Below are 139,249 nucleotides of genomic sequence, written 5' to 3'. Positions count from 1 at the left end.
CTTGCAATATGAGACCCCTGGGTCACTGTCGGCACCACCAAATGGACTTTGGACTTCCCAGCCTCAGAAACTGTAAGCAATAATGTTGTTTTTCTTTATAAATCACCCAGTTTCAGGTATTTTGTTATAAGCAACATAAATAAACTAATACAATGAGTAAAAATAAAAAATAAAAGCTTTGTAAACCAAGAAGTTCAGAAAAAGTTCATAAGAGCAAATTATCCCTTTTGTTAAAGAAATACTCTGTTATCTTGTGGTCTCTGGTGGGGAACGAACACAGGATTTGGTATCCAGGCATAGGGCTCTTGACATGTAGGTTTTACCATTTTCTTACTGGGTCTTGGTTTTTTCTTCTGGAAAATAAGGGGAGTTAGAGTTTGGTCAGGATTATTCTAAGGTTTCTTTCAGCCTCAAAAATTCTGCTTCTTTGTTAAATAAAGATAATAGACATCAAGAATAAACACCTTAGCTCTATTGCCAAGTGCAAACAATTTCTAAATTCTCTGCTAATCCTCTAACAACAGTTAGTATCTTATTCAATGTCAGAGTCTAGATTTGACCAAACATCCATTGGTAGAAGCTACATTTCAGACAAACAAATGCACCTAGCTCCAGAATGTAAGCTATGAAGTCATGTGTCATCTTGGTTTCCATGGCAGCATATTTCCCCTGGCAGCCCTGGAGGAAGGAAGGGCAGACACCAAGAGCTGCCTATGTAATCAGAGTTGAAAGAGATTAAGTATGGCACAAAAGCGGACAGAAGACCATGTGGAGAAAGTGACGGGTTGTTGCTTTGTGAGTTTATATAGAAGACTATGATTTCCATCTTGCTGGCAAACTCTTTTGTCTTCTTAGCTTGAATGATTCAATGAACCAAGCTGCTTTGTTGAAGAGGCCCACCTGGCAAGAATTTGAGAGCAGTCTTCAACCATAAGCCAGCAAGGAACTAAGGCCCTCTGTCCAGCAGCCCCCAAGGAACAAAACCTTGCCAACAACCACCTGAGCTTGGAAGTGACCCCTTCTCCAGCTGAACCTGAAGATGACAATAGCGGAGCTGATGTGATTGCAGCCTGTTAGAGGCCCTAAGTAGAGGACCCAGCTAAACCATGCCTGGATTCCTGACTGACTCACAGAAACTGTGAGATAATAAACGTGTGGTATTTGAAGCTGCTAAATTTTGGGCTAATTTATTTCACTAATATACTTGGTATCAAGAACTCATATATAGTTTATTATCTGCCACTACAGAACCTAAGCACCAGTGACTGGTTTTTGTTCTTACCTCTTGGTATTTACTTTATCACTTACAACTCCATCTGGTCACCTTGCACCCAGATCTTTGTGTCTGAATACCATTCTCCATTAAAACAAACTATGGCTCTTGGGGAAATAGCTGATTCCAGGACTGGGGCAGAAAAAACAATAGCAGAACCTGAAACATTTTGTGGTGCCAGAAAGTAAGGAAGTACTCCCCCAAATGATGAGGAGCCCCCAATGGTCAAATCTGGAGCAATTTGAGTAAGAAGATAAATAATGATACTAATGGATTATAACCTATAGAATAAAATTAATAATTACGAATCCCTACTGATATAAATAAATAACTGAATAAATAAATAAGTGTGGGAGAAGGGACAGCAGAATTTAATTCATACACATAGAAAGAATGACACAAACAGAAAATGGCAGAAAAATTCCACAGTAATCGTTGTTGCATGATGAAAGACCTTGTATGTGCATGATCTCAAAATACCTTCTTAGAAGCTATTTATTAATTATAAAGGGAAAAGTATTTTTTAAAACTTTTTAAAGTGGAGAAACCTGTAAGACACCACCTTCACAAAGTGATGAAATTTAACATATATCAACATTAAGTAACCCCTGATACCGTGCACTAAGTAGGGCATGGTGTTACTTTGGTAGTGTTCTTGCAAAAATGCTTAACTTTAATCTATTTATGAAAAAAAAAATCAGACAGATGTACATTGACAGTTTTACTATTTTCTTACTGCATGGTATTCTCTGGGTCTTGGTTTCTTTATCTGAGAAATAAGGAGGTTGGACTGGCCAGTATTCTTCAAAAGTGTCAAAGTCATGAAAGACAAAGACTAAGGACTGCACAGACTATGGAGACAAGACCACTAAATGTGACATGGGATCAGAAAAGGGACATTAGAGGGAAAACTGGTAAAATGCAAATAAGACCTCTAGATGAGTTAATATTGTATCAATGTCAGTTTCCAGTTTTGGTAATTATGCTATGGTTCTGTGAAATATTAACAAAAGGGAAGCTGGGGCAAAGAGTATACAAGAAGTCTCTCTGCTCTTTTTCATAACTTTTTTGCAAGTCCAAAGTTATTTCAGAATAAAAGGTTTAAAAATAAAAATCATCTGGTATTTTAACACTGGAATCCTGATGGCCTTTCAGCTTCAGACCACAAGCTAAGACCTTTGATGTAAGCTACAAGAGCCTCTCCTTAGTTGATATTTAGCAGCCCATATCAAAGGACAACCTGCTTTTGAACACTAGGTGGAATGTGCATTTCTGCTGTAGTGACTATTTTTATTTAGACTTCTATAAGACATTAGCTCAGTTTTAATTAATCCCTTCTAACTTTATAGAGTCAGGAGTCTAGGTTTTAGTCTCTGTCCTTCACATAATTAATGATAGAAGAAATTGCTCATCCAAATCATTAGCACAGGAAAAAAATGCATGTCGAGGGCCTTTATACACTGCTCTTTTGTCACTTTTTAGATGTTTTCACATGACTTACATAGACAAACCTCAGTATCTGTAAATATGTCCAGAACATACATATCATGCTATATTTCATGATGATATTAGGGAAAAAGTGATTACTACTAATCATTATGTATTATGTTGGTGATAGAAACTATCATTGTTCTAATTTATCTGTTGTAATAACTAAATATCTTATTCTACTATGTATCAGGCACTAAGGAGACCACTTCAATGAATTATTCCCTTTATTCCTTCAATAGCCCTCTGAATCAGGCACAGATGAGGCAGTGAACATACATTTGCTAGTAATTTCCACCTTCAGAGGACGATCTGGGTGGGTTTCACTGGGCCCCAGGGAAGGTCTGTGCTGGAGAAGTGACCGAGTTGTCACAGCAACATCCACCATTTGATGTATTCCATTCTATTTCTGTATTTTACATCAGTTTACTCTGTTGGCATTGGGGGGAAAGATGTAGGACTGGAGAGAAGAAGGAGAGAAGGAAGGAAGAAAGAAGAAAGGAAAGAAATATCTCAAATTGTATGAAGAATCACAATGTTGTCACAAAAATGAAACTTTCAGTTTGATGTGCTTTACATTAGAGAAGTTTCAAATTGGAGGAGCAAGACTCAGAAGGAACAGGAAAGACCCTTTTTAAATGTGAAGGGTTCTTTTGGGAAAGGGGGATTGGAATTGTGTGTGGCCTGAGAAAGAAGAATCGGGACTCTGGGTGGAAGTTTACAGAGACACATTTCAGTTCATTGTAAAGAAATACTTTCTAACCAGGTCGTCCAATTATGGAAGAGGCTGCCTGAGGACTAGGTGAAAGCCTGGTCCTGTGAGTGCTGCAGGAGGCTGGATGACCAACTCTCAAAGACAAAAGATAAAAACAGAGGATTCGTACTTAAATTAGATGACCTTGAAAGTCCACTCTAGACAGCAGGAATTCTGAGCTTCTGCTCTGCCACTGGGTCAGACTCTTCTGAGAGATGACGGTTTCCAAGCCCTCATGCGCTTGTGTCATGGCTCTAGGCTACTTATTTGTTGAGCATAGAGAAGCAAACAGAAAGGGCGTTTGGAAATAAGTGGCTCACTCGGACAACACGTGAATTCCTGTCAAAGATTTTCAGAGCTGAGAGAGTCCTACATGAGGTCTAAACTCTGGAAGACTCTTAGCTTAATGAACTTGTCTCCCTGACGGTACTGGTCAGCCCTTACCTCTAAGTGGGTAGCTGATAGAGTTTGGGTACGTTGTCTCCCCAAAGCTTATGCTGAAATCTGGTCCCCGACATGGCAGTGTTGGGAGCTGTTTGGGTCATGGGGGATGGATCCCTCATGAATACATTAATGCCCTCTTTGTGAGGGAGGGTAGTGAGTGAGTTCCCATGAGAGCTGGTTATTTAAAAGGAGCCTGGCACCTCCCCTCCCTCTCTCTCTCTCACTTCCTCACTCACCATGTGATCTCCTGGCACACACCATGTTCCTCACCGCTTCTGCCATGAGTAGAAGCAGCCTGAGGCCCGCACCAGATGCAGCTGTCCCAGAATCATAAGCCAAATAAACCTCTTTCCTTTATAATTGACCCATTCTCAGGTATTCTGTTATAGCAAGATAAAAACAGATTAATAAAGAGGCCATGCAGTGTGGTGGGTGGGATATTAACTGTGGAGTTAGCCTGTCTGGGCACAAATCCGGGCTCCCTAGCTCCTGGCTGTGGCGGTCACTGGAGCTGTTCACACAAACAGTGCTGGATAATTTCTCCCACATGTTAGGATTAGACAACCTTCTCCCTCCACCCCAGCCCCCAACATGGGTGTGGCCACGTGACTCACTCTGGCCAGTGAAATGAAAGAAGTAAAGCCAGTGTGTGTTTGTGGTCTGGTCTCAAAGTGAGGACAGTGCAGAGCAGAGTCCCCCACCAATACTGATGGACTCACAGCATGAGGGAGAAATAAATCTTTGTTGCTTAAAGCCACTTGAATTTTGGGAGTGTTGTCTCAGCATAACTTAACCTACCTTGACTGCTGCCTGGGCGCTGGGCTAGTTACCTAGTTACAACACCTCTGAACCTCAGATGTCTCACCCATAACCTAGAAGTGCTGTGAGAATCAAGTGACAGAGTTAATGCACACAACGTATTTATCGTGGTGCCTGGCCTGTGTGTTAGTGCTCAAACGTGCCACCCACTAATATCATCATATCATATGCTCCACTGCACCAGGTACTATGTGCCCAGCACACAGCAAGCACCCAATAGCAATCTGTTGGAAAAGGAAATTAAGTTGTTCTCGACAAGAAGCTCAGTGAGGCCTTCCATGCTGGCGTTAATCCAGTGAACAATATTCAGTTGTAACCGTACTTGTGCTAGCTTCTTCCCTGAAACTCCCCCTTTGCTTTCTAAGATACCGCTCTTGACTGGTTTCCTCCTAGTTCTCTAGCCTCTCCTTAATCTTTTTTCCAGTTCCTCTTTCTACCCCCTTACTATCAAGAGTGTTCTCCAGAGTTACATCTTTGGCCCTCTTCACGTATCAGAATCACTGGGTGGCTTTAAAAAGTCCTAATGCCTGGGTCCCACCCCCAGGTATCCTGATGTCACTGGACTATGGTGTATCCTGGGCATCAGGATATTGAAAACTCCCCAGGTGATCACCGTGCATCACCGAGGTAGAGAGCAATGGCTGTGCACCTGCACTGTCCAACACACTGACCACATGTAGCCATTAAGCATTTGAATTGTGGCAAGTACAGGTTGAGATGTGAGCAGGTTTAAAGTACATGCCAGATTTCAGAGATTAGCATGAAGAAAAGCATGTGAAGTAACTCATGCATAATTTTTATATTGAGCACATGTTGAAACAATGATACTATGGATGTATTGAGTTAAATAAAATATATTATTAAAGTTAATTTTACCTGATTCTGTTTACTTTTTAATACCGTTTGTTAAAAAATTTTGTTACATGTGTGGCTTGTGTTATATTCCTACAAGACAGAGCTGATCCAGATGTTCCCGTGGAGTGACGCCATCCTTTTTCATGGCTTTTACCACCTGCACATTACAACCCACAAATATGTTTCTCCAGCGCCTACTTCTTTTTTGCACTCCAGGCTCACGTATCTAACCAAACACAACATCCTCCTCCCAGAATCGCCTCTCCCTCCTCCTGCTGCTGCCTGTGTAGGATCAACATCTGCTTGTTCACTAGACACAAGCCTGCGATTCCCTCCTCTCCTGCACAGCTGCCCCAGACCATATGGCCCACCTCCTGTCCATTCTGCTTCCTAAATATCTCTCAAAACTCCCCGTTGCTCTCCATTTCCATTATTTCTGTCCTCATTGGCTTATAATGTCTCCCTATCTCCCCTCTAATCTATTGCAGACATCTAACAACAGATGGATCGTTTAAGAATGCAAATCTCCCTTGCTTAAAAAATCCTTTCCTGGCCCCAATGGCCTGGAGCATAAAATCTGAAGTCCTAAAGATGTCTATGAGGCCCTTCATGATAAGGCTGTTCATGACAAGGCCTTTCTTACCTATCTCTCCCCAGTTCCCACCTGAGAACTGGGTGCCACCCCTCTGGCTATGTTGAACTGCCAATTCCATGAAAGCACCATGTTCTCACAGGACTCTGGAGCTTTGCACAAACTGTGCTGTCCTCCCAGAACACCCTTCTCATTCCCCAGCATCTACATTACTTTAGTTATTCAGGGCTACCAAGTTCCTCCCTGAGAAGTCTTCCCCAGCCAACCTAGCCCTCGGTCTGGAAGAGGAAGCTCCCCGTCTCTCCCCCATGCTCTCAAAGACCCCCTGCAATGACCTCATAGCCCCCCGCCCCCGGTATGTCCTGTGGAAGGACATACCTCTCAATGCCCACATTGTCATTGTCTTTGTACTTCGTCTACTTCTCCCATTAAACAATGAGCTCCCTAAAGGCAGTAGCCATCCCTAGCATGTCTTTGTAGCCCCAGGGCTTCACTCAGTGTAAGATACATAAAAATACTAATAACAACAATAGCAATGTTTATAATAACATCAGGATTGAGCAGTTTCTGCAGGTCAGAAACTGTGCTCTCTGCTTCACACATATTGCTTCTTTTAATAAGCACTTTATAAATATTTATGGAAATAATAAAATTTAAGCACATGCCCAGGACTGTGCCAAACACTGAGGAGCACATTCTCTAATCTAAAGAAACTGGAAATATTATCATGTAACACTAATAGTGCACAATTCTTCCAAACAAAACTACCTCCCAAAGAAAGATATCATTCAAATTACTTCTCATTTATTAAAGGAAGAGTTGTTCTAGGTATCTAAAAATAAAAATATATCAATAGGAACTCTACTTATTATGAACAGCTGAGGAACCAGAAGTGAGAAATGCATACCAATTATTTAGTGAAACCAAAACCTTACACATAATACGGGTTTGTTCACCAAAACATTGACTAAGCATGGGATGTTTCCACCCAATCTTAAATAATCCATGTTAGTTTATCAACTCAACAAATCGTTGTGATATTCATAGTACAACATGCCAATAAATATTATATTTCCCTATATATACCTAGAAACATACACATATACACACATCTATGTGTATATATGTGAAAATAAGCATGAACTAGAAAAGAAACACACGAAACATTTAAGACAACAAAACCAAACTAAACCCATTAGAACTTCAGGATAGGAAGAGATTAGCGTGGGTCATCGTAACCAGGGGAGCTTTCATGCAAGTAATAAGATTTGAAGAGGAAAATGTGGGAGACTGTGCCAAAGATAGAAGAAAGCACTTTCCAGGTAGAGGAAACAGTGTGAACAAAAGCTTGGATGAGGCCGTGAACGTGTTCTGTTCAGTCAAATTCTTGCCCATGTTTTTGAAAACTATAAAGGGCTGGTTTCCTCATTTCTTCTGATTCATGTCTGTGTTTCTGTGCCACTTGTGATGCTGGGTGAAAGAGTGTGCCTTTCTGATGAGTGCTGGTCATTCCCAAGGCTACAGCAGTGTCAGGGATGTAAACAAACAAGTCTTCTTCCCTGTCTCCTTTGAGATGCTAACAGGCTACTCCCCAGTTCACATTCTGGTCTACAGTTGGTTAGTGGATTTGTGTACTGATTTCACCTGGGCATATAAATTACTCTTTCCACTCAAAGTGCTTTGCAGATTGCCAGAATTTATCGTGTGGTCTGTTGCAGTTTTACTGGCATATGTGGGACAATGCTGAGCTTAGTGTATGTTTTAGCACACCTTACAATTTATATAACAACCTCCAATCATCTATTTTTCAGAAATAATATAGAAAATAATGGGTAGTGTTTGTTAAGAAAATAGAATTAAAAGACAATACGAATCTTTCTATGAATTTTTGAAGAACCCTCCTATCTCTGAGATTGTTAGTGGTGTCCTGTCGTAGGGAGACAAAACCAGCAGGGAGCAGCCAAGGCCTGACCCTAGACCCACGACTGGGACTAGACAGGCCCTAAAGACTTGACCCAGTTCCCAGAGAGTCAGGGTGGAGGAAAAAGCAAGACAGCCTTGAGTTGTACCTATCTCTCCTCTTGATGCAAATTTAAAAAGTCAAAGATAGGGGGTGGGACAGCCAGAGCACTGAGATGGTGGGCTGGGCATTTGGGGCCAGAGATGGGAAGGGAAAGCCACTGACACTTACCTCTGAGTGCCAACCTCAAGGGCAAACCCCCAGCTGCCTACTGTGACATACACCTTCACCACTTCCACCCGATGAAATATGGGAAGAAAGTAATAGTTTGAGGGTTCTCTGACCAAGGAAGGGGAGGTGGCAAAATATGAATTTTGTGACAAACTTCTGGTGCCCAGGCCAAACCACCAAAAGGCACTCACTTCATTCGATGGGGTTCACTACATTCGAATTCAAGCTGACTTTCTGAACCACATCCTCGTTTCTCCTCTTGCTCTCAGAAGCTGTACTGACCATGCAGAGTCTAAGGGAAGTAAGCAAAGTTAGTGGCTAGTTCCCTGGAGGCTGCTTGCTGGGCCGCCTTGGCTGGGTTGAGTCGCTGGAAGGTTCTGTGTGTTCTGGGGCTCCAGCAGCACAGGATGAGGCGTATGACCCAGACTTCAGGGCAGCGTCAGGGGAGGCTGCGCTTCCATGCAAAGGATAAATAGGAATTAACCAGGCAGAGCATGAAGGGAGGCAGGGAGATGAGAAGTGCTGGTGCTTTCAGGACCCTCAAGGTGGCTGCAGTGCAGGGTATGAGGGGCAAAGGTAAAAATGGAGAATATGACAGATGGCTTCATATGGCAAGCAAAGGAATCCGGCAGTTACACTGAAGACAATGAGGAGCTTGTAGGATTTTAGGATAGGATGTGGCATAATCTGAGCTGTATTTTATTTCCTTAATATTTACAAATTTCAATATTTTTTTAAAATATTTACTTGTACATATTTGTGGGGCATAGTGTGTTGTTTCAATACATACATATGCTGCCCAATGATTCACTTAGGGTAGATAGCACAGTTTTGTACCTGTTAATCCACCACTTTTCCTCCTCCTCACCTCCCCCACCCACACCGTCATCCTCTATTCACCATTATTCTACTTTCTAATGCTTCTATGAGTAACACTTTTTTTTTTTAGATTCCACACATGGGTGAGATTTTGCAGTATGTGTCTTTCTGTGCCTGGCTTAGTTCACTTAACACGATGGTTTCCAGTTCCATCCATGTTGCTGCAAATGATAGCCTATTGTTCACAATAGCCAAGAGATAGAATCAACCTAAATATCCATCAGCACATGAATGGATAAAGTGGCATATATATACAATGGAATGCCATTCAGTTATTTTTAAAAAATGATATCATTTTGGAGTTATATTTTAGAAAGATTAATCGATTGACAGTGGGGGGAAAATGACTGGGTTTGTTATGACTGAATGTTTGTGCCTCCCCTGCCCTCCCAAATTCATATGTTGAAATTCTAAACCCCAATGTGGTGGTATTAGGAGGTGAAGGCTTTGGGAAGTAATTAGGTCATGAGGGTGGGGCCCTCATGAAAGAGATTAGTGCCCTTATAAAAGAGACCCCAGGGAGATCCCTAGCCCTCTTTCTGCCATGTGAGGACACAGAAAGAAGATCTGTGAACCAGGAAGTAGGGACTCACCAGAATCCAACCATGCTGGTGCTCTGGTCTCAGACTTTCAACCTCTAGAACTGTGAGAAATAAATGTCTGTTGTTAACAAGCCACCTGGACTATGGCACTCTGTTGTAGCAGCCCAAATTGACTAAGACCAGGCTCAAGGGGATACAGAAGGCAGAAAAATCAGTCAGGAGGTGTTGCAATAATGTGATTACTAAATAAATAAGATTCTAAAATTGGTAACTGAGGAATGAAGAGGATGGGACAGATTCAAACCATAATAAGGTGGTACAAAAGAATAACAGAATTTGGAAACCAGTTGGATGTGGAAGGCGAGGTGACAGGCAAAGTAAGGATGGCCCATGTTTAAAAAGGAGTGGCTAACAGGAGAGCTGGTAATGCACTTACCAAGTACTGAATCACTACTTGTTGGTACTGGGAAGGAAACAGACACTGCTCCATGTATTCCAAGCATGGTGGGTTGTAATACAAGGAAGTAGAGGCTTACAAAACCTCAAAAAGGGCTATGAGTGGTTCTTAGAAGCTCTACAGCTACTGCCCAGAAGAGAAGCTACTTTGAATGCTAAGAACTTCCCAAAAGCTTGCACCTCACCTGCAGCACTCTCCAAGAAGCAAGCAATCTCCAAGAAGGTGCTGGCAGCTGTGAGAGCTCAGCTGGAGAATGGAAAGCTGAGCTGGGGTATGCTGAGTGGTCTCCAAGTTGGACATTTGATACATGCATCCAGACCACAAGAAACACTTCTGAACTAGAAGGAGAGATTTGATTGTAGTGGGGCTCAAAAATGAATGAGGTCATGCAGAGAGACCATAGGGAGAAAAATGAGAAACAACAGTATCCACACTAGGCCAAAATATAAAGCATCTTGATGCTGCCCACAGAGAGGATGAGGGAGCCAGATTCAGTTGACCAGAGCAAGCTCCCAGCCTCATCTTCTCTAATACACTGTTGACCAGGTCTGTATATGGAAAAGGATCCATATTTGAAAGTGCCTGGCAGCTATTGTGAGCCGGGATTAGCCCAAAGTAGGAAGAGATGTTGGTCAAGTGTGGGTGAGTAGAGAGGAAAATTTGTGGCAGAATTAGGGCTTGAGGTACAAACCGGGTAAGCTGTTTTTTACATTCAATGTAAACCGTTGCTATAGTTGCCACAAACAAGAGCTGTCTGGTGAAAATCACATGGTTCGAACTAAATGAACTAAGCAATTCTTCTTTGTGCTAAAGATTTCGTGGTTTGTCTCATTTGCAATGGGGAGAAAACTTTTTAAAAGAATAAATCTTTAAGAGGCAATCCATGTTTGCCGACCAAGTAATTTACAAGACCCTCCAATGAAAGGCAAAATAAACTGATTTCAAAAGTGTGTTCTCAAAAATAAAGCTGGTACAAAGATACACCATTGTAATAATGTTCCTAAAGGCATACAAATTACGTAGCTAAAATTTTCCCCCAAATATGATCATTTGCTAAATCACAAGACGGTAAGTGAAGTAGGGGACTGAGGAGACTGGTATAGGTTGGAAATAGCCTCCAGAGAATTTCTATTACACCCTTTTTGTTATTTTATTTTACCTAACAACACCACCCCACCCCCTCCTTTTTTTTTTTTTTTCCTGTCCTCTTCTAATCTGATCACTTTTTCTCATCCCCTGAAAACTTTGACAATTGACCACTGTAATTTCTGCCATTGTCCAATGTGGCTTCAGGGTTGACATTCACCAAATATCAGGGACTATCAGGTCGTTGACCTCATCTCTAGTGAATTCTCCTTTCCTCTCCCTTAGATACCACTCTCATGGTCCCATTCTTCACTATCATCACCTGAAACTGTCACTTCCAAAAGTGACACTTTCAAAATTTACAAATGTAAATATCCAACTCTGTGACCACACCCTCCCATGCTTCCAGTTTTCTTGCTCAAGTACTCTGTAGTAGGCTGAATAATGATCCCCAAAGATACCAGGTCCTAAGCCCCAGAACCTGTAAATGTTGCAAAGACTTTGCAGATTTGATTAAATTCAGGATCTTGAGATGGAAGAGTATCCTGGTTTATCCAGGTGGGCCCTAAATGAATTCACAAGTGTCCTTATATGAGATATGCAGAGAGAGATTTACTACAGAGAGAAGAAGGGAAGTCAATGTAAAAGCAGAAGTAGACACTGGAGTGACGCAACCACAAGCCAAAGAATGCTGGCAGCCACCAGAAGTCGGAAGAAGCGAGGAATGAATTCTCCCCTCTAGAGCCTCCAGGGGGAGTACAGTCATGCTGACACCTTGATTTCAGCCCAGTGAAAATGATTTCAGACTTCTGACCTCCAGAACTATGAGAGAATAAAATTTCTCTTGTTTTGAGTCCCCAAGTTTGTGGTAATTTTTTACAGCAGCCACAGGAAACTAACACATCCTCTCACCACAACTATTACTACGTCTTGTAGGACTACCAGCCCCATGGTTCCTCTCCTTTCTCCCTGCCTTCTCCAGCTTCTCCTTTGTCTTCACTTCCGTCTCTATTCATCCTAAATTCCATTGTCCATCATTACATTATTGTAAATACTCTATTCCCTGGCCCCTCCCTCTTCCCATAGCCAGCTGACTTACTCATCACCCTCAATGAATCCAACCACTGGGCATCTCTGTGCCAGCGCCTGGGCAACTAAGTGTTGTTGCAGGAAAATTATGCAACCAGGCAGACTGATACCACCCAAATTGTTGCCAAAATGTGGCACTTCAGCTTGCCTCATCGCTTGCCCTCAGCCACATTCCAAACCATGTATGTAGAACTGTGAATTCAACTCTACTCAACACACACTTTAAGTGCAATGTGTCCAAAACTGATCTCGTGATCTCAGTCTCCAAACCTACTTCGCAATGCTGCACAGCTCAGGAAATGGCACTAATGCTGTCCAGTTATTCATGCTGGAATCCTTGACACTTTTCTTCTCTTATCCCCTTGGTTGATCCATCACCAAATTCTGTGGATTTTTGCATCTAACATTTCTCAAAACTGTCCACATTTCTCCACTTTTTACCAATGCCACATTCAACTCACGGTTGTGCCTGACCTGGGACAACAGCCTCTGCACAGATCTCTGCACCCACTCTTGCTTCACTCCTGTTGGTTTATTTCCCATGACCAGTGTTATTCTTTAAAATGCAAGTTTGACCAATTTAGGTCTCTGCTTAAAACTGAATATCTGAATAGATTCCAGCTCCTCGTAGGATAAAGTCCCAAATTCTTAGCATGCTCTCGAGTCTCCCCATGATTTGGTCTCTTCTTCTGCCTGCAGTCTCACCTTGATTTGTGCTTCTCCTTTTTTAGTATATGTGCTGCCGAAGCGAGCACGATTTGTGCTTCTCCTTAATCTCTCTGAGCTTTCATCTTGCTGGTCTCACCTCAATTCTTAGATTGCACCGAATTTTTTCCAGCTTCAGGGCCTTTGCCCACACTCTTATATTTGAAGGAAATGTTTTTTCTCCCTTGCCCCATGGTCATCCCCTTCCCCAGCCTGGTTATTTCTTATTTATCTTTTAAGTTCCAGCATAAATGTCATCTTCTCAGGGAAACCTTCCATGACCTCCCTGTCTAGGTCAGATCTGATAATGATACATTCTGACCCCCTAGCTTTCACTTCACAGCACATACCCAGGTGAAAACTATTAATTACTTGTGTAGTTATTTGTTTAATGTATGTCACCCCACTAGTTTATACTTTCTATAAGGTCTGGAGCCTTGTCTGTCTCATTTCTGGTGAATCTCCAGCAGCGATAACAGTTCCTGGGCCCTAATAGGTGCTTATTCAATTTTGGATGGAAGAAAAAAAAATTAGGAACTTGGGGTTGAATTGGACCCCAAAAGGTAAATTTCTTACCACCACCACCACCCCCTCATTTTAACTTTACAGCTAAAATGTGCTTGCTTGTGAGGGACACCTAAGAATATGTTAAGGGTTAACAGTTAACTGTATCTCTAGCTTCTGTGACTCTGTGGTTACAGTCTGTCAGCTTGGCCTGTGTGTGTGAGACACTGGCAGGCTTGGCTTGCAGAAGGCCCCTTAACCACATTTCCTGCTTCTGTGGCCCAGTTTAATGAAGCCCCTTACCCACATTATGAAGCCCCCAATTGAGTAACTCTGTCTAGATACAGACAAAGCCAATAAGGAAGCTTGCATGCTTGCTCAAGAAAGGTATATAACCCCAGTTTTCCCTGCACTTGGGGCCAGGAATTTGGAATGGAATTTCACCTGGAACTGCTAGCATAATAAATCATCTGACTTCTCCAACTCTTTCAGTGTCTGCATTTCCTTGGTTACTTTTTCCATAACAGGGTGATATGAAAGATGAGCAAGGCCTGGTTTTGCACCCAAGGAGCTTATATTTGGACTCTTGTTCAAATCTCACCTCACCCAACCTCATCTCAGGAAGAAGAAATGATTTTATATCAAGAAGCAAATTGAAGGGAACTGGCCAGTTAGCTCACTTGGTTAGAACAGTACTGACAACACCAAACAAAAAAGACATATATTGAGACATGTTCCTAAGCAATTGAAGATGAAAAGGACTGTTTGAGTCATGGCTACTGTCCACTATTGTGTGGGTTTTGCACTGCACAAGGGAGCATTGCCAGGAGGCAGGTAGGAGTGAACCCCAACTACACTCAGCTTTCCTAGCAATGTGTCTATGGGGACTACATCTGCTGAAGATGTCTTTTTTCTAACTTGTGAAAAGATATGGTAAAGACTAGTGGTTGCCCCGATTCACATCCCAAACACATGGGTTTTGGGTGATTTCAGTGATGCCCCCCAAACTACAATGGCCGTAAAGTCAACCAGATAGTATAAGAACCAAGAAAAGGCCCAAGGCTTGAGGCAGGTCCATTCATCTACTATGGAGTGACTCAAACAGTTAACTGTGAGGGAGAACAGAAGAGAAGATCTAAATACGTATTGAGTTCTGAGATGGCAATTAAGGACATCTAATAGAATCTTTAAGTGGTCTCTATCTGACTTTAAGATGTCTCTCAGAGGTCAAGAAGGGTCAGAAGGGGACTCAAAACACAAATCTTGCTATTTAACATTCTCAATAATCTCAATGTTTTTCAGATACTGTACCATTTGCTACAAAATTAAAATTAGAATCAATACAATGAATACTCAATATGCAAAACAATCCAAGGCTGTATTTCAGCATGAAGTTTCATTTAGCCGTAGGAATAAAAAGAAAAGACAACCCTTTGTTCTCTTCCTTTCACAATCCTGCAAATGGCCTCTTAGCCAAAATAGCTCCTCTAATCTTTAAGTTTTAATTAGCTGCCCACAATTCATAAAATATCAGGAATTAAAATGCTGATACCTCATTCTCCTGAGAAATGGCACACAATTAACCTCTTTTTTCTGGTCAAAGGCAGAAATTGAGAAAGGGTAATGACAAAATTAATCTCTTCTGGTGGCAAGGCCTGCCATAGGGCTGGAAAACGGCATCTGACCCCACATCAAAGGGGAGAGCAATCTCCAGCGTGTCGAGAAACTGCAGATTGGTTGTGCCTTTTGTATGCAGGACAAGTTATATCGCAAAATATTGGGACCTAAATATCTTACAAAAATGTTAAATGATCCTCCAGAGTTAATCAACATAACCCACCTTCTTTCTGCCTCTAAAAACAGGTATATACATAGGCTTTAAATAGTGTCAGAAGCTCTGGCTTGGTAGTGAGGTGGGTAGACAAAGAAAAGGCTGAGAAACCCACATCTTTCTGGCATGATCTCCAGATCAAAACATGCGCCTGGCAGTAAAGTCACTGAGTTTATGCCTTTCTGTAATAATCATTTCCAAAGAAAGATAGATTCTGCTTTTTTTTTTTTTCTAATGGTAAATTACGTGGTATTTATATTTAAATAGAATTAGCCATATCCATCTAAAATTAATTGAACGCTCATAGAATAGAATAGAGTCCCATACTTGTAAAGATATTTCAACATAGGCTCTCAGAGAAGGCACAAGGCAGTCCTGGGTAGTGGTTAGGATAGATGCAGTGGAGTCCATCTGCTTGATTTCAGACATCAGCTTGGTAACTCACTAGCTGTGTGAGCAAAGGCATCCTTAACCTCTCTGAGTAAAACAAGGACAAAACCTGTGTTGTGAGGATGAAACAGACAATGTTTTTACCCTGTTTAACTCAGTACCTGGCATTTTATGGGAGCTTGCTGAGGTTAGCTGCTATTATTGTTGGTAGAGGAACCCAAATATCTTCAGTGAGTTCAAAGAGACAGAGGTACTGTTTCATATTAAGAATGCTTTGGCAATTCCAATTGCTGCTTTGTTGTTGTGTGTTAAGAGCTTTATTGAGACATAACTCACATACCATCCAATTCACTCATGTGTACAGTTCAGTGATACGTTCACAGAGTCATGAAACTGTCACCACAATCAATTTTTGAACATTTTCACTACCGTAAAAAGAACCCCCTTACATATTAGCTAACGTTTCCAAAACCCTCCTTTACTCCTAGCCATAAACAACAATTAATCTATTTTCTGTCTCTATACCTTTACCTATTCCGGACATTTCATATAAATGGAACCGTATAATATGTGATCTTTGGTGACTGACCTCTTTCACTTAACATAATGTTTTCAGAGTTCTTCCATGTTGTAGCTTGTATCAGGACTTCATTTCTTTTTAGGGAGGAATAATATTCTACTGCATGGATACACTACATTTTGCTGATTCATTGCCATTCTTTTTTGACAGAGTAATTGCAAATTCAATGCCAAACAATAAAAGAATAATAACACACAGTGCCCACTTTCATCTGTACGGAGCTGCTTTCTAGCCTACGGGGTATGTTGACATGTGTGATCTCATTTGAGCATGAGCAATTTCACTGCAGCTTACAACAAACCTGCGTGGCAGGTGTTGCTCTACACTTTACAGATGAGCCCAGAGAAGTTCAGAGCCTTAGCAAAGGTTACACAGCCATGCAGTCACTGGCAGAGCTGAGACTCAGACCTTCTGAGTTGAGTCCACGTTTCTCCTGATACAGTTGAGCTGCAATGAACATCCACTGTCCACACAGCAGTGAGTGTGTGAAGGTCCACAACGCTGAGATACGCTTTTGTGTCTGGGAGGAAGCTGAGAGTAGATGAAAGCTACCTCCCGCGACTATGCAGCTAGTGGAAGACGACCTTGTGTCTCTGACCTCAAAGCGAGTGCATCGCAGTCTCTACAGGGAGTAATCCAGTCCTTCGGGAAGCAGAACAATTGTTCCATTATTAAATTTTCCATTTTCATATCCCCCTGGCTAAATCTCTTTTAGAGATTTTACAGCTCTGCCATTTCTAAGCAGTGCCACTGTGATCAGAGACACTCTTACCCCAGCCTAATGGGTGAGAAATCAGTTCCTTCTCCTGCACGTAAACCCCCAGTTGAGCCCCTAATGCTCTGCTGCAAATGTGTACCATAATGTGCTTCTTTCTATTACTTAAATTTCCCTGCTTCCTGGGGCTGGGAAGAAATGACCCAAAATAATTTTACTTTTCAGAAGATGTTCTGAGGACTTCTTTTTTGACCATTTTACATTCCCCCAAGCCCAAATCCAACTAATTTGCAAGAGTAACCATTCAGGTACTCAACTCTCATGCATATGAATGAATATACAAAATCTAGAAACCACTTTGGGAGAAGGAGAAAAGAGAAAAAAAGGGATTTGAAGTTCATCTGTGGACTTAAATTAGGTAAAATGAGCTAATACCCCCCCCTTTATATACAAACCCAGCTGTGACTGGGGCACCTGGAAGGAACAGTTATTGATGCTCTGCTTCTCTCTGAAGCTGTGGTCAACCCAGCACAAGCTCCTCAGGCATGGAGAAGCTCAGTGGGCTGTTGCACCTTCAGAATGGCTGAATAATTACAAGCAGCACTGTGCAAAGCAGGGCAAGGATGCCAGGGAGCCGGCCGTGTATACTGCCTTCTGTCTGCTCTGGATGGAGAGGTTACGTGGCTGCAGAGAATCCTGTGCCCAGAGCCACAGGTCTGCCTGCTCTTAGCGGTACAGGGTCAGGCTGGCACCACTGAGCCACTGGCCTTGGGACCCTTCAGACAGGTGGAGGTGGTGTCCTTTGCGAGAAGGCAGGGGCGTGCAGGCAGAGGCCCTGTTAAGGTGCTGGCTGCTCTGTGACTGTCCTTCAGTGAAAAGGGGATTTTGTTGCATTCTGAGCTCATCTGAAGTGTCACTGATTTTCTCCCCCTGCCCAGAAATAATAGGATCTTCTCTTGGTTTAGCCTCAGGGGTTGTTTCTGGAGAACCTCAGTACGGCTTTGTTACAGATTGAATTGTGTCCCCCCAAAATCCATAGCCCAGAACCTAAGAATGAGACCTTACTTCGAAATAGGGTTGCTGCCAGTGTAATTAGCCAAGATGAGGTCATTCTGGAATAGGATGGGCCCAAATCCAATATAAGCAGCATCCTTATTTTAAAAAAGGAAATTTGGATACAGACACGCACACAGGGTCAATACCACATGAAAATGAAAGCGGAAATCAGAATGATGTTTCTAAATACCAAGGAACACCAAAGATTGCCAGTAAACCACCAGAAGCTAGGGGAGAGGCATGGGACAGATTCTTTCTCCTATCCCTGAAAAAGAACTAGCCCTGCTGATACCTTGATCTTGGACTTTGAGCCTCCAGCACCGTAAGACAATAGATTTCTGTTGCTTAGGCCATTCGGTGTGTGGTACTTTGTTATGGCAGCCTTAGCAGACGAATCAGGCTCCTTCCTTCAGCATTAGGAATTACTTCCCATCTTTTTCATGTCCTTCCTTCATGTCAAGGGAGACCCTGCCTCTTTCATTCTAGTCTCACTGCAGGGGGAGGGGTGCTCCCTGTGCCTTTGCAGGAGTTGGTGCCACAGGAGATTGTGTTATGTTAAATACAACTCAGCTGGAGTTGGTCAGCAGGTCAGGTCATTGAAAAAGTTGGCTAAAGCAGGGACTCATGAAGAAAAGGCATAAGAACCTTAAATAATTTATTTTACTTTAAAACGCGTAACCGCTTGTTCTTTTATAAATCTTTTGATGTATGAGGGTACTTCAAAAAGTTCGGAAAGATTTGTATTATCTTTCAATTCTATTTTTCCATGAACTTTTTGAAGTACCGTTGCATGTATACTTTCACTGAGTATAGACTGGCTGATTAACGTTCTTACGTTAACTACACCTGTGATGCATCCTCCATAACTTCCAGTGGAGCAAGATCATAATGATCCAATTCCTATGAAACAAGTTGAATGCAATCTCTTTCTAAACTCACAATTTCCCCCCAACCTCTTAATGTATCTTTCTTCATCAGCCACCCCATCATGTTCAGTTCTCTGGGGGGGTTTTGTTTTGGTTTTTTTTGGTGGCTTGTACAGGGATCAAACCCTGGACCTTGATGTTATCAGCACCATGCTAACTACCTGGGTTAACTGGCCAGCCCTTTCTCTCTCTTACTTTTACAAAGTGAAACGAATCAAGTAAGTTTCCCTTGAAATCAAACACTGATGTCTGCTCAAAGGAAGAACTATGATGTTTTCAGGTCAAGTTGAATGGATAGTACAACAGGTCAGGGGGCTGAGCCCCTGTAACAGGTATACGGTATGTTTCAGCTGGTGACGTCATTTTATTAAGTCTTTCCAAGGCAGTCAATTTTCCTAAAAACACCAATTATTTCTTTGCCTTTTGCTTTTTACCCTCCTACAATAATAAGTACAACTGGCAAAAATAGGTATGGGAATAAGAGCAGCAATAGAATGTCTCTTGGCAAGTATTCAACTCAACCTCCAGGAACAGAAGTGTGCTGGGGTACTGGAGAACAGCTGTGAGCTTGCAGTGGACTCTTACCATCAGTCATTGTGTTTGAAAGAAGTAATGAAAAGCACAGGCCAATCAGTTAAGTAGAGGTCTGTCAGGACATTTTCTACTATTCTGCAATAAGCTGCTCTGGTTAGGGGAGTGAGATCTTCAAAGAACATTCTTAAGCAACATCTGAAAGTTGCTAAAGTACCTTCTAGGGAGGGTGGGTCTAGTTAATTTAAACTCTTGTTTGAGTGAGGTAGGAAAATTCTAAGGCAGAAGTTAATTTCTCAAACATCAGGACTGAGAGTTCACATTAGCTGTCACATCCTCATCCCTCCCTGTCAGGCTGGGTCACAGACCCTTCAAACCCATTCAGACTGGGTCACAGACCCCTCATATGCAGGTTGTGAGCTAGGTAATTGGAAAAGATCCTGGGAGCCCATTGGCAAGGTTGACATGCTTTATTTGGACATGAGCTCAGCCCCCAGCCTCTGCAGCAGCAGCAACAGCAGCCAGCAGCAGTGGTCCCCTGGAGGCCTCCCAGCAGCAGTGGTCCCGGGGGCCCTGTGGATCAGAGCTGTTCATCTTTATATTTGTCAGATAACCCAGGGACATCTGGACATGCATGCACAATTACATCAGACAATAGCCAAGGAATGCCTAGGCACACGTGCGCAGTTAACATATTTACATCAAACTGGCTAGGTCATGCTCGGCATGATTCCGAACAGCTGAGGGAGCCTGACAATTTTTCATCTTCCTTACACTCCCCCATACCATCCAAATAAGTGTTGAATAAATATTCTACAAACATATGAAGAGACTGCAGCATGCCCACATTATTAGGCTGCCTGGAATATACAACTATCTGACTCTACTTGAGGAATTTGGTTTCAGTCAATATATACAATTTAGGACATATTCTACATCCCTTGTTTCATGCAGACAATTTTATATGTCCACAAGTCCTCAGTTGAATATGTCACTGAGGTTCAGGGTGTATCGCATGTTTGATTAAATGGTGGAATATATCCAAGACAAGTAACTTGCATGAGTTGAATTGCAAAGGAACTTTAGGTTTTTGGTTAAATAAGGAGGAAGCACTGTTGCTATGAGTACCAAGGAAATAAATGGAGAAATAACGTGAAAATGGTTTCTGTCCCTCCACCCAGCCCAATAGAAAGATGCTCTGTGTCAGGCTAGGGCTCAGACCCTTCAAACCCATTGTACAGACTGGGTCACCAGACCCCTCATGTATGTGAGGGGTCTGGTGACCCAGCTGGCACAAGTCACAAGCTAGGTAATTGGAAAAAGATCCCAGGAGCTGTTGGCAGAGTTGACATGCTTCATTCTGATATGAGCTCAGTCCTCAGCAGTGGTAGCGGCTCACAGCAGCCTCCAGCAGATCCAAGAGCAGCAGTGGCCTCCCAGGACATCCCGGAGGCCCTGGCAGCAACAGCCTCCAGCAACAGTGGCAGCCCCCTCGTGCCCCATCCCAGGGCATTCTGGGGGTGGGGGTGGTCACTGTGGATCAGAGCCATTTGTCCTTTATACTTAAGTCTGATAACCCAGGAACACCTGAGTGCCCACGTGCATCTACATCAGACAATAGCTAAGGAACACCTGGTTTCAAGCTAACTGACTACACCAGTTGTCAGGTTGAGGCAATAGCTATGCTAATTGTATGGCTAGGTGTGATGACAGGGCTAAGGCCTGGAATCCTCATAGCACCAATTGTCTAGCTCTTAATCCTGTTCGTGGAACCAATTGTAAATCTAGGCGACCACACCAGTTGCCGGGCTCTTTTACCTGCCTGTAATCCTGCACCGGCTGGGTCTGGAGCCCACAGACCCCTCAAGCCCGTTTACAGACTGGGTCACAAACCCTTCACATGCCAGGCTGGGTCCCTAGTCCCCACACACACTAGGCTGGGTCACCAGACCTCTTCACGCAGGTCTATGAGCTAGGTAACAAACCAAAAGGTCCTTGGAAGCCATAGGTTTGAAAAAGCATGGCCGCGCTGATGGTGGCTGCCCCAGGCAGTAAACACCAGCCAAAGTGGAGGTGCTGTGCAGGCGCACTAACTCCACCCCCCCCCCCCCACACACACACAATGTTTACTGAACCACCCCCAACAGGCCCTGAGGCGAGGGGAGCCTGATTAAATTATTCTATTTCTTCAAAACTAGGCATTTCATAACTAAAGCCAAAATGTTTCATTATTTTAGGTATACTAAGTTTCCATTTATATTGTCAGGGCTAGGGCTCAGACCTTTCAAACCCATTGTACAGACTGGGTCACCAGACCCCTCACATGCCAGACCAGGCTAGGGTATTGGGAAAGATCCTGGGAGCTGTTGGCAGATGACACAAGCTCAGCCCTTAGCAGCAGCAGCAGCAGCTGTGGTGGCCTCTCGGGGCATCCCCAGGGCACTGGCAGCAACGGTCCCCAGCAGCAGTAGTGGCTTCCCCATGCCCCCACCCCCCAGGGGCAGGCCCTGTGGATCAGACCCACTCATCCTTTACGCTTAAGTCCATAACCCAGGACACCTGGGTGCACATGCGCATTACATAACCAAGGAACACCTGGGCACATGTGCCTATTTACATCAAATGCTTGGCAAGATTCTGAACATCTGAGGGGCCCTGACCATTTTCCTATATTTTCCCAACACCTGGGCACACATGCACAATTATATTTATATCATATGTTCAGCAAAATTCTGAATCCCCCTAGGGAGACTGACCATTTACCTTCACTTTCTCTTCACTCTGCTGGAAGCTGAAGAAGCTGTCCTCATTCAGGTCTGTCAGTCAAGGGTCCTTCAAGGGCCACCAGCAGCTCTCCTGTGCAGAACACAGCACTCAGCACCCTGAAGGCACTGGTCTGTCTATGACAGTGCCCAGAACTGTGGCGGGGCTCAGGAGGCCAAACAGGAGACGAGGGAAGCCTGGTGGACTAGAAGTCCAATTGTGGTGCTGACAATTTGAGATTTGTTTGTGAAAACACATGAAACACCTGCAGGCTACAAGTGGGATTCTTTCCAGTTCCCAAAGTCCTCAGTAAATAGTTGGGGAAAAAGCCAGAAAACCTTGAGTTATTCCCAATACTGTGACCCTGTCTATACACTCAGATTGGCAGGGCATGATTAATTGTAAACAAGGACTTATAATATATTGGTACTTTTAAATGGCATAGCTCAGCCTAGGTTGCCCTCTTAAAGGGAAAGCACTTCCTGCCACCCCACAGAGGCTTTGTGGTTAACAAAAATCAATCCTGCTCCTCATCAAGCATCCCAAAGAGGTGTTAGCTAGAAATAGCCTAACCCTCAGCTCAACAGAAAAGTTTGGCTGTGCTTCCAAAATGGTCTCAATTACCAGCTTAGAAGCTAGTAAGTAACACGAAACCTTTCCAGACCTAGAAAATTTGAGCCCTTTATTTAGGGCCCAGTGAAAAAAGGATATGCTCAGAAATATGCAGCAATCTAGGTACAGTCTAGGATCCAGAGTTGACAGGTCCAACCCTCAAGGTTGCCGTGTGCAAAACAGTCTGGATCTGATGATTTAACATTGAATTTGGACGGAATAATGTCCTGGGAGCTGCCAGGGCCTGTGATGTCCAGCAGCTGCTCGTCAAAGGGGACCTCCCAGGTATACCTACTGAAGACCAACACCTGCGTAACCTGGTAACCCCACAAGGATAATTGAACTGATAATTGGTGGATTAAATATAATGTTTCCATTATTAAGGCATGTTTCTATTTGTGTTGGACCAATTGGTTTCTTTATATCTGTCTGAACATAAAACCTTTATTTAGATCTCTCAGTTACATCTAGGAGGTTTTCTAAACCCTGTCTAACTAGAAAGTTCTTTAAACCTTACATTTAAAAATCACAGTCAGAACATTTTAAGTAATTTGGAAGATGGAGAGAATGCTAGTGTTGCTGTTAGAACATTTTTTGAACTTCAACCATGTAACATCTGATTACGGTCTTTGTTCATGGGTTTACAACCTAAATTAACCTGGGTTAGTGCTCTCTGGCAGACTGTGGTCCCCAAAATGCCTCAACTTGTCTCTGTTAGACTAAGACAATGCCATAATCTTTTGGAGCACTAACAAAAGTGTTCCAGCTTCCTGTTCTCCTGTTCTGCTGTTGAAGAAGACGCAGGGTCTTTATTCCCCTCTGGTTTTTTTTTTAGATTATGCAAATGAGAAAAAAATTTAAATACAGATAATAAAGAAAACACTGAAAATCATTCATAATCTTAAGTTAACCACAGAACCTTTTTAGTCCTTCTGAAAAAGTTGCTTATTGCCAAATCAGTAGACATCAACAAGCAATTCTTGAGAACCCAAAGTGTTTCCAGCACAGGGCAAGGTGATATAAGACATCAAAGAGGAACAGGAGCCTCAGTCTAGACTCTGGGGAGGGTAATTCTCCTGTTAGGGAATATAATAAAAACAAGTACAGCCAAGGACTATGATGTGGTGGTGAGCCACCACTGGGAGGATGAAAAAGGAGCAGATGTACTATTTTTTATTCAACGAATACGCATTGAGCACCTACTGTGTGTTTTCTGCTATCCACATTGATCTTGACCTTGAGATAATAGCAGCTGGTCCAAAAAACAGACCAAGAAAATATAATAGAATAAGATCTAAATGATTATATAGATAGGTATGGGGAACACAGAATGGAAGGAACACCTGATTTTTTCTGGAGACTTGAGAGGAGCTGATGCTTAAATAAAGTATTGCAGGAAGAAAGGAGCTTGCAGAGAGTCCTCAACAAGCACGAAGTACTGCCTGGTGCTGCATGCTAAGTACTTTGTGTGGATTGTCTCATTTAGTTCTCACACTATCCCTGTACGTAAGTATTTTTATTTTTTTTCATTTTACAGATGGGGAGATTGAAACCAAGAAGGGTTGCAGAACTTATGGACATTACACAGCCAATAGGTGGAGCCCAAGCTTAGCCCCAGGCAGCTTGCCTGTACTCAGGGGCTGTGCTCTTGGCCACTCTATGCCATATGTGCTCTATACATACGGCCACAGCGCCTTGGCTTCAGCCCTCTCCTCCTCTGCCTCCTGCTGGACCACATTTCTCCCTCTTCACCTGCTGTAGTGAAAAAAGCAAATAGCTAGAGGAGAGGCTTTTGAATGTTTTCACCGTAAAGAAATAATAAACGCATGAAGTGACTGATACATTATCTATCCTGATCCCTTTATTATACAACCTATATATGTATTAAAACATCAGACTATACTCCATAAGGACATACAATTACAATGTATGTAAATTAAGATAAAAATTGGGGGGGAAAGCAAATTATTTTGGTGCATCCTCTGTTTTTATTACAATGGAAGAGTACAGGGGTACAAACCAACCACAGACCGTTGCGTTGAGCCCTCAACTTGGATTCTTCTGCCAGGTTGGCTGAGGGTTACAGGCTCTCGAATGCCCACGACAAATGCAATTGAAAACTCATACTGAAGGCAACAAAGTTGCATTCAGACTCCTTTGTTGCATTTTCTATGGCTGGGACAAAGACCCGTTTCTGAGGCTTTCCCACCTTAGCATGCTAGATCCATCCACCAACTTCAGTCGTGCTAGATCCATCCACCAACTTCAGTGGTGCAAGCTGCCAACTACGTCTCCAAACCCAGCCCCACCAGCTTAGGGGAGAAGATGGACTGCTCCTCCTCCTGCCTGCCCAGTTCGGTTCTCCCTGTTGTCTGTGCCTTTCTCCTTTTGCTCTGAGGGCCCAACACTACTCCACCCTCTAAAGGGAATCAGTCCACAGCTCTCCAAAGACTTCATGTCACATATCTATTTCAGTTCCCACCACCACCAGATGGCACATTAAAACCTGCATTTTCAAAGAACTTCAGTAGGCTTTTATGACCTTTTACAAAATTCCCGAGCCCCCATGTACCTGGAACATGGAAACTCTGAAGTATCTCTTTCTAAAGTCAAAGCCACCTTCCTGGGGGAGGTAGCATTTTGCCATGTGGAAGCGAGCACACATTCAAAACAGAGAAGGAACGATGGGACAGGATCCATGCCCAGTGCATAACAGACAGCAAGCTTTCTGGGAGGTCAAAATGCGGAGAGCTCAATATCAGCTTAAACTATTGAGAAAAGGTTTCATGAAGAGGCAAAACCTGAGACAATTTGAAGAACAGGTATGAATTGAGGATACCCTAAAGAAAGAAGATGTGGAATAAACAAGCATCTGATTATATTTTCTTTGAGCTATTTATCAACTTGATAAGAAAATCCTTAAAAGGGAAATGTTTCTATGCTACCACATACCTGTATTTCATTCCTGCATACTCAATAGCCGAGCCTATGCACCAAATCAGCCCTTCCTTTTGTGAAAGAAATAAAACAGAATTTTTCTGGAATAATTGATCCTACACTAAGAGAGTAGACCATTCAAATTTATTTTTCATTGTACACCTCCCTTTCTAATTAAATTTCTCACCATATACTTCAATGACCAATTCTAAAAAAGAAATTAAACAATTTAAAACATTTTACTAAGTTTCCAGCTCTTAAATGTGAGAATAGACTCTGAGTTGGAAGAGAGGGATTGAAACAGAAGCCAGGATGGGAAGGAAGAAAGGAAGGAGAAATTGTAGAATGGATGGTCTGCTCTGGAAATGAAGGGCTGCAGAAAGAGAATAAACCTCTGTCCACATTGTCCAAGTGCTCGAAAGACATTCTCCTGGGACTGGGTTCCCTATTTAAGAGACCACCTGAGAAGTCGCCAACAACTATATGGACTTTGTGACTATGAGAAAGACTACAGGAAGTTTAAAATTTTGAAGAGAACCACATAGGTGTGGAGAGAAAGGGCTCTGTCCTGTCTCCACATGGAGGCCATTGCCCTGGAAGAGACTCCAGAGGCAGGATTCTGAAGTTTAGGAAATCACCTGCCCCGTCATTTGCTGTCATACAGGTAAGTTTATATACCTATAGTGATACCCATTTCCTAGGTAATTTAATGGAGTATTCTTTGCCTATCAAATTTCTCTCCAGGTTATCACAGAACTCCGACATGAAACAGACTGGCAGCATGCATGTGCCCCCTTTATCAGGATACGTCATTTTAGAGTTTACATTCCTGTGGTAGCACCTTAAACATAGACAGGTCTCCACACCTAACAACAATTCTCAGGCATTCCATCTTTAAATGCGTATTCCCTTCATTCAAAGCCACCAAAGATGGGATGGTAATTTTCTTTTCTGAATTCTCATGGCACACTGCTTTTTGCTTTGTACATTCAACTCTCCCACTGTCGATTCACCTGAAACTCTGCTGAAGTCCCCGGATTTTTATTTTTCTAACACTGAATCCATCTTTAAATAGATATTTTACACTGGAACCAGCTCTGAGAAAAGCATTCAGAAAAACAAAAAGTAATTGACTTGCATGGAAGTTTAACAAGGGAGGCCAAGCTTTCAAAAGACGAAATGAAAACAAACAGGAAACCCTGAAATAGACCCAAAAAATCAAAACACACCCACATCTACACACAACATGAGCAATGTTACCTAGTTCACAGTTAGTCTGTTCATGGTGGGAAAACAGCAATTATGTCATAGTATTTTATCTACAGAGCTCACCAGATATCTTCAGACATCAACATTAACTAGTCATGGATAAAATTATTTGATACAGAACCAATAACTTTCAGGAAAGTCTCTTGATTTCTGCTTTGGTTTGAATTTGTCCTCCAAAGTTCATTTGTTGGAAACTTTCTCTTATTCAGTTACAGTAGCATAAAATGGACTAAGACAGCTTCATTTAGTGTGGGAACACTAACAAGTCAGGAGGATCCTGTGGGAGGTTTTCTTTTGGTTTATCTCAGGCTGAAAGGTGTTTTTTTGTGTGTGCCTGTCTGACAAGGATACGTAACTGTGATGTGCACCCTAACTCATCATAGTGGCAGGAAAAGATGCCAGTTTCGCTTCTGAACATACGCTATGTTAAGAGATAGTGAGAAAAGAGGATTCATCTCTGTGAAGCTGCCATGCTTTTTGCCATCTCTGCCTGCACTGGTACACTTCATGCTACCCCATCCCCTTCTTTGCTGAATTACTAGCAGCTGCAACTACAAAGAAACCACAAAAGAAGAAGATTTTTCATAAGTGCCAAAAGTTAGCTAGCAGTCCTCTTACACACAGACAGATCTATTCAACAGCGACACGGTAGCTTACCCAGTCTCAGACAGACACTTTCCTGTCACAAAACTAAGTCAAATCTCTATCACCTCTGCCAAACAGTTGTCTTTATCTAACAGAAATCTCTCCTGCTTTCACCTAAGCCCATTTTTTTCTTCTGGAATCTCCATGAATATTACATACTCCTGAAAAACAATAATTTAAATGCAATAATCAATTTGCCCTTAGCTTCTTTTTTCTTGGCAAATCTACTTCATATTCATGTATTGTTTTTTAAAATTAATCTTCTCTTTCTTAATAATGTTTTTATCCTTTGTTAACCCTTTCTTTTAAAGTTGAGTTCATCAAAACTGAACAAAATGCTCTAACATGGATATTGCTAATGCAATGTATAAAAGAAGAACCACTACTGTATTTTTATGGCTCAGGTTCCATTTTAATACGTTTCAGAATTAGCTGGCTTTTCACAGCAGCACTTCAATGTTGCACGTATTTTTTTCATTTATTTATATTCAACTACGCCTCCTACCTAAAAGGGTTATTGACAAGCTTAATGGGATTATGTGTGACGAGTGCTTGTCAGATGCCTGGTACATAGACAGCACTCCATAAATGATGACTGTCTTTATTACTGATACTTTGATCTAGGGAGTCAGTGAATTACATGGGAGAAGAAGATTTGCTCAAAATGCATTGTAGAATATATTTAGGTAATGAATAGTAAAAATTTGCGCTCCCTGCTTTAAGACAACTCATGACTGGAATTCTGGTAAGCCACAAAAAAAAGGAATTTACAAAATTAATATGTGACTTGAGCATCTGGGATAAAGGAGAGTTTTGCCCTTAGTCTGTCCTGCTTGTTTTCAGCCTATTTTCTTGTCTTCTAAACATTAGACTCCAATAGCCAGGGACTGCAAACAGTCCTCCAAGATGATATTAGAAAAATGAGCTAAATGAAGTAATCCATTTTGGCACCACATATTAAAGATGATTGTGCAGAATCCACATATTCCTGAAATCCGAAGCAAACCCAAACAGGAGTTGTATTTCTGGCCAAGGACTCAACATCAAATTAATCTGAGATATGACAAATACTATAACATGAAAGTAAACAACCATAAACCACCATATTTTTAAAAGAGTAGAAATATGATCCAAGACTAATAAAATGGGCATTAATGTATGTACACATTGATTACACAAAGGGCCTCAATGAATTATTAAATGCTCATCTGGTTTTATTGTGTATAACAATCATGACAGCTTCACTATGTTATAGTTCTGGCCTAAAAGGAATATAGTACCCAGAACAATTAAGAAATAAACAGTTACTCCACAACATGTATGCATGTCACCTTAGAAATTCCACGGACAGCCAGATGTCCAAGATTCCTGTCTAAAAAGCTTTCCAAGAAACTTTCAGAAAATGCCTTCTCCTCCTACCCTGGATAAACTGCCCAAAGCAAGGGTAAACATTCACAACCTTTCTGCTGACAAAAGAGCTGGGCTGAGCATTAGCTTTCATAAATGTTTAATGATGATGGTGTTCTTTTCCTTTGAAAGCATTTCTTTTCTAAAGTAGGGGCTGACTCCACACTTCTACCCTTCACCCTTCACAGCCTCCTTAGTTATAAAGCCCTGTCATGGAGCTGCTTGGCATCCGTGGGATTCCTAGGAGACACCTGGTGTCCGGTCTTTCTCAGTCCTCCCTCCTGGGAAGCCACAGTGTCTGACATCTAGCAGAGCACATCACACTTCAGTGAAAGACAGTAAAAAAATGATCAGATTACATTTTTAAACTTTACTTCTTAAGGTAAAATATATATTGAGAGACTAAATACACAAATGGCCAGGGATCAGTCCATATGTAAAAATGGAACTCTGACCTACAACCTGCAGCAGCCCACCCAGGAAACCAAACTCCTGTCTACAATAAACAGCCCAGGAAGCCAGCCTGCTGTATAAGTCAGTGTAGGGAAAGTAAAGATAAATGGTCAGGATCCCTCAAGGGGTTCGGAATCTGGCTGAGCACTTGATATAAATATGCACATGTGTCCAGGTGTTCCTTGGCTATTGTCTTTGGATGCCTGTGTGTACCCAGGTGTCCTGGGTTACGGACTTAAGTATGAAGGACGAACAGCTCTGCTCCACGGTACCTCCTGCCCCCCCGCCCTGGACACCCCCAGGGGGACCACGGGGAGGCTGCTACCTCTGCTGCTGCTGGATCTACTATAAGCCACTGCTGCCACAGCTGCCGAGGAAGCTGAGGACTGAGCTCGTGTCATCTGCCGATGGCTCCCAGGACCTTTCCCAATTATGTAGCGTGGACCTGTGTGTGAGGGGTCTGGTGACCAGTCTATACAATGGGTTTGAAAGGTCTGAGCCCTAGCCCTGACAATACAAATGGAAACTTAGTATAACTAAAATAATGAAATGTTTTGGCTTTAGTTATGAATTGCCTAACCAGTCAATTAGTGTAGCTATTGCACTCACCCAGCTGGTGTAGTCGTGTAGCTTTGCAATGTCCAATTAGTGAATGAATAACTGCGAGCACACAGTATTTCATGAATACGAGTTGCCTTTCCCTCTCAAAATAATAGAACCAGAAAACAAGTGAGACCTAACGCATAAATCAATCCCACAAGTGACTGTTTTCAGCTGCTGACCTGCAACTCACCACCTCACCAAACTGACCATTCCATTTTCTAGTGACACTAGTAGCTTGCAATTTCTTCTTCCTTCCTTTAATTTCTGCAACTTCTATCCTTGGGTCCTGGCTCGGTTCCCAGGAGTCATACTGTATAGAGCATATAAAATGGAAGCACTTAAGCTAAGAAACAAAATGGAGTCAGTCATGCTAAGGAAACTGAAACTAGTAGTAAACAACCTCCTTGCAAGACATTGACCTTCCCAGCGAAACCAGACATCCTATGGAACCAACTGACCTCTGTACACATCAGCTGGTTCGTTAACTCACACTCTTGCTTTCTTTCTCTGTACCCTCACTTAATTGTATTGTTATTAGTATTTTGAATAATAAGTGAATGCAGGGTGAGCAGCTTGAGCCTGTGTGCTTGCAGCTGTGACTACCTACCAAGTGAACTGGTTAGTACCTAGGTAATTGCTCCCTACAGGAACAATTCGTATGGTGGTGGTGGGGGGGGGGGGTGGGGGGGGGGGTGGTGGTGGTGGTGGTGGTGGGTGGTGGTGGTGGTGGTGGTGGTGGTGGTGGTGGTGGTGGTGGTGGTGGTGGTGGTGGTGGTGGTGGTGGTGGCAGCCCATGGCTGATATTTATGATCCTTGCATTAATAAAAGGCTGACATTGTGGAAAGACACAAATGTGTTCGGCCTTGGTTCCTTATGACCTCCGTCCACTCACAACATATTCAATATAAATTCAGGCGCCCAGGCCTTCATTTTCTTTACTCCACACCACCTAGTTCGGCCTTAGGGTGAGCTCCACAGGCAGCTGGAGAAGTTAATGACCTTGTGTCTGGCTACAACAAGGTCTACTGTGAGGCTAAGGCTAAGGCCTGGAATCCTTCTCACAGCGCCAATTGTCTAACTCTTAATCCTGTTCATGACGCCAATTGTAAAGCTAGGCGACCACACTAGTTGTCGGGCTCTTTTACCTGCTGGTAATCCTGCACTGACTAGGCTAATGGTTGAGCTAGGGCTGGGTCTGGAGCTCCCAGACCCCTCAAGCCCATTCACAGACTGGGTCACAAACCCTTCACATGCCAGGCTGGGTCACCAGACCCCTTCGTGCAGGTCTATGAGCTAGGTAACAGGCCACACGGTTCTTGGAAGCTGCAGGTCTGCAGAAACATGGCCACACAGGGCAAGCGCCCAAGTCAGTAAAACACCAGCCAAAGCTGAGCCACCCCGCAGGCGCACCTACTCCACCCCCACGCACAATGTTTACCAAACTACCCTGAACCGCTCCCAGGGGAGGGGAGCCTGACCAAATTGTTCCATTTTCCCAACACCTTGGTACCCTCCTCCCAACCCCCATCCAATGCAAAAGCAAAAATCCTCAGAAAAATTAATTTTGAGTATGTGTCAAAGTTTTATTTCACGCCATAAGTCAGCAAAAGGGGGGAAAATGGCTCAGATACACAGTCTTAGGAAAGGGCTCTTTTAGAAAAAAGAATATCTAGATCGGTGGATCTCAAACGTGAGCTGCATCAGGGAATCACGTGGAGGGCTTGTTTGAACACCCAGTGCTGGGCCCCACACAGAAACCCAGATACAGTAGGTCTGGAGTGGGGCTGAGAATCTGCATTTCTAGTTCCCAGGTGATGCTGACGCTGCTGGTCCAGGGACCACACTTTGAGAACCCATGGTCCAGCCCCTGATTAAAGTTGTTTAACTTGAAACCTTACGGAGCTGCAAAGCTGCCATGCCCTCACCACTGGGCAAGTTCCTGGGGCGCCACCCCAGACCCGCCCCGCCAGCACCTCTAACCTTAAATACCCGTATTCCGCGCACCGTCCTGCGTTCAAGGGCAGTGCCAGAAGGGGGCCATTTGACTAAGCAGCAGGATTTTGCTTTTTGCCCCCGGTTCCGATACTTATGCCGAATGGAATAATATTACTCGTGCCCTGGACAGACCAACCGCACCAGCTCCCCCTGCAGCCTCCTTTCCCACACCTGCCCACAAAGCGGCACGGAGGGCCATCAGCGAGCCGCGGTCTTGCCTCCCCAGGCGTGAGCGGGGCCTGGCGCGCGCCAGGCTCCGCACTGCGCACGCGCGGCAGCGCCGGAGCAGCCCGGAAGCGGCTGTGCAGAGCCGTTCTTTTTTCAGTATCGCTGGGAAAAGCGGGGACGGCTGTTTCTATTTCTGGGTCATTCCTGAAGTCCCACCTTTCATTTGGGCGGTAATGAATGAAGCAAGGTATTATGGACAGAGGTCTTCCGAAATTTGAGACCCTTCAAGTTAAAATGAAAAAGCAACTGCCGAAACCCGGGATCGAACCAGGGACCTTTAGATCTTCAGTCTAACGCTCTCCCAACTGAGCTATTTCGGCGCGGCTCTCTGCTCCCTTTTAAGTTAAGCATGACTGAGCTCTCTTCGTCCACCTGTTCCGCTTCGGTTGACCTTGTGATCACTTAACAGCATTTTTTCTTTGTCCCATGAAAAGGTAACCGCCCCACTCTTTTCAAGCCGTGATTAGCTGAATTCGTCCCTCACTCTCCTCAGGACAGTCTCAGCGCCGGGCCGAGAACAGAGGTCGCGGCAGCCCGGGGAGCCGGGCCTGTTCCCCCGTGGGCCCCGCGGCTCCTCTGCTCCTGCGGATGCCGGTTCCTCCTCCAAGGGCTGGACAGCGAGACCCTGAGCTGGTAACGGGGTCTCCTTGGCGAGCCCCTCGCCTACGCGGGGGAGCCCCTTCCCGCCGACCCGCCGCACACACTGGTCACCGTGCTCCCCGAAAAGTTCCAGAGCCCAGCTGACGAGCAGTGTCGGCACAATACGATCGGATGGAGGATTGCACAGGGCATGGAGGCAGAAACATCGGGCCGGCTTCTGGCCAGGAGTTTGCAGCCTCCATGTGCTCCTGGGTCCTGGAGATGCCCACCTTAATCCCCACCTGTTTGCATGGATTCTCCCTGGCAAGTGGTTGGTGAGCTCTCTAACGAGGATTACATTGCTACTTCTTACACTTGCCAGGCACAGACATTCTTCAAATCCCAAACATCCTTTATTTTTTTATTTTTTGCTCTAATTAAATTGTAATTCTCTCGAGGCAGTGACTTTTACTTTACCGCCCTTTTAGCCCGCCCTTCAGAGCTTTGCATTTAATTCAAGCTTCACAGCCAATTTGGATAGATTCAAATGTGAAAGAAAATTTTTAAAAGATAGAAAATTAGAAATGTTTGCAATCTCGATCGTCACCTCCTAAGGAAAGTCTCTTTCTGTGTTCCCTTATTGTGCCAAATCCAAAGTAACAGAAGAGTTTGAGATTTAAAATAAAATAAAAGCCAGTGGCTGAGAGGAAAGAAACTGAAGAGAGCTTGGGGCTGGACAGAGTTTGGAGAAGGGTTGGGGGACTCGGAGTTGAAGAAGGAGAAATGTGAGGCAGCTGCCCTGTGAGGATCACACATTAAAAAAGATGGGAAAAGAGGACTTTCACTGGCTTTCTTGTGTTTTGAATGAACCTTTCAAGGTCTCTTCAAAACACTGCAGAGAAGACGAATTATTTTCAATGACTTTGGGCTGCCAGTCAGCTGGATTACTATAACGCCTACCTGGATTGAATGATGAGATAGTTCAACTTCTTAAATTTTAACAGAAGTTGTGTCTTTAGGTCAAAATTGAATCTAAGAAATCTCTCCCAAAATATAAGAGGGTGACCGGATAACCTAATGGGGTCTGGGACTCAGTGTTGGTGTTAGTGTCCCTCTTCCTTGGTCTTCTATCACACCTGCAAACAAGTGTCATCATGTGTTGTCACCTAGGAAATCAATCCTGGGTGACTAGGAAAGTGGCAGGTAAGTTTTGATGAGATTTGTCGTGGGGATTGGGGGGAAAGAAAATGTCCAGGGTCTGAGGTCAAATGGAGGGGAGAGGGGAGAAGGCGGAATTCAGCCAATAAACATCTCATTTCACAATGTCATGTGATAAGGTCCATTGGCAAATTGCGAAATAATAGAAACTACACTGTAATGGTGATCGTCTCTTGAGTAAAGGTTGATTTCGGAACATAAGTGTTGTAATGTATGTCATGGATGAGCTGGGTGGCTTCATGTGCCAGTTTGCCCAGGACAGTACTTGTTTATACTAGTGTATGTTATCCCAAAATCCCACATGATAGGACCCCTTTCACTTTTAAAAGTTAAAACTGTTCTGGAATGACTGGAAAATAAATGATGTAATCACCCAATTTATCAACTTCGTGAAACAGAGCCTCAGCTTGGACTCTACTGGTTTCACTATCAATGAAGAGATTGTTAACATCGACCCAGTATTTGTTGTGGCTGTTTTACCAAGGAGACTGAGTTTCTGGGACTTATTTCAGAATATTTTACATTTTTGAGAGCAACTGATATTTGACATTTATGGACATCACACAAACTACAAATAGTTCATAGTTTCAGAAATAGATCACTACATTTCTTTCACTGATGTCATCTCTTTGTGAAGCTAGGTTTTCAGCAATTGTGATGACAAGTGCCCATGAAAATCAATGGAGAATAAGAAATTAGAGTGCAAGTGTTCAACGTGCTTCCTAGGCTTGAGAACTGGTGCACTGCCCAACAGGTGCGCACATCCCATGGGTAAGTAATTATGGTTGTTCAAGAATGAAACAAAAATAAAATTTTTCTTTCAATTTATATGTATAATTTTTTTTCCAAGAGGCTACAAAGTTGTTGGACATAAATACTTATTAAGTTTTCAGGCCTGAGTACTTAATAAAAGGAACTGTTCGGTATTTTGGCCTGCGGGCATTCAAAAATTTACTGAGACACTAAGAGCATTGTAAACAGAAAGTGAGTGAAATTGTTGTTGAGTATGGGATAAAATCTTGCTTTACTCGGTAAGATTGCAAAGGCAAGGATAACCATCATAGCATTCCTGGAGACCAATTACTATGGGCTAAAGTAAAAATGTGTGCACACACATCAGAGTAGGAAGAGACAAATGATGAAGAACTTGGCATTCAAAATCATGATAAAGATATTGAGGAGCACTCCATGTTGAAAAGAAATTTTCATTGGCTGCAATCCTATCTTTTAAAGTAACTCTAGGAGTTTGGCCAACTCCAGTCTAATTACCTATGATAACTATAAACACACATTATGAGAACTAACAAGCAGATCTAAGTAATAAAACTAGAGAGCATATGTTGTATATAGGTACAACATCTAACAAATTTTTGAACTGCTGTCAATTGGTAATCAGTCCTTAACACTGTTCCTGGGACTCCACAGCACACACAAAAAAATAGCACTTATTTTTATTTGCTTCTGATTTTAATCAGTATTGCTTAAAAGTGTTAAAAAACGATAAGGGAATATCACAAGGACATAGGAGTCAGTTTGAAGGGGCTTCTACTGGACAAAACTGGGACAATGTGAGCATCAAAATAAATAATGAGAGTAATGAATTATTTACCCTTTGAGTAAAATAAAAACCCATGAATACAATGATTGGGCATGGGGGTGGGGGGATGGCGGCAATGAGGGCTCTTGCTTATAATTGAATGAAAAATAACAACTATACAGGGGAGAAACTGGGAAATGCTTTGATCTGGTCATCAAAATCAATACCAGCAATGAAAGGCATTCAGCTGCCTCCATATGTCTGCATCATATGCCTCCTGATATGAAACCCTAAAAAGGATACAACACACTTATATAGTGCTCTACCCAGGGATGGACAACCTGAAGTCAATCATGGGCAACGTTAAACAAACCCAAAATAAAGGTCATTCTAGTAAATAACTGGCTTGTATTCTTCAAAACTGTTAATGGCACAAAAGCAAAGAAAAGCTGAGGAACTGTTCCAGATGCAAAAAGGCTGAAGAAACATGACAATTCGATGGAATGTGTGATCCTCGTCTGGCTCCTATTCTGGTGGGAGAAATACTTTATAGTATGTTATTGAGACAATTGATGAGATTGGAACATGGACTGTAGATTAGATGAAAATGTTAAGTCAATGTTAAATTTCCTGAAGTTGGCAGCCATAGTCAACTCAACTCATAGTTCATACTCAAGTAAGAAAATATCCTTGTTTTAGAAAATACACACTCAGGTATTAAACAATAAAGGATAATCCACTCTCAAGTGGATTCTGAGAATAAATAATATACACACATTATGTAAATATATACACACGCACACATATATATAGAGAGAGAAAGAATGTGAAAAAGTAAATGCAGAAAAATGCTAAAAGTTGGTGAATCTGAGTAAAAGGTATATGGACTTTCTTTATATCATCTTGTAACTTTTCTGAAAGTTTGATATTCAGATTTTTAAAAAATGGTGGTGCTCTCTTTTTAAGCCAAAACAATTTCAGTTAGAATCAAAGTAACGCTAGAGCTGGAAGAGAACTTGGGGTTTATTTAGCCTGACCCACAAATCTTACAGGCTCAGAGACAGTTTAGCTAACTTGATTAAGATTACTGTATTAGCCTTAGAGTGCTGCTGCCACCACCACCACTGTCACCACCCAGGCCCAGAGCATTGCTGCCACCACCACCCATCTACTCTCACAGCAGTCCATCCCACTCCTCACCATTGCCCAGCCCAGGTGCCACCAGCTCCACCTTGCCCAGATCCAGGTGAGATACAAGAAGACTCAGACAACATTAAGTAAGAAAGACAATCCAGGACATGAAGGAAGAAACTTACAGAGATAAATAGTACAAAAACTGAGCAGAATTTGTGGAAGTGAAAAACACATGCAATGAAATAAAAACTACAACTGAGAGCATAAGCAGCAGGCTAGAGCAAGCAGAAGAAAGAATTTCTGATCTTGAAGGCAGTCTTTGTGAAATAATCCAAGCAGGAAAAAAAGATCTAAGAGAGCTAGCAGACCTCCTTAAGCACACATACATCCGAATCATGAGTGTTCTGGAAAGGGAGGAGAAAGGAAAAGACATTGAAAACATACTCAGTGAAATAATAGTAGAAAACTTCCCAGGTATTAGTAGAGATATGGACTTCCAGATCCAAAAGGCTCAAATATCCCCAAATAGATTCAATCCAGAAAGGCCCTCTCTGAGACATACTGTAGTCAAACTGTCAAAAGTCAAAGACAAAGAGAGAACCCTAAAAACAGCAAAAGTGTCAAGTCACCTATAAGGGAGTCCCCATCAGACTAACGGCAGACTTCTCAGCAGAAACTCTCGAGACCAGAAGAGACTGGGATGATACATCAAAATACAAAAAGAAAAAACCTGCGAACTATTCTTCAGAAATGAAGAAAAGATAGTGTATTTCCCAGACAAACAAAAGCTTTGGGAGTTCAGCCACATGACCAACTCTAAAAAAAATTCTTAAGGGAGTCCTGCACCTGGAACCCCCCCCAAAAATAGTCACCATCATAAATACACAAAAAGAACAAACACCACTGGTAGAACAAAAATGCAAGGGAAAGAGAGAAAGAAAAGACATTTAAATCAACCATACAAAAAGCAATTAAATGTCAGGAGTAAAACAATACCTTTCAATAACAACCCTTAATGAAAATGGATTAAATTCTACTCTCAAAAGACACAGACTGATTAGATTAAAAAGTTAAACCCAACTATATGCTGTCTACTAGAGACTCACCTCACCTATAAAGACTACACACAGACTAAAAGTGAAGGGATGGAAAAAGATATGCCACAAAAATGGAAATCAAAAATGAGCAGGACTAGCTATTCTTTTATTTGATAAAATAGACTTTAAACCAAAAACCATAAAAAGAGGCAAAGAAGGACACTATATAATGATAAAGTGATCTGTCCAGCAAGAGACATAGCAATCATAAATATATATGCACCCAACATTGGACCACCCAGATATATAAAGCAAATACTCTTAGACCTAGAGAAAGAGATAGATCCCGATAGGTAACAGTTGGGGACCTGAACACACCTTTCTCAACACTTGACAGATCAGCTAGGCAACAAATCAACAGAGAAACACAGGATTTAAACTGCACTTTAAGGGCTGGCCTGTGGCTCACTTGGGAGAGTGCGGTGCTGATAACACCAAGGCCACGCATTCAGATCCCTGTATAGGGATGGCCGGTTAGCTCACTTGGGAGAGCATGGTGCTAACAAAACCAAGTCAAGGGTTAAGATCCCCTTACTGGTCATCTTTAAAACAAAAAAAAAAAAAAAAAACTGTGTTGGGTCTGCTGCCAGCCGACCCATACAGCCCTAGCCTCGTTCCTTTTGGTGGGCGAGCAAACGGCCCAGGATTCCTCTTTCCCTCCTGTCCCCTTTGGAAGGAGATGGGGGAAGAGAGCCGTGAAGAGAGGTGAGCACACCCGCCGGCCCCCCAAAAACAGCCAGGTTAAAGGACACTCAGACGCGACGGTGGGTTCTGTCGAGCAGTTCCGTTTATTAGCACACAAGCACTTGTTTTTAAAGTTTAGTGTTCACAAGTGCGGCCAATTAAGGGCTAAGGTAAGGTTCCCGCAGACATTCCCACCCTACTTCCTCCTGGTGCCGTCTTAGGCTGCCACATTGATACACCCTTGTGGGCCCATAATTGCGCCGCTTGTAATGTCACTTAAGGTGGCGTTAGTTTTTAAAGCCCGACATCTCCCCCTTTTTGTTTTAATAAGGCAGCTGGAGGCGGCTAACCTTCCCAGCCTCACCTCCATTCCCTCTGGTGGCTGTGCCTGTCTTAGGTTGTTTCCCTCTGGAAATCTTACCCGTCATTGACTATCCAGCCAAGCGGGGTCAGGGCGGAGCCTTAGAGATTGGCGTTGATTTCTTGAAGGGCCATATTGACCCAAGGGCTGTCAGGGCTTTCATTATGGGCCACCTCTACCACCTGGGTGAGCATTACGAGAGTGTTGCACCTTATAGGGGACACAACTTGGCGAATGGCGTAAGGCCCCAAGATGCTAGGGGGCCTGCCAGGGAGAACAGCAGGGTGGTGAGCCACAGGGAACTTGAAAGCCAGCTTTGGAACCAATTACTATTGGCTTCTCGCTCTTTTTTTGCGCTTTTCTAGCCCTTCTCTAAGCTTAGCTAGGGAATCCTTGATCACTCCAGAGTGGCCGGCATAGAAGCAGCACTCTTCTTTGAGGGCAGCGCATAATCCTCCTTACTATAAGAACAACAGGTCTAGTCCACATCGATTCTGTAAAACAGCTTCAAAAAGTGATGTTAGTGATTTTTTTAAATGTGATACAGACCCCTCCAAGCGGCTTGTATGACCTCCCAGGTTTGGTTGGCTGGCTCCTGGGGACCTTCCCCAGTGGCAGAGGCCCTTGTCCTTGTTGCCACTTGGAGTATCCACAAAGGGTTCATAATGCAGTCTGAAACATACAAACAATAATCTCCTCAGGGTCCTCAGTACCCTGGGTGTCTGGCAAGAACTTAAGTTTTTTGGCTGGGACCCATATAGGGGTTGACTCACTGAGGGGGAAGACACAACCAAACCCTCAACCCATAGTTATGAGGGCTGGTGACTCCCCCTTTTTGTTTTAATAATTAATTTTTTAGGCATTTGTGATGCCGTTCAACAATGGCTTGTCTTTGAAGGCGGAAACCCATTTATTGTTGCCATAGTGGCTAAGGACTGTTCGATCTGTCCCCGTGTCAACAAGGCATCGAAGCTCTTTGCCTTGAATTTTAAGATTCATTTTTGGTCTTAAACCAGGAACTATAGGTATAGTCCAATGAGCCTGGGGTACTGGCCGCCTGGTAGGGCATGGAGGCACTGGCTTTGTATCCCCTTGGACTGACGGGGCTGTGGATTGCCCCCCCTCTAGTTTAGACCGGCACTCACGCTTCAAATGAAGCCCCTTACCACACCTAGGGCATGGCTTAGAGGGAAGGTTTTTATTTTTCCAGTTGGGACAGTCCCTTTTGAAATGACCTTGTTCCCCACAGCCATAACATTGACCCCTATGGGAGGGTTGGCTGGGGCTCTCCTTAGAGATCCTGACACTAAGAGCCTGGGTCATAGCACCTGCAAGGGTTTCCGCTTGAGCTTGTAGAGCGGAAGTTAAGGCCCTGGTTTGTTGTTGGTAGCTTCCAACGTCTCTACTGGTAATTGAAAGGATGCGTGGACACCAGTTGAGGATCCACCGGAGAGAGCTCGTTTATTAGGCAGCACACACACATATATATAGGGCTTTAAGGGAAGGCTGATTGGCTTAAAATACAATCCCTACTTAGCATACCGCATGGGGCTTGGGGTGGGTGTGGCTGAGAAGGATCAGGGTGTGATCCCTTGGGGCATTTGGGTTCTTACAGTAATGACCCACTTTTCCATAGAACGATCTTTGAGCCCGGCACAGGTAAGCTTGTGGTCGGCAGTCATGCTGTCCCACACTAGCATTTTTACAAACTGGTCCCGGAGAGGACCTGGGGGAGACTTTCCCTGTATGCTCTGTTGCACCCGAACTATGAAAGAGGGCAGGTCCTCGGAGGGTCGCTGGGTGACCCCGGCCATTGCGGGCTCACTGGGCCCTTCAGCTAACTTTTTCCATGCGGCTAACGCTGTTGCCCTAACCTGGTCCTGGTAGGGGGCTGGGATAGCAGCCTGTTGGATTCCAGCACTAAATTGATCTGCTGTTCCAGACAGCATGCCGAAGCTGATAGGGATGGGTGGGTTGGCTGCTTGGTTTATCTCTGCCTGCACATGGCACTCTTCCTTAAAAAGGCGCAGAACTTGATAAACAAGTTTGGGGGGAGGACAGCCTTACAGAGCATTTTCCAATCTTGGGTCGTGCAGGGTTGGTGCGCTAAGCCCTGGAGGATGGTTTCTGCCCATGGGGAATTGGGCCCATCCTCTGTGACAGCCTTTTTCAGCTCTTTAAGGTCATGAGCTTCCCAAGGGTACCAAGCGGCTGGCCTATTTCCACCGAGAGCTTTGTCAAATTTGGACCTACAGTCCTTTTTCCAATGTAATCCCTTTTTACATCGGGAGCAAGGTGTGGTAGGGGGTTTTTTGCCTTTAGCCTTGGGACATTGGCTTTTAAAATGACCTTGTCTTCCGCAACCGAAACATTGTCCCTTGAAGGGTGGGGAAGTATTGTTTCCTGAGGGGATCAGGGCGGTAAACGCCTTGAAGGCTTCAGTTAAGTTTTGTGTCTGAACAGCCTTTTTTAGTTCTTTTACAACGTTGATCTGATAGGCCTGAGTGGCCGCTTCCCCCCACGGGCTGCGGACGGCTGGGGGTTCCCAGGGAGGCATGACAGGAAAAGCCTGAGGCTCTGCCCGGGATGTTTTTAAAGGTGGGCTAGCCTCCTCCACTTCTTCAGGTGCGCTTTCTCTCCTTCGGCTAGGCTCTGGCGGGATGAGTATGCCGGGAGAGGAGGGTACAGGGTAGGGGCACAGGTATCACTCAATGGCTCAGGGCCTTGCATTGGCAGCTTTGTTTCCTTTTTTCTCTCCTCATCGAACTGCGCCCAATCCCTTTCTGCCCCTTCCTGATGCTTGGGACGGAAGCAAAGCTTTAGGGCAGAGATGGTTAAGTAGAACCCTAAGGGGTGGTCTAGCCCATGACTAATCTCATTCTTTCTGGCCAGGGTCTGACCCCAGTCCTAAGTCTCATATGAGAACAAGTTGGATGAATGTGCCCAAGGGGCCACCTTCACCACATGATGCCAGGCATTGGTGGCTGTGGAGTCAGATATTTCCAGGCCTCTGCTTTTTAACATGTACTTTAGAGCCTTGCAGGCTGTCTCGTCACTCTTTCCACACACACCTCCCACGTTGCCCCGTGGGGAAGGGACAAAGGGAGCAACAGGGCAGAGAAGTGCAGGGACTTCCCCCTGCTATGGTACTCACCCTGACACGCAGGCGGATTACTTCACGGCGACTACCGTGGTTGCGGGGGCCACTCCGCTGGTTGATCACCCTTCTTCGACCTTCTTTCAGGACCGAGCAGCCAGGGGCCTCACTCACTCGCCTTTCACCCACGAGTTTTAAAAACGCCTCACACAGGGCACCACTCTGTCGGGTCCACCGCCAGCCGACCCGAACAGCCCTAGCCTCGTTGCTTTCGGTGGGCGAGCAAATGGCCCGGGATTCCTCTTTCCCTCCTGTCTCCTTTGGAAGGAGACGGGGGAAGAGAGCCGTGAAGAGAGGTGAGCACACCGCCGGCCCCCCAAAAACAGCCCGGTTAAAGGACACTCAGATGCGGTGGGGGTTCTGTCGAGCAGTTCCGTTTATTATCACACAAGCACTTGCTTTTAAAGGTCAGTGTTCACAAGTGTGGCCAATTAAGGGCTAAGGCAAGTTTCCTGCAGACATTCCCACCCTACTTCCTCCCGGTGCCGTCTTAGGCTGCCACGTTGATATGCCCTTGTGGGCCCATAATGGCACCGCTTGTAATGTCACTTAAGGTGGCGTTAGTTTTTAAAGCCCGACAAAACTACACTTTAGAGCAATTGGATTTGGCAGATATCTACAGAACTGTTCATCCAACAAATACAGAGTATACATTCTTCTCATCAGCACATGGAATGTTCTCCAGGATAGACCATATATTAGGTCACAAATCAAGTCTCAACAAATTTAAAAAATTTAAATCATTCCAAGTATGTTTTCAGACCACAACAGAATAAAACTAGCAATTAATAACAAGTGAAATTTTGTAAACTATACAAATACATGGAAATTAAACAACATGCTCCTGAATGACTTATGGAACAAAGAAGAAATTAAGCAGGAAATCAGAAAATTTCTTGAAACCAATGAAAATAAAAGCACATCATACCAAAATGTACAGGATACTGCAAAAGTAGTACTAAGAGGAAAGTTATTGCAATAAATGCCTACATCAAAATAATAGAAAGATTTCAAAAAAACAACCTAATGTTACACCTCAAAGAGCTAGAAGAACAAGAACAACCCAAACCCAAAATTAGTAGATGGAAGGAAATAATAAAGATTAGAGCAGAACTGATGAAATAGAGACAAAAAAAATTATACAAAAGATCAATGAATCAAAAAGTTGGTTTTTTGAGAAGATAAACAGAATAGACAAAACATTAGCTAGACTAACTACAAAGAGAGAAGGCCCATGTGTATATACCCAAAGGAATGGAAATCATCATGTGGAAGGGACACCTGCACTCCCGTGTTCATTGCAGCTCTGTTTACAATAGCCAAGATATGGAACCAACCAAAATGTCCATCAACAGATGACTGGATAAGGAAATTGTGATATATATATATATATACAATGGAATACTACTCAGTCATAAAAACAAATGAAATTCTGCCATTCACAGCAGCACGGATAAGCTTGGAAAAACTTATGTTAAGTGAAATAATCCAGGCACAGAGAGAGAAATAACTGCATGTCCTCACTCATAAGTTGGAGAGAAAAAGGAAGGAAGGAAGGAAGAGAAAGAAAGAATAATCATAATAATACACTAAACTCTCAGAAAGAGAGAACAAAACTATGGTTTCTAGAGCCAGGAAAGAGGGAGGAAAGGGGGGATACCAAGAAATGGGTTAAAGGACACAAAACAGAGAGTTAGGAAAAATAAATTCTATGGATGTGCAGTCGAGCTAGGTACCTATAATTAACAATAATTAACTGCATGTTATCAAATGACCAGAAGAGAGGAAATCAAATGTCCTTAACACAAAGAAATGATTATATTTTATGATGATGAATATGCTAATTATCCTGACTGGATCATCACACATTGTACATGGGGTCCTTAATATACGATACAAGAGAAAAGAGTTTGTGGGGTCAAGCTTACTACCTGCCTGCCTGGTTTTCTGTACACAGGTGCACATCAGCCAGGGACCCCAGATTGAGGGAGACTCGTTGGTGAATAGCCTCAGGCTTCGTGTCCAGTTTGGCCTGAGTGCCCAAGGTCGCCAAGCCTCCCACCTGCTCAATGATGAAGGTCACAGGATTGCAGACATAGAGGAGCTGAAGCTGTGGAGAAAGTCAGGTGGATAAGCTTTGCAAGTGGGCAAACATCCCAGGCCATGCCCCTAAAGCTCAAGGAGGAATTTGAAGTGCTGATCTTCTGCTTGTCTTATTAGCCTCATGAGAGTGGGCTGCCTGAGCTCTAGACCCTACAGCAGGCTGGATAACTCAGCTGGTGTTCATCACACATACCTTTGGGGTCACCTCTGGCCTGGTTGCTGAGACATGCATCCACCTGTCTTGTGACTTTTGTACTCATGAGGCCTGACTCTTGACTTGGACATACAAGAATTAGGTACCATTTCTTGTTGGTTCAGCAATGAGGCAAATTGATTCTGAACCCTTTTTAGGTGAGGCTATGGCCAGTAAGGAATCAAGCTTGGATGAGATTGTAAGGCTGCCATGAGAGTGATAGGTGGTCTCTCTGGGGTTAACCACAGTGGCTAGGATCATTGGAGGAATTCCACATCTCATGTGGTGATGCGGCTAGTTTGCTGGCATCTAAATGGTGTTTTCTTCTGGTCCCTTAGACTAAGTTAAATCTTGTTGATACATTCCCATAGCATCCTGTACTTCCCCTTTCTTAAGTCAGCCCACTGAGGCTGGTTTAACATCTTGCTCCCTTTAGGACAGGGACGGTGGCTGTCACGGCTGGTCATTATGGTATCTCCAATCCCAGCAGTGCCTGATATAAGGAAAGTGTCCAAACAGGGCCACTATGCATCTTGCACAAGGGCTCCCAGCTGAGGGCAGCAATGGGTTAAAATTAGCCTACACTTGGCTTGCCAAGCTCTGTGCAAGGACCCAGGGCTCAGCCTAAGAGGAAAGAAGGCCTTTTCTTATGTGCCCCAAGGCACCATGAGAACTAGCCTGGTGTCCTATAAGTACTCGGTGAATTGAATTGAATGGGATTGGGCTAACATCCTTTTGGGTGTATTTCTATGATTATGTTTTGACTTCCCCCATCCTCCACCAGACACACACATAACCCATCACATTAGATCAGGGTGACATTCTAGCTGGATGCACTGCTGCTATGCCCTGACTCAATTTCATAATATCTTCTCTTTCTTTCTCCCCATTGGTGCAAAATTTGTAATTTACCCAAAAAAAAGCTCATTTTCTGTAATCAGCTTACAAAGTGGTTGACCCAGTTCTGTGCACCCTTTTCCTTTTCATTCTTCAAATCCATTTCGAAGATGTGTTTAAACTACTTTGAGAAACATTTAGAAAAAAAAAAAAAAAGGAGCTGGAGTTACCATAATAAAATGCCATAGAATGGGTGGCTTAAACAACATAAATTTTTTTTTTCACTGCTTGGAAGCTGGGAAATCCGAGATCAAGGTGCCAGTGGATTGGGTTATCGGTGAGGGCTCTCTTTGGGGCTTGCCATCGGCCATCTTCTCTATATGGGTTCACACAGCTGTTCTTCTGTGCGTGCATGTGCAGAGAGACAGCTTCCACTTATAAGTCCAACAGTCCTATCAGATTAGGACCCCACATTTATGAGCTCTTTAACTTTAATTACCTCCTAAACCCTATCTCCAATTACAGTCACCTTGGGGTTAGGGCTTCAACATATAAATTTGGGAGGGACACATTTTTCAGCACATAGCAGTAACACAGTTTGGTGCAGAACTGCTGATCCACAGAGCATATTCTTTACCTTGCACTAAATACTCTTAATATATATATTTTTAAAGACGCTATTTCAATTAAAAATTGTCATGTCATGAGAGCCTAAAACCAGACTGGAATCTGGGGTTAGGGCCCAGGTTTTCCTTATAGATGCTTTTTTTATGTTCATGTGTATGCTTTTCAAAGTTCCTCAATGAATATAGTGATTTCTCCAAAGGTATATATTAAAGTTGTAGCTTAAGGGAGAAGTATAAAAAAAGTTAATAGGTTGCAAATATCATCAGTGTGCTGAATCAATCTAAAAAAAGTTAATTTATTTAAAGCCATTAAGCTACAAGTCGATGAAGACCTTTTGTTTTTGTTGAATCATATACATCAATGTAAATAAAGCCTCTGGGTATATTTATCAGGCCAGAAGCAATTAAGTAAATTATACTCAAGAACAACTTACCCAGCTTTTCATATTTTCTAATCCAATCCTCCCACATTCATCAGACAAACACCTAAGTAGCCATGTGGATTTTGCACAATGCCCTACAGGCCAGAAAACTTGGATTCCAGAACCTGAATTTCAGAGGCTCGGGCACTCTTTAAATACTTCTTAGCTTAATTGCTTGTCTCTCTCCCTTTTGATGAAGTGGGCCAGACTCCCAATTGTATCCTTGTCCCCACCTCCACATGTCCCCATCTCCCCATCTCCCCACCCCACCCCTATCCAGCAATTAATGATAAGGCCTGATTATTCACCCAAAGAAATCAGATGAAATAACACAGCAGTTTTCTGAATTCCTTGATAATTCAAAACAAAAAGAAACCATAAATTAATGTCTCTTCCTTTGCCCCAGTGAAGGTACATAGATGGTGTTCAATGACCAGAGGCTCAGAAAAGGAGGCAGGACACAGAAATACCTGTGCACTTTTGCCCCATTGCCATTTCAACCTACCAGGTGCTTGCTCCACATTCTTGACTTTGGCAGGGGCTCACAACCCAGCTGAATGGAATAGAGACCACTTTAAACTGAGGACATTTGAGATACAGCAGAGGCAGAAAGAAACATTGCCCGAGCTTCCTTTATCTGACTTAATGCACTGCCTTCCCAGAAGGAAGCTGCCATAAATCCCGTCTCTGTGGAAGCTTCCAGCCAGGAAGGAGACTGACTTTTAGCACTAGAGTAAGAAATTGCATAAACAAACATTATCACAAACTGTCATACCTTCCATTTGTTCCCCTAAAAGCCATTTGTCTCTCTTAAAAGCCCATTTGTCTGCTACAGAAGCCCTATCTCTCTGCCTTTTTCCCTATTAAGGAGGTCTATAAACCCTTATCCCTAGATGCCCAGCAAGCCTCTCCATTTGAATGCTCTCACATTCATGTGCATTTAGTTTTTCTCCCATTAATCTGTCTATTGTCAGTTAATTCGCAGCCCTCCACCACTGGATCCTTAATTGATAGGGGGAAAGTTTTCCTTCCAAAACTTTCCACTGCTTTTATCCACCTCTTTAGTGCTTTTTTTTTTTTTTTTTGTATTTCTACACCCCCAGCTCCATATCCTGCCATTGGCCAATTCCTGTCTCCTCTCACACTTTTACTCAGGAGTGTACGTAGTAATTATTATAAAAGCTTTGGAGACAAGCCAGCTCTTCTCCAACCTCCTCCCTATGTTCCTTGCACCTGCAGGCCAGAGTTTTTCTAGGAGACTTTAGTGAGTGGGTGGGATGGGGTGAGAGGAGGGGAGAGTGGAGCTTTGCTACTTTCTGTGGTCAGGACTCAGACAGGACTCTGAACTGTGAGGCAGAAGCCTCATGGGACCCACTCTCCCCAGCCCTTCTACAGTTGGAGTGGTCAGGGAACATTTCCAGCCTCTCCTAGATTAGGACGGTAGAAAACAGGGCTCTAAACCCAGATCCAACCTCTCAGTCTCCAGGCCATTCTCATCACTAGCAACTGGAAAAGTTGACTCAGATTTTCCCAACCACGTTAAGGCTACATCCAATTCAGGAGGGAATAAAGTTGCAGCCCAACCCATCATTCTACGTGTTTTTCCCATCAATGATCCAACGTCTGATTCTTCCCAGCAGGAAGGAGGAAATCTATCACCCCACAGAGGCACCCTATCCAGACTGCACATATTGCCCTCATGAAAATCATTGTCTAAATAATTGGATAAGGAGCAATGCTTCAATCTGGGAATGACCGAGACTTCCCTGCTTGCCCCATGGGGTATGCAAGAAGTGAAATCAAAGTGCTGTTTTTTAAGAAATGTACACTGACATTCAATCACATTGGTGCTTGCATAATATTTACAAAATGTAAGGGACATAGAATCAGCTGGGAAAATGCCTCTACCCCATATGTGAATTAACAAAAGCCTAGAGAGGCTAATGATTCCCAAAGTCACACAGTTAGTTAGTGACAGAGATGGGACTAGAACTTAGGTCTCAGGTCCCAGGTCATGTTGCACTGCACCATGCCTGTCCCTGTATCAGAACAGCCTTACCAGAATACAGAAGTTTGCTTAAATCTGTGATCACCTTTGGGGATATTAGGTTTTGAGGCAAATGGTCTTCATGACCTTACTCAGTGCTGAATCTTGCTACTTACACTAAACTGGCATATTTCTCGCACACATAAAGGACCTTTATTCCAGCTTTGTTCTGAGAATCTTGAGGCCCATTTACTTTCAAACAAAAATCTGAGCCCAGAGAAGACCTGCTAGGAACCATATATACTTCGATGTAAATAGAAGTTCTTCAACCTGACTTTATATGTTGTAATATAACATCATCTGTGAAGGGTTTTTGTTAAAAATGTTTGACCTGAAACTATTCAAGCCTCTAGGTAGACCTAACTTCCAGTTTATACAAAATTCAGGGAATGGAGAAACAAGTTAGATGATACCATGAAGAAATGACCAGATACATCCAGAATAGGAGACATTCTCTAAGACATCTGGCCTGCTGTCTGCAAAATATCAATATTGTGGAAAAAATAAAAACATCAAAAAGATGGAGAGACAGCTGTATGTTTAACAGACTAAAAAGACATGACCAAAAGTAATGAGTGGATCCTGATATGAAAAGAAAAGCTATGAATAAGAGACTTTGGAAGGGGGAATATGGGGAAATTTTAAGATGTGTGTTAGATATAAGGAAATGGTTTTCTCAAGTATGAAAATGATATTGTCATTATGAAGGAGAATACTATTGTTTTTAGGAGATTTATGCTGAACTATTTAGTGGTGAAGTGTCATGATGTCCACAACTTTCAAATGTCTCAAACACACACACAAATAAGATCTATATAACAAAATATTAACAATTGTATTCAGGTGGAGAGATATATCTTTCGTTTTTTCTGTCTGTTAAGTTTTTCATAATAAAAATTGAAAAAGATAAATAGTACTCTTATCTTACAGACCCTAGAAATTTGTGGATTTTAATCCTATTTTTCACTAGCGACTGAATATATTAATGAGATTTAGGCATGGGAAGGTGATTAGAGATACGTTTCATGAGAATAGAGAGGCCCTTCCCAAAGTGAACAACCAGTCAGCCTCTTCATCCATCTATTCCTAAGACCTGTCCTGTGCATACCAGGACCATATTTCTGGAGTCTTCAAATCAGGATATGTGATTGACAAAGAATTTTTTCTTGCTTCTGCTTTCACTCATATGAAAGTCTTACAAAGGCATAAAAATTAAAATGTAGATATATTTTTGTTTAATATACAATAAATTACCTTTATTGAAAAATAACACAATTAAATGAAATTATACTATTTCAAGAAGGTTTGGAATACACAGTTTCCTTACCTTGTAATCAACTCCAATGTGATTTATAGCAAAACCTTTCTTTAACTTTATAAGGTCACCTTAATAATCTATCATGACATTTGTTGGGGATAAAAATGTCTTTCTTGTCTTTTATTCTTAACTTTTAATTCCCTTTTTGAATCAGGCTTTCAGTTTTGACCTTCACAATCACTAAGGAAAATCAGATTGCAGTAATTAGAATATTGCAGTAACATCATCCAAAACTATGGTTTGATTAGTCCATTAACTTAAGCAACCACAATTTCAACTCCTGAGAATTTTAGACTGGTTTAATTTTAGCTGTGTGGTACACTATTCTTTTTTTATAATAGCTGAAATATTTGCACAGTAAGTCAGATGTAGCATACTTATTTAAAATGTTGCAAGGGCAAAAGGAAAACCTGCAGAGCAGCAGATTAATTTAAAGAAAATGTGCATTTTCTAAATATTAACACTTGTAATTTTCATTTGATATGTAACACTCAAATATACCTAAAATGAACATTTTGCTTTTTTTCCCAGCAAAGAAAAATTGCTTCATATTTTCACCTAACTTTATCCTATTTTTAAAAATGTAAAGGGCAGAACTCCAGAGTCATTAATTAAAGTTTAAAAATTTTCTGGAAATAGAAAGATGTTTCTCAAGGGCTTATTTGGCTATTTTATTTAAGATTTCACATCTCTATAATTTTTATTGGGCATTTGAACCTGGAAAGGTGCTTTCCCTTCTCTGCTACCCCTCTAGTTAACTCTCACAACTATCTCCACTAAGACAGCAACGTTTTCATTCCAAGTCCATAGATGAGGGTCTGGGCAAAGTATAGAACTGTTATGAAATGTTTAATTGGAGGGTAATTTAGAGCCATGGGAAAGAAACTAAGAATTAGAATTGCTTCTTCTGTTCCTCAAAATGGAATTCCTTAAGTCAGTGTATTACTCTGTTCTGTGCTGCTATAACAGAATACCTGAGACTGGGTAATTTATAAAGAACAGAGGTTTATTTGGCTCATGATTCTGGGACAGCTGCATCTGGTGCAGGCCTCAAGCTGCTTCTGCTCATGGCAAAAGGTGGTGGGCAGCTGGTAGGTACAAGCAGATCACATGATGAGAGGAAGCGAGAAAGAGAGAGGGGGGGGAAGTGCCAGGGTCCTTTAAACAACCAGATCTCTTAGGAACTAATAAAATGAGAACTCACTCACTACCCCCACCCACCAGGGAGAGCATTAATCCATTCATGAGGGATCTGCTCCCATGACTCAAACAGCTCCCAGCACTGCCACATTGGGGATCAGATTTCCACATCAGTTCTGGAAGGAAAACACATCCAAACTCCATCAGTCAGGATGATGAAAGGGGGCTTCACACTTTCTAAACTTAGGAAAGAAAGGTTATATTTGAAAGGAAGAGTCGACACCAGTTGACGATCCACCGGAGAGAGCCCGTTTATTAGGCAGCACACACACACATATATAGGGCTTTAAGGGGAAAGCTGATTGGCTTAAAATACAATCCCTACTTAGCATACCGCATGGGGTTTGGGGGGAGCTGATTGGTGTGTAATTCACATCGGCGGGAAGGAGAATACGGAAGAGAAGGGCAACCAGCGCCATGCTGGGGTGTGGCCGAGAAGGGCTTATGTGATCGGGGTGTGATCCCTTGGGGCATTTGGGTCCCTAAAATATTGGTAAAAGAGAATATTTTCCATCTTTAGGTAACACTCTTTTTAAGAGTGTGTCACTAGAGCATAGCAAGTGTCGTGGATTGAATTATGTCCCCCCAAAACTCACGGAAGCTTGAATTGTGTCAGCCAAGTTTTAGGACGTTGAACATGGAGTCAAGTTACAAGATTCAACAGCTTTGGGATTTCATGCCTGCCCTGCTGGGTTTTGGACTTGTTTGGGACCTGTTACACCTTTCTTTCAGCCTGTTTCTCCCTTTTGGAATGGGAATATGTACCCTATGTTTGTCCCACCATTGTATCTTGGAAGTAGATAACTTGTATTAATTTCACAGATGGGACTTTGAACTTAGGACTCTTGAGCTGAAACAAATTAAGACTCTGGGGATGAAACGAATGTATTTGCATGTGAGAAGGACATGATTTGGGGGGATCAGGGGTGGAATGTCCTGGATTGAATTATGTCCCCCCAAAACTCACGGAAGCTTGAATTGTGTCCCCCAAGTTTTATGTATTAGAAACTTAGCCCCCACTGTGACTGTTAACAAGGTGGGAACTCCTATTATGGTAATTGAAAGGTGGAGCCTTTAAGAAGTGATAGGATTGTAGAACCATGCAGTAGTGAATGGATTCAAATGGTGGTCAGGGGTGTGGTTCTGAGGGCTTTAAAAGAAGAAGAGAATGTGTCTCTCTCTGCTCTCTCTGCTTCCACCATCTTGCAATATGAGACCTCTGGGACACTGTTGCCACCACCAGATGGACTTTGGACTTCCCAGCCCCAGACTTCCCAGACTCAGAAACTGTAAGTTGATGTGGTTTTTCTTTATAAATCACCTAGTCTCAGGTATTTTGTTATAAGTAACAAAAATGGATTAATACAGCAAGTTTAGCTATAAACACAACAGCATTAGAAATACTGACTGCTAAAGCTAAGAAAGGATCAAAGAACAATTACTCAAAGACAGAAGTTTCTACAAAGAAGCACTGAAGTGAGGATTAAAGATCAGTCATTCTAAACAGTAACAATAAGAAGACATAAGTGAAATCAGAAGCCAGCATGGGTCTTGTAAAACTGGTTTACCTCTCTCTTCAAGTGTGACGTTCAGGGAAGAAAGTGAGCTTGATGTAGTCAAACAGTGGAGTGTGAAAAGTGAGGGGTCTGCCTGGGTGGGGATGGAAAGGCACGTGAGTGAGGAAAGGAAGTGGGGGAGAGGCAGAGAGAAGCTGAGAGAGACAGAGACAGAGACAAAGACCTGCTCCTTTAAATCCCTACAGAAGAATAGAGATGCTGAGTCCAGGTCTGGGGATACAGAGATGATTACACTCCCAGGAGCTCCATGTCTGCTGGGCAAACAAACCCATAAATAGATAAGTTATGTGACTAGGGTGTGATAGTAATACAGAGGGCAGAACCTCAACATCTGTGAGTAAGGCCACCTTTGGTGAGGAGGTGACATTTAAGTGGGGTTTTGAAGGCTGATCAGGAGTTCTTCACACAAAGAAGAGGAAGATACATTCCTGGCAGGACAGACAGCTGTGCAGAGGCACAGGGCCTTCAAAGGGCCTGGTAGGGCTGGGTGTCCCAAGAAGGCTGGTGTGGGCATGTGTGAGGGCGGATGTATGTGGAGCTGAAAGGAGGGGGCCTGAGCATGCATTGCCCTGTGGAGTTTGAAGCATTAGGCAACAGGGAACTGAAACATATTTTGTCTGTCAAGAAGTGGTTTGATTTCCAAAAATACAAGTCTGGGGAAATATGAAGAGAAGGTCTGAGATGAGAGGGTCTGAAGGCAGAGAAATGAGAGACTGCTGTTTCAGAGACTGATAATGTGGAACCAGTGGGATTAATGACTAGACATGGGCAGCAAGAGAAAGAAGAGTCAATGGTGTCACCAAAGTTGCTGGCTTTGGAAAGGGTAGATTGTGAGACCTTCTTTCAAGACTGAGAATTCAGGAGGCAAAACAACCTGGGGATGTGGAGGAGATAATGAATTCTGTTATATAACTGGAAAAGTTGAGGTATCTTCTGGAATACAAATGGATGGATCTAGCATACAATAAATGCTGAGCCTAGAACCCAGAAAAAAATGACAAGTGCTGGGAAAAAGAAATGTGGGTCCTGGTCACCATGAGGACAGGAGCTGAGGATGCAGGAATGAATGGGATCGGCAAGAGAGAGCACATGAGTGAGTAGCTAGGCAAGGAACGCTGGAGAACATCACCACTTACGGCAGTGCTCTCAACAGGGATTGGGGTGGGGCAGACAATTGGCAAGGTCTGGAGGCATTCCTCATTGTCACAAAGGGAGTGGGGGGTGGGGAGCAGCCAGGGATGCTGCTAAATAAATATCTTACAATGCACAGGACAGCCCCCACAACCGAGAATTATCCAGTTCAAAATGTCCATAGTGCTGAAATTGAGAAACCTTACTTTAAGGAATGGACAGAGGAGTAGGAAGCCAGTAAGAAATAGAGAGGGGGAAATGCGAGGAGAGAGCTAGGAGAGTGGGTACTGCTGAAGGCAAAGGAAGAGAGGGTTTCTAACAACTGGGGCATGATTGGGCCAAATGCTGAACAAGGAAGAAAGTCAGCCTTTGACTTTTGCGTTTAGGAGGTTATGCGTGACTATGGGGAAAATGTTACTGAAACTCGCTGCTCAATAGTCAATAACTGAGAGACAAGTGTTGGTATAAGGAAAGGCAGCCTTTAATCAGGAGGCCGGCAGCCTGGGGAAATGGTGGATTCATATCTCAAAGATCATCTCTGCTTTTCCCAGACTTGCCAAAGGGTTTTATAGGGACAGGTGGGGGGTGGGGTGGGTGGGGCGCTGATTCATGGTGATCTAAGCAGGGACGTGCAGGTATAATCATAGAATTGCAGATAAACATCTAAGAATTTCTCGAGTGGGAGCTGCTTCATGGTGACCATCCTCTATGAAGTCAAGTCACAGATTCAATTCCTGTTAACCTCAAAAAGATCTAGTTAGTAAGCTAGTAAAGAATGCCCACCTGAGTTAATAATTTCTTCTATAATAATTCTGTGTACAGTGTGAGCATAAGTCATTACATTCTAGCAATCATGTGAACAAGAATCATTGTATTCTAATGCCAGCTGCAAGCTATGCGGTTTGGGTTACTAGAGTAAGGAAAGAAAACTCCTTTAAATTTAGAAGTTTAACAAAATGAAGTCACTTCTGTTCAGCCTGTTACAAAAACACTCAGTAGAGTAGAGAGGGCAGAAGTCAGGAGGTGAGGACATGGGATACTGGGTAGGGACACTCAAGAGTTGTTGGTGAAAAGAGGAGGGAAACAAGACAGAAAGTACAGAAAAATTTTTTGTTTAGGGTGAGGGAGACTCATGTTTCCTCTATGTATTCCTGTGAAGTAAAAATAAAAACTAACATTTACTGAGCACTTATTTACATACCAGGCACAGTTTTATATGAATTACTTTATTTAAAAGTCACAATAACTATTATTTCTATGTTACAAAGGAGGACATGGAGACCAAGTTGAAGAAATGTGCTGAAGATCACAGAGGCAGGAAGTGGGGAACCAGACTTTGAACTTGAGTAGTGTTGGGAGTCTCCCCTAAGCTGCATGTTTGGTTCAAGGTTGCCCTGTACACATGCTGCTGCTGGTAACCTTCAGCTGTCCAGCTTGTGGACTCCAACACAGCCTCCAAAGTCTGAGAAACTGGTCACAGTCATCTCACAATACAGACTAATCCTTTTGCTTGTTTTAGTCGTTCCTAGCAGGGGGTGGACTAACAAGATAATACGAGCACAGCATAACCCTCCACCCCCTGGGCCGGCCCGTGGCTCACTCGGGAGAGTGTGGTGCTGAGAACACCAAGGCCCCGGGTTCGGATCCCATATACGGATGGCCGGTTCGCTCACTGGCTGAGCGTGGTGCTCACAACACCAAGTCAAGGGTTAAGATCCCCTTACCGGTCATCTTTAAAAAATAAAAAAATAAAAAATAAAAAAAATAACCCTCCACCCCAGATTTTAAAAGGTTGCTTCAAACTCCCTGCAGAACTCTCCAGCCACAGGATTCCATGTGACTAATTCCTGCTCACTCCCCCTCAGCAGAGGACACCCTGGCAGCAAGGCTGTCTAGATATGCTTGCCATGGTACTTACTTTGGTTGATCCTCTTCCAGAATCTCCTCGGTCAGGAACAGTGGAAGGAAATCCCTAGGACTGAGGGATGTAGGTATCTGGGATTTTGTGTGCTTGAGCATATTTGCTCAAAGGTTTAGTCAAGAACTTTCAAAGGCGAGCACGAGTTTTCACATTTTTCACGCTTTTCGACAAATACATCATTTCACCTCCTTCTACAACAACAGTAGCAGAAGAATGCACTGACAATGAGTGAGACCAGAATGGGGTGAGGAACTGAAGCACTATGGTAAAGATTGAGAGCTCCTTCCCTATAGCACATAATGGGGAGCTAAGCAGGGACTAATGAAAGCATTGCCTACAGTTTTGAGGGCCCATATGTTTATACCGGTAGTACCAATATGTAAAACTTTGAAATGTTCTCCAGCAATATTCTATAATATAGGTACAGAATGAGAGAAAGAGAAAGGTCAGGTTCATTCAAGGTTGGGCAAGGTAAGGCATAGTGCTTAATTACTCAATAAATATGGAATGAATGAATGAATGAATGAATGAAGCACCAAGAGAGCAGACAGCAGAATCAAGAGTGCTGGGAAAAAGTTTATAGAAATGTCTATCACTGGGGTCTGGACTTCATAGGAGGAACAGTAAAGACAAGTTGAAGATGAGGAGATAGACCATTGAGGCTGATCTGATTGGTGTCCTAGGTGGAAATAGGATTGGATGGATCCTGACACTCAAGTCAGTGGGCTGAGGGGAGAAGACATCACAGGAGATTCATTATCTAATGTTTAATCATGTTACTAAAAGGGATCTGTTTCAAACACTCCAATTGAAAAACAGGCAACAATATAAACAGGCAGTTCAGAGAAGAAGAAACCCATGTGGCCCATAAACATACGAAGAGAGATTCAAGCTAGCTAAAGGTTCTGGAAGTGCAATAAAACAATAGAAGTTTTGCATCTTTCAAATTGGCAAAGATTAAGGAGTCTATTAACACCTATGGCTGGCTATAGAAAAGGAATTTCATTTACAACTTTCAAATTTTAAGTGCATGTGTCTTTGGACCCAGAAACAGCATTTCTAGGCATTGACCCTTCAGAAATACACTCAACTGTGTACAGACAGGTTCATACAGGGATGCTCGATGTGGCATTTTCTCAACAATTGTACCAAGTGCCACAATAAATTCACGGCCTCCAAGCTCTGTCAGTGGAGGAGCTTCTGCTCTTATCCTCCTCTGTGACTCTTCAGAACTCTCACTTCTCTCCTTGGTCACCTTCCCCATCCTCTCAAGAAAATTGAGACCATGGTGAATTCCCTTCTCCCCTCCCCAAGAGTCTCTGAATCCAAACTCTTCTCAACTCCTGCCTTTACTGATCCAGAAAGATGAACTCAACCCCACCCCAGCCCAAGCCAGTCCTTTCCCATGGAGCCTATCTCCTTAGACACTGTACCCCATCATCAATCATCCCTTCTTCACTGCTTATCTCTTCAGTTTATAACCATACAGAAGTCCAATCCATGTTAAAAATAAATAAATAAATAAATAAAGCAGCTTCTGAAGACCCTACTTTAACCCCGTACCCTCCTTAGGGCTGGCCCTATCTTGAAAGATTGGCCTAAGTTCCATTTCTCCATACCTCGATTCCTAGTCACTACTCAGATGCTCTCCCCCTCTCCCCGCACTCCACTAAAACGACTCTAGAAAATTTGCCTGTACATCGCCAAAACCAGAGGACACTTTAGTCTCTGCCTTTCTGAGCTTCATCTGGCGACCTGCTTGTTTCTGAATGTCTATCCCTTTGGCTTCTGTGGCATTACTTCCTCCTGTTCTCTTCCACTCCCGACTATTCCTTCCTCTTTTTTAATTTTTTATTTATTTTTTAACCATTCCTTCTTAATCTCTCTGGGCTCCTTGCCTGCAACTTAAATGGTGTTTCTCATGGCTTGTCTCTGAATCATGCCACTCATCGTCAACCTTGTCATTCTGAATGCTCTCCTTGAGGGGGGGTGGGGGTGGGACAGTCTACTCTCAGGTGTTAATAGCCAATTAATTCCCAGATATTAATCTCTAGATCTTGAGCCCTGCCCACTGATTTGAACTTCAAATTCATATATTTGACTGTTACTAGATATCTCCACTTTGATGTCCCACAGACCCCTAAAGCTAAACATCTCCCAAAGCTCAACATCTCCTAAACGTAACCTACCATTCTCCACTCTCCAGTTCAACACTCAAAACCTTAGAATACCTTCCAAGTCAAATGGCACCTCCACTTATTATCAATCAGCAAGTTTTTTCATCTAAAACGTTTTCACCTCTGTCTCTGATTCTATCCCTGTTTGTTCTGTGCTTTAGGCCTTATCATCACCATCCTGATTTACTGCAACAGCTTCATAACTCGGATCCCTGCAGGAACTCAATCTTGTCTCCCTTGAATTCATCTTCCCACTATTGCTAGAATAACCTATCCAAAATGTAATTCTGCAGTCAATAAAAATGGCAAAAGATCTCATAACATGTAAAAACGTTCATGATATATTGCTTTTTTTTTTTTTTCATGACTGGTACTCAGCCAGTGAGTGCACCGGCCATTCCTATATAGGATCCGAACCCGCGGCGGGAGTGTCACTGCGCTCCCAGCTCCGCACTCTCCCAAGTGCGCCACGGGCTCGGCCCCCATGATATATTGCTAAATGGAAAAAAGCAGGCTCCAAAACCATATGTCCATTATGTTCGCATACTTGGTTTTTTAAAATGTGTATATATGTACCAAAAACTAAGATGAAGAACATATGAAAGTATTAACAGGTGCTATCTTCCAGTGGTAGACTATGGGTAATAAGTTCTTTAATTATTGATTAGTTTTCCAAGTTTTCTGCGATGAGTCCATGTTGTTTTTGAAATTAGGAAATAGACAAATCTCACAAATCTGAGCATATCAATTTCTTCCTTAAAATCCTGAATTAGCTCTTTGCCAGCAGGATAAGGTCCAAGCATCTTATCATGGCAGACAAGGCCCTCCAGGACCAGCCAGCACATTCCTCTCCTGCCTCATCTCCCCATCTCACATGAGAGAGTACTGGTTCTCAGACATCTGCATCAGAAATACTGAGCACTTCCCTCCCTCCCCCACCCCCCATCTTCTAATCCTGTAAGTCTGGGATGTGGCCCAAGAATTTGCACTTCTAACAAGTTCCCAGTTGCTGTTGTTGGTCTGGAGACACATTTGTTAAAATTATTGTGGTAAAATAAATGTAATGCAAAATTTACCATTTTAACCACTTTTAAGTGTACAGTTGAGTAGCATTAAGTACACTCATGATGTTGTGCAACCATCACCATTATCCACTTTCAGAACTTTTTCTTCATCCCAAATAGCAACACTGTACATATTAAAAAATACTTCCCCTTTCTACCTCCCCCAGGCCACTGGTAAACCTCTATTATACTCTTTCTCTGTGAATTTGCCTGCTCTAAGTACCTCACATAAGTGAAGCCCTACCATTTTTGCCCTTTTGCATCTAGCTTATTTCACTTAGCATAATGTCTTCTAGGGTGATCCATGTTGCAGCACGTGTCAGAATTCCATTCCTTTTTAAGGCTGAGTAATATTCCATTGCATGTACATGCGACACTTTGATTATCCATTCATCTGTTGATGGAAATTTGTGGTGTTCTCCTCTCTGGCTGTTGAGGATAGTGCTGCTACGAGGATTGGTGTTTGGGTATCTTTTGTGTATATACCTGGAAGTGAAATTCCTGGATTTTATGGTAATTCTGTGTTCAACTTTTTGACAAACCACCATACTGTTTTCTACAGTGGCTGCACCATATCACATGCCTACCAGCAATGCATCAAGTTCCAATTTCTCTACCACCTCACCAACACTTATTTTCCATTTTTTGTTTGTTTTTTAAATAATAGCCATCCTCATGGGTGTGCAGTGATATTTCATTATAGTTTTGATTTTCTTAATGAACTGGGGTCACATTTTTAGAATGACTGTGCTAGAGTAATAGCAATGACCTGTTGTTGCCTAAACACACCATATTATTTACAACCTGGTGCTTTCACTCTGCTGATCCCTCTGCCTGGAATCATCCTGGCTTCCTCTACTAACTCCTGTTCATCCTTTAAAACAGCTCAAATGTCATCTCCAGAAATCCTTCTCAGAACCTCCAGATTGGGTGAGTTGACACAGAACCCCTGAGAGGCTTAGGACCCATAGCACCAGGGGCTATGGCAGGTGGAAGTAGGGGTGGTGGGGGAGGGTAAGGCATTGGACTAAAAGGGTGTGGGTTGGTCGAAAGTCTGTACAGGGAGCAATTGAATCCCAAGTCCCTCTCCTCCACTGCAAACAGCCAGCTGGCAATTATGAAGCCCTACCATCTGGATTTTCCTTCAAGAAAGTGCTTGCCATTCAGCTACCAAGAGTGCAGTTAGCTGGCGGCCTCTGCTTGCAATGCCTTCAGGATCCACCTTGGCTGTTTCTAAGTAGCCCCCAGCCAATTACTGGGCACAACGGGGAAGCTGGCCACTTCTGCCCAGTGAGGGACTTCTCTAACAGGCCACCTGTGTGCTGGAGCTGTTGAGTTGACTGAGATTCTGTCAGATCTGCATTGCTGTCTGAGGATCTCCCTACCAACCCTTCCTTCTCTATTCTTTCTTTTCACAGCTGTCTGATCTGCACTGCAACCTGAAAATTTCTCCTGCCCAATTATGCATCCTCCTTTCTGTATCTTTCACAAGCAGCATCCTCCTCCCCCTGAATAAACTGCATGCACTCCTAACTGCCTCAGCCACTACTTCCCAGAGGATCCAACGGACACAGTCAGTTCCAAGAGTGGTCCAACAAAGCACTTGGTAGGATGAGTTTGGGACTGAACCATCTTCTGCCTGCCTGGCCATAAGAATACCATCCTGGGTGGGGCGTGGGTCACAAATAGCCCCTGGTCAATGTGAAGACCCAATTGCTATAACTTTCATGGGTGGTGACTTGGAAAAATGTTTTGGTGGAGGGGCCCACCCTGCCCCAGGCTGGTGCAATAATTCAGGCATTTGAAAAGTTCAAGGAACAAGTCATACAAAGGCAATGGAATTGATTGGTCTTTATTAAGGTGTATTGATGCCCTACAGAGGAATAAGGAAAAGCTGAGGATAATTAACAAACAAGTGACAACTAAGTGTGAAGGCCTTATCACTTGAGGTAGGAAAAAGAAAAAGCCTAAGACCAAACTCAAGACTTGATAGTTTATAAAAGCTTCAGAGACAAATTCTTTAAAGGCATCTGTATTAGTCCATTTTCTATTGCTTTTAACAGAATACTTGAACTGGGTAATTTACAAAGAAATTAAATTTATTTGTTATAGTTTTTGGAGGCTGGGAAGTCCAAAGTCCAGGGTGTGCATCTAGTGAGGGCCTTCTTCTTGATGGGGAGTCTCTACAGAGTCCTGTGGTGACCAGGGTATCAAATGAGAGAATGGCAAAAGCACTTTCATGTGCTCTCCTTATAAAGCCACCAGTCCACGCCCATGACAACTCACAAAACCATTAACTTATTACTCCATTCACAAGAGCACAGTCCCCACGATCCAATCACCTCTTCAAGGTCCCACCTTTCAAATACCATAATTGGATTTCCCACCCTCTTAACACACTTACAATGGGGATCAAGTTTCTAACACATAAACTTTTGGGGGACACATTCAACCTATAGCAGCATCCACCCAGATATTCCCATTTGTGTGTCAGGGTCCTAGATTTTCCCAACTGGCGCCCTAACCTTGGCTTAACAAACCTGCCTCGGCTCAGCCCCTCCTCTGGCAGAGACAGTAAATCAAAAATACAATCATATCTCGAAGATGATGAAGATAATGTTACCCTCAAGGATCTCAAGAATGCAGAGGCAGGGCCCCACCAAATCTCCATTTCATTCAGCATCTGGCCCCTGCTGAAACTGGGTGGGTCCAGGAGAATGACTGTAGACAACCGCCAGCTCAACCGCCAGCTCAATCGAGTAGTGGCTCCCACAGCAGCTGCTGTGCCCGTGTGGCATCTTCTTTGCTAGAGCAGATTAGAAGGCCCCTGGAACATGGTATCCGGCCACTGATTTGGTAAATGTGTTCTTTTCCATCTCAATCATGAAAGATCAGAAACCAGGTACATATACAGTTTCGCCTCAGGGCTATGTGAACTCGTTCTGCTCTCCTAAGAGACTTGGATCCTGAAGAATGTCATACTGATCCATCACATTAATGGCATCATGCTGATCAAGCAGGATTAGCAAGAGGTGATTACCACACTGTTGCCTTTTATTATTCAGTGAGTCAGAATCAAATAATCAAATAATCTTTGGTTATTTAGTTATTTGGTGAATACCCCAGAAGGTGGAAGAGAAACCCAATGAAGATTCAGAGACTTGCCATTTGAGCAAAGTTTTTAGGAGTCCAGTGGTCAAGGTGTGCCGGGACATGCCCTCCAAAGTAAAAGTCAAATTGCTGTAGCTTACAGGAAAAGAACAGGAAAGAGCTCTGCAGCAGGTTCAAGCTGGGGTGCAAGCATCCTTGCCACTTGGGCCATATGATCTGGTGGACCCAAGGGTGCTCTTGTCAGTGGTAGAAAGATGCAGTGTGGATTTTATGGTGAGCCCCCATAGGAGAATCACCATGCAGATCCCAGGGGCTCTGGGGAAGACCATTCCAATTGCAGCAGAGAATTATATGCCTTTGGAAGAGAGCTCCTGGCCAGTGACTGGGTCCTGGTAGAGGCGGAATGCTTGACTATGGGACACCAAGTAAACATGCTTCCAGACCTGCCCATTTAGGCTGAGTTCATTGGACCTACTGTTAAGGGCTGAACTGTGTCCCCTGCAAATTCTTATGTTAAAGTCTAACCCTTAATACCTCAAAATGTGGCCATATTTGGAAATAAGGTTTTTAGAGAGACAGGTTAAAATAAGGTCTTTAGGGTGGGCACTAATCTGATATGACTGGTGTCTTCATAAGCAGTAGAAATAAATTTAGGGCTGGCTGCTTAGCCCAGTTGGTTAAAGTGCAGTGTTGGAACACCAAGGTCAAGAGTTCGGATCCCTGTACCAGCCAGTTAAAAAAGAAGAAGAAATTTAGACACAGATATGTGTATGCACAACAGAGGAAAGACCATGTGAGGACATACAGAGAAGACGGTCATCTGCAGGCCAAGGAAAGAGGCTTTAGGAGAAACCAACACTGCTGACACCCTTATCTTGACCTTGGAATTCCAGTCTCCAGAGCTACGGGAAAAATATCTGTTGCTGAAGCCACCCAGTCTGTGGTATTTTGTTATGGCAGCCCTAGCACACTAATGTACCTACCCACACATAAAGTCAGGTGGGCCCAGAAGCTGACTACTGCAAGATAGAAATGGCACATCTGGGATTGAGTCTGAGCAGAACCACAGGGCACAAGTAAGCTGCAGGAGCAGGTAGGTCAGACTCCCAAATCACCAGCTTAATGATACCAGTGCCCCTCTCTCAGCTCCCACCGATGGCCATACAATCAACTGAAAGGGGAAGGAAAAACCCATCTTAGTTTATAGTTAGGTTGGCTTGTTATGAGGGTGTAAGCCAAAAATGGATGCTAGCTGCATTAAAGCCATGTAGGGCAGGCCTTAAAAAGAATGTGGAAAGGAAAGTCTTTCAAAGGACAGAGAGCTTTGAGCAGTATACCTGGTCACATACTATGCACAAAAGAAGTGACCTGTGGTGAGAATATAAATTAAGTTATGGGCAGTGGCAAATGACCTGGATAGCTACTTGGGGGATTGAAAGGAAAAAGGCTAGAGGAGCAGAGACAAGAAAGTCAGGGTTGGGGGCATGTGGAAGGGCATATGGGAGGGTGGGGAGTATGAAGATCTACACATCACATGGTAACACCCAGCAGAAAGTGTCCACTGTGGAAGAGGCACTGAACCATACAGTAGACAAAATGACCTAGTCAGCTAACTTTAGCCAGCTTTCATCATCAGCCATCCCAGAACTACCATGAAGGGCCCCTGAATGGAACAGGCATACTGTAGAGATGGAACCTACTTGGGGCCCACAGCTTAGATTCTTACCTACCATGGCCAACCTAGCTATTGCCACCTGTGAGCATCCAACCTGCTGCCAATGGAGGCAAATGCTGAGCCCCCAGCACAGCACTATTCCTTGAGGAAACCAGCCAGTTACCTGGTGGCCATTTGATTCCACTGATCCCTTTCCATCATGAAAGAACCAGTAGTTGATTCTCACAATACATATTTTTCCGTATGGGTTTGCCTTTCTGCCTGCAGAGCCTTAACCAGCACCATTATCTTGCCCAATTTTGCTGCCTTCCTCTTTCACCTTTACAGGCATTACTGCCTCAGCATTGGCTTCTTGTAGGACTCAACTGACAGACCTGCCCTCCCTCTCTTTCCTTCCAGATAGGAGAAATTGCAGAAATTAAAGAGAAGAGGTATAGGCTTGGGGACCTCTAGGCATGGGAGGCTGGTATCAAGTGTATTTAAAAGTGTATTAAGACATTTTAGTGGAAAGTTAAGAAGCCTCCATACTAAAATCTGCATTTTTAATAGAGGGTCACCTAGCTCCCATTCCTTTTCTCAACCCAGTATCCAATCAGTTACTTCTTAAGTCACCTTAAAGTCTTTAGGGCAAAGAGGGATTAAAAATACATAATCAAGTATTTTTTAAATTTTTCCACAGCAAAATAGAAAACATACATTACTAAAAAAAGCCACATTTTACATTAAAATATTGACAATTTTATAAATAAAATCATTTTAAACAGTAAATACATGATAAAATTTCTGATACAAGGTTATACATAGGTTAACAACTGATTTCTGATTTTGAAAATATAAAAACTTTACTTCCTTCTCTTAAAAAGCCCTTAACTTAATCAATTTTACAAAATTATCAAAAGATAAAAAGTGCCAGATATGCTTCCATGTTGTTCCATTCTTAAAGCAATTATAACACATCAAATCTTAAAAAAGATGAATTACGGCATAAGACTCATCCTATATTGCCTAAAAATACTTCACAGACTTGCTAGGCACTGGGAAAGGTTGGGAAGCTGACTGCGTTCAAAGCCACAAAGGCTGCCATCTGCCCAGTGCCTAGACCTGTCTTTGTTCTCAGGACCCGGAGACCCCCCCTTCCTGGTCCACCCTTAAGGTAAGTCTTTCTGTTCATACTGTTTCCCTATTTCCAGGAAAAAGGATTTCTGAAAGAATTTTGATATTTAAATCCTGTGCCAATACTGAAACTCTTCCAATGACTGTGGCATTTTGCATTTGAATTTCATACAAAAGTCATGAATCTCATTCCAAATGAAAAGAGCACACTTCATTTGGTCACTTGATTTCATTTCACTTGTTGAGGTAGGATAACGTTCTTCTTTCTCTGAAAACAGTCCTGACTATATAAATGGTTGTACTGGAAAGGGTTCTAATGCCTTTTCTGCATTCTTCCAGTTGTGAAAATTCTCTCTGTACCACTCAACTGATAAGAAAAAACAAAAGACAAAAATGAAAAACTAAACATCAGTTAACCATTTACTGAGTTGCTGCTAGGTAAGAAAAGTCTTGCCCATCAGCTAATCAGCAGACAAGGGCTGCCTAATGATATAAACAATTTGTTTTTGAACTTAACAGTGAAGTTAATCAGAAGACATTTCATCACGTAAAAAACTTAGAATTAAATATCAACCATTTTTTTCTTTTCAATTTTAATAGTCCTCCAATACTGAACTTGCTGGTATGTGTTTATGATATTCTGATTTTAAGGAATTCAGGGTGGGGGGGATAAGCCATCTGCACTGGTTTTAAACTTATTTTATTTTTAAAAAATGTGTAATACAGTATCTGTCCATGTAAATATGGTAATACTGAATCAGAAGTACAATGAGACGATGTGAACTTCCCTTTTTTAATATGTGAAATTATTTCACGGTGCTATACTACCATTAAAAGCTTTTTTTTTTTTTAAAGATGACCGGTAAAGGGATCTTAACCCCTGACTTGGTGTTGTCAGCACCATGCTCTCCCAAGTGATCTAACTGGTCATCCCGATATAGGGATCCAAACCCGTGGCCTTGGTGTTATCAGCACCACACTCTTCCAAGTGAGCCATGGGCCAGCGTTCAGTAAAAGCAAGAAAGTAAAGAAAGAAACCTCATAGTTTTAAATTGTGGAGGCTTAGAAATCTTGATTCTCATTTGATTTTAGAATAGGATTTTTAGGTAAATGCATGTATGGAGCAAAAGCCCTCGGGTAGGAGACCACAGTCTACAGATAGAGGGCAAAAGCCCATTTAATAAATTCTAATTAAATAATGTTGATTCTCATTTGATTTTTTGAATAGGGTTTTTAGGTAAATACACATATGGGGCAAAAGCCCTTGAGTAGGGGGCCACAGCCCACAGATAGCTGGGCTACAGACCATCTAATCAACTCTAATCACTGCTTAGGTATGGGATTGTATACTTTAATGACTTTAGAACTAACAGGTGGTTGTCATACCAATCTTGTTAAGAGATTTTAAGAATTGCTGAAGTGAAAGATGTGAAAAAAGTGTTTGCTAGGGACAAGCTGTATGTTGGGGGAAACTTTAGAAATAACTGTACTTAGATTTTGTCATAAGAATGTAACTTTTGCTTAAGGAGAGGTTATACTTTAGATAATGAGACAGTTTGACCAACTTAGCTTTTCACTAATTGTACTTTGGAATGTCACTTTGTTAATTTTACTGATGTTACTAGTTTCCATTGCTTAAACTATACTTAGCCATAGATAACTTTTGTAACACCGCCCATGCCCTCGTGTCCTTTTGTAATGATTGAATAAACTGAATTTTCATGTGAGACTTCCTTGTCTTTACAATAAAAAACAGAAGCTAACTTTGAATGGCTGCTGCACCCAGTTTTCTCCTTCTAACAGAGGAGTTGCTGGGGCGCAGACCCTACGGGCTTCTCAACGCATTCATGGTGCTTTGAGTAACCCTTTTTTTGTCTCCGTTACACAGTGAGAAGTGTAACATTAAATTGTCTTTGATCTTGCTTTTTAATATTTAACACAAGCATTTTGTATTTCAAGCTCTGAATCAAGACTTTTTTTCTAAATTTGGGTAGATCTTTTCTCATGAATACATTTCTAAATAGAACTTTAATATATATAAAAAGACCTTGTACACACTTATTTTAATAGATTTTTCTGCACAAACTGAATTTGTTCCTATTTGTTTGTTTCAATATAAAAAGACTCAAGAAACTCAAAGACTGCAGCTGCCTATATTTCATCAAATCTAAGATCACTGATCTTAAGATGGACAATTAAGAAAAAAAAAGCTTCAATAATGATTATAAGATACCAGTGATTATAAAAACATACCTTTCATGGGTGTAAAGAAAGCAAAAAATGTGCACTTCAGAATCAATTAAATAGGTATTTGATTAATGCTAATAAGATACAGAAAGACTGATCAGAAGTTAGCTATGCAGTTCAAGATGTTTAGGAAACACAGAACTAGTATTAGAAATATGTGAGTAGTAAATGTTTCAAATGATTCATCACAATATTCTGAATTTGTACAGTGTTCTAAAAATAAATTACTTTTCTGTTAAATTTTTCTGAATTATCCCCCAAAATAATCAATTCTTAACATACTTGTTTTCTTTATTCCTTCTTTCCAAGGCACTTTAGGTCTCCATCCTAAGCCATGCATTTTTTCTGACTTCATTGGATATCTCATGTCATTGGTAGGTCTTGGAAAACAAAACGTTTAAAATGACATTGTGGATATATATTTATAAATTTAAATACTAAGAGATATAATGTGTGTCCATGCATCTTTACCATAATTAAAGTTTTTCTTTAAAAAATGCCCCTAAGACATGCTTATTGTAGAAAATTTGTAAAATAAAGTATATATTAAAAAACAAATCATCCATAATCCCAGATGCCTAACCTTCACTGCAGCTTATCCCTATCTTATTTCAGCCACTATTTAGATATGAGTGCAGTGCCTAGCACACAGAAGGAACTCCATAATTGTTCAATGAATGAATAAACACATATAAATTTATTAGGACTCTTATGGGCCTGGCTCTGGGTCAGGAACTTTATATGCATTCTAATTAAACCTTAAAATACTTTTTACGAGCAATGTTCCATTATCTCTATTTCACACTGGAGGAAACCTCAGACTTGGGAAGGGTCAATAACTTTAAGTCACATAGCTAGTAAGTTATAATGCTACACTTAATTTATATGACATTTATAATTAGGAAAAAAAAATTTTATCAGAAAATTCAAAAGAGATAAACTAGTTTTCAGTTAAGTCAATACATTTTATAATCTTATAAGTACCCAAGATTTCACAACCTTTCCCCAATGTTTTAACTTGTTACTCACCTATCATTAACATAATCAACCCAATTTTCCATTTCAGACTCTGAATTGGTCTCTTTGATCTGTCAAAATGGAGAAGGCTTTATAAGTCAAATTATTAAATGAGATCAGGGAGTAACAGTGGTATTTAATAGCTGATTAAAAAGACAAGAAAAATTGCCTGAAAGGGGGAGACAGCTAAAATGAACATCATTTTAGTAACATTTTCTATATTTTAAAACCTAAATTCCATCTGAAGCTCAGAAATATATATTGTATAAACTATGGGAGAAAATGAATTTTCTTGGATTTGGGTTATTAGTCTCTGTAAGTCCTAAGATTTATAATTGGTGTTCCCCAATACATAAGTACACTCATAACTATAATTATTTTATATATGATTGTTATTTGATACTGAGACACACAGTTTTATATTCCAGAAATTTAGGTATGTCTTATAATTAGGATATGTAGATGTAATGAATTATTTTTTCCTGAAAAGCTGTTACTAAATGAGTGATACAGCTTCAAATGAAGATATATATGGTATTCATAGTCATAAGTTTCATTTTCTACTTGTTCACTTTTAAATTAAGTAAACTGTAAACTATTGATTTTGACTAAATTAGTGATTACAACACTAATTTAATGACAATTTTGAAAACACCACCCTTTTATAACAGATACATACCAGTTGTATTAGTTCTTTGGCAAGCTGGACAACTGACATTTCAAAATTGGTTCCAATGTTATAAATTTCACCAGGTTTCCCCTTTTTGAGGACAGTAAGAAATGCTTCCACTACATCAGTAGCATAAAGGAAATTTCTTGTTTGAAGCCCTGATCCATGAATACAGCTAAACAGATTAAATGAAGCAAAATCATAAAGTGTGAAAAAGTAAACTCTCTTAAACCCCAGTACAATGAGTGGGTACAACTCCAGAGAAGCTGATTACCCTGAAATCTAGGATTTCTAGGATCCTAGAAATCTTTTACTGAAAGCACAAATTCTGAAAACTTTTCTAAATTTAGGGGTTTTTTTGGCAGCTGGCTGGTACAGGGATCTGAACCCTGGACCTTGGTGTTATTAGCACCACACTCTAACCAACTGAGCTAACTGGCCAGCCCAATCCGTAGTTCTCAAATATTCTCCAACCCTCCTGAGGGTACTCAGGAGGAAAGTGGCAAACATATAAGTGACCCCTGAGAAGTATTTATTCATCAATTTTATACCATAAATTAATTTTGAAGAAATATCTACAGTTTCATTAATTAAATAAATCCTTTGAGAAAGTACAATTTATGTAAAAATAGATGCCAAATTTTAATGGTATAACTCAAAGTTCTATGATAGATCATTTAAGAATTAAAATGATCTAAGTTAATTATAAAAATGAATTACAGATTATAATTATTTTAAAAACTATTACACTGGAGAAGGGATTCTTAAATTTAGTGGGACATTCAATTCTATGGCTTCCAACTCTTAAGATTTTATGATTTTCAAGAAAGACTACCACCAAATACTTTAACAGACCAGAAAAGCATATGGATACAAAAGTAAATAATAACATACCATTTCCTGTTGTGTTGTAGTAAAGATATAAATTTTGGAATAACCTAGAAGAATATTTAAATATCATTTCAAACTTGGGAAATTTACTCATTAATATGAATCTGAACTCACAATAAAATTAAAAGATTATGATGAAGAAATATACATATGAATAACCTCTAATTCTGTTTACCAAGAGATCATGAAAAACCTAGCATAATATTTAATAAGTAAAAGAACTCTAAGATAGTTTACTATTTCATAAAAACCTACTACCTGAAAAAAAAAATGATATAAGTAGTGGAAAAATTCAGAGAAAGTCTTCATGAACAGTTTGCTCTCTCACAAAGCTCAGCTTTGTGCTGATTTCATAAGGACAGGAATCATATCTTATTTCTTTACACGTAGCACCTACTCAATAAGTGCTTGTGGAATTTATAAAAGTAAATTTCAGTGCCCTGGATTTAAAGAAAACTTACATTAAACAGGGCAAGATAAGAAATTACTAAATTCATAATAAACCTGTTAAAGATACTCCAAAAATTAAGCTAAATTGATATTAATCTGGGTAGATCATGACGGGGCCCCTTCCTTTGTCAAATAGATCAATGCAATCAGCTGGGAAGTGAGAAAACCCCGTCTCCAAATCTCTGTAGGAGAGACCAACAGTTACCTAAAATTAGGCTTAATGATAACAGAACCAACTGCACAGGCATTTTCAGCCTTTTAACTACACTTCTTTATTTGCTATTTGTATTACTTTCTGGAAGACATTCAGGCCTACAACAATAAGAATGACTTAGGGCAGAGTTAGCCAGCTGACAATAAGATAAATTTACATACAAGCTTCCTGTATCACTGTCCAACTAGATTTTAACTTTCTGTATATTCTGACCTAGTGGTCTGACTACAAACTGGGAGTCTTAACCACGGCGTGTCAGTAGTGATGGAAGTACTGCATTGTGCTTTAGAGTCCTAGAAAGTACAAGGCTTTTCACATATGAGTATATCATGTCACTGGAGCCTTCAAAATCCTTCCCAAGTATAATCATCATCCCCCAATTTAAAGACTATGCTCAATGGGCATAAGGTCATACCAACTGATGAGTGTCAAGTCAAGACAACTCAAGTCTTCAAACTCTAAGTCTGATGAGATTTGTATGTGACCCATAACAGTCTATGTAATTATGTATAATTATAACAAAACTTGGGATTCAAACCCTTGACCTTGCTGTTATCATCACCATGCTCTAACCAAGTGAGCTAACTGGACAACCTGAAAACTTATTTTAGACAAGTAACTAGAGAAATTATTTTAAGTGAGAAGTTATAATCGCTAAAAAACACTATGAATTCAGAAGTAAAATTTACCTTTTCTGGATATTGATGAGGTCCATAAACATTACTGCTTCTTGTGATGACAACTGGAAACTTAAAGAGTATTCAACATTAAGGTAATGAAAGAAAGGTCCAATAATGATTATTTTAAAAATAAGCAGAGTTATAAAATATGGGCACCTTTGCCTAAATAATTCCACACATTTTAAGGACAAAGTGAAGAGATTTTTTCTTTTCTTTTCTTTTTTTTTTTTTTTTTTTGTGAAGAGATTTTTTTCTAACGTAAGGTTCTTAAAAAGATAGGAAACGATGAGATTCAGGCAAAGGCAGAGGTTCCAAAAGGAAGGAGAGGAGCATTCTCTTTACTGGGACAAGGGAAGGATGCGTACAGATGGAGGCAGGTTTGTAAGTCTGATGGCAGAGCACTGAGGACCTTTCCACTTGATTACTTAAGAGAACACCTCTAGGACTCAGTTTGTTAAACTTCAAGTTGGCTCTCACCATTGTACCAACCCTCACAAATAAAAGAGCTACCATGGAATGGAAAAGGACCAATGCCCCCGGAACACAAAAGGTGAGAGAATCTTAAAGAATTCCTTGACTTGCCTTTCTGACCTAGTCCCTAGTAAGTAACCAAGACCAGTGGGAAGCCAAATGTAGGGGGTTCAAGTTGATGACTCATATTGGGTAAGGCTCCCACACTGACACTGTCACAGCCACCGGGACAAGTCTACTTCCCATTCAGGAGGAGCCAAGAGAGCTGAATCATGCAGAGAGAAGCACATGGCAGGAAGGAGAATCTGTCCTCCCTCGGCCTTCCTCCACTCATAGGATCCTAAAGGGCTTTCCACTATAGCTGTAAACTCTACTATTACTGAAATAGGAAAAAATATATATTCAAATTATTCCTTTAATGATGTACTGACAAGGAAAGGTAGGTCCTACTTTGTCCACACAATACAGGAAATCAGCTTTTAAAATTCCTTAATATAGGGCCGACCTGTGGCTCAGTTGGGAGAGTGTGGTACTGATAACACCAAGGCCAAGAGTTAGGATCCCTATATAGGGATGGCCGGTTAACTCACATGGGAGAGCGTGGTGCTGACAACACCAAGTCAAGGGTTAAGATCCCCTTACTGGTCATCTTAAAAAAAAAAAAAATTCCTTACTATATAACTTTTCTTAATCTACGACTTTTAATCTAAAAATGAAATACTGCTAAAGCTAACTTGGAGTTTTAACACCTAAGTCCAAAGGAAAATGGTTCAAGAGTTTCTGAAATCAGTTCTTACCTTATATCGTTCCCAATAAGACTGAACAAAACATTCAGCAGCTGCTTTAGATGATGCATAAGGATTTGTAGGTTGTTTGGGTGAAGATTCATCAAATTCCTAATTTTAAAAATATATATTTACAAAATAAGTATTATAAATCCTTTCTAAGTAGAAAAATTAAAAAAAAAAAACATATTACTTGAAAGGTCAATCACTACATTTTAAAAACCATTTATTGAGCCCAATATGCCTGGCATTTTTTCAAGAACATGCAGTAACTTCTTTAATGCCCACAAAAATCCTGGAAGGCAGGAGAGAGAACAGCAAATGCAAAGGCCCTGAGACAGATGTGTGTCCAAAGGAACTGCAAAAAGGCTGGTAGAAGGGAAGAAATATGGGAGGTCAGGTGAGAGAGCTAAAGGGAGGCCATAACATAAACCTTGAAGGCCACTGTAAAAAACACTGACAGATTTTGAGCACAGTAATTCCATGATTTGACTTATATTTTAAAAATCATTCTTGCTACTATTTCAGATCTGATGCAGCATGGGTACAGGAAGAAGTTTACCTGAAAAAAATTGCAAAGAGAGTTGAAAATAGTTGCTTCTCAGAAGCAGGACTGAGGATTGAGAAGAAAGGGTCAGAGTCTGCTTTTTTCATTATAAGTCTTTTTGGATGATTTGATTTTTTCACTGTGTATTTTGGTAAAATAAAAAAATTATTAAAAAATAAGACAAAATTAGGTCACTGCAAACACTGACTATGAAAAATATAGACTGGAGAATGGAGCCATCTTCTTGCATAAAAAGTATAATAAATATTTAGGAATAATTAAAAAAAGAATAGACTCCAGTCTCTACACACACTTACTCCTTGACATTCCAGTGTCTTCCTGAGTGGAGAGAAAAGCGAGCAGGCAGTGTGCTGCAGCCTGACTTACTTGTGCTCTGGCCCACGGGAATGACATTCATCATGCACGTAAGACTGGGACAAAAAAGTGAGATCTGCTGCTCTCTTGCAAAACACCCAGTCAAATTACATATAAATCTATTCCAAGACTAGGCTGTTGTTCCCCATTTGGAGTGGCATCATTTGATTTGAAGAGAAGAGACAATGGAATAACATTTTGGAGAATCCCACAGTATATATAATTAGAAGATAAAAAAAGAAAGAAAAAAAAAAACAGTGTAGGTTTTAATGAGACAGATTTGTATCTTGGTACATAGTAAGTAGGTGAAATACACACTTTCTAAGCTCACCTTATCCAGACTGCCTCCATATACTTCATCTGTGCTGACGTAAATAAATTTCTCTACTTTGGCTTCATGAGCAGCATTTACCAAAACGTGAGTACCATAAACATTGACATATGTAAACTCAAAGGCACGTACAAATGAAAGATCTAAAAAGAGAGAGAAAAACTAAACAATTCCACCTAAGGGACAAAACAAATACCAAACAGTGGACTCAGATCTAAAGAGACTACTATTCACATCTCTTCATTCACCAGAATTGCAATAGTTTTAGAAATAACATATACACATATTGCTATTTATGATTTCTTTAAACCTAAATTACATAATACAGTAAATTCTTCAAACCTAGAAAACTATCAGCACTAAATTTGCAGGAAACACTTTTTTATTATAAAAAATTAAGAACTGATACATCTAAATTTAAAATATTCTTAAATTTAAAAAAATTTTGAAACTTCCAGTTTCTATTACAGAGTAAGGCTTTTGAGATCAATCTGTTATTGGTGAAAGCAATAAATACTGGATAAATTATTTAAAAATAAATTCACTTTAAAAGAATAGAACCTCTATAACTATGACTCACAATCCAGAAGCAATAAATGAACAGACTGATACAATTGACTACATAAAAATTCTTACATGGCCCCACAGATATGTACAATCAACTATGTTGCAAAACAAACAAACAAACAAACAAACAAACCAAAACCCCCCCCAGAGACTCAGAAGACATATCAATCAAAATGTGGGGATCTTTTTAGGATCCTGATTCAAACAAACAATTTAAAAATAAATTATAACATATATATATAAACTCTTACATGTTTAAAAGAAAAACCCCCAAACTAAAAACAAAGTAAAAAGACAAATGACAAACTGGGAAAAATATTTAAACTTATAAGAGACAAAGGGTAATATCTTCAATTATACTGAACTTATAAAAATAAATTTAAAAGAACAAGTCTATAGGAAAATGAGTAGAAGACATAAACAAATAGTTTGGACAAAGAAATACAAATGATCCTTAAGCTTATGATGCTCAACCTCACTTATGATTAGAAAAGTCCAGATTAAAAACTCAAAGATAACTGCTGCTTACTTATCAGATTGGCAAAAATACAAAAATTTGACAACACATTCTGTTAGCAAAGCTATGGTGAAAAAGATACTTTGTACACTGGGAATGAGAATGCACAGTATTTACAACCCCTAACGAAAGAAATTTGGCAATACCTAGCCAAATTATATATGCATTAACCCTCTAACCCCAAACTCAGAGTTATGGGCTGAACTGTGTTCCCTCAAAATTCATGTTGAAGCCTAACCCCTCCCAAGTACCTCAGAATGTGACTACAACAGTCCCCTCTTATTCACGGGGGATATGTTCCAAGACCCCCCAGTGAATGCCTGAAACCACGGATAGTACTGAACTCTATTTTTTTCCTATACATACATATCTATAATAAAGTTTAATTTATAAATTAGGCACAGTAAGAGATTAATAACAATAACTAATAATAAAATAGAACAATTGTAATAATATACTATAATAAAAGTTGTGTGAATGCAGTATCTCTCTCGCTCCCAAAATATCTTATTGTACTGCACGCACCTGTTTTCAGACTGCAGTTGACCACGGGTCACTGAAACTGCAGAAAGCAAAACCGAGGATGGAGGGACTACTGTATATTTAGAGACAGGGCCCTTAAAGAGGTGATTAAGTTAAAATGAGGCCTTTAGGATGGGCCCTAATTCAACCTGACCGGTGTCCTTAGAAAAGGAGGAAATTTGGGCCGAGCCCGTGGCGCACTCGGGAGAGTGCGGCGCTGGGAGCGCGGCGACGCTCCCGCCGCGGGTTCGGATCCTATATGGGAATGGCCGGTGCACTCACTGGCTGAGTGCCGGTCACGAAAAAAAAAGACAAAAAAAAAAAAAAAAAAAAAAAAAAGAAGAGGAGGAAATTTGGATACAAAATGAGACAAAAGAGGTGTTCGTGCAGAAAAAAGGCCATATGAAGGCACAGCAAGAAGGCGGCCACCACAAGCCCAGCAGAGAGGTCTCAGGAGAAACCAACCCTGCCAAAACCTTGGCATTGTACTTCTAGCCTCCAGAACTGTGAAAAATACATTGCTGTTTTTTAAGCAACCCATTCTGTGGTATTTTGTTATGGCACCTCTAGCATACTAATACACCCAGAAATCCCAACTGCTAGGAATTTCTCCCGAACATCAACTGACAAATACATATACAAAAAGACACAAGCACGAAGCCATCCAGTGCAGCACCATTTAAAGTAGCAAAAAGTAGGAAATACATGTAGATATACATTGGTATATCTACACAATGGAGTACTATAAAAATAAAAAGGAATGAGGAATATCTCCATATTCTGTTATAGAATGATCTCTTAGATAAACTGTTACATAAATAAAAGCAAGATGGAGAAAGGTGTGTATTGTAGGCTATCATTTCTGTAAGAAGGAAAGTAGGATATATATATATATCTTTAAAAGACAGCATAAATTGTAAAACTAAAGCATATCAAGTTATCTATAGGAGAAAGGAGAACACAGTGGAAACTAGACTTCTTTAAATATGCCTTGTTTGGTAGATTTGACTTTGAAACTATGTACATAATGTACATAACTGAAAAACAAAATTAAGTCAAAAAGAAAAAGAAGCGATTCCTAAAAATCAAAAGCAAAATGAGATAAATGAATCTAACTATGTACGTACTTGGTTACAAAGCCATTTAGAGGAATTATTTCAAGTCACTTTAAAACAAAACAATTTGGCCAAATACCTAATGGGAAGCTGTTAAAGGACAAAAATCCCCCTGCAATTCTTAAAAGTATTTTCAATTATATTGTTAGAGATAATGTTGGTATTGTTATTCTTATACTATTATGTATGTTATAGGATAAAGTAAATGAGTAATTATGACGATGCTGTTGTCAACCAAGGTGTTCAGGGTGAGGGAAAGAAGATACAAATTTAAGACTGATAAGGTTAAACATAAACTCTAAATTTGAATTGGACATCTCAGTATGAACTTGAATTAATCTGTTTTCTGTCGCTTATAACAGAATACGTGAAACTGAGTAATATATAAAGAAATAAAATTTATTTCTTACAGTTTTGGAGGCTGGGAAGTCCAAGGTCCAAGGGGTGCATGTGGTGAGGACCTTCTTGATGAAAAGTCCCTATAGAGTCCCATGGCAACACAGGCAATTACAAGGCAAGGAGAGGAAAGAGCATTTTCATGTGCTCTCCTAATAAAGCCACAACTCCACACCCATGATAACCCATTAATCCATTAACACATTGATGAATTAACCCATTCATGAAGGCAGGGCCCTCACAATCCAATCACCTCCTAAAGGCCCCATATTGCCACATTGGGGATCAATATTGCACATGTGCTTTGGAGGAGACAAACATTCTAATCATGGTATATTTAATCTTAGGTAAATAGATGAATAAATAAATATTGCCTAGTTCTATCCACTGAGAAAGCCTAGAAACAATGTCCAATCAATAGCAATGAACACTCCTGGTGCCCAGACTGTGGCCTCCTAAAACCATTTCCCACTGAAAGGAACCAAGGCTTCTTAAGAAAGGGCTGATTCCAGATCCTGGGGAGAAACAGAGAAGATAAGCCCAGAACATCCTGCCACACCAAAGAATATGACGGCTATCAAAGTCTACTAAGGTTATGTCAAAAAGGACTCAGGAAGCAACTAGGAGAGGCTCTCAGTGGCTAATAGTGGGACAATTTGAACATAAATAAGAAAAAAAAATTGCAATTGATCAGAACAAAAAAACAAATGTGTTACAATCTATGAATTCATAATGACACTAAAAAAAGGAGGATACTAGGAAACGAACTCATAATAAAATCTAGTGAATAAATAAAAAGAATCAAGCATTTAACCTAGCTTTTCTGCAATTAAATCTCAAGGTAACAATAATTTATAAGGAAGACTTGCTTTTATAAAATATTCCAGGTATAAAAAAATAGATGACATAATCAGAATATCATTTTGTAAATCCCTAATATACATGAATATTGACTATATAAAATAGTAATGATTTCCAGTGAAATTGAAGAACAAAATAAAACAAGATAGACTTAAAATTCTACATAAAAACAGAGTTGGGAATAGATAAATGGAGCTGAAGTCTATTCCCTGCAAAGAAGGTAAAAGTTTTGATGGACTTTACACTTTTATAAGCTAATCCACTTGTGTAATTTCTAGCATACCCACAGAATACAAATAGAATATATAACTTCCAACTAGCAGAGGAAGAAAAAGAGAATAAGGAAAATTCCTCAGTCAAGTCCTTAAAAAAGCAAGAATTTAAAAAAATTTAAAAAACAGAAGATAGAATTTTTTTTAAATTTTAAAAAAGCAAGCAAGAAAACAGAACAAGTGAGAAAAGTAGAAAGCACACAACAAGATGGTAGAAATAAATCCAAACATATTAATGAATTAAATGCTGAGGATAAATATCAAAGGTAGTCAGAATAGATTTTTAAAAAACAAAATTAAAATACATGCTTATAAGATATGCAGCTAAACAATAGAGAAAAGTTGGAAATAAAAGGATGGAAAAAGATATATCATGAAAATACCAGCCAAAAGTAAGGTGACACAGCTGTATTAATGTCAAACAAAATGGACTTCCAGGCAGTACATATCAACAAGGAAGAAAGATCACTTTATAAGGATAAAAGATTCAATTCACTGGAATTACACAGGAGATTTAAAGAACATGATTAACCAACTTAACCTAAAGGATATGAAATCACTTATTTGTCAATATACTGTATAAGCAGCACAAGAATAGACAAATAGACAAATGAAAGTAGAGAAAGATCCATACATATAAGGATACTTGACAGAGCAGTAGAAACTGATGACCTTTTCAATAAATTATACAGGAACAATTGATATTCATATAGAAAAAAAATGAAATTGGTCCCCTACCTCACACTGTATATAAAAATCAATTTCAGATGGATTACAAATCTAAGTATAACAGGCGAAATTATAAAGCTTCTAGAAGATAACATAGGAAAATATATCTTCATAACCTTGGGATAGGGGAGAATTTCTTAAGACCTAAAAAGCAATAACCATAAATGAAAAGACATAAATTCAACTATATTAAAATTAAGAACATCTGTTCATTAAAACACACTATCAAAAAAGGGAGAAGATAAGGCACAGAATGGGAGAAAACATTTGTAATAAACATAATATTAAGAACTAGTGTCCAGAATACATAAAAATCCTCCTATTCTCATTTTTCTCATTGAAATTCCTCTTTTAATGAGAAAAAAGTAAACAATCCAATTAAAAAAATGAGCAAAAGATTTCAATAGCATTTCACAAAAGAAGAGATCCAAATTACCAAAAACATATGAAGTGTACTCAATCTTATTAATAATCAGGAAAAATACAAATTAAAAATATAATGAGACACCACTACACAGCACTGAGATTGGCAAAAATGGAAAAGTCTGACAAACGAAGCTTTGGTGAGATGTGGAGCAACAGAAAGCCACACACTTCTGGAGGAGTGGAATTTGGTATAATCACTTTGGAAAGTAGTTTGATACTATCTCAGTGTTGAAGTGTGCAGATCTTATGACCACAGTTATATACTCAAGAGCAATGTGTACTTATGTGTACCATGATACATGTGTAAGAATATTCATGGTAGTACTGCATGAAATCACCCAAAAGTATGAACAACCCAAACACCCATCAAGAGTAAAATATGCAAGTAAACCATGGTATACTTTTAGATTGAAATATTATACAACACTGAAAAACAAACTATACGTATACCTGATTACATGGATGAATCTACATGGATTTTGAAAAAGCAAAACAAGAACACCTACATCAGTTTTATATATACATTTTTGTAAAATTTTGAAACAGCCAAAACTAACCTATATTGTTTAGGGATAAATATATACACAGCAAAACCATAGAGAAAAGCAAAGGAAATTGTAACTTTGAATAAACCAATAGGCAGTAGTAGCACTACTACTAAATAGGATTCAACAACATTTTGTTTAGGTGATGTTTTTGTTTAGGGGATGGTTACAAGGGTGCTTATATTATCATTTATTTAACTGTACTTCTAAATTCTTTTGAATATATGGTATATTCTGCAATAAAAATGTTAAACAAATTACTAAAAAATATCTCAACTGCACAAAATGGTCTGGAAAGATAATATTCATCTGTGTACCCACCACCCAACTTAAGAAAAACAACATAAAAACAAAGTTGAAGGCCGTCTCCCCATTATTACCCTTCAGAAGTAATCACTATCCTGAACTGGGTTAAATTCAAAGTTTTAAGATAGACTTCAAGGGTATATTTCAACCTACACTAACAAAAGTGATTAAAAAGTGCCAAGTATATTGATGACTTAGTGACCATGGGCTTTTTTTTTCTGGTACAGAATGGTATATCCTTTTTCAAAGACATGTATTAAGTCCCCACTTATTCAACACTATTACTGGACTTTGGGTTTAGGCTAGTTAGCCACTGTGAAAAAAAAAAAACAAAACAAAAAAAAACCTGCCAATTATAACAATATAAAACAATGCTTACCTACATGTGTTTGTGCAGCAAAATGTAGTACTATATCTATTTTTTCTTTTTCAAAAAGCAGTTTCACAAAGTGAGAATGACATATGTCACCCTGTATGAAAAAGCAAACGTGAGAAAGCGAGGTTTCATTGAGCACTCTCATTCATAAGAACCACTTTTACTATAGTACCCCCTCCACCTCTCGGTTTAATAGAGAATATCTTGAAAATTCAACCAAGTCGTCAAGCAAGTATATAGTAATGGTGTATTTCTCCAGCCTCTTGGGATATAAGATATTCAATTCAAAACACAATGGTACTTCCAAAAGTTCTTGGAAAAATAAAATTGAAAGATAATACCAATCTTGCCATGAACTTTTCAAAGTACCCTCATATTTCTGCAAATAAGTGTAAAACAATATTTTTCTTGAGCGCCAACTACTACTAACTACTGTGTTAGTTTTTTGTTAACATACTTGCCAATCTAAGGTCACTATAATAAAGGAGAATTTTTCCTTTTTAGCATTAAAAAAAAACCTTCCAGATAACCATTATTGAAATATATTAGATTAAGTGTAACAACTGGAATGACATTTTGAAAATGTATTTTACCACAACTAAGTAAAATTATGGTACTTTTGATGTTTATAATTCTTCTAAAAATATGGATTCCCAACAATTCTTTGATGACTGAAGAAAATACTTTCATATAGAAGAACAGAGTTACAAAATTATTGCTTAGTATATTAAGTTTTGTGGTTTAAAAGTTTATAGAATCAGGCCACTCAGGAGAGTGCGGCGCTGGGAGCGCAGAGGCCGCGGGTTCGGATCCTGTATAAGGGTGGCGGGTGCGCTCACTGGCTGTGCGCGGTGCGGACGACACCAAGCCACGGGTTACAATCCCCTTACGGGTCACCAAAAAAAAAAAAAAAAAAAAAAGTTTATAGAATCACTTTTTCTAAAAAAAAGAAAAATCCCATAAATCATAAAAAAAATAGTTTCATTTGATAGGAATATTTCCCTTTGCAAACTAATGAACTGGCCTTGCAATTTATTCTTTGGACTCATCTAAGGGTCTTTAGTAAGCAGCAGCCTTCCAGAGCCAATCAACCTCCATGAGGAAAGACCATCCTCTACGTGGTGGGCTTCTGGCTGCCCTTTCAGAGTCACACTCCACGTTAAACCAATCACTTCATATCCCAGGAAGGCCTTATTAAAGGTAGTGAGGACCTAAAACTACAAACCATGTAAACTCAATCAGCTATTTACAGATCTGCTGAGGTACCAAAAATCATATGTAGCTTTTTATGTACTGTCAGTCTAAAAGTGGTATTCTCAAGAGCACATGCTAGAAATTAACTACCTGATCTTTTTAAAAGGTCTTTATGTGTACCTTCCAAGCTCATATTACACAAGTCTGTAAAGTATAAAGATAACAGAATCTCTGCATGACTAAAGATGCACAGTACAATAAGTATAAGAGCACTTCCATACCTGTATAAATTTGTAGTTTTGTTTGCTAGAAATGGTTTCAAGATTCTTCAGGCTTGCACAGTAATCCAGCTTAAAATAAGAGTGTGGTGGGGAGGGGGGACAACACAAAAAGTAATAATATTAGTTTTTCCTATAAAACACCAATTTTTTAAAGACTACAGATGCTAATGATTGTAATACAAGACTATGTCTTCTTAAAGTGTGTTTGCTGTGATTTTACACATTTAAGTTAGACATCTCAAAAGTAAAAAACAAAAAAGTGATTTTGTTACCTTTTCAAAATACAAAAACAAAACAAAACCCAAAAACCTTTTTACAAACTTCTACTTTAAAAAATGTTCCTATAACACCAAGGTCAAGAAGTCAGATCCTCATCCTGCCAGCCAAAGAAAAAAAAATTTTTCTGCCCAAATTTGCCTCCAGCCACTGGTCACTAGAAAAGTTTACCGTCTTTACAGAAAAAGAATTAGTGACTGAAAATAATTACACCTGTGTTATACATATTATAACTCATTACACTGCTCCTGAGGTAACATTAGTAAATTAGTGTACAGATGAGAGAAAAAAAGAATCTGTCCATAGTAGTAAGGCAGACAAAATTCATAAGAGTTAAGAGTTATTCTTTGCCTGTACATTTTTACTATTATGTTTTATAAAATTAAGTTAGCCATTTGCATCTTCTTTTTAAACTAAAAAACCCAGTGATTAACACCCATGGCTTTCAGGTTCTGCAGGGAGACTCCAATTACTACTGCAATGTCCTCAAAAGTAAATCAATTTAATTACATTTTAATTTTAAAAATAAAACATAATTTTCTAGGAGGTGACAGTTATAAAATCAAATAGGTAAATAATTAAATCAAATAAAGTATTCTAATATCAAAAAAGATTAGTAATCACAAGATTACACTAAGTACTGAATTTAGAAAGGATGATGGTTTTCTTTTGGTAAAAACATTGCACTTAAAATCTTCACTTTATGGACTAGAATAAAAAATGAAAGTTTAAGAAGATTTTATATAAGATTAAACACAGCACGAGCATATGACTATATAGACCCCTAAGTTGCTAAAATGACTAAATAAAAAGATAAATTAAAAATCTAAATAAAAAACTAAACTATCAGCATAACGGTATTCTAGTACTTTTCAAAAATGTGGCTGAATTGAAATGTAATTTCAGTGCATGAATCTCCTTTTTATAAAACTCACCTTGTCTAGATTTATGATCATATAGTTCGGATAATCTTCTACTAAAGAGACAATCAAATGTGATGCACTATAAAAAAATGTGTATCTTGTTAGTGAAAAAAACAATTTTTTTTTTAAGAAAAAGCATAACAAATTTTATTATTTAACATGCTAGAAAAGGGGCAAAGCATGGGGGAAATCACAAGACAGTAATTAATGATCCAAATTCCAATGAACCTCCCTAAATTCTTGAATGTCTTCCTAAGCTGTCAAGTATTCGGAGAATATTCAAAGACAACTTTAAATTTTTCCAAGATAACAGAAATATAACTACACTGAATACACCCAAACACACACACACTTGTCACTAAACTTCTCAACAGTATCTATAAACAAAGTCTTACACTCCCTTTACACTATGAAGAACAGAGAATTTACTGGTTCTGGGTATAAAGAAAAAAATCAGTTTAACCAAATGATGCTCTCCATGCACGCTTTGAGTGTGAAATTAAAGCAGGATAGTAAAAATAATGGGTACCAGTCAGTGCAACTGTACTGAAACAGTAACCTATGTGCCTTTCGGGAACTGCAAATATAATTATGTAAAAACTCAATTACTATGTTTATAATAACTTCTGCGACTGCTATCTCTTGGTACAAGAATTTGATGTGTAAACCAGAACCCTGAAGGAGTTCCTAGTCTGAACCCAGGTTTCCCAGGCTAATAAACCAAAGTGGTTCGTGGGCTTCAGAAGACCCCAAAGTGGAACAAGAGGTATATCTCAGGGAGATGATCTACCCGATTTTATCAAACACTTAAAATGTTGCATTCCCAGGACTAATAGCAGCTCTCAACCAAACTATGAACTCAGTTTGTACTTGGCAGCCCTTTCACAGCACTTCTAGGATACCCTTGCTGGACCAGTGCTGTCACACAAGCACCACGCATTCATGTCCACGTTCCTCTTCTGATTAAGTGACCTTTCCTGCCTGAACCCTCCGCCAAGTGACTCAGTTAGAAGGGGTGACTGAATGTGCTAACGGGCAATAAACAAGAAAGACCCCACGTTCCCTCTCCTTCCTGTAGACACTGAGTTCCTTGAGGGTAGGAGAGTTTCCTGTTTACTACTCTTGCGTTCATCCATTTAATAATTACTGAAAACTTTCACGAAGTGGGCCAGACATTCTTCCAAGTGCCCTGAACAACAGTCTGCGCCCTCATGTAGTTTACATTCTAGAGTGAGGACGCAGGCAACACACAAGTAAACACAACTACGCAAAATAATATCAGGTAGGGATAGGGGTGTTAGTTGGGAGAGGGGCTATTTTAGGTAGGGCGGTCAGCTGAGGCCTCTGAGCTATCTAAGTAAAAGCCTGAACTGAGCGGTGAAACAGCCTAAGCAAAGCAGAAGCAAGAGCAAGGCCTCATGACAGGAGGAGGCACTAGCTTGGTGTGTTCCAAGAACTGGAAGAGGGTAAGTGTGGCAGGGAAGAAAAGCAAGAGGGGGTCAGGTTGGAAAAGTACGGCTTGGACACTTGAGTCTTCTACATATGGTAAAGAGTTTGGACTTTATTTCAAGTCTGACAGCAACCAGTGGAGTAAAATTCTACGCGCTAACATGATCGGATTTTCCTAAGAAGCACTGATTCCTGCGTGAGGAACAGACTTGAAGGGACCAAGAGTGGAAGCAGCACGACCAATCAGAAGGCTACAGGAGTCGTCTAGGCAAAAGAAGACGGTAGCACGGGCTAGGGTGGCAGGGGGGAGTGGTGAGACGTGGTCTTCTTAAAACTACATTTTGCAAGTAGAGAGGACCTGCTGATCCAGTGTGGGCGTGAGAGAGAAAGAGGCATCGAACTGCCAGCTCAGGTCGAGGCACTAACAAGATTTTTTAAAGTTTGCTGAATGAATGAATGCCCTGTCGTAATCCCCAAATCGTTTTGGGGGCACTGTATGTAAAGGCCTGCGCATCACTGGGGTGGGAAGCAGTCAGGGAGCCTCTTACTGTAATGTGTGCAAACTCACAGGAGTGACAGGTGGTCAGCATCTCCCCAGGTAGGAGGTGGATCACAGCACTCTCGCTTTGGGAAGGAAGCGTTTTAAAGAAGTCGCAGTTTCAAAGAAGCCACGTCTTTGCGGGCCAGGGAGAGAGAAGGAGGTAGGATGATCCCGATTGTGCATGAGGCCCCTCCCCCATATCAGATCCCCCCAAAGCTGGACCCAAATTGCCAAGGGCAAACAGAGCCGCAGGAAAAGATTGGGGTTTCTGGGGAGCCACTGCTCGGCCAGCGGCGCCGTTACCTACATGAAACCAGCACCCCCGGTCACCAGGACCCGTTTCGCAAAGCTGCTGGGAGGACCCAAAGGTTCTGTCCTGCCCGCCGCGGACATCTCCCAGCTCTACAGTGCCTAGCACCGTAAAGCGCCGGCTCTGAAGACCGTAGGAGAGTTGCACTGCGACTTTTTGCGACGCTCCTGGCTTCCCCGACACGTTTACCGGGCGGCAGCGGCAGCTTCCGGAGAGTGGCGACGCGGCCGGTTTTCCCCGCCCACTGGCGGGCCGGGCGGGGCCGCGCGGCGCCAACGCGCAGGCGCAGCTCCTCTCCGCCAATACCTGGGCGTCTGCGAAGAGGGTCAGCGGGGCCGGGGCAGTGGGGTCTGGAAGGCTTTCCTGGCAGGTATCACGAGCATGGATGAGGCTTTATTTAGATACACAGGTCTGAGTTATGAATGAGAGCCTTTTTTTCATTCTTGTACTGCAGTCCTCTCCAGAGGTTACGCATCAGTGGAGCTGAGAACTCCGGGCCGTTCTCTTCTCGTAGTGTGGAGATGGGAGATTGCAATTGCAAAAGGATCTTTTACTGTTGTTGTTGTTGTTATTATTGCAGACAGCGCAGCTTGCTTGCAATCGTGATAGAGATGTTCCCTAGATCCTGCCCTTGGATCTTATCCTATTCTCCCCCTTGCTCATTTTTCCCTAGGCTCCCGATCCTCCTTGCTTTTCCTTAATTCGCCAGGCTTGCTACTTCCCCAGGGCCTGGATGCCCTTTCCCCAGATGTCGGCCTCGTTTTTATCCTTACTTCTTCAGTTCTGAGCTTGAATGTCATCCTGTTAGAGATTTCTTCCTTGAACGCCCCAATCGGAATAGCAAACTCTACCCCATCCCTGCCGAACCATCTTACCCTTCTTTTCTTCACGGAACAATCGACATTTACCTTGATGTTAGTGTTCATTGTCACTGCCACATGAGGGCAGGGGCTTTGTTTTGTTTCCTGTTATACAATAATCCCAAGTCCCTAGGACCGGGCCTGGCTCAGAATAAACGATCAGTAAATGTTGTCGAATAAATTAATAAATATATATACTTTATACGTAATGTTTTGGCAAAGCCTAAGAAGAATAGGAATACCCCATATATGTGGAAGCATCATCTGTTGTTACAACCTTTTGGGAGGGCAAAGTGGTAATATATATGAAAATTTCAAATGTACATACTTTATGACCCCCAAATTCAATGATGTATAATATTAATAACTGTGCATTGCTGTATTGCTTATAATAATGAAAAACTGGACATAATCTAAATGTCTATAATATCATCTAACTTCATAAATATAATGGACTATTAACCTTTAAAAAGAATGTGCCTACATGGAATGAGGAGCAGAATATCTTATAGTAGATACTTATGGTTTTTTCTGACCAGATTCTCCATCCTTTATCTCTGCAAGTTGACCCATGCCAGGCAGGCCACAGAATGGGTATCTGACTCACCTTAGGCCAATTGAAGCCTCTCCTTAGGATTTAGAATTGGACTAAGATTCTAGGATAGTCTCGTTGCTCTTCTTGAACTCTAGGACCTACAAATTTGGGACTTGGTGGCCATATTCTTTCAAATGAACTGTGGAACTGAAAAGTCTATCTTCAGTGAGAGAGGAAAAACAAAGTCGATCAAAGACAGAAGACAAGAGATAGTAGGTCTCACAGCATCCAAGGCCCATATTCTGGTTTTTCTTCAAGACCAATTTTATTCCTGTCCTTGGTTTACAAATACACATATTTTTAAGGGCTTGTCTGAAAGGATCCATCCTAAACTATTAACAGAAGTTAACTTTGGGTATCGGTTATGGGTAGAGAAAGGAGGAAATGGCAACTTTAATTTTTACTTCAAACATTCTTGACTATGAACTTTCTTCTAAGCTGCATGAATTACTTTCATAATAAAAAAGAACCTGTACAATTTTTTAAGTCCCCAAATATTAATACTTCCAGTTTATTCCTGGTCAGCCAGAGATATTGAAAATGCTGGGTATATGATTGGAGGTGTTGCCCCAAGATTTCTTTTTCTAAATGGTGAGGTCTGTTGTAAAAAAATTGCTTATCTGTTGTAAAAGCTTGTTGCTGAATGAAAATAATTTATATACATTTATTCATGAAATACTTTTGAGATCCTGCTTTCAAGAAAGGCACAGTCTCTGACCACCTGGAGCTTAAAATACAGTGGGGGATTCAGAAAAATTAACACACATTTACAATACAGTGTGGTAAGTGTCCTGGTAGGGAAGGAAGGGATTCTGGTTCCAGGGGCATATAATACAGGTTTGGGGGATTGAGAAAGGTTTCTTAAAGTGCCTTGGGAAAGAGGAGTAAAGTAGGAAAAAGAAGGTGATGTGGAGGTTGAGTGGTAGAATAAGTAGAAGTATTCCAGCCAGAGGAATCTGCACGCGATGCAGTCCAACAGGTGAAAACTTGGAGTGGTCAGTGAACAGATAGTGGTAAGGATGGAGATTAGAAGTTGAGAGATGGAAATTTGAGAGGCTTGAGAGCCATAATCTAAAGAGTTTGGGTTGTGCACTACAGCCAATGGGGAGCTTTTGAAGGAAAGTGATGCAGTCCAATTGCATTTCCTAAAGCTTTCTGTGGCTCTAGGATAGAGATGGACTGTAGCCATTAGAGAGAAATGACTGGAGGCAGGTCAACTGCCTAGGCCAAGTGGTGACTCATCGTGGCCTGAATAGGATTGTGGCTGCTGCTCCCTTGGCCTGAATCACCAGAAGAAGAGTTAATGAACATGTCATTGAACTGATTGGATGTGAGGGCATAAGCGGGGTGGGGGGCGGGGGCGCTAAAATTCCCAGGTGTCTGGCCTGCTGGGTAGATGTAATTCAAGAAGACAGGGAACCCAGGAGGGAAAAATCGGTTGGAGGTGACAAGTCATGCATTAATCTTTGGACGTGTAGAGTTAAGTGTTTTTGAGACATTAAAGTGGACATGTCGGGCTGTCCAGTAGCTCAGTTGGTTAGAGCCTGGTGCTGATAACATCAAGGTCCGGGGGTTCCATCCCAGCACTGGTCAGCTGCAAAAATAATAATAATAAAGATGGACATGTCCGGTAAGTTATATAGGCACCGAGAGGAAAAGCTGAAGAACATGGGTCTTGCTTTGAGGGAGTTTTCCCCTCTTGACCAGAAATGATCCTATATTGTCTTTCTTGGCTCTTTCCTAATTCTACAGGCCCGTCCAACCCCTAAGGACCTGAGCAGCTTGTCCGCGCATGCGCAATGGCACGTCGCGCAGGGAAACTAAGAGAGCGATCATTTTTACGTAACCTGAAGCAACATCCTCCTGATTCCCCACACAAAAAGGCGGGAACTAGTCATGGCAGGGTCGTGACGGGACGCGCGGAGCTACACGTCCCGCCCACCTCGGCCTCTGATTGGTGAACACCCTTGGCTCGTGGCGGAGGGGCCCGCCTCATTGGTTGTCGTCTCTCGGAGGAGCCGGACCGCGGCGCCGGCCGCGTCCACTCCCTCCTGCTGCCGACGTGGGGCTGGCAGCCGCAGGCGGTGAGGGCCCCGGGCGTCGGTGCAGAGCTAGAGGCGGGGATGGGGGGGCTGCAGTTACTGGCGGTGGCCCTCACGTGTTGTTGGTGGCCGCAGGGCAGCCAGGGTAAGACCTTACGGGGCAGCTTCAGCAGCGCCACGGCCCGAGACGCTCAGGGCCAGAGCATCGGCCACTTCCAGTTCCACGGTAGGTCCGGGGCGGGGAGAGGGTTGAGGACTCGTGGGCCCATCCCGCAGGCCGGGCCGCGGGGCGCTCCAACCCCCCCTCCCCGGAGGCACCTGGAACCGGCGGCGCCCAGCCCCACCGCGCCCCGTTGGGCGAGGCCGGCGACTTCAGCAGCCTCACCTGGACCTCCAGCGTCACCGCGGCCCTCCTCCGCCCGGTGTCGTGCGATGTGTTTATTGCTGATTCCACCATTGCTGGGCAGCAACCTCTGGCCATTAGTGACTGTGTTCTGCTCCTGAACGCCCCTTTCCTTCCCCCCACCCCGTGCAAATGAATACCCCAATGACCGGTCTGCATCTTTCCAGACCCTTCCCCCGAAGAAGCATCGTTCGCTCTCCTTTTTCAGCCACATTATATACACTAAGGCACTATAGTTACGTGTGCATTTAAGCCCAGAACTTAGATTTTCTAGTTATTGTTTTTAAGACCAGTTTAATAAAACCTAATTGCAGCACAGGGGTTTTGGAAACCAAGTAAAACATCTGATAATCCGGTTGTCATTATTGCCGGAATAGTTGGCCACGAGTGCAGTCGATTTAATGTGGACCATGAGGCCTAGAATTGAGTTGACGGAAATGCGTGTAAATTGTGTCCTGGAAGTTTTGTCATTAGTATTCTTCCCGGCCCTTCTGAAGTTATAGCTGCATTTGATTCTTACCTTCTGGTCTCCCTCAGAAATCAATGACTATTACTGCAATGAATGAATTTGCAATTCATTCTAATTTTTGCCACATTCATTTGCACCCTCAAAATTTAAGTGTTTTTCTTGATACGTCCTTTTGGCACTCTAAATTTGACTAGTAATGTATTTCAAATAATTATTTGCCTTGATGAGGTTAGAATCTTTGCTTTATACAGGCTTAAGCCTTAAAAGATGTAACTATGAAGATCAGAATATTGACCTAGAAAGGATTCTTAGGAGAAGATAATGGAAACTAGAAGCTATTTTCATGTGGGTAGGGAATTTAAAGTATAAGGAAATTGCAAAATTGATGTTATAAAGGGAAGGGAACCTATTTTTGGTTTTGTTTTGTTTTGGGTTTTTTTTTTTTTTTTTAAATTTGAAGTTTTTAAGATAGCTTAGAAAAGGAATGCAACCCAGCTTTCCAAAATCCAGTATGGACTATACCTTGGGTGAATGAAGAAGAAACCCTAGAAACAACTTTATTATTTTTTGTCACATTTTAAGTTTCTTAATCAACTGACTCTAACCATACTTTTAGTATTGATAATGATGGTAATGTCACTATAATAAATGATGCAATCTGAACAATGGTGGAAAATTGGGGATGTGTGGAAGGTATGACACGGGTTATTACTAATGACCAGCAGAGAGACTTAAGATAACTGATAGTTCATGATGATTACCTGGTGATCATAGAGGAGAAACCTGTACTAAATCCAGACGTACTAAACATGTACTAAATCCAAAACAGATTGGGAATAGGGTGTTCCAATTTTCTCTCTCTCATATATATATTTATTTAGTTATTACCAATTTTCACTGAATTCTAATTTAGTAAAAAAATAATAAAAGTATACTGAAATAATTAACTCAATGCAATTTAAGGTGTTAATAGGGCCTTAGAGTCACTTATAAGACTTGATAATTTCTAATGTAATCAGTTTATGTAAAAGACTTAGACATTCTTTGATATATACTATACATTTAAATGTATTTAAAATGTTTAATCAAAGTAATAATATAGTAACAAAAGTAAAGAAAAAAAAAGAAAAGAAAAAAAACTTCAAGAGAATAGAATACCTTAAGATGAAAAATGAAAAACAGTCTCCTGCTTCACCTCTCCTCACCCAGAGTCCTTTCCTTAGAGTCAACTCCTTTTTGCTATTTTTGTCCTGGCCTTAAATGTCTGGGTGTGTGCAACCAGGCTTACTCTGTGTTAATCTCACAGCATATATTGTTCTGCAAGTTCTATTGTAAAAATCACAGATGTCAAATTTTGCTTCAGGTGTAAAATGTCTACTGTAAGTCGAATTTATTTAAACTTTCTTGCTGTTCTGCTTATTTTTAATATTAAAAGTATAATTAAATATTAACAGCCATGTTATCTTTTAAAAAAAAAGAAACTTTGGCAGGAAACTTCTATTTTGTTTATGAACAAATGTAAAAGACATTTGGAGTGGTTGTAAAATTAGGCAAAAATTCTATTACAGCAAATGTCCTAATACCACAAATGTTGCTGTTTATTCAGTGAAATGTTATCAGTTATCCTCTGAATTATAAGGAAACACCACATACTAATTCAAATAATCTCTAGATTTGCATCTGAATATAATGCCCATTGTAATGTGATTTACCTAGTTAAGTGAGATTTTAGAAAAATTGTGTTTTTTAAATTCCCATTTTGATAAGTAGAGGTGTTGAATTGTCCTACCATCTCAGTTCCATACAAGTTTGAACCAGTTGATAATTTTTGTTTCAATGTCAAGGTGACCATGCTCTTCTGTGTGTCAGAATCAACAACATAGCAGCAGCTGTTGGAAAAGAAGCTAAACTCTACCTGTTCCAAGCCCAGGAATGGCTAGAGCTTCAGGAAAGCAGTCATGGTTATAGTTGTAGTGAAAAATTATCCAAAGCTCAGCTGACATGTGAGTATATTCTTTTTTCTTTGATCATTAGTTATTGGAGTTTTTTTCTCCTTAATGTTGAAATATAGAATAGTATGTACATACCAAGGTGTTTCATGACAGTGTACATCACACTGTGTTGACACTTTTTCTAGCACATTTTAAACTGAATTTTAAACTAACCTTTTCCTTGTTCAAAAGATAGAGTGCCTTTCCCCCCTTTATTATTCAAAATTTTTAAAAAAATATCCAGATAATTTATAAAAGAATCCTTTTCTTCATTTGGACTCTTTACAGTTTCCATAATTCATGCCTATATGAGAGAGAGATTTTAACGCAGTGGCAGTGTAGAGTAAATAATAATATTTGTTGAATGCCTATTATCTGCCAGCACTAAGCTAAACACTAAACATGTATTATCTCAGTTAATTGTATAATTTTACCCCAAGTGATACTGTTTTACAACATGTCACTAGAACATAAGACTTAATTGTATAGTGACTATGTCTTTGGGATGTATCAGCACTGCATCATTTGTAAATCTCTGGGTTTGCTTCTAGAGAGGCTTTCCTTTTTTAAAATCCTAATACAGCTTGAATCCTTGATGTCATCCATTCTCATCAACACTATCCCATGGTGTTAGCCATACTGAGTGAGTGCAAATCTCTTTTAATATAGAAATGAAGAACATGTGCCATCCTACCCATTTCCCCCTTGGAAGTGAATTGGTTGTAGGAGACGTTAAGAATTTGAAGCATCCATGAGGAAAAATAGGAATTAACCCTCTCTCCCGTTTCCCCCCTATTATTCAGAAACTCATACATAGGTAGAACATGGTAGGCTCTTCTTTTAGCCTAGTCAAATAAAACACTCATTTCTAGCCATCCAGTCTTCCTAATCTTAGCAACTGTCTGGTTCCCTCATAAGGCAGCTAGCCAGAATAGTGAGAAAAGTATAGGTCTCCACTTCTTGCTTCTCATTGTGGGGATGTTTTATCTAAATTTGTGAGATGACATTGACGGTATGCTGAAGAAGTCTGAATGATTGGATTCAGATATGAAAAAGACATTTACATAAAGTTATTTACCTCAACTGTGAATTTCAGAACTTATCTGAGAAATTCGTGCAAGTGATCATCAGTTATCTTTTTCCTTCTATGCCAAGTTGCTCATCTATAAAAGTTCATGTCTTTCAATTCTCCATTCTTAAAATGTCCAAACCAAATTCCCCATCTTTCCCATCCAAACCTGGTTCTCTTCCAGTGTTTCCTGTTTCAGGAACTGGCACCACCATCCATCCAGTAAATAAGCAAGAAACCAGTGAGTCTTCTAACACTCCCCTCTTTGACCTTTCTACCCTCTTCCAATCTATCAGTAAGGTTTTACAATCTATCCTGAGGTTTTACTTCTAAATATCTCTTGAATTCATCTACTTTTCTTCCTCTCTACCATATTATTCCAAGCTGCCGTAATCTATTGCCTGTACTATTGCCATAGCCTCCTGTCTGGCCACTCTACAGCCATGCTGGTCCTTCTTCTGTAGCCAGAGTGATCTTTCTAAATAGCAGATTTGGTGATGTTACTTTCACTTCCTCACCATACCATTAAAATACTTGAGTGGTTTCCCACTGCTTTTAGGGCAAAGACAGGCCTCCTTAACCTCATCAGCAAAGCCACCATAGACTGGCTGCTGCTTACCTCTTCAGCTTCATCTCACAGCATTGCTCCCCTCCCACCTCGTTTATTTCAGTGCCACACTGGGCCTTAACACAGGCTTTTCTCTTCTGCTCCTTCCTCCACTAAGATATAGCACCTAAGTTTGTATAGCCTCTTGCTTTCCGGCACAGCGCTTATCATAGTTACCTCTTTACATTTTGTTTATTTGTTATAAAATCAATCAATGGAGCAGTAGGGTTCTTTTGGTCTGTTCATTCACTCATTCATTCACTGAACACTTCCATTGTTTCATGTACTGTGCTACGCACTGGTAATATATGAGTGACCAAAAGATTGACACTCTCTCAGTACTTAAAGCTAGGGATGGGAACAGGAATAAATCAGATCAATGTGAATAAATGTGAAATTGCAATTGTGGTAAGAACCATGAATGCTAATTACATGGTGCTGGAGAAGGAGAATTTATGATACCCTAGTGCTTAGTTATGTATTTACTAAGTATTTGTAGGATGAATAGTCATAGAGCTTAGGGCTTGAGAAGTCTTTTGATTAGTACGTTGTTTTTTGTATTTGGCACCTCCAATAAAAACTTACCAGGCAGTTTAAAGCTTTGAGCTATAGGAGTATCAATTTGTCTTCTTGTATCATATCACATGGTCATTATTATACTATTTACTATATACACTTGCAAAAATATCATTTCTGTATCAGTCATATTTCTGCATTCCAGAACTTCTGTATATGAGGAGACAATGTGGTACAATGGGAAGACCACTACACTGAGAATCACTGCTAGTGACTTGTAACAAGACCTTATTGTTTAGCCTTACTTTACTTATCTGTACAAGAAGGAAGTTGGACTAGGTTTCTCTAAGGTCCCTGACAGTCCTAAAATGCTGCAATTCTAGTCATAATTCTTTAGAATGGAGTTACATATATATATGGGAATATAATTTAATGAAACCTCTTGCTGTTGTTTCTTTTTCTGTTTTCCCTTTCTCTTCCCTATTCTGTGGAATGCAGAGGTATTCTTTGAAATTATGGAACGGAAAATATCAGAAAACAGGAATTCTAGAGGAATGAAGATTGTTTTGTTAAATTTTGGGGCCTGAAATGAATTAAGTACTGATAGTATAAAATTTTCTATATATTTCATCAATTCTTTTTCCAAAAACAAAATCCAAGTCATAAGAAAATCTACTGTTTCCAACTTTTATATATTAGTTGTCATAATTATAGTATGTTATTCAGGAGCTTAGGTGCATTGAAACAAAAAGCATACTCATATTCTTAAAATCATGACACTGTAATAGTACCACATATTTAGAGATAATTTCTTATGAGAAGTGCATTTACTGGCTATTAATGAGACTTTTAAGAATTAAAAACCTTTCACCTATTTGGTAATGAACTCATTAACTATGCCCAGCTCCTAGGTAAAACCTTACTGCTGCTATGCACTATGAAGAGACTAGTGAAAAATCTCTTTGTGTTGAATGTTGCTTGACTCTCCCAAATTAATGTTTGAGAAGTGATTTTTCAATCTCCTCTTGTTCTCTAATGTCATAAAACATCAGATTTTTTTTTTTAATGCTAAAAACTTCTTTGTAGGTTTTAAAGTAAGGAAACAAGACACTAAAAAGCACTGAAAATGATAAGTTTATATGTTTCTATCTGCAAAATTTTTACAAGGAGTTCAGAGTAATTTGCTGTCAGATTACAGGAGTTAAATATAATATGAAGCATTTCAATATTGCCTTTTTACATCTTATGCATGATTTCTTTTGTACATTTGATATACTTTATAAACCATTTAAAGGTGTAAGTATTTAATTATTCTGTGTATTTTGGTTAACAGTATTCATTTCTTTTTATAATACAATTGAGCAATCAGCCACTCCACCCTATTCTCTGGAATTCAAGTTTTGTTAATATTTGAGATACTAATTATACCAGCATAGAATATGCATGTCATGCTGTAGTCTTTTGTTTCAAAAACAATGAACACACAGTTTTGTCAAGAGGCTTGCTGAAAAAAACAAGACAAAAACTAAAAGCTGGTATCACTTTATGAGGTACACTTTTGTTTTATTTGATATAAATCCACATAATTTAAAATGAAACATCAAAAGGTTTCATTAGTGAAAATATAATGGTTAATTTTTACAGTGTTTTGTCTGAGAGAAAAAGTGCAAGTGATAACACAGCAACATGGCAGAGCCTTTAAAAAATGAGGTCCAGATTATGTAATCGCAAACTGCATATTTAAACAGCCTTTTTCCTGAACAATTTATTGATCGTATATTAAGTCCTTATTAGAGGTTTTCAAATATTTAAATTAGTCTTTACTACATTTTTCCAGAAGCTGTATGGAAAAAAAAAAAATTAGTAGAAATGTTAGCTAACTTACAGTAGCCAAAAAAACAATGCCATGGTATTGTTAATCAAATCTTCTTGTTCCATTTAACTACTAATGAGTGAAATTCCCATTTGTAAAGTTCAAGTCCTCAAAATTTGAATCTCCTAGGAAAATTTTCAGACATACAGAAAAGTAGTAAGTATAGTACAACCAGCATCTGTATATCTTCTGCTGATTCAGTAATTAATTAATATTAATTACTATTTAATTAATTTATTTAAAATGTATTTATATTATTAAATTAATAAATTTACTGTTTTTTACATTTGAATGCATGTCCTTTTTTTTTTTTGGTGGCTGGCCTATGTGGGGATTTGAACCCTTGATCTTGGTGTTATAACACCACATTCTAACCAAATGAGCTAACTGGCCATCCGTTGACTTTTTTTTTTTAATTGAACCTTATGAAAATAAGCTGTGGGTATCATGAACAGTTTGCCCCTCCATACTTTAGCATATATCTTCTGAGTAAAGATAGAAATTGGGCCCATCATAAATTATGTTTAAGAATACACTACTTTGTGTAGTATCATACTCTTTACATAGGATTTTCATGTACAATCCTGTTTTTGCCTTACAGGAACTCTGAGCTAGACAGGGCAGGTGTATTAGTCAGTTTCTGTGGCATATAACAAAATATCTGGATCTGGGTAATTTATAAGAAAACAAAATTTATTGCTTACACTTTCAGAGGCTGGGAAGTCCAAAGTCCAGGGAATGCATCTGGTGAGGGTCTTCCTTGATGGTGGCTTCAGTGACACAGGGTATCACATTGCAAGATGGTAGAAGCAGAGAGAGATACTCTCACATGGTCTCCTTTTAAAGCCTTCAGAACCACGCCCATAACCACCATTATTAATCCATTCACTATGGCATGGTCCTCAGAATCTAATCACCTCTTCAAGGCCCCACTTTTCAATTGCCATAACAAGATTTCCCACCCTCTTCACAGTCACGGTGGGGATCAAGCTAATACACAAAACTTGGGGGACACAGTTCAATTCATATCAGTGGATGTCTTCATTTTACTATTGAAGAAACAGATTTAGAGAGGTTGTAATTTATTTGTTGAGTCACAAGGCCAAGACTTGCTCTTCTAGCTCTACTACTCTTTTTGTTATACCTAGACTTTGAGAGACTACTCTCCTACAGCTTTGTGACAGAATTAGTGCAGTGCCTCTTAGGTCAGGATCATAGTTTTAAATCTGGAAGGGAGCTTAGTCATCATTTTGTATTTCTCAAAAGAAGGCGCTACTAGCGTTTTAGGAGGAATAGTTCTTTGCAGTGTGACTTTACCTGGTATTGGATGAGATTTAGTGCAGCCCCCCTCCAAGTATCTTCATAGTTATTGTGACTATAAAACTGTCCCCACACATTTTCAAAATGCCCTAGAGGGCAGCAGGATTACCCTGAATTAAGAACCACTTACTAGTATAACCACCTTGGTTTAAAGAAAGGAAAGGAATATTAACATTTATTTATCAACTATTCTGTGACAGATACCATGCTAGGTGACTTGTATAACTTAGTCCTTTTCATCAGCTCTGTGCTGTAGGTATTACCTTCATTTTACAGATGAAGAAAGTGAGTGTCATTGCTTTATGTAACTTGCCCAAGGCCACATAGCAGGTAAGTATTGAAGCCAGGATTCAAATACATATCTGTATGATGCTAATGTTCATGAGTCCCCCCTCCCTGCTCTATCATACTACTTTCCATGGACACAGTTTGATAACTTTTATATTCCTGTAACTTCTATTTTTCTACATTTAGTACCTTCTTAAAAGAATAATCAGCAAAAGATTTTGGAAACTCTTTTGAAAGTATTTGTCAGCCATAATTTTTAGATATAATGATTTTCTAAGTTGAATGCTCCATTTTCGATTTAACTCAGTAATTTTCAAAAATGTCTCTGTGATTGTTGCACAGCATTATGAATGTGGTTAATGCCACAGACTGCACACTTAAAAATGGTTAAAAGGATACATTTTGTGTTGTGTATATTTTTTCACAATAAAAAAGATTTTTAAATATCACTAACCTACTTGGAAACTTTGTAAGTATTTAAAATTAAAATTCAGATGAGTGAAACCATTCTACTCATTTGTGGTGTTTTATAGTGCCTTTCTAGTTATTCCTTTAGTTAAGATGCATCATTTTTATCTGCTTTATGATTCACAGGCCTTATTCCAATACTACACCAGGGCGTGGATTTCTGAGGCAGTAAAAACTAACTAAACAAAAGGATTCTAACCTCAAATTGATTATATAACTAAAATAATGAACGCCTTTGAGAGTTTTGCTTTGAAAGGTAATATTTTCTTTCTCTTTAAAGTGCCCATGAACCAGACTGAACATAATCTGACAGTGTCCCAGATTCCGTCTCCACAAACGTGGCATGTGTTTTATGCAGACAAGTATACATGCAGCGATGAGAGGGAGAATTCTCAGGTGGAAGATATCCCATTTGAAATGGTGTTACTAAACCCAGATGCTGAAGGGAATCCATTTGATCATTTTAGTGCTGGAGAATCTGGTAAGAATATGTATTTAAATATATCCTAACTATAGAAAAAGATTTATGCACAAATATGTTCATGTAGTGTTTTTAGAATATTAAAAATTAAAAGCAACCTATGTGTCCAGTGTAGGAAAATGTTTAAATGAATCTTCTTATAACATTTTGATAGCTATATTAAGTTAAAAAACTAAAACACTAAATTTTATATTGCATGATTTCAATGTATTTAAAAATGCAGAGAATAAAGCAGAAGTATGAAAGTATTAACAGAGATTGTTTCCATATTATAGGTGGTAAAGTTGTGTAGGTTTTAGTTTTCTCTATACCTTCTAAATATTTTTGTTGTTTATATGATTGCCTAGCATTATTTTTATAAACAGAAAAATGTTAGTAAATAGAGCAATCTAAATTGGTAACTCAATGACTGAGATTAGAAACTGAACTACTGTACTTCGTATGTCTGTCCCTTCACTTGGTTGTTGGAACAAATTAAGGGATTGCCCTCTCTGGAGCTTGCAGTCATTTGGGAGTGATCAGAGTCTATAATGCTTTCCAGAATCAGATTTATTCCCATAAAATATTTGATGAAAATTTTAAGTGACTAGGACCTGCTCTACTGAAGAGAGATTCCTAGCCAACAGAAATGAATGACTTCTTGTGATCACGGTATGCCTGCTATAAAGTATAACAGATTTGTAAATTAACATGTTGTAATAAGATCTGTAGGCCATCATCTGTCAAAGAAAAGGGTTACTTCTTCAAGAGTTTATCGCCCATTTGAAAAAGTCAATCTGCTTAGAGAAAAATTAAATTCCGTTGCATCTCATTGGCCATAAAGGGGAGCAGGTGGAAGTGGGACAGGAGTCATACCACATCAGACTAAATGCATTGTTTAGTTCAAAGCATAAATTTGCCACAGCTGGAAAACCAACTTGAGCATTGTGTTATAGACAGTACATCACAAATAACTTAATGTATAATAGGATAAACATTTTCTTAATATTTTTTTGGTTTGAAAAAATTTATACATGGTGACAGTGGGGTGCTAAACGTTATAAAGTAAAAGTTCTTTCTGTGAAGGAAATAAATTAGTATAAGCTATTCAAGTTGTTTTTGAATACAGATGAACTTAAAGGTTGAATTTCACTAAAGATACCTTGGATCAGTATAGATCATTATTGACTGTTAATTTAGTCTTGCCATCTCTTTTATCTTTATAAAAGATGTTGACATTTATTTTCCGTATTTTGGAAAGGTGTTGATGAAATCCAGAAGGTCTACTGATAGCACTGAATGGATGGTTTTTAACCATAAGACTTCATTATTTCATATGAAATTTATTTTTAGGACTAGTAATGTTCTGCTGCAATCACTGTATGCACAAACCCTGCTGCCTCTAGTGGAGTCCAGATCTACTAGCCCTTTCTCCCCTTGCCTTCCAGGCAGTAGGTCTTTGGCTCAGAGATTGTTTTATTGCGTGGATCCATGAGAGTCTTCTGGATCCTGATATCTGTTACTTGCCTCCTTATCCAGGCTCCCATTTCTAGTTTCTTTCCTCATCCCCAATTTGGCATGTGAACTTTGACTGCAGGCCATAAAGTGATCACATTTGTACCCTGTGCATTGCTTGGGCCACTAAATGCCAGTCATACTCACCCTATGTTGTCCTGAACCTTGTCCATTTGGTCTAGTGTTTTCCTCAACATCCTGACTTCTGGCTAGCTTTTCTTTAGGATTCACACTATCCTGACTCCTTCTGACCTTCCTCTTCCTAATTTTGTGACTGATTTTGATTTGATGCTTACTCTTATGTCTAAAAGCTGTCTTTCTGGTAGTAAAATGGAGAAAGTTACATCGATCGTGTCACCAAAAATATTTAGATTAGGAGTAAAATATCACTATAATGTTTTCTTGTTTTTGTGTGTGTGTGGCTGGTGAGTATGGGGATACGAACCATCAGCCCTAAAATATGTATATTCATTAAGTGTGAGATTCTGTGCAAGGCTAGAACCTGTGAAGATTGATTATTTAAAGTTCCAGAAGTACCCAAAAGTATTCAACATTGTTGAATATATGTGGCTTGTTATTCATACATGAATAACATGTGGCTTGCTTAATTTCTAAAGAATTAAGATTAAAATGCCTTAAAGCCTTTGTGAGTAATTGAACTTTAATCAGTAATTCTCATCTCATCACTGTGTATAAATTGGGAGAGCTTTAATAAAATCCAGATGTCCATCTCTGGAGACTCAAATAAATTTGATTTGGAGTGGAAGCCAGGCATTGGTAGTTAAAGCTCTGAAGCTGATTCTAAACCAGTGTGAAACCAGTGATCTAAAAGTCCATATTCCACATTGTTTTAGTAATGTGTTGGTTTTAAAGTAGCCATAAGAGGGATTCTTTCTATTCCGTACCCTCAGCTATGGAACTTGTTTCCAGTGAATAATCTTCAATTAGTTCATTTTAGAAACTTTTGCTAGTTTGTCTAATTATCTGCTCTGAGTAGGGAAAATTGATTTACTATGCCTCTTACTGAGACCTAACTGTTGCCATATAGTTGAGAGGTTTAAATTAGAGTAACCTACTGCAAATAGCTGCAATTAATGTTACATTTTATTGTGATTAAATTGTATAATTTGTTTTCTTTCAAACCAATTATGTGTTTTATATCTACCAGACTTTGGGTAATCTTCTATTTTACAGAGTTGCTCTAGATTAAAAAAACAAAGGCAAGGTTGTTGCCACTTGACAAAGTACTAAATAGGAATATAATGCTTTAAGATAGAATAAAATAAAACTCCTTCTTAAAAACGTTAGAATCTTTAACTGTATTTGTGCTCTTGTTAGAGACCAACAGAAGTAGTACCCAGAATCCTGAGAGCATTACTACCTAAAGGCATATAGACTGGTTTTCATTGAAATAATATTACAGGCTCTGCCACGTCTGCCATCTCTCTCTTTTTATGAATCCAACAGATATGTTCATTCTTTTCTGTAGTTCCTTTTTTTCTCCATGTCCCAAAAGATAATGGGTTGGATCTTCTATTTAGTCCTGGTAACATGTTGGAATATTTTTGGCTCAAAGTAACAGAAAACCCTAATGCAAGTGGTATAGACAATAAAGAAATGAATTATCTCACACACAGAAGTTTGAGCCTTCTCTAGGATGGTTTATTTATCATCTCTCTGTCCTGCTTTGTCCTCAGGCTAGCTTCTTCAAGTTCAAAGTAAGCTGCAGCAGTTCTGGGCATCAAGTCTAGATAATTGCAAAGATCAGTATGTCTCTTTTAAGAGCAAAGAAATCTTCCCCAGAAGCTCCCCATCACATTTTATTGGCCAGAACTGGGCCACATACCCTTGCCATACAGCATCATGAAAGAGATGTAAGTTAAGATGTCAGAAAGAAGACAAGGGTAGACAAATCTGTCATATGGATTAGCTTTACCTCCTATTGGCAAGGGTATTGGAATTTCTGATTGGTTTAGATTAATCAGGATATATCTTGGGACATTTGAGAGTGGGTGGACATTGGGGCTCTGAGACAGGCAGGAGTGTCTGTACCAGGTGCTGCCCTGTGACCCAAGGACTCTTTCCCCTTTCCTTACCTTCTTCTCCTCTCCTGTCTCTCTTCATTTAGCTGGGGCTGAATTTATTGAAGCTGTCCTCTAAGTTTTCTTCTACTTAATTTTGCCAGTGCTTCTTCCTTTAAGCTTGCCTTAAAATCTACAGAAGCATTTACCACCTGTTGCATGCTCATTTAAGAGTATTTTTTTCTTTAGTATACATTGTTTTGAGGAAGATTTAACACTTAGTATCTGCCTGTCTTCAGATTAGATTTTAATTTTAAAGTGAACAAACACAGATTGCTTTCTTCTTGAGAAGGCTGGTGGCAGAACAAAAGTAAAATTGGTAGCTAAAGAGAAAAAAAACAGGGAGACTGCTAGAGGTGATTTATTAAAAGAACACTGAGTACAGAAACAGCATTTTATCTTTAAATTATCCTGTGGACAGGTTTTTAGGTAAGATCATTTATTTAAAATTCAGTGAACCAATGTGTAAGACAGATGTCCTAGTTTAATTCATTTTATATAGTATCTCACTGAGATAATTTTCTTTGTTGGTTATAATGTTAGCTTTTTCTGGAAGATACATTTAACCTTGAATAATCCTAAAACATTTTTTGCTGGTGATATATGTCTTACTTTCAAAAATCCCTTTCTCCTACATTATTCTGATTCCTCAGTAAATAGTCTGAGGGTTTTATTTTTATGATGGGTTTGTAACCTAATGGAGACTGAAATTTTATCAGAATGGATATTCTGTAAAATACTATAAATAAATAAAACTTTAAATAGAATGCCATGTTTAATTCTTTAATACTAAGAAAGAAATAGAAAAACTAAGAGAAAAACAGGATAACAAGGAATTTTACTGACCCACAGTTGTTAATAATATGTTCACCATTTGTGTTTTCTGTCTTGTTGCAGTACTTCAGTAATCCCAGGATTATGGTACCATTATTTCTAAAGCTGGAATACTTCTCTATGTAAGGAGTTTAAAAAGAAAATGTGTTCCTTCTGTTATTTGATGATCTCTTCTTAAAGTCTAACTAAACATGCGTTTTCACCTGCACTAGGAAACTATCTGCATTTAGGTACATAGAGCAGGAGAGACACCCAGTGGCTGAAATGCTTCTTGCTGCCTTTTTTTTTTCTCCTAACCATGCCAAAAACACGATTGAGGTTGAACTATTTATTGACTGTTTGTCCTACGATTTGTGTCTTCTGGATTGCTTTTACAAAATTATTTTCAATATAATGGAAATATTCCCCATCTCTGCCTGTTAATTGGAGTTTACCCCAAATGGGAAACTGAGCGGGTTCAATTGGAATGGGCGTGATTGCGATTTAGACTGTTCATCCACAAACTCAATAGACACAGCTCTATTAACAGTTACTGTCATGATACTCCAGTGTTAGACTGTAAAAGCCCTAACATTAGGGACTATTTTGAGATGTAACCAAGTAAACTTAAAGCCATTAAACTGAAAGATAGCCTTCTGGTTTATTATAAGTTTTTTCTGAAATTTCTGAAAAATAACTTAGTCAAAAGATCCCAAGTTAATGCAGAAGAAGTAATGTTTATAATGAGGTTATATGAAGACTGTACTGAAAAGCTGCTAGTAGGAACTAGTGGCTGCTATAATGGTTGGCACCATTTTTTATATAAAATCTGCACATTCTTACTATGTTCTTATCTTTGCCAAGAAGCTCACTTTTAATTTCTGCTCACTCAAACGTTTGATTTTATCATGGCTTAATTTGACAACTCAGGCCTGTCCCAACATCAGCTCCTTTCAACTTTAATTTCTATGGCCTACTTCTTACCATGTTTTGTAGTTTGAATTCCCAAGAGAGAATATGATTAGCCTAACTTACCTTTGAGAACCAAGTTATGTTGTTGGCCACTTGGATTGGTAGCCATTTGGTTAGGTATTATAGTTTCAGTCAACTGTGGAGTGACATGATCTCCACAGGATTTCCTTTTTGGCAAGAGGTGCAGAAAGTTACCTCAGAAGGGGGTTCTGGACATCATAGGCATTTTGAGGCTTTGTCCAGATGGAAATTCAGGGTAATAGAACATTTCATAGTTGTGCTTCTCATGTGTTAGCTGTATCAGAACCACCCATGGGGCTTACTAAAACATAGATTGTGGGGCTCTACTTGCAGACTTTCTGAGTCAGTGAATCTGAGGTTAGGCCCAGGAATTTGCATTTAGGACAAGTCTCCTAGTAATGCTGCTCACCCTAGGACCATACTTTAAGAAGCATTGTCAGGGCATGATAAATTATTGTTGACTGAGTAAATCCATTTCTAAACTTCTTACAAAAGAAATCCACTTTGAGAGTAAAAAGTATATTTAACTGAATGCTGAAATCATTGTTTGCATTTACTGTTTTCAAACAAAACTCAATTTATGGTGAGTCTTTGAGTTGCTCTGACGACTATGCTTTTTTATAGATTGACTTTAACTAGTTTGGTTTAATCTGCCTTCCTATAATTAAAACTTTGTCCCAAAGTAGAAAATTATTTAAGTTCTTACAATTTCCCTTTTTTTCTCTCACAAAAGTTAATGCTATGACTCCAATTAAAAAACAAGTTTTAGAAATATATTGACAGAAAGATTCGAAAGCAACCCAACACTATAACTGGCTTTGTTTTACTGAAGCAAACTCCCTTTCTTCTCTTCACAGGGTTACATGAGTTCTTTTTCCTCCTAGTCCTAGTGTACTTTGTGATTGCTTGCGTTTATGCTCAATCATTGTGGCAGGCTATTAAGAAAGGAGGACCCATGCACATGATTTTAAAGGTTCTGACAACTGCATTGCTGTTACAAGCTGGTTCAGCTTTAGCTAATTACATTCATTTCTCCAGGTAACTCAAAACCACTAAAACTGTGTTCATCATTACATCTAATTAATCCTAATTAATCCACCAAAATTATGCTTGCTTTGATTATAAACAATTTTTTTCACATTTGTAATTTAAACTAATACTCTTTATTTCAATTCCTCAGTTACTCCAAAGATGGAATAGGAGTACCTTTTATGGGAAGTTTGGCAGAATGTGAGTATCTTTATGAGCACTTTTAAAAAATATAAACTTGCAGTCTGCTTGTTTGTTTTTCATTTCTTTAAATTATTTTTTGTCATAGTACAGTTTTTCTGTCCAAGGTTGGTTAGCTTGACTGAAAACAGTGTTGTAGATTTAGTTCCCATACATCCTATTTAGTTTCTTCTTAATAATAGGTAATGTGTGTAGCTCTTCATTGTTCTTAGAGCATGTTTATATACATTTTTTCATTTTATCCTCAATAAGAAAGTAAGTAGTTCAGCCTTATTTTGCAGATAAAGATTCTGGACTTAGTGACATGAAGCACATTTCCAAATGTCAGTCAGCTATTGAATGGTAGAGCCCAGACTCAGACCCGAATTTTCTGATCCCAAAGCTGAAGTTTTTTTCCCTACTGTAATTCCATTTTCTGTTACACTGATTCTTCTTCTCTGTTTCTGACCCAAAGCTATAAGGTACACCTATCACTGAGCTGACCTCACATCTTTGTTCTTTTATTTATGAGAACTATTATGAAGTAATTTTTCAATTAAGCATATTAGGAAAAAAATATTTAAAAGGTCCTATAATTGTGACATTTTAAAGAGAACTTCAGAAGGACATCATGTGCCATTCTTAATCCTGGAAAACTATTTAAGATTTGCTCTAAAAAGCAGATTCTGAACATGAAACCATTCTAGGATTTACTTATATTTCCATATTTCTCTTCTAGTCTCCTCACTCTCAAACAGGGTCTCTTGTGGGAATCTCTGTTAATCATCTGAGGATACACTTTTTCTGACCTTGCTGCCTGTTTTAAGATCCTAAAACTTCCAAGAACCTTTTATTTTCCTTGTGAAGAGGACATGGGTATATAAAGGAGGGAGATGATCCTTTTTCAACATTATCTAGAGCCCTGGCTTCACCCTCTCTTTTCTCTTAGATGACTTTTGGATGTGAAATAGAATCATAGAATTTAAAAGCTGGATAGAACCTTAGAAATAATTTAGCTTATGCATTTTAGATGAGGAAATTGAGGTACAAAGAGACAGAGCATACAGAGCTGATTAGTGACAAAGCTATTATTAAAATCAAAGACTGTTGGATTTTTGTGGGTGTCTGCTATATACAAAACAGTGTTAGGCTATCTGGCATTTTCACAGAAGGGTAAAAAAAAAAAAAAGTTTTTTAAAAAACTGCCAAAAATTGATGTTGCTAATTTTTCTTAGTTCTAACAAAAGGTTTGGTTAATCAAGTGGTTAAAATTCAAGACAGAATGAGGTTTTGTGTGATCTGTGTGTTTTATCTATGATTAGTTATTTTTCAACAACAAATGAGCAGTGTTCTACCTGTCCAGTTACAGTATTATACTGATCTGTATGTAACTTAGTCGATAAAGAAATGAGCCAGAAAATTAGGAGATTTTTCTCCACAAGTATTTGTTTTTGGTACTTAGCAACTTATGTAGGAATATTCCTTTCGCCAACTTCTTTAAGTAACTGAATACATATTTATGAAATGTTTAATAAAATTAATTGGCATCACAGACATTTAAAATCTATGATGAAAGAAAAGTGTGCTTGATATGAAAGGCCGTGATATTTTATATTGTTTGAATGTAGTGACAGTTCATTATCAGAATTCAGTGTCACAAATATATAAGCAGAGACGTAGAGTAGCCAGTTTTAATTTGTATGGCAGAGCAAGAGAAAGTCTGTCAAAATATATCTGAAAAGGTGTGTCATTAATAGGTTTTTGGCTTGCAACTTTTAAACATAAGCAGTATATCAGGACCTCCCCAACATCCCCATTTGCTTAATGGGGATCATTTCAGGATCCACTCCTTAAGGATGTCATCAGCTATATATATTTGTAAATACCTATAATACCTATATAATCAGTGGGCTGGTATCATGTGTAGGTAATGCACAAACTAAGAGATGAAGAGATTCTAAAAAGGGTGGGACATAGCGTGAAATTTAACTCAAAACAGGTTTGGGTTCCAGTCTTTGTTCTAAAGAAGATGACTTCAACTCTTGGCCTCATTTCATAGTCTGCCTAATTGGAAAGTTGAAGTGAAATAAAATTCAGGTATCAATAAATAAACAAATAAGTATCAGCATTACATACTATAGCTAGTTTTATCTGTTTCTACAAGAATATCCTTATTTAAAGAAGTAAAAGTTCTAAACATCAAGGTTATGGGTAGCAATTTGAAAGTTTTATCTTGTTACATTGTGATCACAAGTTTATTCCAAAATCTGCATCAAAATACACTTTGAAAAAGTGGTAAATTTTTTAAAAAATAGTAAATACTAGTTTATGAAATAAATAGGCATGGAACTTGAAGAATTTATAGATTTTTGTTGTTTTCTTATAGTGCTGAACTGGATGCGGCAGTTTTGCATCCTTTTTAGAGTAGCAGGCTTCCCTTGCAGTGCAAGTGATGGCCGCTTGGTGGCACATCACACTAAAGCATGGGACTTTTCATTTGTCTTCAGGACCCTGAAACTAAAGCCAACATAATTGGGTGTTACAGTGGCTGTGCATTTTATTGTCCTCTTGTTTCTTATCAATAGCTTTAGAAAATACTCTTCAAATTATAATTCAACCATCAAAAAAAAAAAAAAAGTTAACACAGAAATGAAGGTACTAGTATTCTCCACATTGCACAAATTATATTTAAAATTTATTTCTTTCAGTAAGCAGTGAATTATAGTGAACAGGATTATGTAGTTATAAAAGCTAAGAAAAACGAGAAACATCAAGAGATTTAAGGTTGGGCTTAATAGAGATAGGATGTGGTCATATATCTATTTTAAAATAGGAGTATTGACATTGTTTTAACTATTTTTATAAACGTTTACAAATTTTATGGCATTTCTAATTCTTCAGAATTATTATACATGAATATCTCTTAGATTGAATTTCCACAGCTTCTCTTTGAAAATGCCTATCTTTTTTGTGGCCAAAAAAATGGTGTTCTTATCTCAGTGCAAAAATTATCAAGTTATTTGTATTGTAAAAACTTGGTTGACTTTGGCTTTTATTTTCCATTAGTTTTTGACATTGCTTCCCAAATTCAGATGTTATACCTACTTCTGAGTCTATGCATGGGTTGGACAATTGTCAGAATGAAGAAGTCTCAAAGCAGACCTCTCCAGTGGGATTCTACACCTGCATCCACTGGCATTGCAGTATTCATTGTCATAACACAGGTGAGTGTTGATGCTCAATGTTTCTGCTTAGCAATATTTAGAAATGTAGACTTGAACATATTTCATTTCAAAATCAAAACCTGGGATCCCTGAGGAATTTGTGTCATTTGAGGTATGAATTTAAAGAGTGATAGATCAAATAATCTTAGTGCAAGTATATGTAGATTGCAGAATTTAATTGCAATTTACCTGAATTTGAGCTTCCTACCAGCTAAAGTGCAGTATGCTTAATGTTAGGTTAGATTCTCATTTCCTACTCAATGATAGCTTTATTTCATATTTTCTAGCATGTGGTAAGTACTCAACCTTGAATGAGAGATTTAGTGAATTTGAAATTTATCCATTGGCAAGGATCTTTAGGATTGGCTACTTTATATGTAAAAGAATTTTAAGTGATTATCTGAGATTAATTAAAAGGCAAAACAGAGAAAAAGGATAGGATCTTGTTTTTGAAAACAAATATAAAAACAAATCTGGTCTTTTAGGAAGGTCCTCTATGCCTTTTTTTTCTTCTCCTCTATAGTGGTAGTATTAACAGTATTCTAGGATATCCATATGCCAATGTGCAATGGATTTATGAAAATTAAGAAGAAAGATCCCAAATAAATGACTTGTCTTAAAAACAAAAAACAAAAAAGAAGAAGAAAGATATAAATATAAAAATTCATATTGAGTTTGTGACCAGCATTAAGTATAGATGAAAATGAAATATGCACCTGGGCTCTGTAAAGGACATTATAAATGTAAGCTTTAATGCATTAAATAAATTTTTAAATTTATTAATGAAGGGTGGGGCCAGTGCTTTATTTATCTTTGTACTCCTAGTATTTACTTAGTACATAGGTTCTGAGTGAAGTATGAGTATGGAGTTTACATGATTGATTTCAGAAAGAGACCATATCACAGGTGGTGATATTTAGAAAGGAGGCAGTGCCAGGAAAGAGAGCTGATGAGAAAGAATTGAATTAGAAATGATTAAAATCAGGGCAAGGTTCTACTAACTTAATGTTTTTAATCTAGGACTTACGGAGAATAGTATTAATATCAGGTTAAATTCTCATTTTTCAATTAATAGCTCTTTTAAAGATTTATTTTTTATTACCATTTTTTTGTAATTTTAATTCATTACCATAGAAAAATACAGATTGAGAATTGAGATTATGACACTACACCAGAGCTTAAGTGAGCATTTATGAGGAATACATTAGACATAGCCCTGATCTTCAACATCAATCTAGACAGACAAGGCAGATGAGACAGTCAACCAAAGAGTACATAAATACGTACATATATTATACAGATCATATATTAGCATATATATACAAAAATAGGGGAGTTTAAGTGTGTAAAAATGTACATCATGGGAAATGTTAGTTTTATAATATAATAGCACTTCTATGTTGCAAAGGTTAAATTTAGAAATATGTATTAAGGAATCAGATGGGTATAATTTGGTGGAATGAAGGAACAACACTTTCAGTAACAGAGCAGATATTGAGCCCAAGAAGGAAATTTCACAGGTGCAGGGTGACAATGGAGTTTGCCTAGCAAGAATGGTAGCAGAAGTAAAATTAATGTAGAAGATATGAGAATCAGGAAAGGAAGAGGTTGCTGGTAAACCCCATAAAAAACCTAAGAATTGGATTTAATATTGAGTTTTGATTTCTTCCAAAAGTCTTAGAAGTTACTGAAAACTCAATTCTGAGGGCTGAATTGACAAATGATGGAAGTGCAGAGGGCTACAGATGTGTGATGCCAAAAACATTGTAATAATTTAAGTGATTGATTTTTAATAAAGACAGGGGGAGCACAGACACTGATTTCTACTGAATAGCAACAAACAGAACAGTTTAATGAGGAACTTGCTGAGCTTTTCACTGTTAACAATATGGGAGGAAAGGTCAACAAACAAACAAGGATGAATAGCAGTACCATGCATGCTTAAAGCAAATATTAGAAATTCGTTCTTTAAACAGGGAGGTTACCGTGAAAAAGAGTAAAGTCTAAAATCAGCAATTCTGACTTGTTGATTTCTGGGTTATAAAAGATACTTAGATATTTAAAAGTTACCCTGAGATAGTGAGCATGAGTGCAGAACAGTTTGATTTCTAATGATGTGTTTAAGTAAGGAGATGGATTTAGAAGAAAGTTTGTACTGTTAACCTTTTCAGTTTATTTTTATCCTTAGTGATGTCTTATTTGAATCATGATAGCAATAGCATTTTTAAAAAAATATTTTGAATATAGTCTTACTTGATAAAAATTCTTTTTCTCTAGCTTATGTTATTAAAGTGAGGAAAAGACTGTGCCTTTACTGACAACCTCTATAGTCTGAAAAATCTTAGAAACTCTCAAGAATGTTTATATAATATTTAAGGGGATGTTTATAAAAGAGTTGAAAAAAGTGCTTTATTGTAAGTAGGCATGTGTTTTTTTCCTCTAAATGTAATATTGTTTTTGCAGAGTATTTTGCTACTTTGGGAACAGTTTGAAGATACCAGTCATCATAGCTACCATTCACACCACAACTTAGCAGGGATCCTTCTGATCGTTTTAAGAATTTGCCTAGCATTGTCATTAAGCTGTGGACTCTATCAGATTATCACAGTGGAGAGAAGTACACTCAAAAGGGAGTTCTACATCACATTTGCCAAAGTATGGGCTTGCCAAGTAATAGCTTCTTCTGATTATCAACTTTGTTCTGGTTTCTTTGGGAAGTTAGTAAACAACCACATGCTAACATTTATTGAATTCTTATTATGGACCAGGCACTACTATAAGTCCTTTGTATACTTCAACTCATTTAATCTTCACAACTTATGTGATGTATGTACAGGTTGAGCATCCCAAATCCAAAAATCCAAAACGCTCCAAAATCAGAAACTTTTTGAGTTCCTACAAGACGCCACAAGTGGAAAAATTCCATACCTGACTTCATGTGATGAGTTGCAGTCACAATGCAGGTGCATGATGCACAGTTTATTCATGGTCCCCAAGGGAAAAAAAGACCTTCCCAGTCCCCTTCAGTAGCAATGTATCTTTTAATCAAAATGCAGTATCCTAGGAGAAGACTGAAAGCCTCCAGTTGTTTGTTGTTGCTGTTGTTTAACAGCTGATACTGGTATTCTGGTGATGCTACTGTGCTGCTTAGTTACTGTAAACACATTATTTTTTCACTATATTAATGGTAGGTTGGGGTTCAATCCCTGTACTGGCCAGTGCCAAAAAAATTTTTTAAGGGGTATGTCATATTTTTTACCATTAAGTACTTACGTGTGAATAAGTGTAAGAAAATGATTGCTTATCAGTAGTATATAAATTCAGAGTCAGGAATGATGGTGATGCCAAACAACCACAGATTATCCACAGGGGTGGCTGAGATAGTGACATCTTTGCTTTCTAATGGTTCAAGGTATACAAACTTTGTTTCATGCACAAAATTCATTAAAAAACAATATGTAAAATTACCTTTAGCCTATGTGTATAAGGTATATATGAAACATATATGAATTTCATGTTTAGACTTGGGTCCCATCCCTAAGACGTGTAGTTATGTATATGCAAATATACCAAAATCTGAAAAAGTCTGGAATCCGAAACACTTCTGGTCCCAAGCATTTCACAAAAAAGTATACTCAACCTGTATTATTATCCCCATTTTATGGAACCTGTGGAACAGTATTTTTCATGTAATCTTTGGCAGGTCAATTTGCCTGGATTTTAATTTCTTTATCAATAAGTATTTTACATATTTTCTATAGTATCAGAATTTTTTAAAAAAATTTTAATAAATAAGAATACAGATTACATTTCTCAACAGTTATTAATTAAGAACTGTTATTCTCAGAGCTATACAGTATTTTATAGCAAACTGTGAGGAGCTATCCTTCAGCATAAGCAGACAGCCAGGAGGCTGAGTCCATGTTATGTTCCAGCCAACTTCACTCCATCCATATGGGACCATATTCACTCTATTTCTCCTTTCTATGTCCTTATGCTAGTGAGATCTCAAAGTACGTTTGATATTTTTCAGTACCCATGTAGTAAAAGAAAAGATCAGGAGAGGGGTTGGAGCAGTAACATTACAAAAGCTTACCTCCCTAGAAGTTTCCATCTAGAAGTTTCCATTTTTCAGTCAGACTGAAAAAAATCCATATCCCTTCATCTTGGCAACTCAAACCAATATTCTGATAGGCTGTTCAGTCAGCCCACCCTAGTCTACAGAGTGTCTAACCATTCCAAGGCAGCTGGGGAAGGAGGGCCAGATGCCTTCCGTATTCCTAGAGTTGAGCACTGCAAAACTGCTGTTGCAGCCTTAGGAACCAGTTTCTGGCCTCTGAGTACCAAATAGGCAAGAAAATGCTATTTTGCTTTTGAACTTTTCACAGGGACAGGAGTGCTTCTTGTTTGATTATGTATTTAAGTTAGTATATATTTAAGGTGTTTAAGCATTAAGTTTTCCTCTTTTGTTTTATGTTTAAAACAGTACCAACCTTTTTTTCTTGAACTTAAAAACAATTACTTTCATATGTTTTAATTTAACTTTTTGAATAGGGTCAGACATTCAAAAGTATTTAAAGAGTAGTAAAAATTATTTCTTACCTCTTTCCCCTCTTCTCAGTTATCACCACTTTTACGTATGTTGCTAATTTATACTTCTAGAGAATTTTTAATATATATTCCTATATATATTTTTCTCCATTTTTATACAAATAGCAACATATTAAACACATTTTTCTACATCTTGTTTTTTCCCCCTATATCTTCACTGTACCAAGCATCTCAACAGCTGCTAATTATTAACTTATTTTTTTATTTCAAATTTCATTTTGGAAAAGAGAATACATTGCTGTGGTTCAAGGAAAAATAGAAAAAGATGTTTGGAAAGTATAATGTAAACAATTTCCCATTCTTACCTGCCCAATTTTCCTCCTTTAAATAAGTAATCTCTATTAATCAGGTTTTTTTTACATTCTTTCAGAATTTCTTTGTCTATCTACATGCAAATATCAATGTGCATTCTTCTTTTTTTCTTTTTAAAGAAATTTTACACATTTGACCTTTATTAATATATTTGTAGTACGTCAAATGTATGTATGTAACAGATTTACAAGTATAAGATTATAAATACTCCAGAAAATACTCACTTGGTTAAAAACAAAATCTTAATGACATAGAAATAGCAAATTTATTTCTACATTTTATTGCAAGCTGGACTTTAAAGGCCAGTTGAGATCAGAATCTAATATGCTAGTAACGTTTTTTATCTGGGACACTTTGAAAACAAAGACATACTATACTTACTTGATTTATTATTAATTTTTTTCAGGGCTGTATCTTATGGTTTTTATGTCATCCAGGTCTTGCATGCATTTCTATCATATTTAGTGACTATCAAAGAGATAAGGTAAGTAATATACATGATCAAAATAGTTTTTTTTAATGAAAATATACTCTTTATTGAGAAAATATTAAAGTGGAAGGGGGCTATTTATCAATTCAGATGTTTCTTGGGTTCTTTAAAATAAAACTATGAAACAAAATATTAAACCAGTTAGTATATAAATTAGAACTTTAAAACAAAATAATTTTTTGAAAATTTAGCTTATAAGCAAAATGATAGAAATAGCATTTGTTGTACTTATTTTAGCCTGTTTTGGAACACTGTTTTATCTACATGCAAATATGAATGTACATTCTTATTTTTAAATTATACAATTCATAACACATCTTTGTTAAGAAAAAATGTTTAAATTTTTTCCTACATAATGGTAAAAATCAAGATATAGATTTATAGAAATCAGTCTAGCTGCTTTAACAAACTACAGACTGGAGTGCCATGCTCAAGTATGCTACATTTTGATTGTGTTGATACCTACCTTCTTAGGTGAATGGCTCCATCATTTCAAAGTGGAATTCTGCCAGGAGCTTCTTTACAAGCAATGCTCTATGTGCTTGAACGCTCAAATGTTTATTGAGCCTGAGATATTTACAAAGGGTAAATAGATAGGAAGGTAGTCTACAAAAATAGAGAAGTGACTTGAGGATTTTTGAAAGGCCTTTTAGAGTACTCTTTATGTTTGGGTAGGGGCATGCTTTATTCCTGTTACTCAATTAGCCAGGAACCTGATTTTTCTTATTTCTTACTGAAACTCCTGTCTATAATGTGCACACCCTTAGGAGAGAATGGCTTAGCAAACTTCTTTTTTGTTTCCTTGGCATCTATAAACTGTTAAAGGAATTTAACCCTTGAGCAATTACAGTTCTGAACATTAGTTGTATTTTCCTATTGAAAATTTATTTGATAAAATATACCCTGGTAAAGATGAAGGATAGAATACTATCTTTATATAAAAAGCATATATAGATAGGTTCATGATAAATTGAATATAATTTCTCTGTTTCTGCATGCAGTAAAAGCATTTCCTTTCTTTTCTTTTCAGGTTATTACAATAGGTGTTATCCTTTGCCAGTCTGTTTCCATGGTTATTCTCTACAGACTCTTTCTATCCCACAGTCTATACTGGGAAGTTTCTTCACTTTCCTCAGTAACACTACCACTGACCATATCATCTGGACACAAAAGTCGACTTCATTTCTGATACTTGGTTAAAAGTGCAATAATGATCCAAATATAGTGACTTTTTTTTTCATACGTTTGATATGAAAAATTGAACAGTGAAAGCAGAGCGTGTTATTTATATAACTGCATTTAAGCAGTACCAAAACTGAAAAAGGTAATAAATGGAATGTTTTGAAATATACTTAAACAATAAACTTTCAAGAAAGAATGTTGTTATAAGGTGATTGAAGCAATTACCATACAGAAATAAATGTGAAAAAGAATTATATGATATTTTGGTAAGATATTCAATTCACCACTTAAAATGCCTCATTTTATATCAATAGCTAACTCAGGTTTGGTAGTCTTATAAAAAGTAATCAGTTAAATGATTACTTGTTTATACATATCTAAACTAGTCTGGTTATGAAATCAGTGTAATACACTGATTTTAAAAACTGCTTTTTTGTTTTAAGGAAAGTGCATTTCATATTGGAGTTTAAAGGACTTGAAAACGAAATTACTTCAGGAAATGAATATAAAATATGTTCGCAGTTAGGTAAATAAGCTTTTGTTTATTTGTGGGTGGGAGATTATTCTCTAATTTTTTCTATCATTTTTGGCTCCAGTTCAGGTTTTAGCTTGATTAGCGAAGGGTTTTTGCCAAATAGTTTATGAAAAATAAAATTTAGACACATTGCATGGGTTGTAAGGCAAAGGATTTTAAAATCTGAACACTTAGGTAAAGGGAAAAGCAGGGTTATATGTCTAAAAAGAAAAAAGGAAAAGGTACTATGTGATATGGTACTAAAATTTTAATCCCGATATAATTCATTTCTCTTACATTGAACCCCCAATCATAATTAAGCCATATACACAGATTAAATTAACAGAAGCATTTCACATAAATGTTGGTTTCAGTCATCAACTACCCATGAATTCTTGCCCAAGGATACTTAATCAGGATTAAATTTTCTATGAATAATTGAAAAACAAAATACTCACTGGATTTGTTATAATCCGTGTTGGCACTGGATTCTAAGTAGTTGCCATCTTGAATCCTTTGTAATAAAGCCATACTTCTGCATGTGCATGATGCCCCATTATTGAGTGTGTTAGCTAAAAAATACTCTTATCAAGTGCCTGTTTAAAGAATTGCTAAATGGTTGTCAACAGCTGTTTAAAATAAGAATTCCCATTATAGTCACTGATGGAAATTATTCTGTTGCTATTTGTCAGGTTGTTTAGGCCTTTTCATTTTTACCTCTGGCTTATTTAAAAAAATATCTACTTATTACATTTTTAAGCACTGATCTGGTAATTAAACTTTTTAATTAAATAGTTAAAATAAGGTAGTGTAACTTAAAAATATCTGTGTCCATGTCTTTGTTTTTCCCTTGTACCTAGTCTCATTGGAAGTGAATAGTATTCTCCATTTTAAAAGCAAAATATATGTTTGTGACTAGCAAAATGGCAAAGTAAGAGTTCAGCCTGCTCATTAAATGATCTCTCTAATATTTCTTTATAAATTATTTAATAAATGAGAGCTACAGGTTAAGACTAGAAAGTCTAAGGTATGTTTTAGGTTTACATAATCTGCTGAGGGGTCATAACCTTTCTCTTTTACCATGTCTGAGTAATAACCCCAGTTATTATCTGTTGTGTTCAACTGAGGTGCAGATAATTATGCTCAGTAAAAAAGTGAAGCCTTTTTCATAAATCTTGTGATCTTGCAGCAATGGGAAGGGAATAATCTTTGTGTTATTTTACAGAAAGAACATAGTAACTAACCAGTATCTATGAAGTTTATTACTATGCTTTCATTTAAAAATTTTTAAGGTTTTTTTACATTACTTTTTAATTTATGGTTGAAATTGCTGATAATTGATTTTGTTATGCAAGGGCCATTGTTAAGTGAAGGAAAACATTTATTAATAAATTTATAAAACTGTCCTTGATTAATAATCAGGGACAGAATTTATAGTTCATAAGTCATGACACAGTATCCCCTCTTTTTCCCTTTCTGAATGTACATGGAGATTCATCACTACAGATTACAGAAAGATAAGTTTATATTGTAAACTTGAATTAAAGATAAACTTTTCCACTTCTTCTGTCAGATAATGCTCTTAAAGTCTGTTTGTACATTTTTTCTTAAAGAAGATAAATGGTCTGTTCAAAACTCTTTTTTTCAAAAACATTTATTCTCAAGAAAATATGAAGGTGTTTGTTTTCACTGACATATATGATAATGTGAGTGCCTACTATGCATCAGGCACTTTCCCATTGTTATCACTGAGCCCTACTGCAATAGCCAAGCTCCCATTTAACTGTGTATAAGAGAGAATAAATGATTCCTCTAAAGTCACCTGGGGCTATTTAGTTTTTCTAGTTTACCCTCATGATTTAATGAGCACATATTAGGTGTGTATGTTTTTAGTGAGAATAAATGGCTATCCATAGTTAATTCTAGCTCTTGATATGAACATTAAATCTGGCATTGTGCTGAGTTCAGAAGTGAACTTGAGTATCCGTAAAACCTAGCACACTTCAGTATTTGAATCTGTCTTTCAACCAGAAAGAATTGCTAGCAGGGAGAGTAATTCAGACAGAAGAACTTGCTTTAGGGTAATTTTTCATGATTTCAAGTAAAGTAAGCCAAGTCTGATGAAAATAGAAGATACACAAGTCTAACATCAGCTCTAAAGTAATGAGACAAGAACCTATATATCAACATGAGCACGAGCCCCTTCAACATGCTTCCTTCAGGAGACTGTACGTTCTCTGGAAATTCTTTGGAAATCTGGAATTTTTTCTGAAACGTTCTCTTAAATAGCTTTTGTGGTGTCAAATCATTGAGTGGTGTCTCATCAGTTTCTTGTTTTTGTTTTTGTGTTTTTATTCAGTTGGTGATTTTTTTTTGAAAATTGATAGGATCTTTAGAAATAGCCACTTGGAGGCCAATGATAACATTTTTTCTAACAAATGTAAACTTGTGAATTGAGACTAAAATAAGTAGATCGGTTTTTCTAGGAGATCTGACAACTAGCGTGGAAGCACTGTAGCTGTTATGTAGTATTACTGCTTCCACACATGGGCAGCCTTCACAGCTCCAACGGCATTGTGCATGTTGTGCTGTAGGAGTGCCATGAGGCCTGGAGGTGTGGAAAGAAGACGTTCTGCCCAATGTGGCCATTCCCCACAAAACAATCTCTTGGAAAAGGAAATCATCTGGATGATGGGCATACAGGAATTCATGGGCTAATCTTAAAACTTTTTTCTAAGTCTATATTCTGAAAATATAAAGTTAAATTTGAGGATCCTTCAAAAAGTTCATGGAAAGATTCATATTATCTTTTAATTCTATTTTTCCATGAACTTTTGAAGTACCCTGATATATAAATCAGATCAAACTAAATCAAGTCAAACTACTACTGCCATGCTAAAAAATCCCTATTTGCCTCCCATTGCACTTAGAAAAAAACCATTCATTACCATGTTCTGCAAGGTACCGTGTGATCTGGTCCCTGCTTCTATCTCTCCAACCATATTTTGTACCTCCCCCCGCCACCATACTCCAGCCTCATTGCCCTCTTTTTTATTAAATCAAAAAATATCTAGCTTATATCACTGTCCTAGAGCCTTGGCACTAGCCATTTCCTCTGCCTGGGATATTCTCTTCCAAATCATGGCATAGTTACATGGTTGACGTCCTTCAGGTTCTCAGCTGAAATGTCTTTCAAAGACCTCAGACTTTGTGCAAAGGATTTATATGGTGCCAGTTTAGTCAAGCTGGAGGTATGTTCTCCAGAATCTCCCTCTGCATAATTCCAGGACAGGTGGGCCACAAGAAATGCTTAATACAAGATTTGGAAGGTGAAAGTAAAGTAGCAGCCAGATTCAGATTCTTTTTACGATTGGAAGGTCCAAGCGAGCCACGAGGCACTGTTGCAGCTCACCATGTTATTGCTTACCTGTTGGCTCGTCGTCTTGGCCTCTGGCCTATCACCCAGACCCACAGGAACATCAGCTCCTGCTGGATTGCCTCCTTTAGCCTCTCTGACTCCTGGGCCAGATGTGTGTTTTACTCTGTGAAAGATGGTGCCAGCTTCGGCAAAACAATCCTCTCATTCAGGTTGGAGGATTGAAGGCAGTGAGAGACTGGCATGGGTTCCAGTCCACCTTCACAAATTCCACTTAGTCCCTGCTGTGGTTTAAATGTGTCCCTCAAAGATCATGTGTTGGAAACATGTTGAGAGGTGTAACATTTAAGAGGCGATTAGGTCATGAGGGCTCTGCCTCTATGAATGGATTAGTGTTCTTGTTGCAAGAGTGGGTTTATTATAAAAGCAAGTTCCACCTTCTCTTGCTCTCTCGCACGTCCTCTCTCATCATGTGCTGCCTTCTTCCATGTTATGACACAGCATGAAGGCCCTCGCCAGATTGCAAGCCCCTTGATCTTGAATTTCCTAACCTCCAGAACTATGAGCCAAATAAATTTTTGTTTAGTATAAATTAGCAGTCTCGAGTATTCTAGTATGGCAGCAAAAAACAGACTAAGAGATTCCCTGTGGGTTTTATTCATCCTAGCAGCTTCCTTGCTTCCCCCATTTCATCCCCATCTTCCATTTCCAACTGCCAGACACAAAAGGAACAGCCTCCTATGATCCCTACAGTTAAGTCCCTTATTTTAAATATTAAAGGTGTGTGTGTGTGTGTGTGTGTGTGTGTGTGTGTGTGTGTGTGTGTGTGTTATTCCAGTTCTTTTCTGATCAGCCCGTGACCAGCACACCATCCTGTCTAATGCTGCTCCCCCATCTTCACTGCTCTATCACATCAGCCCCTTCTTTCTTTGTTGTACTGTTTTATCTTTGTTGTCTCTCTCTTCAATTAAAATATAAATTCTAAGGGAGTTTGGCCATTGTCTGTATTGTTCATTGCTGTATGCCTAGCACCTAGAACATTCCATGGTGCATACTAGATGCTCAAAAATATTTTTGAGTGAATGAATAAAAGCAATTTTGAAAAAGCTCCAGATATGTACTTAGCAATGTAGGATTAATTAAATAATAGAACTGACCATAGTGACTTCAGTAATGCTTTGCCTGTTCTTTGTCCAATTATATGGAATTTGGAAGTGTGTAAAAATCTTGAGTAGTCAAGTAATTGTTATAAAATCTAAAATTCACCAATTATGAAAAGATTCTTCAAGTTGTCACAGAGGCAGTTTCCTTTTATTTTATATAGCACTGTAATTGGACCATGTGTCTGGTTTCTTAGCCCAATATAACTAGATGCCCCAATCTAAGAGAGAAGTTTGAGTCAGCTAGTGGGAGGCATGTTGACAGCAGTCAGAAGCAGCTGGGAGAAGACAGGAAACTAAAAATGACAATATCACTCAAATCACAGCAGCCTGGGGTCATTTATCATGGGTAAAAAAAAACCCTATGTATAGACTCTTAGAGCTTTGTTGTTTAATATAATTCATTACAATAGCCCTTAGTAATCAAGAAAAGATTAAGTTATAAGTTATGTTCAGTATCCTCAGAGAAATGTGCAGATACATTGTAATTTTTATTCTTGTTAAACAGGTAATGCTCATATATCCATATTGTACAAAAATCAGAGTGTTGAAGTTGGGGAGAGTCCATATTTCAGTCACATTCCCCTTCCCTGGATCTAACCTCTTTTACCCGTTTCTTGCTTATCTCTCTAAAGATGGCCCCATACATATTTAAGGGTACTTCAGAAAGTTTGCAGAAAAATAGAATTGAAAGATAATATGGATCTTTCCATGAACTTTTTGAAGTACCCTTGTATAAACATACATATATTGTCTGTATTAGTTCATTTCTGTTGCTTATAATACCTGAAACTGGGTGATTTATAAAGAAATGAAATTTATTTCTTACAGTTTTGGAGGCTGGGAAGTCCAAGGTCCAGGGAACACATCTGATGAGGGCCTTGTTCTTGGTGGTGACTCTCTACAGTGACCCAGGATATCACATGGCAAGAATGGGCTGAACAAAAGAGCTAATCTCCTCACTTGCTCTCCTTTTAAAGCCATCAGAACCATGCCCATTACTCATGAATGGATCAATCCATTCAAAGGACATAATTCTCACATTCTAATTACCTCTTAAAGGTTCCACCTTTCATTATTATAATAGGATTTCCCACCCTCTTAACAATGGAGATTAAGTTTCCGATACATGAACTTTTGGGGGACACGTTTAACCCACAGCCATGGCATACCTTGGAAATATTGTAGGTTCAGTTCCAGACCACCACAATAAAGTAAGTTACAAATTTTTTGGTTTCCCTGTGCATATAAAAGTTATGGTTATGTTATACTGTAGTCTATTAAGTGGCCAATTGCATTATGTCTAAAAAAACAATGTACAGCGGATCCTAAGATGGTGGTGGCTGCGGCGGTTGGCGCGGAGTAGCTGAGGTGGAAAAGGCGGCCACTGGGCCTTAGGCAGCCAGGAAACTTGTGGACCTTCCTCTTGCCGTCTCTTAAGGGAGGACCGCTGCTGGTGGCCGGTCGTGGGGGCTGACCACCACTTTTCCCTTGGCAGGAGAGGCTGCCTCATTTACAGGCAACAGCTTGGAAGTATGGAGCAGGAAAAGAACTGTTTCTTAGCTGCAAAAGTGAGTCTCTAAACAGGGAACAAGGTGCCAGGCCGCTGTTGACGCTGCCAGGATCCCAGAGGCGGGGGCTGCACTGAAGGCGGCCAGCTGCCCTATTCATGATTCGAGGTTTCAGGCCAGCATAAAAGAAGATTCCTGGGAGCACCCGAGCTGCGCCGTGGGACCGAGTGAGCAGCCCGAGTTGGCAGCAGCCGAGGACGGGGACGGCGACGACGCAGAGGCAGAGAGGGAGCCGCCCGGCCCAGCACAGCCCCATGAGTGACTCCCGGCCCGGCCCTGCTCGGGGGGGGGCGGATGCCCGCCCGGCTTCCGCCTGCCCCACCGGGCCACTCACCGGCCCCAGGGCTGCCTCCATTTTCTCAGTTGGTGGCAGCTCCGTCCCGGCTCGGCCAAGCCTGTCCTCCTCGCCCAGCTTGGCTCCTCACTGAGCCTTCCCACTTGCTTGCCCCGGTGCGGGGCTTCCCAGGGCCTGCGGGCCGGCCTCCCCTCCCACTCCCTCCGTGGTTCTCTGGCAGGGCTGGTGGCGTGGGGCATCCCCAGCCAGCGTCGGAAGGGCAAGGAAGTATGGGCTGGGCCAACTGTCACTCCACTGCACTCTGGGCTCTGGCCCCCGGTAAACTTCCTGTTACTGGGAGGCAGATACCATCTCTGCGGCCACCTGTTCGGAAAAATGCCTAACCGGTTTCTGGTTACGAATAGTGTGGTCGGAGAGTTCCCGAGTTTGCTTGAACCTGCCAGAGAGATGACTGCAGGCAGGCACTGGAGTCAGTCTGCGCTGGGGAGATTCAAAGGTGAACCGTGTGCTGTGGGCTCCTCCCCTGAGGAGCTCACACTCTGGTGTGGGAGATAAGACAAGTACACAAATAACTGCCATACCAGGAGGAAGGTGATAAGTCCCAAGAAAGATCTACACAGTGCTACAAAGGCACCCAGAGTGACCAGTTGTCTGCGCCTAGCAGAAACCTGGTAGACTTCCTGGGCAAGGCGGTGCCGAGCAGGGTCTTGAAGGCCCAGCTGATAGACAAGGGTTGCAGAAGACAAGTCCCAGCCCAGCCCAGTGTGCACAGAGCGGGAAGACATCAGGCTAGGGAGGTGGAGAATCGACCGAAACCACACACCCTGTGGGGCCGCCACTGCGTGATCCAGCAGCCTGGGCCAGAGCACACAGAACAGGGAGAAGTCCTGCACAGGAAGTGGAAGCTCAGCAGAGACCACACACCCTGTGGTACTGCCCCGTGATCCAGCAGCCCAGCAGAGTCCAAGCTGACCAGAGAGGTGGCTCCCCGGAGAGGCACAAGACCTGAGGCAACCACACACACAAGGCACTAGAGGCCAACTGAGCAGTCACGGAGGTAGCCATACCGAATTGGTAACCACAGCAACATCTTAGTTAGTCAATAGTCTCAAACCGGTGGACTGTGAAACCCCCTGCCACAATGAATAAACATCAAAAAAAAGATACCAGAAATACAAAAAATCAAGAAAGTACACCACCAAAAGTTAATAAATCTCAAACTCTAGATCCTATAGAACAAGAAGCCCTTGAAATGACTGACAAGGAATTTCGAGTGATAATTCTAAGGAAACTGAATGAGATACAAGAAAACTCAGCTAGACATCATGATGAAATGAGGAAAAGTATACAGGACCTGAAAGAGGAAATGTACAAGGAAATCAATGTCCTGAAAAAAAATGTAGCAGAACTTGCTGAACTGAAGAAGTTATTCAGCGAAATAAAAAACACAATGGAGAGTTTAATCAGCAGGCTTGTCGAAGTTGAAGAGAGAACCTCTGAACTTGAAGATGGGCTGTTTGAAATAACACAAGCAGACAAAAAAAGAAAGAAAAAAGAATCAAAGACATTGAAGAAAATCTGAGAGAGATACCATACAACCTTAAGTGCTCAAATATCCAAGTCATGGGTATTCCAGAAGGGGAGGAAAATGGAGATTGAATTGAAAACATATTCGACAAAATAGTGGCAGAAAACTCGCCAGGTATAGGAAAAATCACAGATCTTCAGATCCAGGAAGCTCAACGATCTCCAAATGTATTCAACCCAAAAAGGCCTTCTCCAAGACATGTTATAGTCAAATTGGCAAAACTCAGAGACAAAGAGAGAATCTTAAAAGCTTCAAGAGAGAAGCATCAAATCACCTATAAGGGAGCCCCAATCAGGCTAACATCAGACTTTTCATCACAAACCCTAAAAGCTAGAAAGGAATGGGATGATATATTCAAAATACTAAAAGACAAAGATTGCCAGCCAAGAATACTCTACCCTGCAAAGCTACCCTTCCGAAATGAAGGGCGAATAGTATATTTCTCAGACAAACAAAAACTGCAGTTCACTACCAAACGACCACCCTTACAAGAAATCCTCAAGGGAGTACTGGGTTTGGTTCCTGAAAAATAACTACCACTACCATGAAAACCCAAGAAAAATCAAAACCCACTAGTATAATAAAAATGGCATTCATGAAGAGAAAACAAACAAACAAAAATGCTATCTACAACCTAAGGAACCAACAAACACAGAAACCAAACAGTAAATCAGAAAGCAAGGAACAAAAGACACCTAAGACAACCAAACAACTAATAAAATGCTAGGAATAAATCAACACCTTTCAATAACAACTCTTAATGTAAAAGGCTTAAATTCCCCAATCAAAAGACACAACTGGCTGACTGGATTAAAAAGGAGGACCAAACTATATGCTGCCTACAAGAGACCCACCTCACCCATAAAGATTCACATAGACTAAGAGTGAAAGGATGGAAAAAGATTTACCATGCAAATAGAAAAGAAAAACAAGCTGGAGTAGCTATTCTTATATCTGACAAAATAGACTTTAAACTAAAAACCATAAAAAGAGACAATGAGGGACACTACTTAATGATAAAAGGACTGATCCATCAAGAAGACATAACAATCATAAATATGTACGCACCAATGTTGGAGCAGCCAGATTTATAAAACAAACCCTATTAGACCTAAAGAAAGAAATAGACACTAATACCATAATAGCAGGGGACCTGAACACCCCACTGTCAATATTAGACAGATCATCTAGGCAAAGAATCAGTAGAGAAACACAAGATCTAAACAAGACTCTAGACCAATTGGAATTGGCAGATATCTACAGAACATTCCATCCAACAACCTCAGAATATTCATTCTTCTCATCAGCACATGGATCATTCTCCAGGATAGATCACATATTAGGTCACAAATCAAGTGTCAACAAATTCAAAAAAATTGGAATTATCCCATGTATTTTCTCAGACCACAATGGATTAAAACTAGAATTCAATAACAAACGAAACTCTGGAAACTATACAAACACATGGAACTTAAACAGCATTCTACTTAATGACATATGGGTCCAAGAAGAAATCAAGCAGGAAATCAAAAAATTTATTGAAACTAATGAAAATAATGATACATCATACCAAAACCTGTGGGATACTGCAAAAGCAGTATTGAGGGGGAAATTTATTGCATTAAATGCTCACCTCAGAAGAATGGAAAGATGGCAAGTGAACAACCTAACACTTCACCTTAAAGAACTAGAAAAACAAGAACAATCCAAATCTAAAGTTAGCAGACGGAAAGAAATCATTAAGATGAGAGCAGAACTTAATGAAATTGAAACCCAAAAAACAATACAAAAGATCAATGAATCAAAAAGTTTGTTTTTTGAAAAGATAAATAAAATTGACAAACCATTAGCATGGCTAACAAAAAAAGAAGAGAGAAGATTCAAATAACAAAAATTAGAAATGAAAAAGGCGATATTACAACTGATTCATCTGAAATACGAGGAATCATTCGAGACTACTATAAACAACTATACGCCAACAAATTTGAAAATCTGGAGGAAATGGATAAATTTCTGGACACACACCAGCTCCCAAAACTGAACCATGAAGACGTAGAAAATTTGAACAGACCAATGACAATAAAGGAGATTAAAGCTGTTATCAGAAGGCTCCCAACAAAGAAAAGCCCAGGACCAGATGGATTCACAGCAGAATTTTACCAAACATTCAAAGAGGAATTGACACCGATTCTTTACAAACTATTCCAAAAGATTGAAACGGACGCAAATCTCCCAAACTCATTCTATGAAGCAAACATCATCCTGATACCAAAACCACGTAAAGATATAACCAAAAAAGAAAACTACAGGCCGATATCCTTGATGAATATAGATGCAAAAACCCTCACTAAAATACTAGCAAACAGAATACAGCAACACATACGTAAAATTATTCACCACAATCAAGTGGGATTCATCCCAGGGATGCAAGTTTGGTTCAACATATGCAAATCAATAAAAGTGATACACCATATTAATAAACTCAAACACAAGGACCATATGATCATCTCTATAGATGCTGAAAAAGCATTTGATAAAGTTCAGCACTCATTCATGACAAAGACCCTCTATAAGTTAGGTATAGAGAGAAAGTACCTCAACATAATTAAAGCCATATATGCCAAACCCACTGCCAATATCATCCTGAATGGGGAAAAGCTGAAAGCTTTTCCTTTAAGAACAGGAACTAGACAAGGATGCCCACTCTCACCACTCCTATTCAACATAGTGTTGGAAGTACTAGCCAGAGCAATCAGAGAAGAGAAGGAAATAAAGGGCATCCAGATTGGAAAAGATGAAGTCAAACTGTCCCTCTTTGCAGATGACATGATCCTATATATCGAACAGCCTAAAACCTCTACCAAAAAACTCTTGGAATTGATAAATGATTTCAGCACAGTAGCAGGATACAAAATCAACACACAAAAATCAGTAGCATTTCTATTCTCCAATAGTGAACATGCAGAAAGAGAAATCAAGAAAGCCTGCCCATTTACAATAGCCACCAAAAAAATAAAATACTTAGGAATTGAGTTAACCAAGGAGGTGAAAAATCTCTATCATGAGAACTACAAACCACTACTGAGAGAAATTAGAGAGGATACAAGAAGATGGAAAGATATCCCATGCTCTTGGATGGGAAGAATCAACATAGTGAAAATGTCCATACTACCCAAAGTGATATACAAATTCAATGCAATCCCCATCAAAATTCCAAAGACATTTTTCTCAGAAATGGAAAGAACTATCCAGACATTTATATGGAATAATAAAAGACCACGCATAGCCAAAGCAATGCTGAGCAAAAAAAAAATAAAGCTGGAGACATAACACTACCTGACTTTAAGCAATACTACAAAGCTATAATAACCAAAACAGTATGGTACTGGCATAAAAACGGACACACTGATCAATGGAATAGAATAGAGAATCCAGAAATCAACCCACACACTTGCTGCCATCTGATCTTTGACAAAGGCATCAAGCCTATTCACTGGGGAAGGGACTGCCTCTTCAGCAAATGGTGCTGGGATAACTGGATATCCATATGCCGGAGAGTGAAACTAGATCCATACCTCTCACCATATACTAAAATCAACTCAAAATGGATTAAGGATTTAAATATACACCCTGAAACAATAAAACTTCTTAAAGAAAACATAGGAGAAACACTTCAGGAAATAGGACTGGGCACAGACTTCATGAATACGACCCCAAAAGCACGGGCAACCAAAGGAAAAATAAACAAATGGGATTATATCAAACTAAAAAGCTTCTGCACAGCAAAAGAAACAATTAACAGAGTTAAAAGACAACCAACAGAGTGAGAGAAAATATTTGCAAAATATACATCTGACAAAGGATTAATATCCAGAATATATAAGGAACTCAAACAACTTTACAAGAAGAAAACAAGCAACCCAATTAAAAAATGGGCAAAAGAGCTAAGTAGGCATTTCTCTAAGGACGATATACAAATGGCCAACAGACACATGAAAATATGCTCAACATCACTCAGCATCCGGGAAATGCAAATCAAAACCACATTGAGATACCATCTAACCCCACTTAGGATGGCTAAAATCTAAAAGACTCTGAACGACAAATGCTGGTGAGGTTGCGGAGAAAAAGGAACTCTCATACATTGTTGGTGGGACTGCAAAATGGTGCAGCCTCTATGGAAAATGGTATGGAGGTTCCTCAAACAATTGCAGATAGATCTATCATATGACCCAGCTATCCCAGTGCTCGGAATATACCCAGAGGAATGGAAATCATCAAGTCGAAGGTATACCTCTTCCCTAATGTTCGTTGCAGCACTCTTTACAATAGCCAAGAGTTGGAACCAGCCCAAATGTCCATCATTGGATGAGTGGATACGGAAAATGTGTTACATCTACACAATGGAATACTACTCAGCTATAAAAACGAATGAAATACTGCCATTTGCAACAACATGGATGGACCTTGAGAGAATTATATTAAGTGAAACGAGTCAGGCACAGAAAGAGAAATACCACATGTTCTCACTTATTGGTGGGAACTAAAAATTAATATATTAATTCACACACACACAAAAAAACAAAAAACCTGGGGGTGGGGGAGGAAGAAGATATAACAACCACAATTACTTGAAGTTGATATGACAAGCAAACAGAAAGGACATTGTTGGGGGGGAGGTAGGAGAGGGAGGAGGGAGGTAAGTTTTGGTAAGGGGCAACAAGAATCAACCACAATGTATATCGACAAAATAAAATTTAAAAACAAAACAAAACAAAAAAACAAAGGAAATGACATGGGCAGACATTGCTAGAATAGGGGTGTGGGGTGAGTATGACGGGGTAGAGTAGGGTAGGAACTAGGATCAATAAAGACCCAAAGGCAGGACATGGTAAAGCATCTTCCGAAAACAGGCCCATTGGTCTCTTTCATATGGCAAACTTGGAGTACCATCAGGAGATAAGGATGGAAATAAAATAAATATAAGATAAGGCTAGGATACTCATGGTGACGGTGGGTTTTGAGAGAAGATTTAAGGAATTTGGCTTTTGTGCCCACTAAAGATTTTGAACAGGAGAGTGACGGTATGAATGTACTTTAGTCTTCTAAAGAATGCACTTTGGAACATTAACCTGGTAATAGTGTGAGGATAAGAATGATTCAGGGAAAAAAATTAAGAGGCTGCTTCAATAACAGTAGTAAAAGTGTTGTAATCAAGGCTTTGACAAACGTGGGAATCTGAAACTTGAAATGCAGATGCCTAAAATACATCTGAAAGATGATGTGTAAAATTCCTGTAGTCCAGACAAATAAAGAAAAAGTTGCCCTTATAAAAGAAAAATAAATAAATAAATAAAAATTAAAAAACAATGTACATACCTTACTTAGAAAATACTTTATTGCTAAAAAAATGCTAATGATCATCTGAGCCTTTAGTGAGTTGTGATCTTTTTGCTGGTGGAGGGTCTTGCCTCGAAGTTGATGGCTGCTGACTGATCAGGGTGATAGATGTGGAAGGTTGTAGTTACTGTGGCAATTTCTTAAAATAAGATAAAAATGAAGCTTGATGCATTGATTGACTCTTCCTTTCACGAAAGATTTCTCTGTAGCATGCAGTGCTGTTTGATGGCATTTTACCCACAGTAGAATTTTCAAAATTGGAGTCAGTCCTCTCAAATCCTGCTGCTGCTTTATCAACTAAGTGTATATAATATTCTAAATCCCTTGTTGTCATTTCAACAATGTTCATAGCATCTTCACCAGGAATAGCTTTCATCTCAAGAAACCACTTTCTTTGCTCATTCATAAGAAGCCACTTCCCATCTGTTAAAGTTTTATCGGCCACATCTTTAGGCTTCACTTCTAATTCTAGTTCTCTTGCTATTTCCACCACTTTTTCAGTTACTTTCCCTCCACTGAAGTCTTGAACCCCTCAAACTCATCCATGAGAGTTGGAATCAACTTCTTCCAACCTCCTGTTAATGTTGGTATTTTGATCTCTCATGAATCACAAATGTTCTTAATGGTATCAAGAATGATGAATCCTTTCCAGAAGGTTTTCAATTTACTTTGCCCAGATCCATCAGAGGGGTCACTGTCTATGGCAGCTATAGACTTTTAAAAATGTAGATCTTAAATAATAAGACTTGAAAGTCAAAATTACTCTTTCATCCATGGACTGCAGTATGGTTGTTGTGTTAGCGGGCAAGAAAACAACATTAATCCTTCTTACATCTCCATCAGAGCTTGTAGGTAACCAGGTGCATTGTCAATGAGAGTAGCATTTTGAAAGAAATCTTTTTGTCTGATCAGTAGATCTCAACAGAGGATTTAAAATATTTGGTAAACCATGCTGTAAACAGATGTGCTGTCATCCAGGCTTCCTTGTTCCATACATAGAGTACAAACAGTAGATTTAGCACAATTCTTAAGGGCCCTAAGATTTTCAGAATGGTAAATAAGCATTGGCTTCAACTTAAAATCACCAGCTGCATGAGTCCCTAACGAGAGTCAGGCTCTCCTTTGTAGCTTTGAAGCTAGCCATTGACTTCTCTCTAGCTATGAAAGTCCTATAAGGCGTCTTCTTCCAATATACAGCTGTTTCATCTACACTGAAAATGTTGTTTGGTGTGGCCACCTTCATCAATTTTCTTAGCTAGACCTTCTGGATAACTTGCTGCAGCTTCTACATCAGCACTTGCTGCTTTACCTGGCACTTTTACGTTATGGAGAGGGCTTCTTTCCTTAAACCTCATGAACCAACCTCTGCTAGCTTCAAACTCTTCTTCTGCAGCTTCCTCTCTCAGCCTTCCCAGAATGAAAGAGTTAGGGCCTCGCTCTCAATTAGTCTTTGGCTTGAGGGAATGTCGTGGCTGGTTTGACCTATCCACACCACTAAAACTTTCTCCATCTCAGCAATAAGGCTTTCATATCATTCATGTGTTCATTTAAGTAGCACTTTTAATTTCCTTCAAGGACTTTTCATTTGTATTCACAACTTGGCCAACTGTTTGGTGTAAGAGGCCTATCTTTTGGTCTGTCTTGGCTTTCAAAAGCCCTTCTCACTAAGCTTAATCATTTCTAGCTTTTGATGTAAAATGAGAGACCTGCAACTGTTCCTTTCACTTGAACACTTAGAGGCCATTGTAGAACTCTTAACTGGACTGTTTTCAATATTGTCATGTCTTAGGGAATAGTGAAGGCTGAGGAGAGGGAAAGAGATGAAGAACAGCTGGTGGATGGAGTAGTCAGAACACACAACATTTATCAATTGTTTGCCATCTTATATGGGCATGGTTCATGGCACCCCAAAACAATTACAGTAATAACATCAAAGATCACTAATCATAGGATATGATAACAGATATAATAATAATGAAAAAGTTTGAAATATTGTGAGAACTACCAAAATGTGATGCAGAGACATGAAGTGAGCACATGCTGTTGCAAAAGGTGCCAACAGACCTGCTTGACACAGGATTGGCACAAATCTTGAAGTTGTAAAAATGCAATATCTGTAAAGTACAATCAAGCAAAGCACAATAAAACAAAGTATGTCTGCGTATGAAACACAAATTACAGCATACCATACAGATTGTTTTGCACATTCAGCAGTTGATTCTGTAGCCCTACCTACAGAGTCACCCCATTCTTTTCATCAATTGCACAGAACTCCATTATTCAGGTGTTCGTTAATTTCTTTTTTTATCAGTTCTCTGTTACTGGACATTATTGGTTTCTAGTCTTTTGTTATTTGTAGTGGATTGAATTAATCCCCTCCAAACTCATTGAAGCTTGAATTGTGTCCCCCAAGTTTTATGTATTAGAAACTTAGCCCCCACTGTGACTGTTAAGAGGGTGGGAAATCATATTATGGTAACTGAAAGGTGGAGCCTGGAAGAGGTGATTGGATCGTAGGACCATGCAGTAGTGAATGGACTAGGAATGGTGGTCGGGGGCATGGTTCTGAGGGCTTTAAAAGAGGAGAGTCTGTCTTTCTCTCTGCTCTCTCTGCTTCCACCATTTTGCAATGTGAGACCCCTGGGTCACTGTTGTCACCACCAGATGGACTTTGGACTCTCAGCCTCAGAAACTGTAAGCAATAAATTTCATTTTTCTTTATAAATCACCAGTTCCAGGTATTTCGTTATAAGCAACAGAAATGGACTAATATGCTATTACAGACCAGGCTGGAATTAAAACTATGTAAGCAAGATTTTGTCTGGAGTTCCTCCCCTTCTCTCAGTATGCCCCCACCTCCACCCCCACCAGATCTAAATCTGCGCAATTTTCTAAATGACAGAAGTGTCTTTGTTATTTGTGGTGGGTCCTGATAGTTAGGCTAACGAGATGACTCAGGATGGGGGCTGGTCACACCAGAAAGACTAACCATCTGATTAGAGGGTTGGGGCTTTGAGACACATGATACCAGCCCAACCTCTGGGGAAGGAGGAGGGGATGGAGGTTGAGATAAGCCTTCTGGCCAATGATTCAGTCAATCATGCCATCGTAGTAAAACCCCAACAGAAACTCTGGATAGTGAAGTTCACGTGAGCTTCCCTGGTTGCCAATACTCTGTGTGTCTCATACCTCAATGTGCAGGAGGGACTCGTCCCTTAGAATATGGAAACTTTGTGTTTGGGGTTCTCCTAAACCTCATCCTATGTCTTCTTTCAGCTGTTCTGATTTGTATCCTTTTGCTATAATAAACTAAAATCACATGTATAGTGCTTTCCTGAGTTCTGTGAGTTATGCTAGTGAATTCTACAAACTCGGGTGTGTGTGGAACCACTGACTTGTAGGCAGTTGGTCATAAGTGAGGATGGCCCTAGAAATGCCACATTTGCTGCTAGTGTCTGAAAAAAGGGCAGTCATGTGGAGAATGGTGGCCCTAACCTGGTGAAGTTTGGCTTAACTTCAGGTATTTGGTGTCAGAAGTCATCACAAATACCATTGCACAATATTAGGTGCCAATCTAATAATAACTTTTAACTCATTACAGTTTTAATTTATATTTCTCTTATTATTATTTATATGTGTAATAATAATTTTCTTTACTGTTTTATGATCTGTCAGTTCATATCTGTGCCCATTTTCCTATTGGGTTGATTATCTTTTCCTTATTGATTTGCTGAAGTTTTTTATAAAAGGAATTGGTCATTTGTGATGAGTTTAAAATTTGTTTCCCAGTTTGTCATTTTTCTTTTTACTTTGTTAATGGTATTTTTTTCCTTAAAGACTACACACACACACATACACACACACACACACACACACACACACACACACGTGGAATTATCAGTCTTTTTTTTCTTTTGGAATTCTATGTTCTACCTGTCTCACAGGTAGAAAAGTCTTATCTCTTTGAGATTATGTTTAAATCCCCCATTTTTTTAATAGTAGTTTTATGGAGCTTTTATGTTTAAATTTTTGATATATATGGAATTTATTTTGCTTTAAAATATAAACTAGGAATCCAACTTAATTTTTTTCAGATGATTGCCCACTATTACAGCATTACATATTATGTAGTTCACCTTTTCTTTATTAATTTGTTAATCAATTTCTGGACTTCTAAGGCTGTTCAATGAACTGTTGATTTATGATCTAGTACCACACTGTTTCAGTTATTGTAATTTTAAAATATGCCTTACTCTGTAGTAGGGATAATTTCCCATTGGTGTTCTTTTTCACGGTTCTTCCTATTATTCTTGTTCATTTTTTCATATGAAATTTGGATCAGTTTTTCTGATGTTTCAAAAGAAAAAAATCTTGTTTAGTATTTTTAGTGAAATGAATTAAATTTTTATATCAATTTAGGGAGATCTGATTGCCTTAACATGTTGGGTGTTAAACCCACAGATGTTAGCTTCTCTCACTGGCTCCTCAGCCCAGCATATCATTAATTGTCTGAAACTATAGTTATTGCCATAGTGATTAAAGAAACTGGTATGAAATACCTTTCTATTTCTTTAATGTAAGTATGTGTTTATCAATCATCTTTTAAAAACTTCATACAGACATTGTACATTTTTGATACCCCTGGATATTTTAATGTTTTCTTTTATCATATATTGGTCATTTTTGTCTTCTCTGTTTACGCCTCTCATTTTTGCCTCTTATTCCTGGTACCTCCAGAACAGTGTTAAATAGTTTTTATAAACATATATGGTGGTAAGATTTCTACATTTCACACGTAGGGATCCCAAGTAGACATTGAAAAGTTAAGTATATATATTGTAATCCCTAGCGCAACAACTGAAAAAATAAACAAAAGCTACACAAACAGATATTGTCAAAAATACAATAGGAAAATTAAAATGGAATAAAAAAAATCAAGTAACCCAAAAGAAGAGAAGAAAAAGGAAACAGTAATTAAAAACAAAACAAGGGCCAGCCCCGTGGCTCACTCGGGAGAGTGCAGCGCTGGTAACGCCAAGGCCACAGGTTCAGATCCTATATGGGGATGGCCGGTGCACTCACTGGCTGAGCGTGGGGCAGACAACACCATGCTGAGGGTTGCGATCCCCTTACCAGTCAAACAAAACAAAACAAAAAAACACAGAAAACAAGCAGAAAATAAATAATAAATTGATAGACCTAAATCCAAACACATTAATAGTTACATTAAATGTAAGTGTTCTAAACACACCAATTAGAAGACAGAGATTATCAGAATAGATTTTTTTTTAAATGACCCAACTGTATGCTATCTGCAAAAATCTCACTTCAAATATAATTATATAGGTAACTTAAAAATAAAGTGATGGGAAAAGTTATATCCATGTGTCTTAGTCTGTTCAAGCTGCTGCAACAAAATACCTTAGACTGGGTAATTTATAAAAAAATGGTAATTTATTGCTCAAAGTTTGTTTTATTAATACGGTGAATAGTATTAATACATTTCCTATGTTGAACCATCATTCAATACATTTTTGAAAGTTTTACCGTTCCAAACTGAGGAGATTTAAAAAATAAAAAAAGCCTGGGTTACTTAATAAGGTATACACTTCAGGAGTTTGGAGAATGAGAATGTTCAGATTCACTCCTTTCTTGAGAATGTCTGTTTAAAGACAAAACTCATATGTGTTTGTTCTGAAAAGGATATTTAAAGTCAGCTATATTATTTTGAATTTTTGTTTTATACATCACTTATTTTCAGGTTTATTGCCATTAGATGCTTTAGAATATGGCTGGTTAGATATAAAGGTACTGAAATCTTTCATAATTAAAAAGTATTATTGATATACTGAAAAAGCATAAACTTTGTAGCAAGACAGACCTGATTTCAAATCCTGGCTGTGACTTTTTCAATGATTTTCTCATCTGTAAACTGGTTCATAGCAAATAGTGATTCTTTTAGCCCAGAGAAGGGGTCTTACAGGATAGTGAGAAGTGGCCAGTCTGAGAGTCTAATATTAGTAACTCATGAAGTTGTTGTCAGCATTATGTATGATACTTGTGCCTACCCAGTGCAATGCTCAGTATTTATAGACCTGAAGATTGTGCATAAAATTTTGATTGAACCCGAGGTTCTTCCCAATCTGTCCATTCATGAAGATAATATATAAATATCCATGAGATGAAATGTTTGTTTTAAATAATCGTGCATATGTGGTTAGAACAGAAAGTAGACATGATTGTGATGCTGGAGAAAGGGTCTGGGGGACCTGATAGTCAACCTCAATGCACCTGGTCCTCTTACCACGTTCTTGACTCTGCCACAGGAAAGAATTCAAGAGCAGAGTCATGGTAGAAAGTGAGAACAGGTTTAATGTAGTGAATAAGGGATACAGATTTCACAGAAAGAGTGTGGCATAACTCCAGAGACTGAGCAGGGCCCATATCAAGTTTAATACAAAAGTGTAAAAAAAAAAAAAAAAATGCACTCTTAAAGTTTAGTGCAGAGTACAAACTGGCTCAAGAAAGTGAACAACCACTTTATGATAGTAAGTTTTATACAAAAGAAAGCATACACACCTCAGCCAGCAAAGTGCAGGTTAGCCCCAAGAAGCTGAGAAACAACTCTGCCTTCTGCTGGGATTTGGCTTTTATAGTCTCACTATCTAATGAGTATTCAATTAAGGGGGTGATTCCCGGTTATGTAACACTGTCTCGCACATGTTCAGTTGGTCTCTTCTTGGAGCATGTTCATTGGTCAAATCCTATCACATTCTCCAAACACATTTGAGAATATTCTGTGCTCTTTAGCACCCCAAGTGGAAGGTCGGTCAGCTACCAAGGTTATATAACCCTTCTCTACTGAGCATGCCCAGGCACTTGATTTGCATAAGCCAGCCCCTATTAGTCTCATTTTCCCTGTGTTGCTGCCGAAAATAGGTCTAACTATCAACAGTAACTTTCCTCTGGGGCGGGCATAGAGGAGGCAACTGAGACGGGGAATGGCTTGAAACTCAGAAGTGTGTCCTGTAACCAGAGCGGGGGGAAACTGAGCACCTCCTACATCAAATGGAATATGTTCAAGATTCTAATTCACACATGACTTCATTCCAACCTACTCCCACACAAAATAAACTTTTAAATCTCTTGCCTAGCCTGTGAGGCTTATAGATCTTTCAGATTAGTTTTTAAAACATACCCAGAAATCTGTGTTTGTAAAAGCCTTTCTTTGCAGAGAGGATAGACAGAGATTTTTTTAAGTGGAAAGCAGTTTTTTTCCTGGATACACTGCAACTGGCTGTAGCTTATGTTTCTTGTCAAATTAGTAAACTATGATATTCTTTATTTTATTTTGTAAAGATTTCAGGTTTCGTGGAAATAAAAGATATTTAATAGTTGTTAACACTTAATGTTCCCAAACTAACAATCCTTTCAAACCTCTGTAAATTCTGTTTTTGATTGTTCCTCAAAGCATGTAGGGTGGTTCATAAAGTTAACCTGAGAATTCAAGATGGAAAACATTGCTGACACAGTAAGGTCAGGTTTTAAACCCATAGCAAAAATTGCAGATTATGGCTCCTATATAAATTTCAAGGTCATAGATTTTTCACTTTTTAAAATATAAATTGCTTTCCAGAGAGTAACGTTTCACTGCCTGGCTTCAGCTTCCGGGAACCCCTCTGTCAGATCTGGCCACTCCTCACGCTATCCAGCAAGATCCCTTCACTGTGCTAAAAGAATTACTTTTTGCTCCGAACCAGATGTTTCCCCCCAGGGCTCTGCTTTAAGTCCGTAAGGCATATTTCCTGCCCTTTGTCGTCTCCTTATTTTTCCTATTTCTACTCTTTATCATAATGTTGTTTTGGTGTTTCTGATTCTTGATGATACACCACTCGCCAGCTCAAGCTTGTGCTGAGTTTTAACAGCTGTGACATGTCCAAACTGCATTATCTTGAAAGCCTTGGCTCTAGTGAAAACCAGAAAGGAGCCAAATTAATAAAACAAAACATTTCAAAGGGTTCCTATGGATACATCCTGAAACTAGGAAGTACACACTGGGTTGAGTTGACTCATTCAGGCTGTAATAGCCTCTTCACGGTGCGGCACCATTTGTGTTCACACTGTGTAATACATGCTTGGGGAGAATTGGAGCATCTGATGGTTGCAATCACATCACTAAAGGTGTGCCTTTTTGCCTATAAAATCCATTCTTAAATGGGTTATTGTGTTTGAAGTAATTTATTACAATCTTTAGAGATAAAATACGAATACTGTACAAGGGGTGTGGAAACCAAGGCACAAAATGGTATGTTTTATATAGAGGAGTAATCACGAAATAATGAGTATGCATTCTAATAAGGGTAAAGTCACTAGAGCAGATTGAAAAGACTTTTTTTTATTGCAAGTTGGACCTGTGCAGAGCTGGACTCAAGCAGTAATAAAGTGGTGCTATGTTCTTTTGCATCTGATTTTATGAGATCTTTATGTGTCAGTGTGATTTTCCTCTTTATGTATTCATGTTTTAGTTTTAATATATTTGCTTTGAGTTTGATTTTTTTTTTAATAAGGCAAAGCTTCAGGGCATGAATGTAAACACGGCTGTATAGCACCTGAGTTATGTGTGGCAAGGGTGGGGGTAGGGGAGGAGTCAGGAAAGGAGTAATATATTCTGAAGCTCAGCTCATCCTATTTTCATTTAAAAATGAAATGCTTTTTATCTCCATATATATAATAACTTTTTTTTTCTGGGTGATTTGCCTATATTTGACCTTTTCCGTTATCTTTTTGTCTTCTTTATACTTTCTAAGAGCTTTGCCTATATTGCATATTAGAAATGTTTTTCCTACTTTGTGATTTGCTTTTCAGTTTTATATATAATTTTTTTTAGACATTCAGAAATTTAAAGTTTTCATTTAGTCAGATATATGAATATTTTCCTTTGGGGTTTCTGCCTTTGGTGTTCTTCAGTACCCCAAGATTACATCTACATTTATGTTTTTATTCACTAACCTCATTGTTTTAATTTTTTTAAAAATGAAATCTTTAATCTACTTGGAATTTATTTTCATGTGAAACTATAGTTCTCATCCAAGGCTACACATTAGAATCACTTGAGGAAAAAAAAATTGTGCCTATATTTCATTCCAAACTAATTCATTGATAATCTCTGAGCATGGAATCTGGCCATTGTATTTTTTTTTTTTTTTTTAAATTTCTGCAGATTGCTTGTGATTTACAACCAGAGTCAAGAGCCACTGTGTAAAAAGCCAGGTAGGGATCCACCATTTTCTTTTTCCAAATCTTTCCAACCTACCCTGCAAAGATGTTTTGGAAGAATATTTACTGATATGAAAATAGTCATGATAGAATGAGCATAGTTTTTAAAAAAAGGATATAAACTTTATACATGCCAGTACCCTCCAATTCCAATTAATCTTCAATAATGATTACTTCATGGTGGTGGAATTTAAATTTTCTTATTTATCCTTTTCTGCTTTTTCCAAATTCTCTACAAAGATCATGTACTACTCTTTATAACGAGAAAAAAATAGTTGCAAAAGAACTTTAATTTATAAAAAACAAAGATTAATGTCTAGTCATTAATCTTTTTAAAAGTACATAGATGAGTACCAGAAATGTTTTAACTGTGACAACATCATTAGACTGAGTCAATAGTTTGCAAAGATGGCTTATTAGATGAGGACATACGAGGGTATTTCAAAAAGTTCATAGAAAAAATAGATTTACAAGATAATTAAACCTTTTTATGAACTTTTTGAAGTACCCTCATATGTGCTTGAATACTTAAGTTTTACTACATTTGCTGCTTATATCTTATAAGCATATAAAGACACATATATTTATATACATTTGTTGATTTAAATTATTACTGATTTTAATTTTACTGGATTTTGGCTTTCAATATTAATTTATCTCTGAGAATAAACTACAGTTTGGGGAAGGTTGATAAAAAGAACCTATGTATTTCAGCATTTGATTTCTTTGGCCAATAAGGAAATCACAGCAGCCAGTATAGTTTTATCCTAGTTTACGTCAGCACATTTTCTCATGTTGCATAGGGAAATCAATTTAATAATAAGATCTTGCATTCATATAGGACTTCTAAGGTCATTTATGCTAAGAACTTTAGACAACATTTAGTCCATTCTCTTCTCTTTATAATTGACAAGACTTTTAAAAGACCGTTTATTTCATCTAAACTTTACAAACTTGTATTAAGTGGGCAGGATTTTACTATATTTAATTAAATCTAAGATTCCATTGCTTTTAAGACTCACCATTAATTTTACTAAGGAAAGTGCTTCTAATCAAATTATGACACAATGCCTTCCAAACACATTGGCCGTCAGATGTTCAATTTCAGAGACTTTAAAATTTGAAAAATATATGCATCTTAGAATTGGTGACACACAGGCATTATTTTCTTCAACTGAGAATACAGAAAGATGGGACTTTCTAGTCCAATATATCCAGGACTTGAACGTTAATATCCAGATTGTTCTACACAATGCAAGCAATTAAGTTATAGATATTATAATTGAGATTAATGAAGAAAGCTTTCATATGATAATTTGTCAGGAGACTTATTTAGTCCAAGTGATAAAGATGTTTGGTGAGAGATCAACTCAAGAAGTGTCAGAGGCCATGTCTTCCTACCAATACAAGTCACACTCAAATGACCTGTTAGATGTTTGTTTCTGCCACATCAAGTGTGACTTCTTATGCTAGTAAGAGTTCTTCTGCAAAAG

At 39.4% G+C, this 139,249-nt stretch overlaps 2 protein-coding genes and 1 non-coding gene across 8 annotated transcripts; 1 reads left to right on the top strand and 2 right to left on the bottom strand.

Annotated features, from left to right (window-relative positions):
- Positions 1 to 32,866: 32,866 nt before the first annotated feature.
- TRNAF-GAA (transfer RNA phenylalanine (anticodon GAA)) lies at positions 32,867 to 32,939 on the bottom strand. The gene has a single exon. It is a non-coding gene; the product is annotated as a tRNA-Phe (tRNA).
- Positions 32,940 to 64,659: 31,720 nt separating this feature from the next.
- On the bottom strand, positions 64,660 to 85,268 carry TGDS (TDP-glucose 4,6-dehydratase). Of its 4 annotated transcripts, XM_063102635.1 has the most exons (13): positions 85,183 to 85,250; positions 84,903 to 85,008; positions 82,898 to 82,964; positions 81,687 to 81,755; positions 80,215 to 80,305; positions 73,580 to 73,722; positions 72,339 to 72,437; positions 71,080 to 71,139; positions 69,730 to 69,773; positions 68,845 to 69,010; positions 68,178 to 68,236; positions 67,431 to 67,528; positions 64,660 to 65,268 (listed from the first exon to the last, which is right to left on the bottom strand). In XM_063102635.1, exons 3-13 carry the CDS (start codon positions 82,916 to 82,918, stop codon positions 65,186 to 65,188), a joined length of 933 nt encoding a protein of 310 aa, XP_062958705.1. In that variant the 5' UTR covers positions 82,919 to 82,964; positions 84,903 to 85,008; positions 85,183 to 85,250; the 3' UTR covers positions 64,660 to 65,185. The 4 variants fall into 4 exon arrangements, with proteins under 4 accessions (XP_062958705.1, XP_062958703.1, XP_062958704.1 ...); XM_063102633.1 differs by lacking the exon at positions 84,903 to 85,008 and having other exon boundaries at positions 85,183 to 85,268; XM_063102634.1 differs by lacking the exon at positions 85,183 to 85,250 and having other exon boundaries at positions 84,903 to 85,058.
- A 3,400-nt stretch (positions 85,269 to 88,668) lies between these two features.
- GPR180 (G protein-coupled receptor 180) lies at positions 88,669 to 114,900 on the top strand. 3 transcript variants are annotated; one of them, XM_063103263.1, is made up of 9 exons: positions 88,669 to 88,827; positions 91,399 to 91,557; positions 97,967 to 98,167; positions 104,406 to 104,586; positions 104,729 to 104,778; positions 107,824 to 107,981; positions 110,445 to 110,636; positions 113,311 to 113,388; positions 114,425 to 114,900. In XM_063103263.1, exons 1-9 carry the CDS (start codon positions 88,764 to 88,766, stop codon positions 114,581 to 114,583), a joined length of 1,242 nt encoding a protein of 413 aa, XP_062959333.1. In that variant the 5' UTR covers positions 88,669 to 88,763; the 3' UTR covers positions 114,584 to 114,900. The 3 variants fall into 3 exon arrangements, with proteins under 3 accessions (XP_062959333.1, XP_062959332.1, XP_062959334.1); XM_063103262.1 differs by having other exon boundaries at positions 88,669 to 88,908; XM_063103264.1 differs by lacking the exon at positions 110,445 to 110,636 and having other exon boundaries at positions 88,669 to 88,908.
- Positions 114,901 to 139,249: the final 24,349 nt, after the last annotated feature.

The sequence above is a fragment of the Cynocephalus volans genome, chromosome 7 (genome assembly GCF_027409185.1).
Source record: "Cynocephalus volans isolate mCynVol1 chromosome 7, mCynVol1.pri, whole genome shotgun sequence".
Taxonomy (NCBI): Eukaryota; Metazoa; Chordata; class Mammalia; order Dermoptera; family Cynocephalidae; genus Cynocephalus; species Cynocephalus volans.
Note: the sequence above shows the minus strand (reverse complement) of the source record. Positions and strands in the feature narration are given on the sequence as shown.

What these genes read in the sequence shown, in the direction of transcription:
- GPR180 (XM_063103262.1), top strand. Translation starts at nt 88,764, where the DNA reads ATGGGGGGGCTGCAGTTACTGGCGGTGGCCCTCACGTGTTGTTGGTGG. An exon ending in AATTACATTCATTTCTCCAG is followed by an intron (nt 104,587 to 104,728) that starts GTAACTCAAAAC and finishes TCAATTCCTCAG; the next exon opens with TTACTCCAAAGATGGAATAG. An exon ending in TCTACATCACATTTGCCAAA is followed by an intron (nt 110,637 to 113,310) that starts GTATGGGCTTGC and finishes AATTTTTTTCAG; the next exon opens with GGCTGTATCTTATGGTTTTT.
- TGDS (XM_063102633.1), bottom strand. Translation starts at nt 85,268, where the DNA reads ATGTCCGCGGCGGGCAGGACAGAACCTTTGGGTCCTCCCAGCAGCTTT. An exon ending in ACCGGGGGTGCTGGTTTCAT is followed by an intron (nt 82,965 to 85,182) that starts GTAGGTAACGGC and finishes ATTTTTTTATAG; the next exon opens with TGCATCACATTTGATTGTCT. An exon ending in CTTATTGGGAACGATATAAG is followed by an intron (nt 71,140 to 72,338) that starts GTAAGAACTGAT and finishes ATACTCTTTAAG; the next exon opens with TTTCCAGTTGTCATCACAAG.